General features: G+C 40.8%; 1 protein-coding gene across 3 annotated transcripts; it reads right to left on the bottom strand.

The window, feature by feature from the left end:
- Positions 1–23,901: 23,901 nt before the first annotated feature.
- cd2ap (CD2-associated protein) lies at positions 23,902–135,203 on the bottom strand. 3 transcript variants are annotated; one of them, XM_085432838.1, is made up of 19 exons: positions 134,812–135,203; positions 108,816–108,973; positions 94,986–95,154; positions 91,809–91,909; positions 90,893–91,022; positions 89,215–89,393; positions 87,654–87,741; positions 80,393–80,487; positions 79,250–79,348; positions 77,537–77,590; positions 67,867–67,903; positions 66,811–66,873; positions 60,060–60,207; positions 42,744–42,844; positions 33,730–33,845; positions 32,955–33,047; positions 30,495–30,673; positions 29,962–30,025; positions 23,902–27,657 (listed from the first exon to the last, which is right to left on the bottom strand). In XM_085432838.1, the coding sequence occupies exons 1-19, from the start codon at positions 134,813–134,815 to the stop codon at positions 27,616–27,618; spliced, it is 1,920 nt and encodes a 639-aa protein (XP_085288964.1). In that variant the 5' UTR covers positions 134,816–135,203; the 3' UTR covers positions 23,902–27,615. The 3 variants fall into 3 exon arrangements, with proteins under 3 accessions (XP_085288964.1, XP_085288966.1, XP_085288967.1); XM_085432840.1 differs by having other exon boundaries at positions 32,955–33,035; XM_085432841.1 differs by lacking the exon at positions 77,537–77,590 and having other exon boundaries at positions 134,812–135,202.
- Positions 135,204–144,179: the final 8,976 nt, after the last annotated feature.

Genomic DNA, 144,179 nt, shown 5'->3' with positions numbered 1-144,179 from the left:
GTATTGTGAGTCTCTGTGTTTGTCTTGACAGTTTATCGAACTACAAGTGTGCAGGAGCTGCAGCCCTTGAGAGAGTGAGAAAGGAAACCATTTGCCCTCCCTGCACACAAATGAGGATAATTACAAACACGTTGAACTCCAACTTTTAACCAAATGCCAACCCCTACTGTTTTTAACCAGTTCTTTGTTCGCCTTGATGCATGCTCAATCATCCAGTTAAGTAAATTTCCAAAAGTTGATTCTGTTCATCTGGATGTAGCCTTTTCAGTGGAAGAAACATTTCGTCACTCATCCAAGTGACTTCTTCAGTCTCAGCTGACTGCAGGTTTCCCCAGTCTTATAAACAGTACATTGCATAATGACGGAAACCAGCCCAGTGAAGGAACAACGGGCTGGAAGGTCAGTTCCTTCATCATAATTATGTAATTTCTCATGACCATTGATCAACAACCACTAATCACGACCACTGATAAATGGCCATTAGTACCATTCACAGAGAGTTGGGGAATGGCTCCAATCACAGCATTGTAAGATGGCGAAAGATGTACCCTTAGGTGCCCTCCTCTATTCAGAGGTGGCCTTTTCGGCAACTGTGGCTCAGGGGGTTGGGAAGCGTATCTGTAACCGGAAGGTCGCCGGTTCGATCCCCAGGCTCTCTGTCCTGGTCGTTGTGTCCTTGGGCAAGACACTTTACCCTTCCGCCTACTGGTGTTGGCCAGAGGGGCTGATGGCGCGATATGGCAGCCTTGCTTCTGTCAGTCTGCCCCAGGGCAGCTGTAGCTACAACCATAGCTTGCCTCTACCAGTGTGTGAATGTGAGAGTGAATGAATAGTGGCATTGTAAAGCGCTTTGGGTGCCTTGAAAAGCGCTATATAAATCCAATCCATTATTATTATTATTTCCCTTTTCACGTAAATGGCCTCCTCGACACCGCGCTCAAACCAGCGTTCCTCCCTGTCCAGGATGTGTACATCCTCATCATTGAAAGAGTGTCCACTGGCCTGTAGGTGTGAATAGACTGCAGAGTCCTGGCCTGACGAGGTAGCTCTTCTGTGTTGTGCCATCCCCTTCACTAAAGGGTGTTTGGTTTCCCCGATGTATAAGTCCTGGCAATCCTCCTGGCATTTAACAGCATACACTATGTTACTCAGTTTGTGTCAGGGGACCCGATCCTTGGGGTGGACCAATTTTTGCCGCAGCGTGTTTTGGGGTTTAAAAGCCACAGAGACCCAGTGTTTAGAAAAAATGTGTCTCAACTGTTTATAAGATTGGGGAAAACTGCAGTCAGCTGAGACTGAAGAAGTCACTTGGATGAGTGACGAAACGTTTCTCCCACTGAAAAAGCTACGTCCAGAATCAACAGAATCAACTTTTGGACACTTCTTTGTTCTTATGGACACTGCTTTTTGAGCAGTAGTGCCTTACTTACATAATTTTTCCTGTAAATTTGCCATATTTAAAATAAAAGGAGGATATTAGCTTTTACAAGTTGACTTTCTCTGTTATAAGATTTCCCAACTATTGCCCTTAAATTACAAAAGTGGATAGCAACCTTACCCCAATTGACTTGGTGGGTGTTAGGAGGTTAAAAGACGCTGAAATATGAAATATAGTTATATTATATTATCTTCTTAATGTATAAACAATGCTCCACGCAATATTTTACATTTGTCCATTTAGGCATTAATTTTTTTTATTTTTTATTTTTATTTTTTTGACGGTACAATTTTACATTTATTTGGGATTTTCTATAGTCCACACATGGTATACATACAGGCTCAAATGTATAAATATACTCAAATATTTTATTTTATTTTATTTTATTTTTTTTGGTGTCCCGTTTGGATCTTTAGCCATCAGAATTGTTGTCTTAAGGCCAAGAAAGATGCCAAGCGGATTTATTTTACCAAGTGGATCATCATGGCCTTGCCATATTGGTCCATTTGATTGACCTTTATTATAATTATGAATTTATTTTATTTTCAGTTGCTACAAATGGGACAGACATGACTGGGGGATAGGACAGGGAGAAAGAATGAAAGAAAGAGAAGGAGAGAAAGAAAACCAAAGGGGAGAAGAGACGGTGAGAAGGGGGGGAAGAAAGAAAAAAACAAACAAACAAAAAAACAAAACACCTGGGTCACCTGTATGGAGAAAAAAAACAGAAGAGAAAGCAAGCAACAAAGAGCAACATAATAAAAAAAAACAGCACCATCACAATAAACTAGCTAGCAGTAGATATCAGTAGATACTAAATAATAAACGATATTGTGCAGCACGCAAGATAGACAGCGCACAATGTGCTTTGAGGCAGCAGCCAAGAAAGCTGTAGTCCGCGTCTGTGAATACCCGTGTGTACACCTGTGTGCATACCTGTGTGGATCAGCATGTTTGCATTCCAAAGGTTTCTCCATGTAACGATCTGCTAGGGAGTGTGGGGAGCCACAGCCCCGTCCTCCAGGGTATGAAGCAGGTATGGAGGAGATCAAAACTCCAGACATCCAGAGGCCCCCAGAACACAAGAGACCAAGGAAGACCAACAGAGGGGCAGCCGCGCCACTGTCCCAGTAAGAGCTGAGGAGAGTCCCAGATGAGGGCTCACTCAGCAGCTGCGGAGCAGAAGCCAGGGGGAGTTGCAGTGACGCGCCCGTGAGCTCCGCCGGCAGCCAGCTGTGCCTGAGTGACCGAGCCCCAGGCCGAGAGGCCGGGGGCACCCCACCTCCGAAGTGGCCCGAGCGAGCCCCAGGCTCCAGGCCCCAATAAGCGGCGGCCAAGGAGTGAGCCGGTGTGTACCCGGACGCCCACCCCCAGACACAAAGAACCACCAACGCACCGACACCTGAGGGAGTCCGCCACTGGCAGGGGAAGTGGTGGTGGGTGGAGATAGGCCTCCAAACCTTGGATGTCCCCAGAGAGGTGGCGTCTGATACCCAACCTGACATATAGACACAGACATACAGGCACACACAGACACAAACATCCATTCACACCCTCATGCTCTCATATGCACTTACTCCACACTCAACCAACGTGGAGACAGACATAAAGAGACGCTGTACACACGATCACACTCCCCAAGCATACTCTACGAACCGGGTCTAGGTACCCTTGCCCCTGGAGGGGGAAACTGCACCCAGACCCAGGTGGTGTTACCCTTTTCCCTGCGGTGGGGAGAGGCAGACCGCCCCGACTCCGCAGCAGCAGGGAGGCCCCACACTCCAGACCGCAGTCGGACGGCCAACTCCTCCTAGCCCCCCCCCCCCCCCCCCCCCCCCCCGCTCCAGCAGGCCGCAGAGAATGGGGGTGAGAGAAGACTCCAAACCTCCCTCCACCCGCTCATTGTAGTGTTGATGCATGTGTGTTCTAAGGTGCATTTAAAACCCAGGAGGGCATGGAGCTACCTGCCAGAGAGCAGCAGGTAAGCGCATAGTCCCTCCTGCTAGCCCTCAATGTCTACGTGTATTGAGAGGTGGGCAACGACGCCAGGGGTGAGGTGTACACCCTGATGGTAATTTGGACTCCGTGTATCGTGCCCACCCCCAAGATCCTATATGTATGTGTAATGAGAGTGTGAGTAATGTGAATGTCTAAGTTGTGGGATAAAATTGAGGCAGAGGCAGCCAGAAGGGGACAGAGGGGGGGATAGCCTCCTCTGCACCCTGGTGACATACCCCTACTCCAAGGCCCTGCATGTGTGGGTGGTTGTGGTGGAGCAGGAAGAGGGAGGCAGCTGGAGATGGGGAGGGAAGGAAGGGAGGGGCAGGTGACCCCTCCCTGGGGCCAGCTCCCCCGCTGACCCCAGTAGGCACTCCCATACTCCGCGACCCGCCAGGGAAAGGGGGCCCAGGCCCATCCAGACCGGGGGCCAGCGCAGCGGCGCCCCCCGGCCCCACAGAGCCCAGGACAGTCCACCCAACCCCACCACAGAGAAAACTGCACCCACCCCACCATCCACTCATCTTCCAGACTACATGAGACAATATGTCATGATCCGGAGTCTGCGACTCCATGTTTATGTTTAGTTTATTAGTATTCTGTAGTTTTGGTTACCTTGGGTGTTTATACTCTTCTGTTTCATGGTTCATGTTCCTATGTTCTGTGTCCCCCAGTCTGTGTTAAGTTGGTGTGTTATGTCATTGCGTGTATGTGTTTCCTGTTTTATTGTGAAGGTCTGCGTCTTATGTGAGTGTTTTCAGTTTGTCTCCCTACTCTCGTCACGTAATCACTCCCAGCTGTGTTCCCCACCTGTGTGTAATCTCCCTGTGTTCTCTGAGTGTCTTTAAGTTGTGTCTTCTGTCATGGTAGTTGCTGGTTTGTCTGTGTTGTTTCCCCTCGGTCTCCCTGCGTCTCTCCGTATGTATTTCCCCGGACCTCCCTGCATCTTCATTTCTGGTTTGTGTTGTTAGTTTACCCAGTTTAGGTTTCCGGTTTCATGTTTTCCCACCATTGCTGTTTGTACCCACCCTTGTAAATAAATATTCACCCGCACCAGAGCTGCCACCTTTTGGGTCCTTTCTACTACTCCACACGGCTTGCCCCGGCAATCCGTGACACAATAGACGCCCAGGCTGAGATCTTCCTCCACCTCTCCTGTATCTCCCCCTCCTGCAGGGAGTTCCTGAGGAGAGGAAAGCTCCTGTAAGGTGTGACAATCTCCCCCACCAGTTGAAGAGCCCCCCAGGTGGCTCGATGCACCGGTGGCACCCTGCACCAGGGATGGGCCCCCATGCACCCACCCGCCCACAACCCCGGCAACACACCAACCAGGACCCAAGGCCCCGAGGCCCGGCCAGGGCCCCAGCCCAGAGACGGAGCGCCCCCAGAACCTCACGCCCATCCCGGACCCACCCAGGGGCAGACAGGCTACCAGGTCAGTAACCCACGTCCGTCAGCACAGACCCTCCCCTAACCCCGCTGCACGCAGCCACGAGGAAACAGTCACCCGAGAGCCAAAAGAGCCCCCAACCGGACATGACCGCTACCCCGGGTTGAGCCCCCCAAGGAAGATGCCTCCGGGGAACCCCCCGACGCCCTAAGCCTGTCCCTACCCCCACACCAATCACAACAGTGAAGGCGGGACCAAACTATGACCCCCCACTAGGTGATGGAGCTGATCAAAGGAGCCAAGAGCAATTGATCTGATGTGGTGGCAGAGGCTGTATCAAGACTAATGTAATCTAATAGATAATTTCTATATTGGTTAGAATTAAGTTTGTTTTTATTTTTCCAGTTCATGAGGACAGTTTTCTTGGCTATGCATAGGGCAGTGAAAACCATATGGGCTATATTCTTTTCTGAAGTGACATTATCTAAGCTGCCCAACAAACACACTAAGGGGGAAGTTGGAATGTTACATTTCAGACACTTTGATAAGTCTTCACATATCTCGCGCCAAAACTTCTGCACTGGTGGACAGAACCAAAGAGCGTGAATGTAATTGTCTGGTGTATTGCCTTGACAGTGTGAGCAGTTGTTGGAAAATGTAAAGCCCATCTTGAACATCCGATAACCTGTATAGTGCACTCTATGTAATATTTTGTATTGTATTAATTGCAGACTGGGATTTTTAATCAATTTAAAGGTTTTTAAGCATACCTGAGACCAGAAGTTTTGGTCTAAACTGACTGATAAATCTGCTTCCCACTTTGCAATAGGAAGGGATATTGATTCATCTAATTTAGAAAGTGTTCTGTATATTTTAGATAATAATTTGGGGGATTTAAGAGTAAAGAAATGTGCCGCACTTGGTGGTGTTTGTAATTCAACTTGACTGAGGTTAAATTTCTTTTTTACTATGGATTTAATTTGTTGATATTCTAAAAATCTTTTCTTGTTGATCCCATATTGTGCAACTAGTCTGTCAAATGGAATAAATTCTGTTCCCTCTAATATATGTTCTAAGTATTTAATTCCTTTACAACTCCATTCTGGGAAATTAATCATATTATTGTTTTGTAATATGTCAGGGTTATTCCAGATAGGTGTACGTTTGCATGGGATTAATGAAGACTCCGTTATTTTTAGAAACTCCCACCATGCTGTCAGAGAGAAGCTGATGTTGATACTTTTAAAGCATTCATGTCTTTTGATGTTTGAGCTAATAAATGGTAGGTCTGAAATCTCTAGATCCTTGCATAGTGCCTGTTCAACATCTAGCCAGGGCTCATCTAAGAAGGTATGTTTTGACCATTCTGAGATGAACTGAAGCCTGTTGGCTAAGAAGTATTGGTGAAAATTAGGCAGATCTAATCCTCCTCTATCCTTGGTTCTTTGTAGCGTTTTTAAGCTGATACGCGGGGGTTTATCTTTCCAAAGGAATTTGGAAATATATGAATCCAGAGATCTGAACCATTCTTGTTATGGTTTGTTAGGGATCATCAAAATAAGTAATTTATTTTTGGCAAGATCATCATTTTTATAGTGGCGACCCTTCCCATGAGTGATATGGGTAAAGATTTCCATCTAGTCAGATCGCCTTCTACTTTCTTTAGAAGTGGGATGTGGTTTAATTTAGTTAAGTCTGAAAGCTTAGGAGAAACATTAATACCTAAATATTTAATATTTAGGCATTTAGGCATTAATTTAAATGACACTGAGAAAAGGCTATTGGCCACCGGCGTGGAACTGCCAAAAGTAGATAGGGCATAACCATACATATGAAACAAGAAAAGACCGCAGTGTAATCCATTTATTTCAACATATTAACTGTATTCTGAATATGACCTTTTTAAACAGTAACTGTAATGGAATACAGTTACTTATACTTTGTATTTTAACTACGTAACGCCGGTACATGCATTCCGTTACTCCCCAACACTGTCTGTGCAATATCTCTATTATTTTTATTATTATTCTGAGCTGGATTCTTGGAATTCATTATTTTCAGGTTCCTCTCCATTAACCATATCGAGTGAGTGTGTGTGCCTCTGTGATCACTGGAGCCATGCTGTCATGAGCAGTTTCCCCCTAGTAGAGTAGCCTAGGCTAAATTGGTTCTGGGTGAGGGGCCAGATTAAAAGAGTTTTAAAGGGGAAAAAAAACATTAATGAAATTGAATCTAAGGGTTTCCTGCTCAAGACACAGTTACTAGAGTCCCCAAATTCATTACAACTTGCTCACTAATAACTCATAACAATTATGTTATTATAAGTTATTATTGTAATTAGAGTTCATATTAGCTATTTGCTCATAGTTCAGTATTGGAATTTATAACAGCTGATACATGAAATTTTTAAATAGTATGATTGTTGATATTGCATAGTTTTCCACTATAGAGCAATCTGTAACTCTCTAGTTGATGTTTGTATTTGGAGTTAGTGCTTCAGTTTGAGAAGCAGTGACAACTTTGTTTATGCTTATGTGCTGAGTGATAGTTCAGGGTACTAAGCTTTCTTGGAATCACTCGGCATGGTGTTTGACAGAGACGACCAGGAGCTCAGTTGTTCTTTTGGGGGACATCGACACTCACATGGGCAATGACTGTGACCTCAAGGGGTGTAACTGGGAGGAGCAGCCTGCCCAGTCTGCAAAAGAGTAATGTTGTTGGACTTCTGTGCTAACCATAGTTTCTCCATAACAAACACCATATTTAAGCATAAGGGTGACGCTAGGTTATAGGTTGATGATCATTTTTGTAATTGTTTCATTGTTGCATTACAGCATGCAGCCTTGGATCCTTTGGTAAAGAGGAGCTGAGCTGCCAACTGATCACTGAGCACAGACCTAGTACACCCAAATGTGCACTCATTATGCTTTGGGAGTGACTTGCAGAGACCTGAGTAGAAAAGCGCTATATAAGAACCAGTCCATTTACCATTTACCTCAGAGCATTAAACTGCATTAGTCTGCCATGGCAGTTGTGCATTATACAAGCTGCTTTGTGATTTTCCTCGACCCCAACTTCTCTTTTAATTCTGGGTAGATTTAATGTCACATCTCTTGTCACTGATGCCTGGTTTGTTCTGTGTTGGATTCTGCTCCTGCTCTTCGGAGGTCCCAGAACAGTGATGCTGCCAAATATGAAATTACATCAATTTGACTATAGTGTTCCTGACTATTTGTAATGTTGTGCAAAGAGCCATCAGGCATCCATTCCATTTGAATAGCATTGTTTCATATCCTCAAGTCCATCATAGTAATCATGGACAAGAGAACGACTGCAAAAGAAATGTCCATCAATGAAGGGAAGACAACATGTGTCAAACATCATCATCTCCAAGTTGGCCACAATAAAAAAACTGGCCCCAGATGTGACTGTGGTTAGGGGGGTTTAAAAAGGAAACTTCAGAAGAGTTTGAGCCTACCCACCACTCAAGTAGTCATGTAAAACCTAGGTTTTTTTTATTTAAAGTGAGCTGCATTAAAGAAGACTCAGGATCATGGAGTTTACTAAAACGCACATTGGCAAAGCAAATAATTTTAGTGTAATCCTTTAGACAATTTTAGTGTATCCTTTAGACAGACTAAATAAAATGAAAGATGAGTTGCATCAGCTCTGTGTTGTGTGTGTCATACTCTTCCTCTGTCACAGGTCATCTCTCTTCCAACAATACATTGACTTTAAATATGTGCCTAAAAGCACCCAGTGAGGGTCTCTGAAGGTGCTGCAAAGATCTTAACCCAACTGATCATCATGTTTAAGAAATACCTTTTGCAAACTTATCCAGAATGTATTTGTTTTATCCTTGGAAACTAATAACATAAAATAAACTTCAGCAATCGACAAAAATCAAATGGGATGGTTGTAGGGCTGGGTATCGTCATTAATTACTACAACTGATTCAATTCAACTTTGACTCAGACAGCCAGAAATATTATAATTATAATTATTTGTCAGTGCATATCCATATTTTTATATCTATGTATAAAAACAAAGCTGACTCTTCTGAAACTTCATTACATGGGAAAGCATCACAGCAGATGTCTTTGTGTCAAAGTAACTGATGATAAAACAGAAAAATATGAAGGAGATTTTCCTGCCCTGGTCTTTTATTGCATATAACCCCCTTATTCCCTTATTCTGCAGTAGATCATAAACATCACTCAGCATATGAACATTACCTGATGCTGCTGAAGTGAAGCAGGTTTTATTGGAGACACAGCCAAGTGTCTGTGAAGGTTCTCAGTCATCCAGGTCATCGTAGTCAAAGGAGCTTGCAAAGAAAAGCGTCTGGACTTCTTTAAGTTGCTTGAAGACGTTTCACCTCTCATCCGAGAAGCTTCTTCAGTTCTAAGGTCAAATGGTGGAGAGTCCCAGATATAAACCTAGTGGGAGTAACCCCCCACAGAGGGACAAAAGGACCCCCTGATGATCCTCTAGTCGCCTGAGCCAAGGTGTGAAACTGGGCGTGGGTCCAAATCAGCCAGAGTTTCGGGTGTGTTCATTGTGAAACCTGGCCCCACTTTATCATGCGAATTCCTGAGGTCAGATGGCCCAGGATGTGAGTGGGCGTTAAGGCGTCTGGGAAGGGATCTCAAAACTGGATTATAGATGGCAGAGAGTTGGTGTCGTAAACCCCCGCCTCTGTTCAAAGATGGTCGCTCACAGTGGACATAGATGGCTTCTTTCACTCCTCTTTCAAACCATCTGTGCTCTCTGTCCAAAATGTGAACATTGGCATCCTCGAAAGAGTGTCCTTTATCCTTAAGATGCAGATGGACTGCTGAGTCTTGTCCTGTGGAGGTGGCTCTTCTGTGTTGTGCCATGCGCTTGTGAAGTGGCTGTTTGGTCTCTCCAATGTAGAGGTCTGAGCATTCCTCGCTGCACTGTACAGCATACACCACATTGTTGACCTTAGAACTGAAGAAGCTTCTCGGATGAGAGGTGAAACGTCTTCAAGCAACTTAAAGAAGTCCAGACGCTTTTCTTTGCAAGCTCCTTTGACACAGCCAAGTGTTTTGTAATTTGCAAAAGCTGAAATTTCTTCAGTATTAGCATTTGCTGTCGAAGGTCATTTTTAGAGAAAAAAAACCTGGCAGCCAACAACACTGTACACAACAGTGGACTGGTGCAAGCAAATAATGCAGAAAATAGAGATGGTAAAGTGGTATTGAAGTACATTGAGAGAGAGCTGTGCAGGAAGTGTGATTTTATTGTAGTGGAAGCAAAACAGCAAAGGTATGAGGGAATTGATGACAATGTTTTTTCAAACATGAAGCGTAGTTTTGATATTCTTTTGGTGCTGGTTCAGTGAATTTTGGTCGGGGAGTGATGAAACCAAATCTTCTTGTGAAAACCTGCTCTTTGCAATCATCAAACTGCTCTTCAATCATTTGCTGTTTTAGCTGTTTGGCTGTTCTTGAAATAGTTTTGTAAGCTTTAAGTTAAGATTCTGGCAAAATACATTTATATTTAAAAATTGATTACGGTATTTAATGAATGAATATCGCATTATTCATATTAAAATTGATTTGGAGTCTCTTAAACCCACCCCTGGGTGGTTGTAGCTCAGGAGGTAGAACAGGTCATGGGTCATCTACTAATCGGAAGGTTGGTGGTTTGATCCCTGGCTACTTCAGTCTGTATTCCAAATCATCCTTGGGCAACATATTGAACTGTTGGTCAGAATATAAATGTTGGATAGGAAGTACTTAGCTATGGGGGGGGTGAAGTGTTTAGTTGAATGAGGCACGTTGTATAGAGTGGTTTGAGTACTCGAGTAGAAATGTGCTATATAAGAACCAATGCATTTACCAAAAGCATGTTTCAAGACAGGTTTTCTTTTTTTATAGTTTCATGTTTGGTTAATGTTGCGAAATCAGTTTCACCCCAGTTCTTTTATTCCTCGGGCATCCAGAGACGGCACCGGAACTCAAAAGTAGTTATTTCACAAAACCTTTATTCATCTTTATTCATCTTCATTTAAGCATGCATCTTCTAGAAGGGGAGATGTGCCAGGCCGGTGTCCCTCTGCAGATCTTCCACCTCTTTGTTAGTTACAGCCAGCTTTATAGAAGTGAGTCTACGTGAGTGCGTGTGCATGTAGGTGTGGGTGTGTCGTAACAGTTAAAGCCCTGTGTGTGTCGCTGTATACGTGACTTCCTGGGGGTCATAAAAGTAATCTCCTCACCCAAGCTAAACCAAATTCCTCTACACAACATAGAAAACAGAGTTAACATATTACAAACACTGAGACCCCCACTCTGCATTCACTGGGCCATTGGCCTCTTGTAGTTTTACATTTACAGATAAGCATGTGGAGAGTCTCCTGCAAACCTACTTCTAAGTTATGGCAATTATGAACTTTTATTAAAGGTATAAGCATCAGCATCAGCAACCCCCAACTGTAGCTTCCTGACTCCTTTTATGACACCAGACCCCCAGTGTCCATAAATTCCTTTCTCTCTGAACAATTACACACACTCTCAGGCTACTGCTAAGCCAAACTAAAACACAGACCAATCCTTCCTTATTCCTGCGATCTAAACAAATTTAACACATCATATTATAATAATTATTTTCTTGTACTCACATTAACTTTCCCAGTACCATTAAAGAGACATGCATAACACCCTGCGTGTTATGCACTGCACCTATCTGTAGGTGAGATCTTCTCAAACAGGGCAGACTAGCTGCAAGCTATCCAATTATCCATCCATCTTCTTCTGCTTATTTGGGCCTGGGTTGCAGTGAAAGCAGCCAAGAGATATAATCTCACCAGCGTGTCCTGGGTCAGCCTCGTCCCGGTGGGACATGCCTCACCTAGAAGGTACCCAGGAGGCATCCTTATTGGATGCCCAAACCACCTCAACTGGCTCCTTTTGATGTGGAGGAGCACCAGCTCTACTCTGAGCCCCTCCCAGATGGCCGAACTCCTTAGAGATAGCTCTAAGCTTCCACCCTTCAAAGGAAGCTCTTTTCTGCCACTTGTGTCTGTGATCTTTTTCTTTCGGTCACTATCCAAAGCTAAACTTCTCATCTTGGAGAAGAAACTTGTCCCTCACCCGGAGTGGGCATTCCACCTTTTTCCTGTTTGAGGACCATGGTCTCAGATTTGGAGGTGCTGAGTGTCATTTCCACCACTCCAAACTTGGCTGCAAACTGTTCCAGTGCAAGCTGGAGGCCATCACCCGATGAAGCCAACAGAACCACATCATCTCCAAAAAGCAGAGATGAGATTCTGACACCACCCAGGTGGATGCCTTCTGCCACTTGGTTATGTCTAAAAATTCTGTTCATAAAAATCATGAAATCTGGATGTCTGAAGTCTTGATCTCCTCCATACCTGCTTCATGCCCTGGAGGACGGGGCTGTGGCCCCCCCACACCCTCTAGCAGATCATTACATGAAGGAACCTTTTAAAAAAAACAAGCGCGTCCATGCTCACAGGTGTACACACGGGTGATCACACCCACAAACTACACCCTTTTTGCCTCCTACCTCAAAGCACACTGTGTTCTGTTGATCTTATGTGCTGCACAATAATGTTTAATATTTAGTATTTACTGTCATATTCCCATATATCATTGTGATGTTGTTTATTCTATTACTCTTGTTCTCTTCTGCTTGTTTTCTTTTTTCTTTCTCAGCAGGTGATCCAGGTGATTGATATATGCATTTTTTTTCTTTTTTTTTCTGCTCATTCTGTTGGGTTTTTTTTTTTTGCCCTTCTCCCCCGTCCCTCTTCTCAGCTGTTTCTCTTTCCCTCTTTCTTTCTCCCCTTCTTTCCCCCAGTCAAGTCTGTCCCGTATTCAGCAAGTGAAAATAAAATAAACAATAAAAGGTGAATCAAATGGACCATTACGGCAAGGCTGGGATGGTCAATTTGGTAAAGTAAATCCGTTGGGCATCTTTCTTTGCCTTTAGACAATAATTCTGATGGCAAAAGAGCCAAACGGGACAGGCAACAAAAAAAAAAAGGTCAAGGTCAAACAGTGTTGGGGAGTAACGGAATACATGTACCAGCATAACGTATTTAAAATACAAAATATGAGTAACTGTATTCCGTTACAGTTACCGTTTAAAAAGGTGGTATTCAGAATACAGTTACTTTGTTGAAATAAAGGGATTACACGGCGGTCTTATCATGTTTCATATGTTAGGCTCTGCCCTCTCTATTTTTGGTAATTCCACACCAGTGGAAACCCAAACAAAAGTGAAAAGTGTTTGTGCAGACCTAATATTTAGGAGAAGACTATTTCAAAGTCTGGGGCCTACCACAGAGAAGGCTCTATCACCACGAGATATGAGTGTAGTCTGAGGAATGGATAGCATTGATTTTGAGCTGGACCTCATGGTTTTTTCCTGGAGCATAAACAGATAGGAGCACAGACAGGTATGAAGGGGCTCGGGCATTGAGTGACTTAAAAACAAAAAGTAAAAGTTTGTATTGGATCCTGTAGGAAACAGAAAGCCAGTGTAGAGAAGATAGAACTGGGGTTATATCCTCTCTAGCAGATGAGCAGCTGCATTTTGGACCATCTGAAGACAATAAATGGAGGCCTGGTCGAGACTGTTACGACCCGTCTAGGGCCAGGCAATAACATGAGTGAGGCACTCGCTCCCCCCCCCCAAGACCCAAGCAGCCACAGGAAACAAATCTGTTCTTAATAATGTGATTTATTTATAAAGTGGAAAAAAGAGGAACAACGAAACGGGAGTGTCAACACTTCAGGGTGAGCCAAGGCCAAAATAATAAACAAAAATAAAATCTACACAAATCCCGCACCCCCGACCTTCCCAAAACAAAGTCCAAAAATAAAGACAGAGTCTGACCTCCTTAACTAATTCAAAACAGGAGAAAACTGGTGATCAAAAGAAACGGCAGCTCACCCCTACCCACTCCACTTCCACAACTTTCAAACAGCACTGCAGCCAGCGGCTGTCACAGGTACACTGCTGGGTCATGAGGAGAAACGCGAGGACCTCTCCCACCATGGCACTCCAGCCTCCTTCTAATGGGCGGGTCCTCCAGCTGGAACCAGTCACGACGGGGCTGTATATCCACGCACCAATCGGAGCAGGGCCCTGGCACAGCTGAATTAACATAAACAGATACATTACCTGCACAGAACAAACACATGAAAATGCAAGTTCGTAACAAGACCAAAATACAATGAATTGCAGTAGTCCAATCTGCAAGTATGGAAAAGGTGAATGACACTTTTGAAGACGTTAGTCGGGAGTTATGGCTTTGCCTTAGCTAGCTGTCTTAACTAAAAAAAGCAGGATTGGACTACTGCCCTCACCTGCCTACTTAATTTAAAGGAACCATCAAGGTAGATACCGAGGTTTCCTACGTGTCTTGCAGTAGGAGGATAGGGGGCCCAGAGCGTTGTCAACATTGCCGAAAATGACAACTTCAGTTTTATTTTCATTTAACTTTAGAACATTTAAAGACATCCACTGTTTAATGTCAAGAAGGCAGCATTGTAAAAGTTAGGGTCAATCTAACCCTGCTTTTAAAGGCAGATCGATTTTACATTAAGATATACAGCTGGTGCTAATTTTCCAACCAATAAACCACTTCAGACATGTTCATTAAGGTTTTAATAGTTAACCAAACCTAATGGCACTGTCACATAGTAAAAAATAAGATGCCAACCTCCTTGCAACTAATAGAAAATTGTTGGTTATCCAGTGATTCCACTGTTTTTTAATTTGTTGCCTTCAGCGACCAAATACATCACTTTTGATCACAACCCAGTTGCACATGTTGCCTGGTGGGAGGCAATCTGCAATCTGGACTTGGCTCAACTGGTTGCCAACTGGTTGTATTCCTATATAAAAGGAATGTTTCCAAGCTTGCTTTCACCATTTACTGTTTTGGTTCACTCCTGCAGCTTCTAATCAGGCTTGCATCCTACAGCTGGTAGCTATCAACATAATTATATGGATTATCATAATTATTACCTGATACATGTATTCTAGTAAATACAAACCCCCAGTTTCTCAATTAAAATGTTATTTTCATGGTATAATCGAATGGCATTGTCTCTGGTATGCAATTAATAATGTTTATAAGCACTAATCTTTGTAGACCATACTTTTAAATACAACAGAGGCACTAAAAAGTGCTACATGGATTGACTGCTTTTCTTCAGCCAGGACCCGTAGTGCTCATGATCCAGAATGACAGTTCACCAATACTGACTAATGGATCTCTTTCTGTCCATGTTATCAACAGGTGTTTACACTTCACGGTTCATTTCTAAAGAGTGAATAGAAACATGTGGCAGAGCATAACTAAAATGTCTAGACACTTTGAACTGAAATGCTATGTGTTTTGTGGCTTCTTGGTAAAAAAAAAAAAAATCTTGGTGGGAATCCCTCATGGATCATTCTGGTTGCAGATTGGATCATCTTTTCAGGAAGTTGCATTTTAATCCTGATGGCATACAATTTATTCTGTAGCTGTAAGCCAGGTTTACAAAGCAAATGTGCACTATGTTGTTATTAATGTTGCATAACAGTCCTCCTGTGCAACTTAATGTAAATGAGGTCATTTAAACCTAAATCTATATTATCATGAATGTTTAATCAATAAAAAGAAGGATCAGGAAAACACACACACACACACACACACACACACACACACACACACACACACACACACACACACTTAAATAAAATTAAAAAACAAAAAACCCAAAACAAAACAAGACAAAACAAAAAAAATATTAAAAAAGGGGGGGGGGGTGATAATATCAATCAGCTGGTAAAACGTTTAGTGACTTGCAATGGTTTACAAGGGGCCCCAGATTCGATAAAATTCTCCATATTTGGCCTTTGTCGCTAGGCCTATCTTTTTCAATTTAAGAAATGACATCACATCTCAAAACCCAAAAGAAACTGAAGGTGGCTTTGAAGATTTCCAAAGGAGCAAGATACAACATCTGGCCAAAAAGTGATGTAAAGGCTAATATTTTGAAGTGTGTAGGGTTAGTTAGACCAGTATTAACTGGAAGCCCCAAAATAGCCAAAAAAGGGTCCATGCAGACCTGAGTCCCAAGAGCCTTGGAAAGAATAACTGAGTACCGTACTGACTCTAGAAGCCACGGAGTCTAGGTCAAAGAAAAAACATGTGACTCAGGTCACATGGGGTTGCATGACATCTCTCACACTGATCCACCACTTGTGGGTAAATCTCAGACAGATGAGACTTCGAATATTAAACCCTGTACAATGCCTTGAACTGGATAAGTTTTTTTTTTTTTTTTGGCCTGTCCCGTTTGGCTCTTTGCCATCAGAATTGTTGTCTAAAGGCAAAGAAAGATGCCCAACGGATTTACTTTACCAAACTGACCATCCCAGCCTTGCCGTAATGGTCCATTTAATTCACCTTTTATTGTTTATTTTATTTTCACTTACTGAATACGGGACAGACTTGACTGGGGGAAAGAAGGGGAGAAAGAAAGAGGGAAAGAGAAACAGCTGAGAAGAGGGACGGGGGAGAAGGGCAAAAGACAAAAACCAACAGAACGGGCAGAGAAAAAAAATGCATATATCAATCACCTGGATCACCTGCTGAGAAAGAAAAAAGAAAGCAAGCAGAAGAGAACAAGAGTAATAGAATAAACAACATCACAATGATATATGGGAATATGACAGTAAATACTAAATATTAAACATTATTGTGCAGCACATAAGATCAACAGAACACAGTGTGCTTTGAGGTAGGAGCCAAAAAGGGTGTAGTTTGTGGGTGTGATCACCCGTGTGTACACCTGTGAGCATGGACGCGCTTGTTTTTTGTTTTTTAAAAGGTTCCTTCATGTAATAATCTGCTAGAGGGTGTGGGGGGGGCACAGCCCCGTCCTCCAGGGCATGAAGCAGGTGTGGAGGAGATCAAAACTCCAGACATCCAGAGGCCCCCAGAACACAAGAGACCAAGGAAGACCAACAGAGGGGCAGCTGCGCCACTGTCCCGGAAAGAGCTGAGGAGAGTCCCAGATGAGGGCTCACTCAGCAGCCGCGGAGCAGAAGCCAGGGGGAGTTGCAGTGACGCGCCCGTGAGCTCCGCCGGCAGCCAGCTGCGCCTGAGTGACCGAGCCCCAGGCCGAGAGGCCGGGGGCACCCCACCTCCGAAGTGGCCCGAGCGAGCCCCAGGCTCCAGGCCCCGATAAGCGGCCGCCAAGGAGTGAGCCGGTGTGTACCTGGACGCCCATCCCCGGACACAAAGAACCACCAACGCACCGATGTCTGAGGGGGTCCGCCACTGGCAGGGGAAGTGGTGGTAGGGGGAGATAGGCCTCCAAACCTTGGAGGGCCTGAGATGTCCCCAGAGAGGTGGCGCCTGACACCCAACCTGACATATAGACACAGACATACAGGCACACACAGATACAAACATCCATTCCCACCCTCATGCTCTCATATGCACTTACTCCACACTCAACCAACGTGGAGACAGACATAAAGAGACGTTGTACACACGATCACACTCCCCAAGCGTACTCTACAAACCGGGTCTAGGTGCCCCCGCCCCTGGAGGGGGGAACTGCACCCAGACCCAGGTGGTGTTTCCCTTTTCCCTGCGGTGGGGGGAGGCAGACCACCCCGACTCCGCAGCAGCAGGAAGGCTCCACACTCCAGACCGCAGTCACCCACGTCCGTCAGCACAGACCCTCCCCTAGCCCCGCTGCACGCAACCGCGAGGAAACAGTCACCTGAGAGCCAACAGAGCCCCTAACCGGACATGACCGCTAACCCGGGTTGAGCCCCCCAAGGAAGATGCCTCCGGGGAACCCCCCGACGCCCTAAGCCTGTCCCTACCCCCACACCAATCACAACAGTGAAGGCGGGACCAAACTATGACCCCCCACCCCCACTAGGTGATGGAGCTGATCAAAGGAGCCCAGAGCAATTGATCTGATGTGGTGGCAGAGGCTGTATCAAGACTAATGTAATCTAATAGATAATTTCTATATTGGTTAGAATTAAGATTATTTTTATTTTTCCAGTTCATGAGGACTGTTTTCTTGGCTATGCATAGGGCAGTGAAAACCATATGGGCTATATTCTTTTCTGAAGTGACATTATCTAAGCTGCCCAACAAACACACTAAGGGGGAAGTTGGAATGTTACATTTCAGACACTTCGATAAGTCTTCACATATCTCGCGCCAAAACTTCTGAACTGGTGGACAGAACCAAAGAGCGTGGATATAATTGTCCGGTGAATTGGTTTGGCAGTGTGAGCAGTTGTTGGTAGACGTAAAGCCCATCTTGAACATCCGATGACCTGTATAGTGTACTCTATGTAATATTTTGTATTGAATTAATTGAAGACTGGGATTTCTAATTAGATGAAAGGTTTTTAAGCAAATCTGAGACCAGAAGTTTAGGTCTAAGTTAACTGATAAATCCGCTTCCCATTTTGCAATAGGAAGTGATATTGATTCATCTGTTTTAGAAAGCATTCTGTATATTTTGGATAGTAATTTGGGGGGTTTAAGAGTAAGAAATTGAACCACACTTGGTGGTGTTTGTAGTTCAACTTGACCCGGTTTAAATTTCTTTTTTACTATGGATTTAATTTGTTGATATTCTAAAAATCTTTTCTTGTTGATCCCATATTGTGTAACTAGTCCGTCAAATGAAATAAATTCTGTTCCTTCTAGTATATGTTCTAAATATTTGATTCCTTTATCACTCCAATCTGAAAAGTTTATCATATTATTGTTTTGTAATATGTCAGGGTTGTTCCAAATAGGTGTACATTTGCATGGGATTAATGAAGACGCCGTCAATTTTAGAAACTCCCACCATGCTGTCAGAGAAGAGCTGATGTTGATGCTTTTAAAGCATTCATGTCGTTGGATGTTTGAGCTGATAAATGGTAGGTCTGAGATCTCTAGATTATTGCAGAGTGCTTGTTCTACATCTAGCCAAGGTTCATCTAAGAGGGTGTGTTTTAGCCATCCTGAGATAAACTGAAGCCTGTTGGCTAAGAAGTAGTGCTGAAAGTTAGGCAGTTCTAGTCCTCCTTGAACTGGATAAGTTGTAACCTAGCACAGGACATACTATAACGGACATTGGATACTGCTTTCTCCCATTGTTGATCTGAAAAGATTACTCCTAACTCCCGCTCCCAAACCAACCTAATTTTAACCACTGAATGCAATGGACATCTAATTCCATAAGTTGTTTATATATCAAAGATATAATTGATTTCTTTTTGAGTTTAAGGGACAACAATTCCTGCCAAGGAAACAATCACACGTGATCGAACCATCATCAACCACCTTTCTTCCTCTGAAGAATTAAAGCTAGTCCAAAGAACATTTATTCTAAGAAGCTCTTTGTAGATGCCGAGCTGCCTCAAGTGATTGTCTGTTCATTTATGACACTGAATGTACAAACAAGTAGAACACTGTTCTTTGTTCTAAAATAGGATCAACTGATGCATCAAGTAAGGCATAATGGATTTGTATCCTGTGATCTCAGCTTGGGTCATGGTTTTACATAAATACAGGCACATCCTTTTTAGCCATCTGGTGTAACCAGGGGTCACAAATGTAACAATTTACATGCTGTACGTAAGTATTTAAATCTTTCCAGAGAGAGATCCTGGAATATTTATAAATCATCAGTTCCCAGCTGAATTTCTGAAGTGACCCAGACTTTACGTACTTTTACTGTCATACAATCAGCGACTCAATTTAGTTAAGTGTATAGAAGACTTCACTGACTTTATATGACTTAGGGTTTATAAGCAAAATGTTTAAAACTGTCCTTAAATTATTGGATTGCACAACTGCTGACAGTGATGCCCCACCAGGTCACAGGCTTGGACAATGTCAGAGTTTCACCTCTGATACTGCTGGATAAACAAAAACTCACTCAGGAATGAGATCACAAAGAGCTCAAGTTTTCTCTCACGAAAGGGAAGCAGTTGCCTCCAACCCACTTCAAGTTCCTTCCTTTTGCAAGCTGCTTTTATTGTTTACACTCACGAATATTCATAACATTTGTTGCTATGTTAGCTAAGGCAGATTACTATAAATGGTTACAAAACATGGAGCGGGGTGTCTGTAGCTCAGCTAGTAAACCGGGTCACCTACTAACCGAAAGGTTGTTGTTTCAATCCCAGTCTGCTCTAGTCTGCATGCCAAATATCCTTGGGTTTTCTAAGCCCCCACTCCTAAATCAACACATTCACACACTCTAATGTCTGTTTCTCAATCTCACAGCCCATGTCACCTCTACTTGCAGCCGCATAATGACGTAAAGAAATATTTCTTAAAAATCATTTTTCAAAAAATGACCGACCTGAAGCGGGAGATGGAAGCATGTAAATATAATAATAACCACTGCAGCCAAAAAGAGTGCCTGACGAGCCCAGTTGTAAGTAAGCTATTAAGACTCGACTGTACACTGTGTTCACGTTTTCTTCCGAAACAATAAGTTCCATTGGAGCAGCCTTTCAACACCTTTCTCTGTCTCTCACTACCAAAGTTGCTAGTAAGTCCCTTTACTATAGTTCGGAGCCACTGACCTGTTTTATATACGCGCAGAATAGTTTTCTAAACTGCAAAAAGTGCATCCTTACTCAATGTCCACCCTACTGTTACTCATTTTATATTAAGCTTTAAAAATCTAGTTGGTATTGCTATGGCGAATAGCCTTCAGTAATAGAAATAAATCACACAGCAATAGTACATTCAGGTTGTTGTAAAAAGCATGACAATATATTAAGTAATCCAAAGTATTCAAAATACGTTACTCTCATTGAGTAACATAACGGAATGCGTTACAAAATATATTTTGGGGCATGTATTTTTTAATCTGTAGTGTAATACATTTCAAAAGTAACCTTCCCAACACTGTCCAGCTGTCACGCACGGATGCGGTAGCATCATGCTCTAGGCTGTTTTGCTACCAGGGTGCTGGTACTTTGCACAAAATGTGGTGAATAATAAAACAGGACGACAATCTTCAGATTCTTCCATTTAATCTCAAAGCAACAGCTAGATTATTATACACAATTTATACACAATTGTTGTGTACAGTTATACACAAGACCCAACAGGACCGTGATTCCTAATCACAACTTGTTCTGGAATAGATAAAGCAGGCTAACATTAAGCTTCTAGAATAGTCTTCCCAAACCCCTGTCTTCAACCCAATTGAAAATTTTAGGACTAAACTGACTCTACACCAGGAAACCAGTTTAAATAAATTTTAACAATTCTGCCAATTTAACAGGTCAACTATGCAGCGAGAATTATAATATAATCTTAATGATAGCTACCAAAAGCGACTCGCTGATGTGCAATTTGCTTAGGGACATTTAACTAAATGTTAGTGGGGGAGTATGTATATATGTATATGTTTGAGACTATATGTATATGTATGTTCAGAGAAATCATTAAAAGTGTAAAAAATTACCACAATATATATATTTTCAATATATACATTAAATGTATAAAAACTTCTGACAACAACAGTTGGCAAAAAAAAGTAACAATAGCTCTAGCGTTATATTGTTTGGTAAGAATATAACAAACGCTATATTGTTATATTCTTTACAATATAAAGAAATTCAAGAATCGATGAGAAACAAAGTCACTGACATCTATCAGTCAAAGCCATTTCTAAGGCTTTTGGATTCCAACGAACCACACTGAGAGTCATGGCAAAAATAGGGTGCCTGGTGCTAAAATTAAGGGTAAAACTTTAGCACCAGCATGGCAAAAGTTACTGGGAAATATCCTACATGAGAGGTTCATAAAAAAATTATGATCAAGATGTTAACAGTCAGATATACAAGGAAACCATAACGGCCCTAATGAGTTGGAGGCTTTTCTTCCACATAGTGACGCTGCATGGATTATACGTCTAACCAGAAATACATTATGAATGTTTGACTGGCATATTCATCAGTGGCACCGACTGCCCTGTGAATCTGAACAATGAAATCAACAAATAGATTCCACCTGGCAACCATGTATCAAGTTCTTGCTGCAGGAAGAAGATGCCCAAACACCGGAAGATGCAATCACACAGGCAGAGGGAGAGGTAGCTCCAGAATGTGACAATATAATTCAAACATTTGTAGTCCATGCAATCAAAGGGGGCGCTGGACTAGAGAGCACCCCAACAAGGACAACATAACTGGGTGATGGGTAATACCTTGCAGGAGAGGTCCTTCTGACTGCTGAGGTTGAAGGTATCACACCTACAGTACACATAATAGGGCACAGCCTACGCTCACATAGTGATTTTCTATTTTGAAGATAAATTCATACACTGCGGGTACGTATCATGCTGATGCCATTTTGAAAATGGTTGAATGTGACCTAACAGTGCATGGCCAGAAAATCACCTTTCTTGTTGACAAAAGGGTGGGTTATTTCCAACTCCTTACTTTTAAAAAATAGATATAAAAACCTTATTTTGAGAAAAAAATAAAACAGTGATTCTGAGTTTGAGTTTTATAAAATTTCTTGTCACAACTTGGCTGAGGCTTTGATGTAAATGCTTATTGAGTCTGGCTGTTTTGGGCACTTTCAAAAGGTTCAAGTGAAGGATGCACACGCTGCTCCAGCTGACCACGCACTGCACGACTTCAAACCAGGAGACTGCCTGGTGGTTAGCAACCTGCTGAGGAAGCAAACAATGGAGCGGCCTATTCCAGGTGTCTCTAATGGCACACACAGTGGTGACAGTGCAAAAAGGGAAACGTGGGTGCATGCAAGTTGTTGTCAATGTATTCCATTAGCAAGGGTGGATGAAGTAAAATCGCTTTGCTCCACTAAACACCAGGTTTGGGAGGAAAATATCACATCAGCCTTGTTGTTTCAGCGGTGAATGTTAAATGGACTGGTTCTTATATAGCGCTTTACATAACTTGCCTCATTTTCCAATTAACATAACCACTTTCATCTATGCTCTAAGTGCTTTCTATCTAATATTCACACACCTTAATACTCCAATAAATACATCGGAGAGCAACTTCGGGCTATTATCTTGGCCAAAGATATTTTGCATGCAGACTGGGATTGAACCACTAACCTTCTGATTAGGAGGTGACCTGCTCTATTAACCCAGAAAGGAGTGCTGATCCTCATACTCCAAGTTCCAGCCACTAGACACCTCTAGGGCAATACTGCAGTAAGGTGCGATGGACTAAAGGTGCCAGTATACCAGCCATAATGGTTGCTTTGCTCACCACTGCAACCTTGTCAGTTACTTGTATGTATATCCGTCATTAAGGTGCAGGAAGCCACTGCAGTGTTCTCCTGTATGATAGATATCACCACTTAGATAATATGGCCAAATAAGCCCTGATATAGGAGAAGTGTGAAGAATGCAAACCAAACTAGGCCTGAATTAAACCTTTTTGTTGTTTTGGTCTGATGATTGTGTGACAAATGTGATATACTGGTGTCAGATTGGATGGATGAACAAAAATAAGAAATGTAATGGAAATGTTTGAGCTTCTGGTACTTTTCTGAATCAAGCTGGCCTTAATAAATTAAAGACAGTCAGTTTGTGTGCACCTGGATTTCTAGATTTTCGCAACAGCAAAAGGACAGCAGCCGTAAACTAACATAGACTCTGAACTCCGGCACAAGTTCATGTCTATGTCTTGAGGCAACATTAGAAATGTAAATTTTTATCCTGCGTCTCTAAAACTCCACACTTGTGTCTACAATATCCTATTATTTAAACCCACCAGGTTCACACTTGCATATTTAAACGCACATACTCACGAGCAGACGTACTATTATAGACAGAATCTGTCAGCTGAGGATAAGTTCACTGGGAGCTGCATTTCCTCAGAAAACTCACTGACTCTCTCTCAGTCAGCGGTCAATATTTTCCACTCAATATTTCCCTGAATGTTTTAAAGAACTCAAGCATGAAAAGGTCTCAGGATTGTTGTGGGTCCATGCAAACCTTTAAGTGAAATACAATTTCAAAAGCAGAGACAAAAAAGAAAAAGGAAGCATCTGTGACAGTAAATAAAGATGATGTTTATTCATTTTTGCAAAGAATCTCAGCTCATGCAAGGATACAGCTCTTGTAAACAAAATCACTTGAAAATATGTTATAAATGTGCACACATTTCTTATTTTCTTGGTGTCAAAATCTGGAATGTAAAATATGCAAAAGTCATATTACAGATGTTCCGTAAATAGCCATCACCTAAAACGTCCCCTCTCTTGTTTCCCACATTAGCCTATTGCCTGGCCACACTGCATTAAGAGCCACACTTGTTCAAAGCCAGAAATCCATGTATTGTGTGAGTGCATGACCACTCAGGTCAGATCACAAAGCATCAAAGTGGCCACTGTGGGGCTTAGATTCTTCTCCAACACAATCATGGACAGTTCCAGTCGAGCATTTGCACACAGAATCAGGCCCGGCAAAGACTTCAAAGTACAAAGAGATGGTTTTTTTTTTAAGACATTTGTGAGATATGTACAACAACATTAAGACAAAGATACAAACAACAGTAACAGGTTTTTGTCCTTGTGGTAGCACAATGTGGAACATCTAACCTGGAAACGAAACTTACGAGTGTCAGAATTTAAACATCCCTGTAACTTGCAGTGAAGCCAGAGGTGGATGCACTTGGTACTGTGCTGCTCTCAGTTTCTCAGTTAAGCTGTTGAACATTGTGAGAGTCAGGGCTACAGAATGGAGCTAGAGCGTAAGCAGTATGAAGACAGACATCAGCCCGACTGCTCAAAACACCTCAACTGCCTCCTTTCTACTTGGAGCAGTGCACCCTCTCAAATGATTGAGCTCCTCATCCCAACTAACTTATTAATCTCCATTCATGAATACATTACAGAGGCACATTCATTCCCAAACTGGAGCTGGACATCCTCCACCTTTTCCAGCTGAGAACCATTGCATCCATCTTTGAAGGTGCCAATATTTATCCCAGCCAATTTGCAATCAGCTGCAAACTGTTGAAACAATATAATACATGAAATGTTAAAACTGAGAAATCTGTTTTTTGTTTTGTTTTTTTAAATTACAAGCTCCTTTTAAATTTGATACCAGCAATGAATTATAAATAAGCTGAGAAAGGGCCATGTTTGTTACTAGGTTGCATTACCTCTTCTTCTTTGATCAGTGCACAGTTTATGGGAGCTGGCATGGCTAGTAGCTGTATATGTAAATTTTACTTCATAGAAATTCCAAATAATCCAAAACTCTTGTTAAAAAAAAATCATTGTTTGATTTAAAATCCACTGTGATAGTGTACAGAGGCAAAACTACAAGAAGTACTCATGGACATAAAGTGCTTTTAAAAAAGGTTCTCAGTTTCAACATTTGATGCTGTTTTTGCGCTCTTCTACATTTTGTTTTTAATTTCCATTTCACACTGTGTGCAAAGGTTTCAGATGATTTGTGTACTCAAACATACAGTGAATCATGGAAACTATGGATGGTGCACCTCCCAACTCCACAAAAATGTTTTGTTATAATGATCCCTGCAGGAACAAGTGGACCCAAATTATGGCAGAAATATACTCCTATGAACAAATATATTCAGCTTCCAGTTAGAACTGACTGAGTTTGGCCTTCTGCGTTAGTGATACCATGCTCTACATTTCTGTACCCCTAAACATCATGACAAGTGAGAAAAATCCAGTTACCTTTCTTAACTGTAGCAGTACTTCCAGCTATAGAAACTGCCTGAGATTTAACGACAGTTGTTTGCTCAATGTCCAGTAAAAAGCAGTAACTTCTAATCTTTATTTAACTCCATCTTAAAACCCCTAATGTGTAATTTTTCAGATTGTAGACTCCTAGTGGTCAGCCCTGCTCACTTTATAAAGCTTAATTTAATCATCAGTCAGTTAATTGACTGATTCATTTGATGCCTCATACAGCAATCAGCCACTGCATTGAAACCACTACTGGGTGAAGTGAACGACACTGACCATCATGTTATGAAGAAATGTTGGATTTCTGGCATCATTACTGTAATAGACCAAACACATGAGAGGTGCTCAAAGTACTTCTCCAATCTGAAACCCGTTGAACACCGCCAACTCCCAGATGCCACAGGTCTTTCCTGGAGCTCCTCCTGAGCTCTTCTGTGTCACTTTGGTGGCACAGGCAGAAGTGACACAATATTGGGAAAATGGTTTTAATGTTATGGCTAATTGGTGCATGATAAACATGGCTGTGGCAAGTTGTGCAGGCATTTGAAGTGGAAATGTGGAAACACAAAATTTAGCCTAGGGTGTGGCAGCGCAGTGTGCTGTAACTATACACTGACAAACATGACAAACCAACTACTAGTTCAAATCATGGTAGTGCAAATCTGGTGGATGTATGTATGCATGTAACTTTAAGTCTGCTGAAACATTACGGATCAAGCTGCATGACACTTATACCCATCATCCATGCTAACATGGCTAAAAACACACTAGTTGACCCATATCGCACCAGTTTCCACCAGGATAATCTCATTCTTCAGCAGTGTTTTATCATCAGACGATTAAAAGGGGGAAGAAAAAAAAAAGGACGTGAGTGAATTTCGCCGCTTCATCATGTTCTTCCAGTTAGTTTAACCCATGTGTCTGGAATGTGGAGTTGTAGATTAAACATAAGAGGGAGGGGGTAGTCGGCTGAGCAAAAAGACACCAGACGATTTAGCAGGAAACAAAGATGGATGAGAGTAAGGAAGGTGGAGGTAGAAATGACAGGGATGGGAGAGAGCTATGAATAGACAAGCGAGTAGCAGAGATGATCGTAATGAGGCTGCCTTTTCAGAAGAATGTAGTCCCTCCTTCCTCGTGCCTTTCTTGCATTTTATGACTCTGGCTAAGTTTTTTGTGTTTTTCTCACAAAAATAGAAGAGCCAGCATAGAAGAGGCCCTCTATATAATATTTGACTAAGCGTGTCAGTAGATTTAAAAATATAGATATACAATATCATGCTGCAAATATTCCAGATCCCATTACAAACATTTAATAGATTGTTTTTTTGTTTGTTTTTTTCTGAAACAGGCACAGTAGTGTTATTCTGGGTAGGAATGCTAGAAAACATCAAAAGACAACAAAAAAGAAACGCGAGAGCTTGCTCTGACACGCTGCAGCCATGTGGTGGTGCTGTGCTGACAGGCGCCGTGCAAGAAAGAAAAACGCATTTTAATCTGAAGATGAAAACTCAAATAATCAAATCTGTTTAAAATAAATTTTTGTGCATTATAAAAATCAAAAAGAAATTAGGCAAGGAAAACGAGCACCCTCTGCTTTACACAAAGTCAGTAGTACTGGGAGCATCCCTGAGGAGTTCAAGGAACGCCAGAGTGATTGGAAAAGAGCCAGAGCAGCAGAGTTGTGAGTCCAGCGCAGTAGTTTGAAGTAAGGCCTCGGGTTTTTTTTCTTTTTGTATTGGCAAAAGTTTAAAAAAAAAAAAAAAAGAAAGAAAAGAGAGAGAGAGGAACATATACATCTGTAACTTACACCTAGCTTGAAAAAAATCTTATGTGCAAAATGTAAATCTTACAAATATGGAGAGTGAGTTTGTTTGTTTTTGTAGATCACTGAACAAGGATTGTGCTTGAGGTGGGTGGATTTCTCCACCCTCTCTCCCTCCATTTGACCATCCATACATCGCTGCCCTCCTGCTCTCCTGTTGATCGACGGGCAGGCCAGCAGCTGACCCCGAGGACTGCCGTTGATTAGATCAAGGAGTTTCACGTCGAGTGGATGGTTCGCTTTAGCTTCTCGATCTCCATCTGTGAAGAAAAAATAAACTTCTTACAGTTGGTGTGTAGGGTGGGGATGCATGGAGCTACACTGTGTCCAATGAAGTAGCTGTTTGGCTATGCAGAGAGAGGAACAACGGAACAACACTGTGCACACCTCTCCAACGAGGCCAAAAACATGTTATCAAGGCTACAAATGTAGCACAATGTTTGTACTGTTGGAGAAAGAGGCAGTAAAAAAAAAAAATCCTCAAAAGAAAGTGTAAATTATAAAACACAGATTTATATGCAGGGTCATCTGATTTCAAATTGGTTCAATTCCACAGCCGTTTACCAGGAACACTCCTTACTGTTAGAGCAGATTTGTAACTTTCACAATGATTTCTCCCATTTTATGGCTCATGCTCTGCAGGACATGACATGCCGCGAATGAGCCGATGCCAGAGACCTCCAGAGGTCACGCAGAGTGCAGGTATTCAAAATAACTTCAAATTAAGTGATTGGTCATAATGTTTTGCCCCATATCACACTGAAAAGGCGCTGCAGCCATATTCGATTTGCCAGAGTAGATTGAGCTTGTGAGTCAGTTATTGTCATTATCCCTCTGTGAGGTACAGTGGCATCCTGCTGTGGGGCTTTTCCACTGGTGGGGATTAGGAGAATTGAATGACAATGAAAGCACAAGCCGGAGGAAAACCTGAACGGCACGGCCAACGTCTTTGACGAGGATGAGGAAGCTGAGGTGGAAGCTGAAGTTAACTGCAGGGGGGCTTAAACTAATCTGCAGTTATGTTTCTCTGTATGCGAGTCTGACCCTGCGTGGGGCTCTCTGCGGGGGACCCCTCCTCCTGTGATCCAATTTATATTGGTGCCCTGTTGAAGACAGAAAGGTCGGCCGGGCAGAGTGGACCAACCTTCAATCTCTCAGTTTAACATGAGCAGCACATGGACGCTGAATGTGTTCTCAACAGTCAGGGAGTGTAGTTAGCCTAGAGGCGTATCCTCGGTCATCAGTTTTCTTTCTTTAATTTTAAGTGAATGATTTAAATATTCATTCTTGACGTTCTGCACAGAACTTGATTTTTAAGAAAGAAAAAAAAGGATCCATCAGGTAGCTGCTCACCTGGTGAAACATCAGCCTGAAATTTATAACGAAACCAGCTAACAGAAAAACCCTCTCTACTAATGTCTCTCTCACAGACATCATGCTCAGAGAGCCTGTCTGTTTAAGGCAGAATTCCTGACAGGATCGGGGAAAAACCCAGAATTCCTGTGGTGTTTAATTCCACAATATGTGGGATTAAACACCACAGATGTTATACTACAGTTCTCTTTTCACCTCCAAAACCCTGGATCCCACAGTTCCTACGATGCAACTTAAACATGTTCGCTGAATAACCGCCCTGTTTTAACGATAAACATTGTCCATTGTAGGTGCTTTTTGTCATTAGCACAGGAAAAAAAAAGGCCCAAATAATGCTGATCCATCCCAAACTCCTTTACTTTCATTATCTGAAGCTCAAACTGGAGCTGAGAAGAACCATAAACACAACTCTGAATAATCTGAGCTTAGAGTTAGCAAACACATTGCACAACACTCATGCTTTTATGAGCTGATGGGACAACTCAGGACAGACAGTAACCGTTATGTGTATAGCTGGTGCAGTGTGTCCCTTAAGGGCTTAATGTGTTATTAAACAGTTACATTTCTTTACATGTGTAAAGGGAAAAAACCGAAGGCTTCATGTGTGCATGATGCTGTGGGGATGAAATCTTTAAAACTCGTAAATGCAGCCAGTTTTTTTTTATTTTTTTATTATTGTTTTGATTTTCATTAACGTGTGAGTGTTGACCAGGAAGGAAGAGGAAATAATCTGCTGCTGGTAATAAACTAAGGACACTCAACACATGCCAACGCATAGACTGCGAAATGAAACAATGCTGTTTTTGCACTTTCAACCCTGAGGCAGTATGTGCTTTGAGCAAAAATATTCAATTGGTACTGATGTCAGCAGATGAGAAGAGTTTAATGAAGACGGACGGACTGGAGTGCTTTGGTGTTTTGCTGTCAGCAGGTCTTAACATTAATGAACAATGACTAATTATTGCATGCATTCATGTGTTCACTCATTATTTAGTGGATGTAATAAGTTACATTTAGACGGTCCCAGCTGTGATCACATAGAACTTCTATTACTGAGTCAGTAGAAAGTCACTAGTGTACAGAGCTGGATGCTGTTCACGTGTGCACAAAAAGCATCAATATTTGTCTAAACTAATGGGTCTAATGAATGTGGACAGCTCAGCCTGTGTTTCAGTTGCGAGCTATACTACCTGCAGGGACACACGCTTTTGCCTTTCGTCATCCAGCTCTCCTCGAAGCTCAGTGATCTCTTTCCTGGAAATAAACGAACAGAGATGTGCAACCTTAGCATGTGGCTACCTTAGCAGCGAATATCATAAATATCTAAACACTTTCTTCCTTTAAACACACCTCAGAACCAGTTTCAGTGCCTCAAATGAACTTTGAGTTAATGTCGTCAGAATCCAAAAGACACATATTATAATACTTATTATAAAAAGCCAGGATGGTTTTAAAGAGAATGATGGTTGGAAAATGCTTGAGGCGATAAATCAGCTCGACAGAAACGGTAGCTATTGCTAATTCAGAGATACAGGAGTACGCATTACCATTTCAGTGGTATTGGGTTTGGCAGTGGCGTAATAATTTGATGTAAATCATATATTTATGTATGTTTTATTTATAATAATGTTTTATTATTTTATAAGGTCAGAACCTTGAAGAACAATTTTAGCTTTCCATTCCTGTCCTGCCCTCAAACCTTATCAGGCTCATGTGTCCTTACATTTGCTGGGACTTGAGCAGTTCCACCGTGAGCTGCAGCTCCTTCATCTGGCTCCTCAGCTCCTCCAGCTGGGAGCTCGACTCCTCATGCTCCACCTTCGCCTTGCTGCCCAGAGAGGCTCCGAAGTCTCCGAAGTCAGGCTTGTGGAATGACGGTGACAATAAGGTGTTTGTGGAAGGCTATTAAGACATGAGAGGAGAAAAATGTAAGACAAGAATTTTCTGCAATAATTCTTTTTTGTGTGTCTGTTTTGACCTCCAATCTAAAACTAAATTTAATTGGATGTTTTTATCTTGTCATTATAATACCTGCACCCTCAGGGAAAAGTATCTGTGATGCAAATTTAATGGTGAGGCTCTCAAATTAAATCCACTGTGACAGCAGAGCAGATGAGGAATTTAAATCCAATGCTACAGTGTAGGAAGAAAAACACGGGGCTGATTTACACAATGTGTTTTCCAGTGAAGGGGGATATTCAGTCTTTATCACCCCATCGCACTTCGTGTCTTCATGTAGGTAAACAACACTGACTTAAAGCAAAATAACAAAGTGCTGTTTTTTGTAGCTACTTGTATTCAGTGAGCGTTTTCAGAAAAAGTGATGTAATGCTAAAAGGATTGTGTGACATGCCAAACTTTCCCTAAAAAGCCAACTTGGGGATAACTTTAGCTTTTAATTAGACAAATCTGAAAGCAGAGGACTTGAAAGGAACCAAACAGATGGAAGTCTCAAGATGAACAAACAGACTGTAGGTAATGTGTCAGGAAATAATCGGAGTATGTGAACTGTAAATGTGTGATGGTGAGAAATAGGAGTAGCAGGGGCTGAGCAACAGCTTGTTTGACACGGGTGTGACAACTTCCACTATGGTGGTTTATTCTGACCATACAATCAAGACATTGTTTTTACTGTTACACTTAAAAGAATCTGTATGTAGCTATGTACTCCAGATGTGCTGATGTGAGGCTTGCATTGGGTATTGGTCAGATACTGAGCCACAAAAGCTGGACTGGGTATTGGTGACGACAAGCCGATCCACGGTCCAATCACAAACAGCTTCAACTCGTTTTTTTCCCCCCAAAGTTTTTTATCTAACTGCAAACTGTGGTCAAAGTGAGCCAACATGACTGAAAAGGGCCAACAACAATGATGTTCCACTTCCTTTTGATTGTGCACTTGATTGCTTTCACTCTCATGCTCGGTCAGAGACCTTATTTGAGAAGCTAGAAGCAATAATAACACATAGTAATACACTGTGACTGAATATCATTCACTTCAGCTCTTTACTGCCAGCTGCACATCTGTGTGCAAACAGGAAAAGTGAAAAACATTAAATTTATTTTACTGTATTTATTCTGGGCCTGTTTTCATTTATCACTTCACTAACACTAACAAAGTACACAAAGCTGTGAGGATTCCTGACACATTCAATTCTCTTACTCACAGTGAGAGGTGCAGATTATTAATTCAACACTGGCATCAGTAATGGAGCAAGACCAGAGTGGAGTTCCAAGTTATCAACTAATGTTTGCAACCTTGATTGTGAAGCAGCATCTATGAACTAAGAAACCAAATACCACAAACATGACTGAGAGGTCCATTTGGTATGAAGGTTTATAGGATGCATCGAAAAACACCTTTTTGTACCGGGCTGAAAGAGCCGTGTTATGGTTTTGCATGTCAGCATTAACCATGTGATGTTGGCTTATCTGCTAGTTTGGATGTGTGACATTCATGGTGACAACATAGTGAATAAAAGGCTAGTCACCAAAGCCTACAGAGTGGTCACCACCAGTTCCTAGGGAAAAATATATAGAAAGCTCCTTATGATTGCTTTGGACCCTAGAATCTTGTTGCAGCTGTGGTTTGATTAGACGTCTTTGATTTGTCCATAAACATTATCCACCTGCTCTCTGAGGTATAGGGAAACTGAAAAGTGTGACACAAACCAAGAACGGAGACAGTCTGCCTTAAAAAATGAAACAGCTAAAGAAAGAAAAAGACAATCCCTTTTCATTTCATTTTTGGTGCAGCATCTTCTCTGCAACTGATTTACTCAGCAACCTCAAACTACTGCCAATGAGATGGCGACGACTTGCTTCCCTAACAACCAGCAGTTGCATCGCATCCAATATGGCGGACAACTTTTGACCAATGTCCACAATGTCACATTAGAAGCCTCAATGTGGACTGGAGTACCATGCTGACTTGATTTCAACATAAGCAGGCAGTGTGCTATACTGTTTAGTTCCTACCAGATTCACACAACACAAACCATCACTGCTGTGCTACCATCAGCAACGCCGCTGGCAACAGCTGCCATCGCTTCCACAGGTTTATACCCAAAGATCTGCTAAGACCATTCATTATTTGCTTCATTTCATGAGGCAGTTATGTCACTAAGCGGGCACCTGTAACTAAACTAAAGGTTTCCTCTAAACAGACATGAAATTAAATTACCTTTCTGGTTTCTGTTAGCTTTGGTTTGGCATCTTCTTCATCAATCTTAAAGGTTTTCTCCACACTCACTTCCTTGTTGGGCTGTAATGGAAACTGTGGAATCATGTTGGGATAAAATGTGCTGCTCGTGACAGGGAAAACAGGGAAAACAGGAAAAGCTGCAGAGTCCTGAAACGATTGCATCTGTCAATGACAGTTAACAGCTACACTATTAGCTCTAGTGTCATGGTAGGATTTGCAAGGAGTCTGCAGGTATAAAGAAGTTAGATTTTTAAAAGAAAAGACGCCAAACCTATGATACAAATGTACACCCGAAATCAAAATAAACTGATATAAAGACCTTGATGGCAATTTAATGATAACAGTATTTGGTTGCATTCAAGAATGTGGTCCAAATGTGGGAAAAGCCAAACACCTGCTATCTACAGCAGTTTGCTTTGTAAGGCACCAGCTTTGAGCAAAAACAAGGACTGCTGTTCTAAAGCCATTTGTCTTTGTTTTCATGAAATCTCTTTAACTATCAGGTGAAGGCTTGTATACTAAAGTTGTCAGAGAAAAGAAGAGATTTCTTCTGTCACATAAATAATACGTAGGAACAAATATAGAGACCAACTTGCAGAAACTATATTACCAGACGTCAGCCTAACTTTTAACATGAGATGGTAAGAATGATGAGAGTAAGAGAGACAGCTCCTCATAATAACAATCAAAAGAAAAAAGGTCAGTGTCAACTTAAAGGGAGCGGGGGATTGTTAGCGCTAGAGCACATCCTCACCAATTGTCCTCCGCCAAACTGCGTGGGCAGCCTCCTTCCAGTCATCTTTGGTCGGTTGGTCGTGAGGTGAGAGAGCTTCTCCGAGGTAGACGACAAGTCATCAAAACTCATCAGATCTGTTGAAGCCAGATGAGAGAGAAAGAGGCGAGAGAAATAATAGAATTATTTTTTAGCAAAACATTTCAGCTATGATTAAACCCAACATCCACAAGCGAACTGACACTTTCAATAATTTCCTTTGATTCACTTTGAATGCACTGTAACTGCTCACAAACAGTTTGGCTTTTGGTTTATTTTCTGCCTCATTAACAACATTAATACACACACAGAAGCAGGAAATCAGCCAAACACAGGCACAAGGGTAAACAAACAACTAAAATATAAAAAGAATATATAAAAACTAGTGCTGTCAATAGATTAAAAAATTTAATTTTAATTAATCTCACAATTTTCTGGAATTAATCGCGATTAATCGTAATACTTGATCAATAGCCTGGACTTTATATTTAAGCTTGTAACTGACATTTATGCAATATAATGAAGTAAATTCAGAATAAACACAAATAATGTATGCTTATATTCAGATAATTTGAATAGTTTTCTTCAATCTTTTAAAGGTTTTCTGATGTGACGTACAACTTTTTAAAAAACCTATATACTAATAGGTAAGTATACACTTTTATATAATATATATAAGAGCTGTCAAACAATTAAAATGTTTAATCAGATTCATCACAGGGTTACTGTGGATTAATTTTGATTAATCACGATTAAATATAATTTATTTTTATTCTATACCACAATTCATTTTGCTTTAGCAAACAGACTCGAGAAAAAAGGGAAAATATACGCAATTAACATGTTTACTGAACATCTTGAACATTCATGTTAACAAAAAACTCTGTAAACGTTTATCCACCCTCTCTCTGTTACTCTTGGGGAGGCACTTCAAGTCCTTGAAACGAGGAACCAAAGCTATGTAAAGCGCGTTCTCAACGATATTAATAGGTCTGCAGTTTGTTGCAGTCCACTTGGCAATTACGTCAGTCAATAATTCCGAGGTAGACTCACTGAGTCCCTGATGTTCCGTGAATGGTTTGTCGCAAGCTCGGTGACGCGTTAGCCAAAGTCCTAGCAGCATCCCCGACTAACGCATGCTTTGCGTCAATGTGACATTTTAAGCTGGAAGTGCTTCGGTGAAAAGAAAATTCCTTCTTGCACAATGTGCATAATACTTTGTCGGTCGACTGTTCTGTCTTGTTATTTTTGGAATACTCAAATTTCCCATCAGAGGGCCAATGTGTGTTTATCATCTTCCAAACTGAGTTGATTGGTTCAGCTACCCATCACTACCAGATCAACTGTCCATTTGCGCATGTGAGAAAGTAACTCTACTTGGACAAACAGCCCGAAATGCGTTGACAGAAGCATTTCAGGGATTTAGAGTCAGTCTACACTCCAGATGTGTTAATTGCGTTAAAAATTGTAATTGCGTTGACCGTGATAGCAAATTAATGTGCGTTAACGCATTAATTTTGACAGCACTAATAAAAACAGTAAAAAATTTCTTCTTTAAACACTTAAATCTACTGACACAAGGGGCAGCTTTCATATTTTTGGATGATGAAGTAACTCCTGTTTGATCCTCCTGTCTGGCCCCTGGAGAAACACGTGGGGTGCTTGACACAATATTGACCTTAAAACAGAGGAACCGTGAGGGAAGCTGAAAGGTCTCAGAGAAAGGACTCCTGAAATAGATTTAATAGAGCAGACCTGAATGGCTTTCACTCAGGGGTACTGTTTGCTACAGCTGAGGTGCTAAAAGTCGACAAGTCTCCAGAAGCCAGTCTGTCACGCACACCCATGAAACATGAAAGTTCAATCTCAGCTGCAATTCAAGCCAGCAGTTTACCGCTGAGTAGGTGCAAAGTGCTGTTACACAGTACTCACTGTTTTTCACCGTTCACTTTAAATGCAGCAATAACTCCATTCTTCCTGGCCTGTAGTTCATTGTGTTGTATGTAAACAACCTCATGTCAAGTTAACATACACGTGCAGTTAAAAATGGATATCAGGCTTTTACTGATAAAACTGCTTGTAAGATCATTGTTTGTGTTGTGTTCTTTTTTTTTTTGTTTCCAGATCTGCTTAGCTGCAGTCACTAAACGACCTGAAGAATTGTTTTTAGATTAAAAGCCTCTGATTAGATCAAAGCTACTTTCAGCTGCTGCTTTGCTACAAGGGGGTCACCACAGTGGGTAGCTGTGCATGTTTGATCTAGCAGTTTTACGCTGGATGTCCTTCCTGCTACTACTCCACAGAACGTTTGCGCCTCTGGCTGAAAGTGAATCAGCAACCTTTTCCTTGCCAAGTGAATGTCTAACCCATGTGACACAAGAAATATACAGGTATTTATGAGTTCTTACTAAAACGCTAGGACAACCCAGTCTAAAAATAAGCTTATTTTGTTCTCACAGCAAGTCGTGGATTACTTGTTTAAGCTCTCCCCAACATTGCTAAGATCAGCTGATTGTTGCAAGGCGTCCTCTGGCGGATTCACTATGGAATATCAACACAGAGAATGTGACTGAAGGGTGTTTCTTCAGTCTCATCTTTTTTCTTTTTTTACATTTTTATGGGTTGGCCAATATATTGGCAAATAGCTCATAAAGGTAATATATAGCCTGGAAAAAGCAAGCAAAACAGAAAACCTTTATGACTGGCCTCCTAGCATTCAAGTCTTATACAGACTAACAAGCTTAAGCTAATTAGGTACACATGCCATACATGAGAAAATTATCATCTATAGTTACAATTTTGCACTATACTAACAAATCAGAAATGAACTGAAATTAAATTATTATTTTTCTTTGGTTTAATAAATGGTGTTGGTATTTTGGTGACACTTTTTTGGTGCTCTTCACGAATTAGTCGTGATTTTCTGACCAAAAATTTAAAATCTGTGTTCAGAGGGGCGTGGTTATGGCGCTGAACTAGGCACACGTATTTTTGTGAGCTCCTGGCGATATTTTAGTAAGTTCCTGAAAACTGTCCTTTAACTGCGTCAACAGTGATAACTATTGCTTGTAACGAGTTATTATCGTGTATCCGCGACATTATGCCGGCTAAGAAAGCACAAAATAAATCTAAGGCACACTCTTCTCTGAGTGAGGAAGACGACATCTCTGACGCTAGCAGTCAAGCTAACTCTGCAGGTGATGCTAGCCCTGGGAGTCTCCTGGACGTGAGTACTGGAATGGCCCATAACATGGATGTTATTCAAATACTCGACGGAATCAGAAATGACTTTTCCACAAAACTTGATGTGGTCCTGTCAGCGATCCAAGATGTTAAAAGAGATGTGCAGAGATGCGCATTAGCAGCGTGGAGGACGCCATTAACTCAGAGAAAGGCAAGATAGATGCGCTAGTTAAACAAGTGGCTCTCCTCACGAACAAACTCGAGGACCTCGAAAATCGCTCTCGTCGTTCCAAACTACGACTAGTTAATGTGCCGGAGAAAATAGAAGGACATGACGCGGTGGCTTTCCTAGAGAAGTGGCTCCCCGAAGCGCTGGGACCAGCAACATTCCCGAGACAACCTCTCATCGAAAGAGCTCACCGGTTGCCCGGCCGGATGCAACCCAACCGACCACCCTCACCGAGAGTCCTCATCATGAAGTTTTTAAACTTCCAAGACAAGGTTCGGGTGATATGGGCGGCTATGGCCAAAGGGAAAGTTATCTGCGGAGGTCAAGAGGTCATGTTCTTCCCGGATCTTTCTACAGATCTCCACCGACGGAGGAGGGGCTTCGACCGGGTGAAACAGCAGCTCAGGGCGATGAACGTACGTTACGGATTAATTTACCCGGCAAAGCTACGAGTGTCATCTGGTGGACATACGCATGTCTTTGAGACCCCAGCAGATGCGGAAAAGTTCATCCGAGGTTTGCAGAATACAGAGGACTAGCAGAATATCTGATGGGGACTGCCGAATCCTTCACTATCTGCCCATAACAACTGTAGTTTGAAATTGTTGGATTTAATGGTCAATATTGCTCATCCTTACTGTTGAATTTTTTGGGGAGAGTATTTTTCTTTTTTGTATTTACTTTGGTTTACCGTTCCTTCGTTCTCCTCAGTTGTATTGGGCATTTTATTTATCCCTTATAGATAACTAGCCACGCCCACTCGTTGATTGGGCTTTCATTTGTGTCTTGGAGTACTGGTTGTTCGACATACAGTCGGCTCTCCGGGATGAGAGTTATGCTACAAGAAAGTTTGTAATGATCATTGTATACATACTTGTTCATGTAGGTTATACATTTTCGTCAGGAGACGCAATTGTCCAGGTGGTTTGGTTTTGTTTGACCATGTCAGCTCGGTTTGGTCTAGCTGCTCCCTTGTTTACATTGGATCAGCGTGTGCACTTAACTGCACCCCAAGGTCAGGGGGAGGGCGGGGTAGGGCGAGGGGCTGTCCGGTTCAGGTTGACAGCTAAGGGGGTTCATTTATGGCAGATTTTGTGTTATTTCTTTGTGTTTTTGTATTTTTCACAACGTGTTGCTTTTTACTGGTTTACTCCCAGCACAACAGTTAGAGATACTGAAAGGTTTACCAACAACCAAATGAAGATACTATGTTGCACAATCTGTTGTATTAATAAGAATAGATGACTTCATATAAGACTTTTAAATTTACTTCTTGGAATGTGAGAGGAATGGTAAAAGTGGTTAAACTAAAACAGGTTATTACCAGGCTTAAACAACTTGAGTCATCAATAGCGTTTATCCAAGAGACCCATTTACTCAGAGAGGATCTGGTGAAAGTACGTAGGAGATGGCCAGGCAAAGTGCTAGCATCCTGTTGCCCTTCGCACGCGAGAGGGGTTATGGTGTTAATTCATAATTCAGTGCCTTTCCAAGTAAATAACACTATTTATGATAAAGCTGGCAGATTTTTGGTGGTTCAAGGAACTCTCTTGAAAGAGAATTTCAATTTAGTTAATGTTTATGGCCCTAATGATGATAACCCTTTATTTTTTGAGAATTTATTACTATTGATAGCTACCCTTCCTGGTAGGATAATATTGGCAGGTGACTTAAATTGTACTCTGGACCCGAAGCTTGACCGCTCATCAGGGATAGACACTTCACACTCTCAAACAAGAAAAAAAATACAACAATATTTGAAAGATCTGAACCTCTGATCCATGGAGAATTCAAAACCCCAATAAAAGGGAATTCTCATGCTATTCAGCAGTATTTAAATCCCACTCCCGAATAGATTATTTTTTAATTTCCTCATCTTTGCTACCCAATATAACTAAGTGTATATATGACAGCATTGTGTTGTCAGATCATGCCCCAACATCACTATTTTATGAGGTAGAACAAGTGAATAGCCGCTCAAACAAGTGGCGCTTGCACCCTAAATGGATACATGATTCTGACTTTATGAAATTTGTAGGAGAACACATTGATCTCTACTTCTCAATTAATACAATTCAAACAACAGCAGCCGTTAGGTGGGAAGCTTTTAAGGCATATATTAGTGGACAAATGATAAGTTTCACCAGTTCTAAATTTAACAAATTCAAACAGACAATGAACGAATTAGACAATAAAATTAGAGAATTAGAGAGAGAAGTTAACATAGATGATTCAACACAGAAAAAACAGGAGTTATTGACCCTTAAAGCTAAATACGAGGAGCTGTCTATGCTTAAAGCTGAAGATGGTTTAATAAGATTGAAACAGACGTTTTATGATCAGGGTGAAAAGCCGGGTAGACTACTAGCTTGGCAGATAAAGAAACTTGAATCTGACAGAGCCATTAATATAATTAGGAACGATCAAGGGGAATTATCCACAGATCCCACAGAAATTAATAACACCTTTGTCTCGTATTATAAAACCCTATATAAATCTGACAGCCCACTGGACCTGGTAAGCCAAAATGCTTTCTTGGATAGATTGATCTTTCCCTGTATTTCTGAGGATGTGAAAAATGAATTGGAGAGAGAAATAAATTTCAATGACGTTTCTGATGCAATTACGAACATGAGAGGTGGTAAGGCTTCGGGTCCTGATGGGCTTCCGATAGATATTTACAAGCTATTTAAAGCAAAATTAATTCCCCCATTATTAGATGTTTATTTGGAATCCTATGAAACAGGTCGCCTCCCTGCTACATTTCGTAGTGCCCTGATCACTCTCATTCTAAAACCGAGCAAAGCGCCAGCCGAAAGCGGTTCTTACAGACCCATATCGCTGTTAAATTCTGACTCCAAAATCATAGCTAAGGCTTTGGCTATGAGGCTGGAGAGGGCTCTTCCAGTCATTATACACGGAGATCAAAATGGTTTCGTTCAAAATCGCCAGGGGTTCCACAATGTGAGGAGAGTTCTCAATATAATCCACGAATGTGAAGAGTTACCTGATACTGCAATACTATCACTCGACGCGGAGAAGGCGTTCGATCGAGTTGAATGGCCCTATCTAATTGAGGTGCTTAAGCGTTTTGGATTTGGTGATCACTTCCGCCGATGGATTGAAATTTTACTTGCTGATTCGGTTGCAATGGTATCTACCAATAATCTCATCTCTAGTCCTTTTGAGCTATCTCGAGGCACCAGGCAAGGGTCTCCGATTTCACCTGTGCTTTTTGTACTAGCCATGGAACCTTTAGCGATAGCAATTAGATCACATCCCTCGATCCATGGTATTAAAATCGGGGAGATGCTACACAAAATTGCAATGTACGCTGACGATACTGTTGTGTTTCTATCACACCTTGCAGAATCAATACCATCTCTCCTGAAGCTATTCGATCAATTTAGCAGTTTCTCTGGGTTCAAAGTGAACGAAGAAAAATCATCCATTATGTTTTTAAATATGAACGAGAGGTTGAAACCAGTTGTATCCCACCCATTTGTGAATGCCGCAGAGGGATTTAAATATTTAGGCATCAGAGTAACACCAACGATAAGCAATCTTAGTTCAGCCAATTATGAGCCCCTGGTGGTAGGGTTGTCGGATGAGATCACTAGATTAATATCATTGCCTCTTTCTTTACTGGGAAGAATAAACATAGTAAAGATGACTATATTACCTAAATTCCTATATATCTTTCAGTCAATTCCGCTGGCCCCTCCTCCTTCTTTTTTTTCCAAGATCAGAAAGCTTCTTTCTAATTTCATCTGGAACAATAGGAAGCCAAGACTCAGACTCTCCCTCTTGTATTTACCATATATGATAGGGGAGGACTACAGTTTCCAAATTTAAAATGGTACTATTGGGCTGCTCAGCTGAGGACCACTATGTTTTGGTTTTCAAACGATATTTCCCTTCCCTGGTTAGCAACTGAAAGAATGTCCTCAAAGGGTCTGTCGTTAAATAACTATTTATACTCAGCACCCTTTAAAACTTTAAAGAAAATTACTACTAATCCCTTTGTAAAAAACACTGTTGTTGTTTGGCATGAAGTACAAAAAATGTTGAATGACTCTCCTGGGTTGTCCTGTTTCTCCCCAATTTGGGGTAATGAACTCTTTGCCCCGGCTAAGAATGACATGGGCTTTAAAGCTTGGCTGAACAAGGGCATTGCGAAACTACAGGACGTATATGAGGAATATTCTCTAATGTCATTCAGTGAATTATGGGCAAAGTTTGATTTACCGCAGAAACACTTTAAGTATCTGCAACTTAGAAGTTTTATTCTGGCACACTTAAACAATTCAGTGCACCAACCCCCACTCTCCATCCTAGAAACTCATGTTACAAAAAACTGTTTTGGTAAAAGACTGGTGTCCCAGTTTTATAGCCTTTTAGTTGAAAACCATAAGGATAACTCTGATAGTAAAAGACGGGAGTGGATTAGTGACTTACATGAAGATATTTCATATACTGAATGGGGTAAAATATGTTCAAAAACACACACTCAAACCATTAACACTCGTTTGAGAAAGATACAATTTAATTGGATAATGCGAACATACATATCCCCTGTACAATTAAATAAATTTGATCCTAATATAATTGATCTATGCTATAAGTGTAATAGGCATCAGGGTACACTATATCACTGCCTGTGGAAATGTGAAGAGATCCAAAAATTTTGGAGCTCTGTGTTAAAATATATCTCTCAGATCACAACTTCTCCTGTACCGCTTTGCCCTAAGTTATGCATTTTAGGCTTGTATCCAGATGACTGTACTCTGTCTTGTGAGGAAAGAAAAATGGTCGATATTGTTTGCTACAGGCCAAACGCTGTATCGCCTTATGCTGGAAGAATGTTGGTTGCCCCTCTTTTAACCACTGGTTAAATAACTTAACACCGAGTTTAGCTCTTGAGAAACTGAACTATATTGTTAGAAAGAAGGCTTCTGAATTGTACAACATCTGGAAGATATTTTTGGATCTACTGAGGAGTGGGGATGTGGGGGGGGGGGGGGCTGAGTGAATAAGCCAACTAGATAATGAATAATGTCTGACTTGCTGTTGGGAATATACTATGTAATCTATATTATGATTTATTTATTTATTTATTTTTAATTGTATTTATTTGTATGGTTTAATTTAATTTATTTAACTATGCATTTATTTGGAACCTTTTAGGATTAACACTTCAATTATCGTTATTACTATTACTATTATTATTATTATTATTATTATTAGTGTTGTTATTATTATTACTATTATTTTAATGACTGCCATACGTTCATTTTATGTTGGTGTTGATACTGTTGAAAAAACAAATAAACATACGTTTAAAAAAAAAAAAAAAAATCAGAAATGTTATTTACCACGGTCACAAAAAAGACTTACTGTCAAAGCAAAAATCTTCTGGTGAAGTCATTTATTGACTTCTTATAAGCAACCGACAATAATTAAAGTAGGAAAAAAAACTATAGATACACTTTAATGTTTTTTTAATGTGGCTACAGTGGAAATAATTTGATACCAGGGGTTATGATCGTAGCAATCTGACATGCATGTAGTAGTATGGACATACCTGTACCCGACTTCTCCACAGAGTCTGCAGACACCGGTTTGGTGAGAGGTAATGGCTCGGAGTCAGACTTTGGTCGTGTGGATGGCACCTCTCCATTGTGCCTGTGGTTAAAAGAGAAAAACTTCACTTTAGCAATATCAGCGACAATTTAGCTGATATTTTACATTTTATATTAAACGAATAACAAAATTAATTGTTCTCATCATCCCATCGGATTTCTAAAAGTCTTATACAGATTGAAAATGTGACATCAAAACCGCAAAGGATTGTAGGTACAAGTGGCAAGTGGTACTAGCGCATGCAGGCTTTCACAAGAAAACAGTCACACAGCGATAAAAAGAAACACAAATAATGGCAAGAAGCTGTTGTATGCAATAGCCTTTCGCATGACAGCCACGGGAAGCTGACGGGTAAACAGATCGGTTTTTATTGGATTCCATCGTGGAAGAGAAACTGTTCAAGCCATGTTTCCGAAGTAACAAAGAGCCGATGGATGGTCTGGATTGCAGCTATTCGAAGACTAAATATTTCAGCACACTCCAGCTCACATGTTAGTCTGCTCCAAGCATGTCCACAAAGGTAAGTCTTTTGTTGTGGTTAAGTAATTTATCATAACATAATAATAGTTGATGTAGGTTACAAATAAGTCTTATATTGATTTGAATTGAATTTGTTTACTGTGCCTTTGCGGGCTAATGTTTGTTGTGTTTTGTAGGAAAACCAGCCTTCAAAATGTTGGAATGCGATCCAGACTGGGCACCCTCTATCAACCTGGGTCATACCGAGTTTAAAGCTGTTACCACAGCGAGATTTGATCAGTTAAGAGAGAGAGAGCGATATCAAAACAGCCATGAAAAGTAGTAGCTCTATCCTGGCCATTTGTGGCCACTTCACTTTTGTTTTTTCAACCATTTTTGTTCTGTTAATGCAAATGGAATGAAACTTCCCAAAGGTGTGTATTTTTTCCATAGTTTTTAATTTTCAACACCAGCTCCTTAATAATGCCAATAATACAGTGACTTGCAAAAGTATTCGGCCCCCTTGAACTTTTCCACATTTTGTCACATTACAGCCACAAACATGGTAAATGGCCTGTATTTATATAGCGCTTTACTAGTCCCTAAGGACCCCAAAGCGCTTTACATATCCAGTCATCCACCCATTCACACACACATTCACACTCTGGTGATGGCAAGCTACATTGTAGCCACAGCCACCCTGGGGCGCACTGACAGAGACATGAATCAATTTTATTGGAATTCCACGTGAAAGACCAATACAAAGTGGTGTACACGTGAGAAGTTGAACAAAAATCATACATGATTCCAAACATTTTTTAAAAATAAATGACTGCAAAGTGGGGTGTGTATAATTATTCAGCCCCCCTGAGTAAATACTTTGTAGAACCACCTTTTGCTGCAATTACAGCTGCCAGTCTTTTAGGGTATGTCTCTACCAGCTTTGCACATCTAGAGACTGAAATCCTTGCCCATTCTTCTTTGCAAAACAGCTACAGCTAAGTCAGATTAGATGGTCAGCGTTTGTGAACAGCAGTTTTCAGATCTTGCCACAGATTCTCGATTGGATTTAGATCTGGACTTTGACTGGGCCATTCTAACACATGGATATGTTTTGTTTTAAACCATTCCATTGTTGCCCTGGCTTTAAGTTTAGGGTCATTGTCCTGCTGGAAGGTGAACCTTATTTTGGTCTCATCTGACCAGAGCACCTTCTTCCACATGTTTGCTGTGTCCCCCACATGGCTTGTGGAAAACTGCAAACGGGACTTCTTATGGTTTTCTATTAACAATGGCTTTCTTCTTGCCACTCTTCCATAAAGGCCAACTTTGTGCAGTGCACGACTAATAGTTGTCCTATGGACAGATTCCCCCACCTGAGCTGTAAATCTCTGCAGCTCGTCCAGAGTCACCATGGGCCTCTTGGCTGCATTTCTGATCAGCGCTCTCCTAGTTCGGCCTGTGAGTTTAGGTGGACGGCCTTGTCTTGGTAGGTTTACAGTTGTGCCATACAGAAACACTTCCATTTCTGAATGATGACTTAAACAGTGCTCCGTGGGATGTTCAAGGCTTGGGAAATCTTTTTGTAGCCTAAACCTGCTTTAAATTTCTCAATAATTTTATCTCTGACCCGTCTGGTGTGTTGTTACGGACTACGGATTGGTAACAGACTGATTCTTATATAGCGGTTCTCTACTCTCCCGGAGTACTCAAAGCGCTCTATACAACATGCCTCATTCACCCATTCACACCCACTCATGCAAGCACTTCTAAACGCAAGTGCAAACCTAATCTACATTCACACACATTCACACTCCGATGAACGCATCGAAGGGCAATTTGGGGTTAGTATCTTGCCCAAGGACACTTGACATGCAGACTGGCGAAGCCTAAAATCGAACCACTAACCTTTCGATCAGTAGCTGATCTGCTCTACCACCTGAGCCACAGCCACCCAATATTCTCTTAGACAACCTTTGAGGCCGTCACAGAGCAGCTATATTTGTACTGACATTAGATTACACACAGGTGCACTCTATTTAGTCATTAGCACTCATCAGGCAATGTCTATGGGCAACTGACTGCACTCAGACCAAAGGGGGCTGAATAATTACGCACACCCCACTTTGCAGTTATTTATTTGTAGAAAATGTTTGGAATCATGTATGATTTTCGTTCCACTTCTCAAGTGTACACCACTTTGTATTGGTCTTTCACGTGGAATTCCAATAAAATTGATTCATGTTTGTGGTGGTAATGTGACAAAATGTAGGGGCCGAATACTTTTGCAAGCCACTGTATACACTATACATGAAATTGTTCCTCTTGGGGGGCGTGGTTATGGCGCTGAACTAGGCACACATATTTTTGTGAGCTCCTGGTGATATTTTAGTAAGTTCCTGAAAACTGTCCTTTAACTGCGTCAACAGTGATAACTATTGCTTGTAACGAGTTATTATCGTATATCCGCGACATTATGCCGGCTAAGAAAGCACAAAATAAATCTAAGGCACACTCTTCTCTGAGTGTGGAAGACGACATCTCTGACGCTAGCAGTCAAGCTAACTCTGCAGGTGATGCTAGCCCTGGGAGTCTCCTGGACGTGGGTACTGGAATGGCCCATAACATGGATGTTATTCAAATACTCGACGGAATCAGAAATGACTTTTCCACAAAACTTGATGTGGTCCTGTCAGCGATCCAAGATGTTAAAAGAGATGTGCAGGACTTTTCGGTGCGCATGGATGGGGCAGAGATGCGCATTAGCAGCGTGGAGGACGCCGTTAACTCAGAGAAAGGCAAGATAGATGCGCTAGTTAAACAAGTGGCTCTCCTCACGAACAAACTCGAGGACCTCGAAAATCGCTCTCGTCATTCCAACCTACGACTAGTTAATTTGCCGGAGAAAATAGAAGGAAATGACGCGGTGGCGTTCCTAGAGAAGAGGCTCCCCGAAGCACTGGGACCAGCAACATTCCCGAGACAACCTCTCACCGAAAGAGCTCACCGGTTGCCCGGCTGGACGCAACCCAACCGACCACCCTCACCGAGAGTCCTCATCGTGAAGTTTTTAAACTTCCAAGACAAGGTTCGGGTGTTGGGGGCGGCTATGGCCAAAGGGAAAGTTATTTGCGGGGGTCAAGAGGTCATGTACTTCCCGGATCTTTCTACAGATCTCCACCGACGGAGGAGGGGCTTCGACCGGGTGAAACAGCAGCTCAGGGCGATGAACGTACGTTACGGATTAATTTACCCGGCGAAGCTACGAGTGTCATCTGGTTGACATACGCATGTCTTTGAGACCCCAGCAGATGCGGAAAAGTTCATCCGAGGTTTGCAGAATACAGAGGACTAGCAGAATATCTGATGGGGACTGCCGAATCCTTCACTATCTGCCCATAACAGCTGTAGTTTGAAATTGTTGGATTTAATGGTCAATATCGCTCATCCTTACTGTTGAATTTTTTGGGGAGAGTATTTTTCTTTTTTGTATTTACTTTGGTTTACCGTTCCTTCGTTCTCCTCAGTTGTATTGGGCATTTTATTTATCCCTTATAGATAACTAGCCACGCCCACTCGTTGATTGGGCTTTCATTTGTGTCTTGGAGTACTGGTTGTTCGACATACAGTCGGCTCTCCGGGATGAGAGTTATGCTACAAGAAAGTTTGTAATGATCATTGTATACATACTTGTTCATGTAGGATATACATTTTCGTCAGGAGACGCAATTGTCCAGGTGGTTTGGTTTTGTTTGACCATGTCAGCTCGGTTTGGTCTAGCTGCTCCCTTGTTTACATTGGATCAGCGTGTGCACTTAACTGCACCCCAAGGTCAGGGGGAGGGCGGGGTAGGGCGAGGGGCTGTCCGGTTCAGGTTGACAGCTAAGGGGGTTCATTTATGGCAGATTTTGTGTTATTTCTTTGTGTTTTTGTATTTTTCACAACGTGTTGCTTTTTACTGGTTTACTCCCAGCACAACAGTTAGAGATACTGAAAGGTTTACCAACAACCAAATGAAGATACTATGTTGCACAATCTGTTGTATTAATAAGAATAGATGACTTCATATAAGACTTTTAAATTTACTTCTTGGAATGTGAGAGGAATGGTAAAAGTGGTTAAACTAAAACAGGTTATTACCAGGCTTAAACAACTTGAGTCATCAATAGCGTTTATCCAAGAGACCCATTTACTCAGAGAGGATCTGGTGAAAGTACGTAGGAGATGGCCAGGCAAAGTGCTAGCATCCTGTTGCCCTTCGCACGCGAGAGGGGTTATGGTGTTAATTCATAATTCAGTGCCTTTCCAAGTAAATAACACTATTTATGATAAAGCTGGCAGATTTTTGGTGGTTCAAGGAACTCTCTTGAAAGAGAATTTCAATTTAGTTAATGTTTATGGCCCTAATGATGATAACCCTTTATTTTTTGAGAATTTATTACTATTGATAGCTACCCTTCCTGGTAGGATAATATTGGCAGGTGACTTAAATTGTACTCTGGACCCGAAGCTTGACCGCTCATCAGGGATAGACACTTCACACTCTCAAACAAGAAAAAAAATACAACAATATTTGAAAGATCTGAACCTCTGATCCATGGAGAATTCAAAACCCCAATAAAAGGGAATTCTCATGCTATTCAGCAGTATTTAAATCCCACTCCCGAATAGATTAACCTTAAAGCTTAAATACGAGGAGCTGTCTATGCTTAAAGCTGAAGATGGTTTAATAAGATTGAAACAGACGTTTTATGATCAGGGTGAAAAGCTGGGTAGACTACTAAGCTTGGCAGATAAAGAAACTTAAAACCCTATATAAATCTGACAGCCCACTGGACCTGGTAAGCCAAAATGCTTTCTTGGATAGATTGATCTTTCCCTGTATTTCTGAGGATATGAAAAATGAATTGGAGAGAGAAATAAATTTCAATGACGTTTCTGATGCAATTACGAACATGAGAGGTGGTAAGGCTTCGGGTCCTGATGGGCTTCCGATAGATATTTACAAGCTATTTAAAGCAAAATTAATTCCCCCATTATTAGATGTTTATTTGGAATCCTATGAAACAGGTCGCCTCCCTGCTACATTTCGTAGTGCCCTGATCACTCTCATTCTAAAACCGAGCAAAGCGCCAGCCGAAAGCGGTTCTTACAGACCCATATCGCTGTTAAATTCTGACTCCAAAATCATAGCTAAAGCTCTGGCTATGAGGCTGGAGAGGGCTCTTCCAGTCATTATACACGGAGATCAAAATGGTTTCGTTCAAAATCGCCAGGGGTTCCACAACGTGAGGAGAGTTCTCAATATAATCCACGAATGTGAAGAGTCACCTGATACTGCAATACTATCACTCGACGCGGAGAAGGCGTTCGATCGAGTTGAATGGCCCTGTCTAATTGAGGTGCTTAAGCTTTTTGGATTTGGTGATCACTTCTGCCGATGGATTGAAATTTTACTTGCTGATTCGGTTGCAATGGTATCTACCAATAATCTCATCTCTAGTCCTTTTGAGCCATCTCGAGGCACCAGGCAAGGGTCTCCGATTTCACCTGTGCTTTTTGTACTAGCCATGGAACCTTTAGCGATAGCAATTAGATCACATCCCTTGATCCATGGTATTAAAATTGGGGAGATGCTACACAAAATTGAAATGTACGCTGACGATACTGTTGTGTTTCTATCACACCTTGCAGAATCAATACCATCTCTCCTGAAGCTATTCGATCAATTTAGCAGTTTCTCTGGGTTCAAAGTGAACGAAGAAAAATCATCCATTATGTTTTTAAATATGAACGAGAGGTTGAAACCAGTTGTATCCCACCCATTTGTGAATGCCGCAGAGGGATTTAAATATTTAGGCATCAGAGTAACCCCAACGATAAGCAATCTTAGTTCAGCCAATTATGAGCCCTTGGTGGAAGGGTTGTCGGATGAGATCACTAGATTAATATCATTGCCTCTTTCTTTACTGGGAAGAATAAACATAGTAAAGATGACTATATTACCTAAATTCCTATATATCTTTCAGTCAATTCTGCTGGCCCCTCCTCCTCCTTTTTTTTCCAAGACCAGCAAACTTCTTTCTAATTTCATCTGGAACAATAGGAAGCCAAGACTCAGACTCTCCCTCTTGTATTTACCATATGATAGGGGAGGACTACAGTTTCCAAATTTAAAATGGTACTATTGGGCTGCTCAGCTGAGGACCACTATGTTTTGGTTTTCAAACGATATTTCCCTTCCCTGGTTAGCAACTGAAAGAATGTCCTCAAAGGGTCTGTCGTTAAATAGCTATTTATACTCAGCACCCTTTAAAACTTTAAAGAAAATTACTACTAATCCCTTTGTAAAAAACACTGTTGTTGCTTGGCATGAAGTACAAAAAATGTTGAATGACTCTCCTGGGTTGTCCTGTTTCTCCCCAATTTGGGGTAATGAACTCTTTGCCCCGGCTAAGAATGACATGGGCTTTAAAGCTTGGCTGAACAAGGGCATTGCGAAACTACAGGACGTATATGAGGAATATTCTCTAATGTCATTCAGTGAATTAAGGGCAAAGTTTGATTTACCGCAGAAACACTTTTTTAAGTATCTGCAACTTAGAAGTTTTATTCTGGCACACTTAAACAATTCAGTGCACCAACCCCCACTCTCCATCCTAGAAACTCATGTTACAAAAAACTGTTTTGGTAAAAGACTGGTGTCCCAGTTTTATAGCCTTTTAGTTGAAAACCATAAGGATAACTCTGATAGTAAAAGACGGGAGTGGATTAGTGACTTACAAGAAGATATTTCATATACTGAATGGGGTAAAATATGTTCAAAAACACACACTCAAACCATTAACACTCGTTTGAGAATGATACAATTTAATTGGATAATGCGAACATACATATCCCCTGTACAATTAAATAAATTTGATCCTAATATAATTGATCTATGCTATAAGTGTAATAGGCATCAGGGTACACTATATCACTGCCTGTGGAAATGTGAAGAGATCCAAAAATTTTGGAGCTCTGTGTTAAAATATATCTCTCAGATCACAACTTCTCCTGTACCGCTTTGCCCTAAGTTATGCATTTTAGGCTTGTATCCAGATGACTGTACTCTGTCGTGTGAGGAAAGAAAAATGGTCGATCTTTGTTTGCTACAGGCCAAACGCTGTATCGCCTTATGCTGGAAGAATGTTGGTTGCCCCTCTTTTAACCACTGGTTAAATAACTTAACATCGAGTTTAGCTCTTGAGAAACTGAACTATATTGTTAGAAAGAAGGCTTCTGAATTGTACAACATCTGGAAGATATTTTTGGATCTACTGAGGAGTGGGGATGTGGGGGGGGGGGGGGGGGGGGGGGTGAGTGAATAAGACAACTAGATAATGAATAATGTCTGACTTGCTGTTGGGAATATACTGTGCAATCTATATTATGATATTTTTTTTAAAATTATATTTATTTGTATGGTTTCTGTCTTAATTTATTTAACTATGCATTTATGCATTTCTTTGGAATCTTTTAGGATTAACACTTCAATTATCGTTATTACTATTATTATTATTATTATTATTATTATTATTACTGTTGTTATTATTATTATTTTAATGACTGCCATACGTTCATTTTATGTTGGTGTTGATACTGTTGAAAAAATAAAAACAAATAAACATACGTTTAAAAAAAAAAAAAAATTGTTCCTCTTGGCTCTATCGTGGCCATTTTTGGCCAATTGAAACTCATTATAACCACCTTTTTTTGATTCCTATTTATTGACAGAACTATATCATGCGATTTAGGTAAAATTGCTTTCATTCTAAACTCAACACATGAAAATTGTAGTTTTTCATGTTCTTTACCAAATTTACCCATTTTTGGCCAAACAAGCAATTTCATGTAATATTCCTAGTTTCTAGTAGCGGCTTACCACACTCCAATGGACCAAAATAATGAAACAATTTTGATATAGGGGCGATCGTGGCTCAAGAGTTCGTCTTGTAATCAGAAGGTTGCCAGGTCGAGCCCTGGCTCGGACAGTCTTGGTCGTTGTGTCCTTGGGCAAGATACTTCACCTACCGCCTACTGGTGATGACCAGAGGGGGCCGATATGGCAGCCTCGCTTCTGTGGCTACAGCTGTAGCTTGCCTCCACCAGTGTGTGAATGTGAGAGTGAATGAATAGTGGAATTGTAAAGCGCTTTGAGGGTCTCGAAAAGCGCTATATAAATGCAATCCATTACTACTATTATTATTATTACATAGGTTTGATCTTAAGGATCTAATAGTTTGTGTTTGTGTATGACATTGCAGCACAAACATGTATTTGCAAGATAGACTGAAATAAATAATGACATCAAATATTACATAGGCTGCAGTGAATTTCTGTCGATGCAGGCTATTGAGCTTTGAGGTTCCCAGTCAAACTTAGCTTTGAAGCACATGCTAAAAGCACTTTTACCCTACTACTGCTGTAAGTAAGCCTAACAGCTTCCAGATAATTTATTCAGGCAATATGGCAATAAAGTCATCACTGCTTCAAGCACTGTCTATATGATCTGGTCAGAGAGCAAGGACAGCAAGCAGTCCTCTGCCCTTGAAGAAAAGACACCTGCCCAAGATGAAGAAACTTCCTCTCCAGAAGATGAGGGGACAATCTCCAAAGAAGCTGACTGCGTCACCACTGATGAAGAGTACTAGCCAGTGCCTGAATCCTCTTCTTTGGGGGAGGATTGGGGTTGGGGGGCATGGAGGTGGAGGCCGAGCAGCTGATGGAAAACAACATAGGAGCATTTTCTGAGACCAAGGAGCAGGCAACTAAGTGGATCCCTCATGAAAGGAAAACCATGTGGGTCCCACTACTGAAGAGAGACTGCTCTACAATCCAGTACCCACTGGTATCAAACCAGGGCTCACCCTGTATGGAGATCCCTGCATTAGCAGTCTGAGATCTACTTTCGACATTTTTATAACAAAGGAGATCTGTGCACCCTTACAAACCTGCACGGGAGGTGAAGGTGTGAGGATTGGAGGATTATAGATGAAGTGGAGATGTGAGCCAACAACAGGATAAAGCAATACATAGCATGTTGGATGACAACACTGGAAGTATCAGGAAGTAAAAAAATGGCATGAGATCAGACTCCAGCTGATGGAGGAGCTCCGAGGACAACATCTTTCCTTCGGTCACCTTGGCAGAGGAACCCCTCACATGAAAACTGGCACAGGGGAAACAACCCAGAGCTCCCTCCCCAGCTCCTCCAGTTGCAACAGAGGAAGATTTTGTTGTCTGTCTTTGGCTTCACCTAAACCACCACGCCGATATCCCACATGCCAAAACAACGGAGGAATGTGCTTCTTTTGACAGCAACTCACAGGGAACCAGCAGTCAGTGATGGGGAATAGAGGACGCCTGGAAGCAAGAAACAATCCTGCACTACAATAGGCACAAATACAGCTTGGATAACTTAGAGAGGAGTTGTTGAAGGCAAACTAACTGATGGCTGCTGGCTCTTTTCTCCAATCTCCTGGATGTCTTGAGATACGATGCCTTTGTCCCGCCCGCCGGAAACAACTTCACTGAAGTGGGGGAGTCCTCTACAACCTACAAATGAAGAGTGATCCTGGAAGAGCTGGGGCACATGCTGGTGACCTCAACAACTGCAAGACACCCTTGTCCCTGATTCTCAGCCACTTCTGCCATTGATCTCAAGATACAGTAGTCTGAACCACAGTGTGGGTGGCGCACCTCCAGGATTGGAACAGCAGCCCTTTGCACCGGGTGTAGAAAGTGTGCCTACAAAAACCACTCTACTGTGGTTAGCAAATCTTTCTGCTAATGAGGATGCACACAGAAGCACACACACTGTAATATAAAATTTGATCATTTTTGTGGTCATTTCAGTGGTTATTTGGTCATTAAATGGCCTTTCTGGCCACTAACACACCATGTGTGATTTTCTTTTTGGCCATTCACCCCCCCCAAAAAATAAAATAAAGTAAAAATAAATCATTGTTACTGTTATTGGTGCCTGCAATGATGATTAAAAAAAAAATTAGGTTTCATCTTTCATATTCTAAAAAATGTTAACTTTATTGCTATTTTCCCCCAAAAGCGTAGTAATAATACATAATCTGTAGGGGTGCAACGATACCCAAAATTCACGGTTCGGTTCGATACTTTGGTGTCACGGTTCGATATTTTTTCGATACAAAAAAAATGTTCATGCCTTTTTAATTTGTCATTTATTAAAATTATAAATATATATTTTAACTCAAAAGTACAGTTTTTAAATTTAACCCTAACCCTTGTGCGTGTTTTTTATTTTGACAGCGAATGCGCACCTGCGGACCACTTATGTGCAGCCCTGGTTATTTAGCTCGTCATATTGCAGCCACAGAAATTCTTTTGTCCATGAAACCATAAAGCTGCACTTTCTTTTTGCCTTATAGTCTGATTTGTCATAACTTCTCCGTTTTGTGGTAAGCTTTTCTTTGGCTGTCACCCTGACCTGTCTTATTTCGCTCAGCAGAACTAAAATATATATCTGTCTGTGAAGGTCATCGTAGTCAAATATATATCCTGCTGCTTTTACACACGCACTCACATAAGCTCAGTGATTCTCTGCACGATCAACCTCTCACATGTTTAAGCTTGCTGCCGGAGATTTCACTTGTCATGTTTGCATAGTAAGCTACCGATTAATAAGACGATGTCAGAGGAATTGGTGCACAAATTATCATCACTCACAGATCAGTACTGTCGCTCTCTATACACAGTTCGCGCGATTGCAAAGTGAAAGCAAAAAAACAAGCGCAAATTCAAACGCGATTTCAATATGTCACATATTGATAATGGCTCACCGATGCCAATGACATAATTACCCAGCTACATTTCTGAAAGAATGCAAAAGCATTGACATATATTTTTCCTTCCTACAATAGCCCGACGGGCAGGGCAGAGATAGATTTTGGTAGCCCGACTGAAAATATCGCTAGCCCCGGGACGTCGGGCTAGCGATATTGTGAGCCCTGTATCTGATTGATCATCACTCATCACTCATCTTTGGAAAAGAGAGTTTATTACAGTGAAATGTCTCTTTCCAAAATAAAAGCTATACTATCCGCTTCTTCTGGGCTATATTCTCAGCAGCATATTAAACACATAAGGAGAATCATGTGCTAACAGCTGTCTAAATGACTCGGCTAAAGTTAGTAGCATGCTTGCTTGTTTTTTTTCTGCTTCCACTTGTCTTTGCACTAGGATGATGTCAGCGTAAATGTGCAGTCATATTCATTGTGTTCCCACTAGTGCTTTCAGGTTAATCTCGTTGAAATGACCTTAACGCCACAACACGGCAAATCTCCGTTAACGAGCTACCGCCGATTGCCCCGTGCATGGGGCTAGACGGCCAACACGTTAACGAGCTAACTGCGCTAACACACTAGCTCCCACCCATGTAATTGAGCATTGCATGGCACATCCAACATACTGTTTTACTTTAGTCCATGACTCGCTTACCTTCAGGGTCATACGTCACATGAAAACCAAAATAATTCTAAATGCCAGATCTGAATGAGGGTGGGGAAGGTCCATGTTGCAAGGAGAGCTTAACTTCTGTCTCGCTAGCTTGCCCTGCGCTCTTCCTTCTGACGATGCTGTCTGTGTTGAGCGCTCAGTGAATCTGCGTTCGACTACTCCGCCTAGGCTGCATTGTCGAGCCTAGGCGGAGTAGTCGAACGCTCAGATAAAATAAATTAAAAATTTTGTATTGTTCGATACATATGCGTACCGAACCGAAAGCACTGTATCGAACGGTTCAATATCGATACGAATATCGTTGCACCCCTAATAATCTGGTATTCAAAGGGTATAATTTCTGATTTTGAATTATATTTTGGTTTTCATGAGTAGGAATTTAAAAAACCAAGTCAATGAAAGTAAAATTTTATCGCATTTTGTAAACATAAACAGGGGGTGGCCCTTTCTGGCCACGAACAAGCTGAGGGGGAGATTTTTTGTTTGTCTGTCACTGCACAAAAAAAACAAAGATACATAAAACTCATTGATACTTTTAATTATTGCTATGTATCTAACCTCCATCATGGTTAGATAATAAATCAATTTGCATGTATTATTTAAAAAAAAAAAAAAAAAGGGACTTTATGCTTTTATCCCTATGTAAATCATTACAATTATGTGATTTAACTGGTATTTAAAGGGTTAAAATTCTGAATTTGAATGAAATTTTAGTCTGGATGAGCAGCACTGATACTAATTTAAAAAAATCAAGTCAATGAAAGTAGAAAAATGTTTTAATATATATATATTTTATAGCATTTTGTAAATGTAAACGAGGGGTGGCCATTTTTGGCCACGAACAAGCTGAGAGGGAGTTTTTTTGTTTTTCTGTCACTGCACAAAAACAAAGATGCATAAAAGTCATACTATACTACTGTTAATTATTGCTACACATCTAACCTCCATTGTGGTTAGAAAATAAATCAGATGGCATGTATTATTTGGAAAAAAATTGGGGTTTCATGATTTTTTCCATTTATGACTTCCTAGGATTATGTGATTGAACTGGTATTTAAAGGATTAAAATTCTGAATTTGAATGAAATTAATTAATATATATGAATTTTATAGCATTTTGTAAACGTAAACAAGGGGTGGCCATTTTTTGGCCACGAACAAGCTGAGAGGAAGTTTTTATGTTTTGGCTCTCCCTGCACAAAAATAACAATGCATTATAATCAATGTTATATCAATGATCGTATGGGTCGATCCCACACAAACTGGTTGAGCATGCTTTACACTTCCACCATGTCCCCAGCAAGATCAAGGACCTGATCCTGAACTATTACGCCAATTTCAGGCTTAGGGTCCCTTCTAGGACAGTTACTTCAGACTGGCACCGACTCGGGAAAGTTATAATAACAGGCTGTACCATCTCAGTTACGCTCTTTGCCCTGGCAATGAACATGGTGCGGAGGTGGAGTGCAGAGGGCCGTTGACAAGGTCAGGTGTTCGTCAGCCCCCTATCAGAGCCTATATAGATGACCTCACCATTACGACATCATCAGTTCCCTGGTGTAGGTGGATCTTGCAAGGTCTTGAGAGACTCATCTCATGGGCAAGGATGAGTTTTAAACCTTCTAAATCAAGATCGATGGTAGTGAAGAAGGGCAAGGTGACGGACATGTTCCGGTTCTCAATTTCAGGAACCATTATTCCATCCATAACGGAACAACCAGTTAAGAGCTTGGGGAAACTCTCTGACTCCAGCCTGAAAGACTCTACTGCTATTCAGAAGGCAAATGAGGAGCTGGGAGCGTGGCTCATTAAGGTGGATAAGTCCGGCCTGCCTGGAAGATTTAAAGCCTGGATCTACCAGCATTCCATCCTGCCCCGAATCCTGTGGCCCTTGCTTGTCTATACAGTTCCAATAACTACTGTGGAATCCCTTGAAAGAAAGATCAGTGGCTTTCTTCGTAAGTGGCTGGGACTTCCCCGCAGTCTCACCAGCGCTGCCTTGTATGGGGCAAGCAACAGCGTGCAGTTACCCTTCAGTGGTCTCACAGAAGAGTTCAAGGTGGCTTGCACACGAGAAGCCCTACAGTACAGAGATTCTAAAGACTGCAAGGTGGCATCAGCAGGTATTGAGGTAAGGACAGGAAGAAAGTGGAAGGCTGAGAAGGCAGTTGAGGTGGCGGAGTCACGCCTAAGGCAGAAAACACTGATGGGGGTCTTAGCAACAAGGGGAGCAGGCTTGGGGTACTTCCCAAAGGCCCAGGTCAGCAGGGCACAGGGAAAGGAGAGACACCAGCTACTCCAGGAAGAGGTCCGAGCAGGTGTGGAGGAGGAGCGAGTAAGTAGAGCTGTAGGCCTTAAGCGGCAGGGAGCATGGACAAGGTGGGAGAGCACCTTGCAGCGCAAGGTCACCTGGGCAAACCTCATGCAGGCAGACTTCCACCGGATCCGATTCCTAGTGCAGGCAGTATACGACACTCTGCCAAGCCCAGCAAACCTCCATCTATGGGGAAAGAGCGAGACACCTGCCTGTCCCCTGTGCTCTGGAAGAGGGACCCTAGGACACCTCCTTAGCAGCTGCCCAAGGGCCCTGGCCGATGGTCGGTATCGTTGGCGGCACGACCAGGTGCTCAGAGTAGTTGCTGAAAAGATTGTCTCAGCAATCAGCACCAGCAAGCATCTTCAGGCTCCAAGGAAGGCAATCTCTTTTATTAAGGCTGGAGAGAAACCCCAGGTGCGCCCACATTTGACAACTGGCCTCCTCAATACAGCCTCTGATTGGCAGCTACAGGCTTACCTGGGTAAACAACTAAAGTTCCCTCAGAACATTGCAAAAACATCACTCCGGCCAGACATGATAATTATTTCTGAGGCCTCAAAACAGCTGATCATGCTGGAACTTACAGTGCCCTGGGAAGAACGGATTGAGGAGGCCAATGAAAGGAAACGAGGAAAGTACCAGGAACTAGTGCAGGAGTGCAGGGGAAGGGGCTAGAAGACTTTCTATGAGCCCATAGAAGTGGGTTGTAGGGGCTTTGCAGGACGATCACTCTGCAAAGTCCTAGGCCGACTGGGCGTGGCGGGGGCAGCCAAGAAGAGGGCCATCCAGGCTGTGAGTGAAGCGGCAGAGAAAGCCACAAGGTGGCTGTGGATCAAGAGGGCTGATCCGTTGGTAGCTACTGGTACGCAAGTCGGGGCCTGATCACCCCCGGCTGGGTCGCCTGGGCGAGGGTGTATAATGTTGTGAGACCCGAAACACCTGATGACCCTAGGATACATCACTGAAGATGCGTACCAGTGCATCCAGGAGATGTGTCTTTATAGGCCATTTTTTGGCCACGAACAAGCTGAGAGGAAGTTTTTATGTTTTGGCTCTCCCTGCACAAAAATAACAATGCATTATAATCAATGTTGATGTGAATCAATTACATGCCCCAGACGCCACTATTAATAATACAAGAAATTCCAGTAGAACTGTAATTATATAAAATTGTGAAATTTGAGGTTGTTTTACAGCTAGTGCAGTGGACAAACAAACTGGTGTTTAAAGGGTTAAAAATGTAAAAAGTAATAACTATTTTATATTTATGAAAAGAACTGAAGTTAGTTAAAAGCTTTATGCAGAAAAAATGGTAAAAAAAAAAAAAACAAACAAAAAAAAGAAAACAAACCCAAAAAACCCCCCCAAAAAATAAAAATTACAGACCTAATCTGTCGGTGGCCACTTTTGGCCACGAAACAAGCTGAAAAGGTATTGATTTTGAACAAACCCAGAGGGTTAAAATCCCTCAAAAAAACAACACAACTTGGAAAAGAAAAGAAAAAATAAACAAGCATTGGACTTAGAGTAACTAAACTAAAACTGTGGTTAAGCACATACCTATGAAAAGACTAGATACAACTAGAAAAATTTGCATTTCCTGCGAAAATGCTGTGTAGATGCCTTAACGCTGAAGATTTCTGCTGAAAAAAGCTGAAAAAGTTGAAAAAAAGTTGCCCTGAGCAGGATTCGAACATGGCCCTTCTGGTCTCAAGGCGGCTACTCATCTCACTGAGCCAAACTCATTCTCACAAAGAAGAGGTGGAGAGACTGACAATTCTGCTGAAATGAGCGGAAGCTGCTGAGAATTGTGCTGATAAGAGGTGAAAAGGCTGAAAATTTTTCAGAAGAGGTGAATAAGCAGAATTTGGGCAGAAAAGAGGTGAAAATTCTGAAAATTCTGCTGAAAAGAGGTGAATGAGCAGAATTTCTGCTGAAAAGTTTTTTTTCTGAAAACAGCAGAAAAAACTGAAAATTCTGCTGAAAAGAATTCAATCAGCAGAATTTCTGCTGAAAAGAGGTGAATGAGCAGAATTTCTGCTGAAGAGTTTTTTTCTGAAAACAGCAGAAAAAACTAAAAATTCTGCTGAAAAGAGTTCAATCAGCAGAATTTCTGCTGAAAAGAGGTGAATGAGCAGAATTTCTGCTGAAGAGTTTTTTTCTGAAAACAGCAGAAAAAACTGAAAATTCTGCTGAAAAGAGTTCAATCAGCAGAATTTCTGCTGAAAACAGTTGAATGAGCAGAATTCTGCTGAAAAGCGTTGAATGAGCAGAATTCTGCTGAAAAGAGGGTTTTGCTGAAAACAGTTGAAAAAGCTTGGATTTGTGCTGAAAAGTGGTGAAAAAACAGAAAATTCTGCTGAAAAGGGTTGAAAAAGCTGAAATTTGTGTTGAAAAGAGTTAAAAAAGTTTTACTGTTAACTGAAAGAAATTTTGCCATAAGCGGGATTTGAACCCAGGCCTCCCAGTCTGAGAACGGATGCTCATCTCACTGAGCTAAAACACAGGTCAACCCGGCAAGGAAAATCAGTGAGGCCACTGATAATATGGCAGAAATGGGCAAAAAATATTGCAAAAATTCAATATCTCAAAAAGTATAGAAGTTATGAGCACCAAAAGTCATAGCACTCATTAGCAGAAAGAGCAGAATTTTTTCAAGTTTGAACTGAGAAAATCGGCTGAAAACTGAGGGAGTAGTTAACGTCCAAAAAACGTACGGAAGCAACTAGCAGAATAATAAAGAGAAAGAATAAAGAGAAACAGGAACTCAATAGTGTGGATGCCTTTGAGGGCATCCACACAATTACATCCTAGTAAATTACATTTGGTGTCAATATGCTGCTCAGTATCGACATAAAGCACTGTAAATTAAACCGAATTGTCTTTTTTTTTTAACCCAAAGCTGCAGTGGAGTTTATCAGTGGTGGTCAAATGATGAACAGATACTTACTTGAAGCTGGGTGAGGAAGCAAGAGGCTTCTCAGGTCTCTTTGGTGGGATCATTCCTGGTCGGCCTTTCCCTGGAGGAGGGACCGGCTTCTTGGGCGGGACTAAGGGCGCAGCTGGTTTAGGTTTAAGATCTGGTATGGGTTTGTCAACTGGTGAGAAAGAAGGGGTCAGGTAGATGTTAGAAACAGGAAATATGAACCAAAAAGAAAGGAAATGGACAGAGAAAAAAAACAAGAGGGGAAAAAAGATCATTTACTGGCTGAATGAACTATTTTACCATCATGTTATGCTGCCTATTCTACAATTACACACTGTAACTGAGAATAACTGATTGAAATTCAAGCCTCGTTCTTCTGGGAAGCAGGACAAAATGGTGTACAGCAGTTCATCAGCTGATTCTGTTTGCCCTCAGCTGAACTTTAACATGCTGATGACAGAAACTTTAAACTGCCCAACTATGGGCATTTCTGCCCATAGTTGGGCATGTGCCATCAGAAAGTGAATCTGAATAAGTTCAATTTGAATTTGAATTGCTCAGATTGAATCTGAATTGTAACTTGAATAAATGCTTTTGAAAACTGAATTTGAATTAGTCTAATTTGAAATTGAATTTATGGTTTGAAAATGATCATCACTAAATTGAAATTGAATTTTATATTTTGAAAATGAATTGATTTGCTTTGAAACTACATTTTAAAATTTAAAAATTCAGCTCTCGAATAATTTCAGTTTCACTTCTCACCATTCAGTTTCAGTTCTACAATTCAATTTCAGTTCCAAAATTCAGTTTTTTGGAACTTACATCCGGTTCCGGTTCAAGCGCAGATTAATAGAACTACGTTTTACTAGCGGACCAAAAGTGTTACTGACGGGAATCTACAGCGTCTTGAGCTGAATTAAGACTTCAGAAGTCATTCGTCATGTCGAATGACCAGCGGATAAACTCTCAGGTTGGTAATAAATGTACTACATGTATAAGAACAAGCGTCATGTTAACAAATGATAGCCGTACAGTAACTGTTATGCTTATTGTAGCTGCTAGCTAAAAACGCTAATTTAGCGTAGTTTGCCCTGAATTCAGCTTTGACAAACAAATATGATCGACTGTTTCTAGTAGATTTCCAAAGTTGTCATCTTGGACCCTCTCAGAGTACCCCCTCTGTATGCTTGCAGAGACCCTTACAGTAGGGAAACATGCAAAACGGTTCCCAAACCTTTGTATTTTAGCTTTATCCATGTCTTACACAGCATCCCAACTCTTTAGCTAACTTAATAACTTTAGCTAAAGTGAATAGTTAGTCTAATTCATTAGTGCAGCATTGCTGGATCACCTCTGTTTGAAATGATATAATGTGATATACAACTATCACTGAAACAGCAAACTTTGTAAATAAGCAAACAACACTTCTCATTCTTTAAACGTTTGGCCAAAGCTGTAGATTACACTATCAGTGCTTGTTCACGCTTGACAATAATAACATTTCTAAATTTACTTTGTGCATTTACAGGTAAACAATATCTAATATTTTATCTAAATGACTGCTTTGTCTTTGAAAAGGGTGAAGAGCCTGAGGCCGGTGACAGTCCAGTTCTACTCTAAGTACATTCTTACGGTGGCTCACAGGACAAGGCCACATTCCTGTCCTGCCAGAAGAGAAGAGAAACTTCAGAGTCTTCATGCAGTTCAACCACACCTGTCATATTCCGTATGACAGGGGTCTCAAACTCCAGTCCTCAATGGTCAAAGTGTCATGCAACTTTTCCATGCATGTGATGACTAAGGCCTTCCATTATGGTGTTTGTCATCACATGTCACAGACATCTGGATGATCATTTGGAATAAACAAAAAACTAACAACTTGTTACTTCATCTTTTATCCTTATTATTATTATTATTATTATTGTTCTTATTTTACACTTTTCATTGTTAGGCATTAGGTTTATTTGTAGTAGTCCTTTCCAACGTCTTTCCCTCTTCCATGTTACTGTGTCAGCTTGCCAGCATCTATTTGGGTTTGGAAGTGGAACAGAAAGTAAGGAAATCCAAAGTGCCATTAAAACCAGGAGAGGTTCTTATATTTCAGAAGAAGGGATTAATTTTAAAAAAATGACCTCAATGCCATATTTTATTTAGGAACCCTAGAGAGCACTTTGCAAAATAACACATTCTTATAATTTCACCCTCAGATAAGATAAGATAAGATAAGATAAGATAAGATAAGCTTTATTAGTCCCACACGTGGGAAATTTGTTTTGTCACAGCAGGAAGTGGACAGTGCAAAAGTTATGAGGCAAAAATTAGAATACAATAAGAATAAATACAGTACACAACTGTACAGAATAGAATAAAATAAAACACTATATACAGTAGAATAAAATAAAATAAATATACAATAAGATAAAAATAGAATACAAATACTATATACAACTGAGTAAAAATACAACGATGACAGAAAGGATTATTGCACTTAGTATTATTGCATATGTATGGATGTGTGTGCTTGATCAGTTAAAGTCTTTATTATGGAGTCTGACAGCAGTGGGGAGGAAAGACCTGCGAAATCTCTCCGTCCCACACCGTGGGTGCCGCAGTCTCCCACTGAAGGAGCTGCTCAGTGCTGTCACAGTCTGCTGCATGGGGTGGGAGATGTTGTCTATCAGGGATGACAGCTTAGCCGCCGTTCTCCTGTCACTCACCACCTCCACTGGGTCCAGAGGGCATCCTAGAACAGAGCTGGCCCTTCGGATCACCCTGTTCAGTCTCTTCCTGTCCCCAGCAGAGATGCTGCCGCCCCAGCAGACCACGCCATAAAAGATAGCAGAAGCCACAACAGAGTCATAGAATTTCTTCAGGAGTTGGCCCTCCACTCCAAACGACCTGAGTCTCCGCAGCAGGTACAGCCTGCTCTGCCCTTTCCTGTAGAGGGCGTCTGAGTTATGAGTCCAGTCCAGTCTATTGTTCAGATGAACACCAAGATACAACTGTCAGGGAAGGTGATGTAGGTACAGAGCATATGAGAGTGGTTAAGTTAATGTCTCTTGTCTAGATGAAGGCACAAGAGGGATCAATGGCAAGGCGTAGAGATTCAGTACCTTCAGTCTTCAGTGGACACTCCATTTCTGGCACAAAACACCTGTAAAAGATGGTCGATTTAGGAGGTGACCCGACAACTTCAGCCTGTCAAACATAGTAATGGAGCAGTATGCTTTAAAAAAAACAAAAAAAAAACAAAAAAAAAAAAAACCCAATTAAGCATGCACTCAGTACCCTAAGAATTATTATGGTAGTTAAACACAGTGATAGTTGTATATCACATTATATCATTTCAAACAGAGGTGATCCAGTAATGCTGCACTAATGAATTAGACTAACTATTCACTTTAGCTAAAGTTATTAAGTTAGCTAAAGAGTTGGGATGCTGTGTAAGACATAAATAAAGCTAAAATACAAAGGTTTGGGCACCGTTTTGCATGTTTCGCTACTGTAGGGGTCTCTGCAAGCATACAGAGGGGGTACTCTGAGAGGGTCCAAGATGACAACTTTGGAATTCTACTAGAAACAGTCGATCATATTTGTTTGTCAAAGCTGAATTCAGGGCAAACTACGCTAAATTAGCGTTTTTAGCTAGCAGCTACAATAAGCATAACAGCTACTGTACGGCTATCATTTGTTAACATGACGCTTGTTCTTATACATGTAATACATTTATTACCAACCTGAGAGTTTATCCGCTGGTCATTCGACATGACGAATGACTTCTGAAGTCTTAATTCAGCTCAAGACGCTGTAGATTCCCGTCAGTAACACTTTTGGTCCGCTAGTAAAACGTAGTTCTATTAATCTGCGCTTGAACCGGAACCGGATGTAAGTTCCAAAAAACTGAATTTTGGAACTGAAATTGAATTGTAGAACTGAAACTGAATGGTGAGAAGTGAAACTGAAATTATTCGAGAGCTGAATTTTTAAAGGATAAAATGCAGTTTCAAAGCAAATGAATTCATTTTCAAAATATAAAATGCAATTTCAATTTAGTGATGATCATTTTCAAACCATAAATTCAACTTCAAATTAGACTAATTCAAATTCAGTTTTCAAAAGCATTTATTCAAGTTACAATTCAGATTCAATCTGAGCAATTCAAATTCAAATTGAACTTATTCAAATTCAGTTTCTGATGGCACAGATTTCTGCCCATACCCAACACCCTAACATGGGAAGCACAAGATAGACCAGACTAGATTACATACACAGATAGATAACAGATAGAAAGATGGGCAAATAATGTAATACACATAGCACGACATGTGTCCTGATCTGTCGTTATTGCTTTCCACAGATCTGTTGTCATACTGATTAGAAAACAGTGATGTGATTGTGTGTCATGTTACCTACCTATTAACCAGGAAAAGCATTTATTGCGTGAGCAATCATCTGTGACAATGCAACATAATTGAAAGTATCAGCTGTATTGTCAAGCGGCAATGTTTTCTGGAAGACCAATTAGCTTTACTTCCACAACAGCTACTGTGATTCATTCTTTTCCTGTTTGTCTGCTGGTTCCTTTACTATGAACATAAATAACCCTGTGTGATTCTTAGATTTTTCCTTTACCTCCCATGAAGGACCTCCTAGGACACAAATGGAGAGAAGAAAACAAAAAGAAACAAATACGAAGAAGCACTAGGATGAAAGACAATAATGTCGAGGGAAAAAGAGATTAGTGTTACAACTTGTGTGTGTGTGTGTGTGTGTGTGTGTGTGTGTGTGGGGGGGGAGGGGGGGATTTGAGACATAGAAAGTAACCTAGAGTGAGCAGACACATACTTTGTGAAGTGAAGATTTGAGGAAGAAATTTGAATATGCAGAAGTTTGAAAAAAATGACAGCAGGAGGTACTGCTGATCCTGCTGACCCCCTTATATCATTGTTGCTGTTATTCAGTCACACACTGATAAAAATCGTATAAATACTTCTAGCACACATGAAGCTGAAACTTCAGTCGGCATCATTTTACCGCTTGTACTGCAGATAAAGCCCTTCAAGTCTATATAAACAGAATTGCATAACAATTCATTAATTATTAACTTTTGGTATCACTTGTCTTTGACGTCTACCTCCTGAGAGGCATGCTACAAAGCCAAAGAAGCCTTACCATGTTGAACTGATGATGTACTATGGACCTTAGAGGCTATTTTTCCCTTTATTATGGAAAGGATCCAGTGATCATCTACCACTATTGTCCTCTACTATTCCACTCTTTATTTAGAGAATGTACCAACATGCCTGAGGCCAAATGAGCTAATATGTGTATCCAGACATTTCCAGATCCAACTGCATTTGCTTTGGGGTTTTTATTACAGATTTTGGAATCTCTACACAATCACAATGAAGATTATCTTCTATCCATAAAGCTTTAATCCTGAACACCGAATTAATTACATCTAAAATGATTACATAAGACAGACACCAACTCAGCAGTACGGGCAGCTTCTAGCAGGGACGCACACACACACACACGCACGCACACACACACACACACACACACACACACACACCCCTTGCATTCGGCTCAGCAAGAGAAACTGCGTTGACAGCACTAGAGCTTGCTTCAACATGTGCTGTGATTATACCATAAAAATAAACTGACCTCAGGTGTACAGCAGCCACCACACAAGTAAACTCATTAAATGCATCCATCTCCCCCACAAGTTGTGAAGCTGGCTAATTTTTTACTATAAACGTATTTAAGTTTGAAAATCTTATAAACCTTACCTGAATATTATTTAAAAGAGACATTAAACCGAGAAAGTGTTGTTTTGTTGTTGTTTTTTTTTAGCCTGTGGGACAGTTTTCCACCTACATACACATCCTAATGAATCTGGACCCATATTGGGTTTTTTTTGTGTATGGCAGTTTTTATTTATATTAAATGCAAATCAGTGCTTTCTGTTTATCTTCAAATAGTGCAAGTGTTTTAGCTTTTTCTAGAAGCAGTACTTTTTGGAAGGGAAAACAAAAACAAAAAGAACCAGTGTATTTTGAAACCTAATTTCCATCGATGAAGGAAAAACATTCAAATGAACAAAAAAGTAAGCGAAACGTAGAAGGGAGACACAATATAGAAGACCCCACTAAGTCAGAGAACAAAGGCTTTGAAGAAAGTGAAGACTCGAGACAAAAACAGCAACAACAAAACAGACGAAGGAACCACAAGAGGCGCTTCAGGTAGACACAAACTCAGACTTTTGTCTTTTAGAATTTTCCATAAAAGCCATCAGAATATGAATCAATGTCTTCTAAACTTTTGAACACTAAAGTTAAACCTGTGGTTAAAGCTTTTATTGACTGTGTTCCAGTCTACCCAACATTTTCAGCAAAGTGAAGTGAGCTAGAAGGAGCTGGTGACAGTGAGGTGCTGTCTCAGGCATACCTAGTAACATTAGCTTCTTACTTCATAAATCCTCTGTTAACTTGTGTTTTCTTCAATTTAAACCAAGCAGAGAGGAAGGCTGCTTATCCAACAGTATGCTGAGTAAAATGCCATGTGGCAGAAGTAGGATGGATTTATGCACCGAGTGAAAAGGCCATAACAGGAAAGTAATATCGGATGGAGATCTGTGTTCAGTGCCAAATTTGGAGGGAAATGTCCAAAAAAAAAAAAAAGTATTTTGATATGTGGAGCAAAGCTGTGAGCAATGTGGAGAAATGGGAACATAAAGAAGGATGCGAGCAAAGACGGAGTGCAACCGTACCTCTGTCCTCTGGCCTGACCAGATGAGGCTTCTTGTCAGCACTCGGGATCTCCGGCTTAAGAGCTGAAAAACGAAACATGGTCCGCACAAGAGTCACCTCGTCTGTCTGACGCGACTGACTTGAGACTCACACAACAGATAGGAAGACACTTTCTCAAGTAAACACAACAAAGCACTGACACAAATACACTATCCTCTACCAGACACTTCCAGGCGGGTATGAAATTAGCACAGAATTGCCAGATGACTATTACACTGTGTATGTATTGGTGGGTGCACACCAGTGTGGTTTGGTTATGTTTAACATCTACACATTAAGAAAAAAAAAAAATCTCTACACTGACAGGAACTCATGCACACACACACACACACACACACACACACAGTCCTAGCAGGATATGAATGCAAACCCTGTGGTAAAAAAAATTATGCAAATGTGCATTTTGCAAACTGTAGATGTTGCTGCTGATACCAGGGACTGCTGTCTCTATACCCAAACTCAGTCACCACACAGCCTTCTACTTGAAGTAGAAGTAGATCACACACTTTGGGCTTTGATGAATGTTTCCTCAATCAGTTAAACGTAAACAAAGAGTACATGGCAGAGGAGCCAATCCTTTTTGGATTTTAATCTACTTTCTACCATGTGTATATATACTTCTTTTTTTTATGAGTTGCTACAGTTACAGGATCCCAGCATGTACACAGGTGCACTCAATGGGACATGATGATGGAAATATCCTGAGTACACAGCTGTTTCTTTTGCGTCCTTGATGATATTTCAGCAATGAAACAGCACAGACGCTGGCTATAAAGAAGGATTGAAACCAAAAAATTAACAGATTATTCTAACAATAATCTATATATTTTTTCCAAACAGTAATATTAATGCACTTCATATTTTTGAGGCGGTGTAGAATAAATGTAAACACCTACTAATTCTACTTAAGAAATGAGCTGCTCAATAGCAAGACATTTAAAGTAAGAAGCCCGTTTTCACACTTCCCACTGACTTGAGAGCAGATAATAAGACAAAGAGGTTAAACTGCTCCTTACCCGTGCTTTTAGATGGTGGAGGCGGTTTCTTCGGTTTCTGACAGGAAGACAAAAGTAGAGAGTTAATAAATGTTAGTGTGAGGATGACACAACAAAGTGATTAACTTTATTTAAAAAAAAAAAAAAGCAAAAAAAAAAAAAAAGCAGGAGTTAAGGAGAAAGGTACAAATTCGGTTTGGTCTAAACAAAGATTAAATTTGTTGCACTAGATTCAGTCCTGCAGTGAAATGTTGTGATTGTCTTCTTATATTAGGAGAGCAACACAGGCAGTTTAAATATTTTGTCATTTTACAGCACAGCCCTCTTCGATTACAACTCAATATATTAATTCAATGAAGATTAACCACGAGTCTGACTGTCTAACATGATTAACGCCAACACAAGTCAATATATAAGACCTACATTTTAAAGGCCTTACAATGCTGGTTTCAACCATTATTAACAGACGTACACAAAGTATTTCACTAATTAAAAAAAAATAAAATAAAAAAAAATGACGAGGTTCCATCTGCTATGAAACGGGGTGAAATAGGGTGGGAGGAGAGGCAAAGTACAGCGAGTGTCACCCGAAACCAACCCGGGCACTGGAGTATCACACTGGACGCATTTAGCACTTAGCAGGTTTACTTGCTCAGACATGTAGGTGTTGGCTGCTACTTTCAAAATGCTAAAGGTTATTGGTGTTTACAGACACAGACTTAAAAAGGTTTCTCTTTATATTAATACTGTGTCTCTCATCTAACTGTTCCCAACAATAAACTTTGGCATAATTATGACAATAATGCCTGTACGGGCAATATTTCAGTACAAGATTCGCCAGCTGACTTGTGCTGCATTAGTTAGACTGCCGCTTTGTGACATTTAATAGCTTAGGCACTGGTATCCTAATACCCATTAATAAAATCTATTTCCATAAAAATATTATGGTCAGCAGTGATGGGCTTACAGCATTCATTGAGTGAGTTATTTACTGTCCAGTCATGTTATATAACCCTAACATGACAAACACAAAAGCAGTTCTCAAAATGAATGGGGTATATATCTTTTTTTCCCCGCTTTCTTTTTTTTTGCAAATACACACCAACATCTCTGGAAAACACTTTTAATTACTCATCAGCATTACAGTAAATCTTATATACAAAGGTGTATATATGTATTGTATTGTTCCAGTTGACATTAAAGTGTGAGAGCGGGTGGCTGAAATATGTTCAGGACTTCTCTTGTTGTGTTATTTCAACATGTGCAGTTAAAGACGATTCTACCTCCCACAAATTAAATAAAAACTGATTTCATCCCAGCAATTCACATCTAAAGTAAGAGTCAAATATGGAAGCGGAGAAGGGATTATGGAGGGATTTGAGGGCACGCATGTTACATGTCAATGATAAAAGTCACACAGTGGCTCTTTTCCCAAGATTTTTATAGATTCAGTGAACGTAACAGGCTTTTATGTGTGTGTCTGATTTATAATACAGTCATGTTAAAAAAAAGAAAGAAGACACACACACCCACAACCTCACCCTGAGCATTTCAGTCAGATTGAGGTCTGGACTTTGGGCCACTGCAACACCTGGAGTCTTTCCTTTCCATTATAGATTTGCTGCTGTGCTTGGGATTATTGTTCCTGTGCATAGCAAAGCTTTAATTGTCAGATGACTTCACTCACTCATTCATGAATATTTAACACATTAAGGCCTGATTTAGATTTAGGGAATCTTTTTAATTGTTGCAGGCTGCGTTGACCCGATATGTAATTACATTTCTTGGTGTGTGTGTCATAGGTTTGCTGCTGAAGCATAAATCAGGTGTAACAGAGGCCTGTAGAGTCTGAGCTGTAATTCTTGGTCACTCTTGTTTCACATGACTGTATATCTAAAGATATGGTTCAATCATCAGCATGATCCATGATTATAACTCACCTTTATGTGTATTTAAGAAAAACAAAACTAGAATTAAATGAAACTATTAATAAAAAAAACACAATTCCTTATACAAAGACTTCGCTTGCAGAATTTTGAACACAGTAACAAATCAGGTCGATTTCTAGCTAACCAGCTAAAAATAAATAAAGAAAAAACAACTATATGTGCTGCTAAAGATTTATCGGGGAACACAATATATGATCCTGGAAGAATAAACAACATTTTTAGGGATTTCTATGAAACTTTATACTCACCACAAATAAACCCATCTAAAAATGAAATTGATCTGTTTCTTGACAACGTAACTCTTCCAAAATTACTAGACAGTCAAGCAATGGAACTGGATTCGCCACTGACGCCAAGTGAACTCCAGGAAGCCCTGATAAGTATGCCCAATAATAAGGCTCCAGGTCCAGACGGCTTCCCTGCAGAATTCTACAAAGAATTCTGGACAATTTTGGCACCAGTATTCCACAGCATGTTGCAGGAAATCGAGGAAAAGGGCAGACTACCACCAAATATGAATTCTGCCAACATTAGTCTCCTGCTAAAACCAGGCAAAGACCCTTTATTTCCCTCAAGCTATCGTTCAATTTCTCTTTTAAATGTAGACCTTAAAATAATCTGCAAAGCTCTCTCAAAGAGATTAGAGAAAATGACCCCCCTCTTAATTCATCCTGACCAAACTGGTTTCATAAAAGGTCGGCACTCCTCAACAAACACTCGTAGATTACTTAATTTAATAGACTACTCATACGATAAAAACATCGAAACCATAATATTATCTCTAGATGCAGAAAAAGCATTTGACAGAGTTAATTGGAAATTTTTATTCGCAACTTTACACAAATTTGGTTTTGGAAACTCTTTCATAAACTGGATAAGAATATTATACAATTCCCCAACGGCTCGTATCAGAACAAATGACCAGACATCCTCCAGCTTCTGTCTCCTGAGGGGCACCAGACAGGGATGCCCACTCTCCCCTTCACTTTTTGCAATTTTTATCAAACCTCTAGCAGCAGCATTTAGACAGGCTACAACAATTAAGGGCATAAAATGTAAGAACATAGAACATAAAATCAGTCTCTATGCGGATGATGTGTTGCTTTTTCTGCAAAACACACAAACCAACCTCTCTGAGGTAATTACTTTACTGGTTTTCAAGAGTTTCAGATTATTCAATTAACTGGCCAAAATCTACAGTTCTCCCCATTAACTGCTCCTTCCATAATTCTTCCTCTGCCCTACTGCAATCCGGAAATATTAAATATTTAGGTATTAATGTCTCTCCTAAGCTTTCAGACTTAACTAAACTAAACCACATCCCACTTCTAAAGAAAGTAGAAGGCGATCTGACTAGATGGAAATCTTTACCCATATCACTCATGGGAAGGGTCGCCACTATAAAAATGATGATCTTGCCAAAAATAAATTACTTATTTTTGATGATCCCTAACAAACCATCACAAGATTGGTTCAGATCTCTGGATTCATATATTTCCAAATTCCTTTGGAAAGATAAACCCCCGTGTATTAGCTTAAAAACGCTACAAAGAACCAAGGATAGAGGAGGATTAGATCTGCCTAATTTTCACCAATACTTCTTAGCCAAAAGGCTTCAGTTCATCTCAGAATGGTTAAAACATACCTTCTTAGTTGAGCCCTGGCTAGATGTTGAACAGGCACTATGCAAGGATCTAGAGATTTCAGACCTACCATTTATTAGCTCAAACATCAAAAGACATGAATGCTTTAAAAGTATCAACACCATGCAAACGTACACCTATCTGGAATAACCCTGACATATTACAAAACAATAATATGATTAATTTCCCAGAATGGAGTTGTAAAGGAATTAAATACTTAGAACATATATTAGAGGGAACAGAATTTATTCCATTTGACAGACTAGTTGCACAATATGGGATCAACAAGACAAGGTTTTTAGAATATCAACAAATTAAATCCATAGTAAAAAAGAAATTTATCCTCAGTCAAGTTGAATTACAAACACCACTAAGTGCGGCACATTTTCTTACTCTTAAATCCCCCAAATTATTATCTAAAATATACAGAACACTCTCTAAATTAGATGAATCAATATCCCTTCCTACTGCAAAGTGGGAAGCAGATTTATCAGTCAACCTAGACCAAAACTTCTGGTCTCAGATTTGCTTAAAAACTTTTAAATTAATTAAAAATCCCAGTCTGCAATTAATACAATACAAAATACTTCATAGAGTGCACTATACAGGTCATCGGATGTTCAAGATGGGCTTTACATCTTCCAACAACTGCTCACACTGTCAAGGCAATACACCAGACAATTACATCCACGCTCTTTGGTTCTGTCCACCAGTGCAAAAGTTTTGACGCGAGATATGTGAATACTTATCAAAGTGTCTGAAATGTAACATTCCAACTTCCCCCTTAGTGTGTCTACTGGGCAGCTTAGATAATGTCACTTCAGAAAAGAATATAGCCCATATGATCTTCACTGCCCTATGCATAGCCAAGAAAACAGTCCTCATGAACTGGAAAAATAAAAATAATCTTAATTCTAACCAATACAGAAATTATCTATTAGATTACATTAGTCTTGACACAGCCTCTGCCACCACATTAGATCAATTGCTCTGGGCCCCTTTTATCAGCTCCATCACCTAGTGGGGGTGGGGGGTCATAGTTTGGTCCCGCCTTCACTGTTGTGATTGGTGAGGGGGTAGGGACAGGCTTAGGGCGTCGGGGGGTTCCCCGGAGGCATCTTCCTTGGGGGGCTCAACCCGGGGTAGCGGTCACGTCCGGTTGGGGGCTCTGTTGGCTCTCAGGTGACTGTTTCCTCGCGGCTGCGTGCAGCGGGGCTAGGGGAGGGTCTGTGCTGACGGATGTGGGTTACTGACCTGGCAACCTGGCTGCCCCTGGGTGGGTCCGGGATGGGCGTGAGGTTCTGGGGGCGCTCCGTCTCTGGGCTGGGGCCCGGGCCGGGCCTCGGGGGCTTGGGTCCTGGTTGGTGTGTTGCCGGGGTTGTGGGCGGGTGGGTGCATGGGGGCCCGGCCCTGGAGCAGGGTGCCGCCGGTGCGTCGAGCCGCCTGGGGGGCTCTTCAACTGGTGGGGGGGATGGTCACATCTTGCAGGAGCTTTCTTCTCTTCAGGAACTCTCTGCAGGAGGGGGAGATACAGGAGAGGTGGAAGAAGATCTCAGCCTGGGCGTTTACCGTCTTATGTAGTCTGGAAGATGTGTGGATGGTGGGGTGGGTGCAGTTTTCTCTGTGGTGGGGTTGGGTGGACTGTCCAGGGCTCTGTGGAGCCGGAGGGCGCTACTGCACTGGGCCCCGGTCTGATGGGCCTGGGCCCCCCTTCCCTGGCAGGTCGCGAAGGGTGGGAGTGCCTACTGGGGTCAGCGGGGGAGCTGGCCCCAGGGAGGGGTTACCTGCCCCTCCCTTCCTTCCCTCCCCATCTCCAGCTGCCTCCCTCTTCCCGCTCCTCCACAACCACCCACACATGCAGGGCCTTGGAGTGGGGGTATGTCACCTGGCTGCCTCTGCCTCAATTTTATCCCACAACTTAGACATTCACATTATTCACACTCTCATTACACATACATATAGGATCTTGGGGGTGGGCACAATCACGGAGTCCAAATTACCATCAGGGTGTATACCTCACCCCTGACGTCGTTGCCCACCTCTCAATTTTAAATACACTTAGTCATTGAGGGCTAGCAGGAGGGACTATGCGCTTACCTGCTGCTCCTTGGCAGGTAGCTCCATGCCCTCCTGGGTTTTAATTGCACCTTAGAACACATATGCATCAACACTACAATGAGCGGGTGGAGGGAGGTTTGGAGTCTTCTCCCACCCCCATTCTCTGCGGCCTGCTGGAGCGGGAGGGCTAGTAGGAGGAGTTGGCCGTCCGACTGCGGTCTGGGGTGTGGGGCCTCCCTGCTGCTGCGGAGTCGGGGTGGTCTGCCTCTCCCCACCGCAGGGAAAAGGGTAACACCACCTGGGTCTGGGTGCAATTCCCCCCTCCAGGGGCAAGGGTACCTAGACCCGGTTTGTAGAGTACGCTTGGGGAGTGTGATTGTGTGTACAGCGTCTCTTTATGTCTGTCTCCACGTTGGTTGAGTGTGGAGTGAGTGCATATGAGAGCATGAGGGTGGGAATGGATGTTTGTGTCTGTGTGTGCCTGTATGTCTGTGTCTATATGTCAGGTTGGGTATCAGACGCCACCTCTCTGGGGACACCTCAGGCCCTCCAAGGTTTGGAGGCCTATCTCCACCCACCACCACTTCCCCTGCCGGTGGCGGACTCCCTCAGGTGTCGGTGTGTTGGTGGTTCTTTGTGTCTGGGGGTGGGCGTCCGGGTACACACCGGCTCACTCCTTGGCGGCCGCTTGTCGGGGCCTGGGGCTCGCTCGGGCCCCTTCGGAGGTGGGGTGCCCCCGGCCTCTCGGCCTGGGGCTCGGTCACTCAGGCACAGCTGGGGGCTGGCGGAGCTCACGGGCGCGTCACTGCAACTCCCCCTGACTTCTGCTCCGCGGCTGCTGGGCGAGCCCTCATCTGGGACTCTCCTCAGCTCTTACTGGAACAGTGGCGCGGCTGCCCCTCTGTTGGTCTTCCATGGTCTCTTGTGTTCTGGGGGCCTCTGGATGTCTAGAGTTTTGATCTCCTCCATACCCGCTTCACACCCTGGAGGACGGGGCTGTGGCCCCCCCACACTCCCTAGCAGATCATTACATGGAGAAACCTTTGGAATGCAAGCATGCTGATCCACACAGGTATGCACACATGGGTATTCACAGACGCGGACTAAAGCTTTCTTGGCTGCTGCCTCAAAGCACACTGTGCGCTGTCTATCTTGCGTGCTGCACAATATCGTTTATTATTTAGTAAATATTGATATCTATGACTAGCTAGTTTATTGTGATGGTGCTTTGTTTTCTCTATTATTATGTTGCTCTTTGTTGTTTGCTGTCTCCTCTGTTTGTTTTTTTTTGTTTGTTTGTTTTTTTTTTCTCTCCATACAGGTGACCCAGGAGTTCTTTTTTTTCTTTTCTCTCTCTCTTCCCCCCTCTTCTCACCGTCTCTTCTCCCCTTTGGTTTTCTTTCTTTCTCTCCCCCTCTTTCTCTCATTCATTCCCTGTCCTATTTATTAAAAAAAAAAAAAAAAAAAAAATGACAAAGGATGAACTGAAGCTCTGCCATCACGTAATGTCGCATACTGCTGTTTCTGATGTCATTAAAAAAAAAAACAAAAAAAAAAAAACAAAAAAAAACAAAAAAAAAAAAACACGAGTCATAAGTGCAATAAAATAATCTATTAAGTGGGGGAAAAAATCCGGACTGCAAGAACAAGCAAACAAACCTAGTCTATCTTTTTATAGATCAACGTTGTTCATGTGAACAAAAAAGGTAAAGATGTCATTTTAATGCAACAACGCATAGCAATGACTTTTTCCTGTGCATATATGCATTTTCACTTGTACCGAGCAAACAGGCTTTGTGGTACAGATCATGCAGCAACAAGCAGCACACAGCAACAGTTTGAAATGTAAAACAGAAATAGTTTTAAATATATCAGTGCAGTTCTGCTATTTCACTTCTGCTTTCCTCTGTTTCTGCGATTCAAGATTTGAATAGTTGTGCGGGGACTTTGAATTTAAAATGTGCTCCACAAAGCAGGAGCCAGAAGGTGGGGCCACAAAATGTAAGGGCATAATGTAAATCAACAAAACACCAATGAGCACCAAAATACAAGAATAAAACAGTAAAGAATAATAAAAGCCAAAAGTTGAAACCCGTAAATAACAAGGAATTAAAATTAAATAATAAAGGTGAGCAGCAGACCTGTGAGCGAGAAAACACCAAAACTGAAAGCAAAAATTAAATCAAATGACTCAAAACAAATCAAATTTGCACCAATTGATCTCCTATAGTAATCACTGAATGTGGCCATGGATGATAAGCATACAGGGGGTACAGAATTATTAGGCAAATGAGTATTTTGTCCACATCATCCTCTTCATGCATGTTGTCTTACTCCAAGCTGTAAAGGCTCGAAAGCCTACTACCAATTAAGCATATTAGGTGATGTGCATCTCTGTAATGAGAAGGGGTGTGGTCTAATGACATCAACACCCTATATCAGGTGTGCATAATTATTAGGCAACGTCCTTTCCTTTGGCAAAATGGGTCAAAAGAAGGACTTGACAGGCTCAGAAAAGTCAAAAATAGTGAGATATCTTGCAGAGGGATGCAGCAGTCTCAAAATTGCAAAGCTTCTGAAGCGTGATCATCGAACAATCAAGCATTTCATTCAAAATAGTCAACAGGGCCGCAAGATGCCACTTGCCACCAGTTTGGCCATATTTCAGAGCTGCAACATCACTGGAGTGCCCAAAAGCACAAGGTGTGCAATACTCATGGCCAAGGTAAGAAAGGCTGAAAGACAACCACCACTGAACAAGACACACAAGCTGAAACGTCAAGACTGGGCCAAGAAATATCTCAAGACTGATTTTTCTAAGGTTTTATGGACTGATGAAATGAGAGTGAGTCTTGATGGGCCAGATGGATGGGCCCGTGGCTGGATTGGTAAAGGGCAGAGAGCTCCAGTCCGACTCAGACGCCAGCAAGGTGAGGTGGAGTACTGGTTTGGGCTGGTATCATCAAAGATGAGCTTGTGGGGCCTTTTCGGGTTGAGGATGGAGTCAAGCTCAACTCCCAGTCCTACTGCCAGTTTCTAGAAGACACCTTCTTCAAGCAGTGGTACAGGAAGAAGTCTGCATCCTTCAAGATGAACATGATTTTCATGCAGGACAATGCTCCATCACACGCGTCCAAGTACTCCACAGCATGGCTGGCAAGAAAGGGTATAAAAGAAGAAAAACTAATGACATGGCCTCCTTGTTCACCTGATCTGAACCCCATTGAGAACCTGTGGTCCATCATCAAATGTGAGATTTACAAGGAGGGAAAACAGTACACCTCTCTGAACAGTGTCTGGGAGGCTGTGGTTGCTGCTGCACGCAATGTTGATGGTGAACAGATCAAAACACTGACAGAATCCATGGATGGCAGGCTTTTGAGTGTCCTTGCAAAGAAAGGTGGCTATATTGGTCGCTGATTTGTTTTTGTTTTGTTTTTGAATGTCAGAAATGTATATTTGTGAATGTGGAGATGTTATATTGGTTTCACTGGTAAAAATAAATAATTGAAATGGGTATATATTTGTTTTTTGTTAAGTTGCCTAATAATTATGCACAGTAATAGTCACCTGCACACACAGATATCCCCCTAAAATAGCTAAAACTAAAAACAAACTAAAAACTACTTCCAAAAACATTCAGCTTTGATATTTATGAGTTTTTTGGATTCATTGAGAACATGGTTATTGTTCAGTAATAAAATTATTCCTCAAAAATACAACTTGCCTAATAATTCTGCACTCCCTGTAGTGTAACTTAAATAGCATCCTTTCACAACAACAGAAAATTTGATGTGAATTCCTCAAGAAAGTGTATCTCAGAATGTTGATCCCTGCAGTATTTGACAGAAACACAGATCTAAAAATCTCTCATCAGCAAGGACTGTCAACAGTGGGGAGGAAGACCACCCTTTCAACAAGAAGAGACCAGTAGTAGTTTTCCATCACAGGAACTATGATAGCTGCACCCATCCTTTACATACAGGCAGCTAAGGATGAAAAGAAGTGCTTGTGAATAGTTCGGGTACTCTGGATGCTTACCTCTTCTGCCTCTGGCTTTGGTGATGATTTGATGGACCCTATTGATGTGGGAGCCTGAACAAGAACAGAAATCTGCTAGAAAGTCACTCCAACAGCTTTCTCTGATGAGATCAATCAGTCAGACTTTCACACTATTTTACACAACCTGACGGACTGTTTAAAAACTGCTCCACTGATCTCAAAAGGCTCCTTTGTACTGTAAAAAGCATTTGGACGACACCAACAGTTACTTGCTGCATTTGGGACATGGGAAATTTAATCCGACTTCGAGCTCCATAAAACTAATTGGTAGATGTAAGATACAGTACGCCATATGTCAAAACTGGGATTGAGTGAGCAGTGTGAAGCAGGGAGTCCTTATCTAAACCTCTGCGTTTAATTTCATGGGTAGGAAAGACCAAAAGATTTTCACACTAAAAACTAAATAAAATGTAAGAACGCTGCAGAGTTTACTACACAGCTAGGGATCAAACTGTGTAGAAAGAGCAAATCCTGAACTGCACATTCAGGAGATTTTTTGACATGCAGAGACAGATGTGGGAAACACAATGTGGAACGCCAGAGTGGTGATGTTACGCATAGGTGGAGTGGTGATTGCCTGAAAGGTAGGTTTGTACAGGAATCGAAGCATAAATAGTGCAAAGTTTTTGTTTTACCCCAGGCTACATCAAGCTGAACTGAGCAGATGAGGGCAAGAATTAAAACACAGCAACAGGAACTAGAAGCCAGGAAATTTATAAAAAAGAAAAAGAAAAAAAAGAAAAAAAGAATGTGTGTGGATTAAACAATTCACTTTGGAAAGTCTCCTGGAGTCCACTGAAAGCATCCAAAGGATGAAACCAAACTGCAATGTTTTCCTTAAGAGGAGTTTAGATGACTTAATCTATACATCTAACCATCATAGTGACTTTGCAAAGGAACTGAACAAGACTTCAGGACACAAGAGCTAAAAACAGTTTTAGAGTTGCACATGGAGATTACCTCAAATGATACGGAGACCACCACAGTGCTACATCCCTGTGGGGCTCATTCTCATGCGCAGCATTAACGTGCTGTCAGTCACCAGAATGTGATTTTCCTAAGTGTCCTGATAAGCTGATGAAGAGATGAGAGTTTGAATGACATCATATTTACTCCTCCTGATTGGTCCGTGTGAACAGAAAACAAATCAGGACTAAAACATAGTACTGCATAATTTCTTTTTCATTGGTCCAAATCAAATTGAGTTCAGGTTAAAAAACTGAATTAATTTATTGACGTTTGGTTTTAATTTATACGCACAGTATATCCACTGTGACTGGTTAATGGATGAGGGGAATGGAAAGATGATTTTATAGTAGTATATAAACACATGGGGAAGCTCAGCAAAAGGACTGAGTGCATCATGGGAAGTCCCCCAGCAGTCTAAGCCAATAGCAGCATTACTAAGGGATAGCTAAGTGTTAACTGCTCCAGCATGAAGTGAAGGAAGTAAGCCTCTAAGGATCACTCTGGATGTTTCTAAATTTTGCATCACTGCAAATATAAAGAACATATCCTTGTATCTATTTACTCTCATATTTTACACCATGAACACCACCCGCCACACCCTCCTGAGTCTCACGAATCCCTCGGTTAACTTAAAGAACCTATAACAGATGATCTAGTAACGAATGACTGGGAACGTTGACTGTAGACCATAATGAGTTCATTCTGTTCTTTTTCCAATCCCACCTCTTTCTCTGCTTCAGAAATCATGACAACGAAGTTGTCAGGGAAGACGCCTTCTTTGCCTCCGACTTCGCCTCGCCACCAGCCCGGCTCTCCTGTGTCCTGTGACAGAGGCAACAGAAAACAATGAGCGGAGGCTAGCATGACATCACACGTATGTCCAATAAGGCTGTTGTTTTTTCTTTATTTAAAACTAATGTAATCTCCTTTTTGAAAAAAAAAAAAAGAAAGAAAGTTTTTTATTACTTTGAAAACTACATAGCCTGAACCCTGACCCTACGCTATCAGGGGTCTTGGCAATAAAGGAGTCAAAGAAAATATGTAAAACAGGACAGGGAAAAACAAAAAGACCAGCTTAAAAAACAAAACAAAACTTAACTCCCTCTACTAATATGTCAAAACTTGTTTTCATTTGAATGCACTTTTCTCGTTTCACCACTAGATGGAGGCAGCTTCCCAAGAATTACAAGAAACCACGTGTTGCTTCCACTTTTCTCTCTTGCAATGCAGCTATAGGGCTGCTATGAACTCCCCACACATAAATAATTACATCCAGTTCTGAGAGCTAGGTTATAAGAGTGTAACTGGTTTGGTACAAGTCCATGCTACAGTATTGTTTGTGCGGTTGGCTGCAAAATGAAAGCAGCAATGTTCATGTTGTAGATGCATAAATGGTAAAAATGGGTGATTTCAGGCAGCATGATGATTTTATAATGTTGCTGTGAAGCAATAACTTGTATGAGGTGCTGAAAACAAAAGCAAAGAACAGTTTGTTTTTTGCCAGGCAACATAACAGTATCATCATACAACAAGCAGAAATGAAATGTTATTATTGCTAAATTACAGTGATATAATGCTTTTATATAGTGTTATATGTGCCTAAGTGCTAAGCACAAGCTATTTTAGCCTGTTGCTAAATTGCTGCTAGGCAACATTATGATATCAGATGATACACATTTAGCTGCTCAACTCCTGATCATGTGAGAAGAGTTGGTGCACACAGACATATAACAGGATTGCACATTTCCTTTTTGCTAAAGTTCCCTTGTTCTTCACCTGTTCTTCTGCTTCACATGTTGGGTTGTGACACTGACGAAAAGGTATTTCATTACACAAGTTTACAGCATGAGTCACCTGGAGGCTTACCTTGCTCAGCACGTGTACAATATCGCCTTCATTCAGGGTGAGCTCGTCCTCGTTTGTGGCTTTGTAAGCGTACGCCACCTTACAGTACTCTTTAGCTGTGGAAACCAAAACATTGGCTTCTATTATAGATTGAAGACACAAAGAAAAATCACCAATACACTACTTTATTCAACTTGTCACCACATTTGTCTCTTTACTAAAAGACGAAAAATATTAAACAGTATCTATATTTAAAGAGCAACCTCGGGGATGTTTTCATGTTTCTCAGCCAGATAGTGTGATGTGAGAAGCATGGGGAGCCTGCCCAGTGTTCTACATCAATTTCTCACTCAATTTCTAACTCCTAGTGAGTTACATATAAAACAAAAAAATATAAACCTATAAACAAAAGCAACATGCATTGGCTAGTAGCAAACAATAACTGTCAATTTTTGTTCATATATTATTCAAAGTGAGGTGCTAAGCAAACATCATGTTGAATACATGTTGAATACGTAAAGGTAAAAAAGGAGCACATAAAAACTTTCAATAATCTCATTTACACTTATTCAGACCAACAAATATGCTAACCCTTCACCCAAAAGGCAATCGACTTTTAATCATTCATCAATCAATCTATGACAATATCTGGGGCAGGTCTGCAGGGGCAGAAGGATGAGCAGTGACCTCCCTTTCTCCACCTGCTTCCTCCAACTTTCAGACATTAACAGGCCAGCTGACAGTTACAACCTCTGTAGTTTGTCCTAGGACCTCCTCCCTGCAGGATAACACCTCGGCCTGGAGGCGTCCATCCCATCCCATCCCATTCCATCCCATCCCACTCTTTTTTGACGTGGAGGAGTAGCAGCTCCACTCCAAGCCCCTCCTGAAAGACCAAGATCGCCGCCCATCAGGAAAGCAGAGCCTAGCCACAATTCAGAAAAAGCTCATTTCTGCTTCTTTTATCCATGACCTCAAGCCAGCACCTGTCTGCTGTATATGAATGACCTGGCCAAGACAAACAGCTGAATTTGAGATTCATCACCTTTGGCAGGACTTTTCTCAGGTTTTGTGCAAGTCTCTTTTTACCTTTATTTCTTCAACAATGGGATTCTAATCATTCCTGCATTTATTGGACACACTCGTTAAACATTCCCAGTGCCGACGGTAAAAGGATGCTCGGCTTTAATGAGCTGTCAACCATTTTCTGTAGCACAAACAAATTCCCAGCAGCTTGCCTGGGAATTTGCTTTCTGCTTGCCTGATCTACAGATCAGGCAAGCAGAAACCTCGAAAAGGAAGTTTAGCCCATTCTTGGAAGAACTGTTTCAGCTCAGTCACATTCTCAGGATATCAAGTGTAAACAGCTACTGAGATCAATCCAGAGGATCTCTACAGGGTTTGGGCTCCAACTGAATCGCCTCGATCGGCGAAGGTTGTCGGTGATGTCATTCAGTGCTCTTACTTAGATATTTAGGGTCACTGTCCTGCTCACCTTTTAAGCCTATTAAAGATCATTCAAAATAAGAGAAAAAACAAAAACAAAAACAGCAGAGAGCACAGAACCTCAATGAAACTCAGTAACTTGTACTTGAATGACAGGGGGAATACCTGGTAGGATTGCTAAGTGACTAGAACGCTGAATGGGCCAAGCAGCTACTAGCAATACTGTTACTGTTACTTTCAAAGCAGTGTATGACAAGGCCGAGTACTATTCAATTCAATTCAATTCAATTTTATTTATATAGCGCCAAATCACAACAAAAGTTGCGTCAAGGTGCTTCATAGATACAGAGAAAAACCCAACAATCATATGACCCCCTATGAGCAAGCACTTTGGCGACAGTGGGAAGGAAAAACTCCCTTTTAACAGGAAGAAACCTCCGGCAGAACCAGGCTCAGGGAGGGGCGGCCATCTGCTGCGACCGGTTGGGGTGAGAGAAGGAAGACAGGATAAAAGACATGCTGTGGAAGAGAGACAGAGGTTAATAACAGATATGATTCAATGCAAAGAGGTCTATTAACACATAGTGAGTGAAAAAGGTGACTGGAAAGGAAAAACTCAATGCATCATGGGAATCCCCGGCAGCCTACGTCTATTGCAGCATAACTAAGGGAGGATTCAGGGTCACCTGGTCCAGCCCTAACTATATGCTTTAGCAAAAAGGAAAGTTTTAAGCCTAATCTTAAAAGTAGAGATAGTGTCTGTCTCCCGAATCCAAACTGGAAGCTGGTTCTACAGAAGAGGGGCCTGAAAACTGAAGGCTCTCCCTCCCATTCTACTTTTAAATACTCTAGGAACAACAAGTAGGCCTGCAGTGCGAGAGCGAAGTGCTCTAATAGGGTGATATGGTACTACAAGGTCATTACGATATGACGGGGCCTGATTATTTAAGATCTTGTATGTGAGGAGCAGGATTTTGAATTCAATTCTGGATTTAACAGGAAGCCAGTGAAGGGAAGCCAAAACAGGAGAAATATGCTCTCTTTCTAGTCCCTGTCAGGACTCTTGCTGCAGCATTTTGGATTAGCTGAAGACTTTTCAGCGAGTTTTTTGGACATCCTGATAATAATGAATTACAGTAGTCCAGCCTGGAAGTAATAAATGCATGAACTAGTTTTTCAGCGTCACTCTGAGACAGGATATTTCTAACTTTAGAGATGTTGCGCAAATGGAAGAACGCAGTCTTACATATTTGTTTAATATGTGCGTTGAAGGACATATCCTGGTCAAAAATGACTCCAAGGTTCCTCACAGTATTACTGGAGGCCAAGGTAATGCCATCCAGAGTAAGAATCTGGTTAGATACCATATTTCTAAGATTTTCAAGGCCGAGTACAATAACCTCAGTTTTATCTGAATTAAGAAGCAGAAAGTTAGCGGCCATCCAGGTCTTTATGTCTTTAAGACATTCCTGCAGTTTAACTAATTGTTGTGTTTTATCTGGCTTCATGGACAGATAGAGCTGGGTGTCATCTGCATAGCAGTGAAAATTTATGCTTTATGTCTTCTAATGATGCTGCCTAGGGGAAGCATGTACAGTGGGGCAAAAAAGTATTTAGTCAGCCACCGATTGTGCAAGTTCCCCCACTTAAAATGATGACAGAGGTCAGTAATTTGCACCAGAGGTACACTTCAACTGTGAGAGACAGAATGTGAAAAAAAAATCCATGAATTCATATGGTAGGATTTGTAAAGAATTTATTCGTAAATTAGGGTGGAAAATAAGTATTTGGTCACCTCAAACAAGGAAAATCTCTGGCTCTCACAGACCTGTAACGTCTTCTGTAAGAAGCTTTTCTGTCCCCCACTCGTTACCTGTATGAATGGCACCTGTTTGAACTCATCATCTGTATAAAAGACACCTGTCCACAGCCTCAAACAGTCAGACTCCAAACTCCGCCATGGCCAAGACCAAAGAGCTTTCAAAGGACACCAGGAAAAGTATTGTAGACCTGCACCAGACTGGGAAGAGTGAATCTACAATAGGCAAGCAGCTTGGTGTGAAAAAATCAACTGTGGGAGCAATCATCAGAAAATGGAAGACATACAAGACCACTGATAATCTCCCTCGATCTGGGGCTCCAAGCAAGATCTCATCCCGTGGGGTCAAAATGATCATGAGAACGGTGAGCAAAGATCCCAGAACCACACGGGGGGACCTGGTGAATGACCTGCAGAGAGCTGGGACCAAAGTAACAAAGGTCACCATCAGTAACACACTACAATGGCAGGGAATCAAATCCCGCAGTGCCAGACGTGTTCCACTGCTGAAGCCAGTGCATGTCCAGGCCCGTCTGAAGTTTGCCAGAGAGCACATGGATGATACAGCAGAGGATTGGGAGAATGTCATGTGGTCAGATGAAACCAAAGTAGAACTTTTTGGTATAAACTCAACTCGTCGTGTTTGGAGGAAGAAGAATACTGAGTTGCATCCCAAGAACACCATACCTACTGTGAAGCATGGGGGTGGAAACATCATGCTATGGGGCTGTTTTTCTGCCAAGGGGACAGAACGACTGATCCTTGTTAAGGACAGAATGAATGGGGCCATGTATCGTGAGATTTTGAGCCAAAACCTCCTTCCATCAGTGAGAACTTTGAAGATGAAACGAGGCTGGGTCTTCCAACATGACAATGATCCAAAACACACCGCCCGGGCAACAAAGGAGTGGCTCCGTAAGAAGCATTTGAAAGTCCTGGAGTGGCCTAGCCAGTCTCCAGACCTCAACCCCATAGAAAATCTGTGGCGGGAGTTGAAAGTCCGTGTTGCTCGGCGACAGCCCCAAAACATCACTGCTCTCGAGAAGATCTGCATGGAGGAATGGGCCAAAATACCAGCTACTGTGTGTGCAAACCTGGTAAAGACCTATAGTAAACGTTTGACCTCTGTTATTGCCAACAAAGGTTATGTTACAAAGTATTGAGTTGTATTTTTGTTATTGACCAAATACTTATTTTCCACCCTGATTTACGAATAAATTCTTTACAAATCCTACCATGTGGATTCATGGATTTTTGTTCACATTTTGTCTCTCACAATTGAAGTGTACCTCTGGTGCAAATTACTGACCTCTGTCATCATTTTAGGTGGGGGAACTTGCACAATCGGTGGCTGACTAAATACTTTTTTGCCCCACTGTATAGTGTAAACAGAATTGGTCCTAGCACTGAACCCTGTGGAACTCCATAATTAACCTCAGTGTGTGAAGAGGACTCTCCATTTACATGCACAAATTGGAGTCTATTAGATAGATATGATACAAACCACTGCAGCACAGTACCTGTAATACCTACAGCATGTTCTAATCTCTCTAATAGGATATTATGGTCGACAGTATCGAATGCTGCACTAAGATCTCTGTGCTTGTCCTGCTAGACGAGTCCACTGTCAGAGGCCATAAGAAGATCATTTGTAACCTTCACTAAAGCTGTTTCTGTGCTGTGATGAACTCTGAAACCTGACTGAAACTCTTCAAATAAGCCAGATGATCAGTTAGCTGTTTGACAACTACTCTTTCAAGGATTTTTGATATGAAAGGAAGGTTGGAGATTGGCCTATAATTAGCTAAGACTGCTGGGTCTAGAGATGGCTTTTTGAGTAAAGGTTTAACTACAGCTAGCTTGAAGGCCTGTGGTACATAGCCGATTATTAGAGATAGGTTGATCATATTTAAGATCGAAGAATTAATTAATGGCAGGACTTCTTTGAGCAGTTTTGTAGGAATGGGGTCTAAAAGACACGATGGTTTGGAGGAAGTAATTATTGAAGTTAACTCAGAAAGATCAATTGGAGAAAAAGTGTCTAACTTAACATCAATGGTACTAAGAGTAGCTGTAGATAATATTACATCTGTGGGATGATTATTGGTAATTTTTTTTCTCTAATGATAAAAATTTTATTTGTGAAGAAGTTCATGAAGTCATTACTAGTTAACGTTAAAGGGATGGTTGGCTCAAAAGAGCTCTGACTTTTTGTCAGCCTGGCTACAGTGCTGAAGAGAAACCTGGGGTTGTTCTTATTTTCTTCAATCAGTGACAAATAGTAAGATGTTCTGGCTTTGCGGAGGGCTTTCTTATAAAGCAACAAACTATTTCTCCAGGCTAAATGATGATCCTCTAAATTTGTGATACGCCATTTCCTCTTCAGCTTAGGAGTTAGTCGTACGTAGTGAGGAGGTAAAATTATTAACAAAATAATCGACCTCTGTTGGAGTAGTATTCAGATAGCTGCTCTGCTCTATGTTGGTACAGGGCATTGAAGATGATAACAGTGGGTGGATTATATTCTTAAACTACCAAGTGTAAATGTGTGAACATTGGACAGAAAGCACTGACATGTAGAAAAAGTGCTTATGAATGTTATAGAATGTGCTTTGAGTGTTGTAAAACAACATGACTATTTACCATTTAACACGTTTATTAGACACACAAATATTTTAGAAAAATGCCAAAAACGTGTTTAAAACTATAGACACTATTTTGACATTTTTGGGCAATTAACATGGTCCTTATTCACACAGTGTGACCATAGAAATATTTTCATGCAACCTCCTCTGGCCTTGATAACATCTGGTATTCTGGCATTGTTTTTATGCACTTTGACAGTTTCTTTTATTAGATCCCATAGGTTAGCTGTCTGATTATCTTTGAATCCACTAAATTCCAGATTTGTTTAATAGTCCGGACTTTGACCTGGTTGGCCCATCAGTTCCAGCACTCCAGATTCCTTCTTCTGGGTCTCTGCACAGCTTTGAAGCCTGCTTGGGTCATTGTCTTATTGTTATATGAACCGACAACTGATCTGATCCTTCTGTGTCTAGTACTTAAAGCTTCAGTACATTTAATCAAACAGAATATTCAAACAAAAAGGCTATACTTTCTGTCCAAGAATGCAAGCAAATAGCTAATTTGGCATCTGAATCAAAAAATAATCATGTGCTTCATTATTTACTCTGTAAATTCATGGATAATAATAATACTAATACTTATTATTATATTTTAGCATTAAAAAAATTCAGATGAAAGCACCTGTGCATACTGGTGGATTGACCATGACAGAAGCATAAAAGGGATTTCTTACCAATACTGTTAATGTGGGACAGCTGTGGCCTAAATACTACACTGGGGGGCAGACTAGTACATCTATCAGGTACTGCACGTGGCCAGGTTTACTCTGGGCTTAATGATGTACACTTAGATTCATTTCACATAGTCCTTTTTGTAGAAAGTTAAGAACCCACTGCCACCGAGAAAAACTCACCTCTACCAGATTTGTTGCAGGTTTGCTGCTTGTTAATTTTCTGAAATAATCTACAGAGGGTTACTGCATGTGGGAAATAGTTCCAACTACATCTTGTCAACAAATGCAAAGCTGCATCAGATCCACCAAAATATCAGTAGCTCACCGATATGCTGAACGCTTTAACAACATCACCAGTAATGCACTAATGCTTCATTTAGGTTCATTAATATAAACACGCACAGGTGACTCTTTTTTGCATGGTGGCAGCTAATTGGTCAGTGCTGCTCCATACTCCTCCATAATCAATACCCCTTAGCAGAAAAGGGATGCATGTAGATCACACTTCAGATTTTACAGTACATTTTAAGGCTTGCAATTCCACTCTGTAGACTGTTTTGAACCAAGGTTTTCAGTATTTAAAATCAATAAATCTCACAAAAAGATAAACAAAAAGACAAACATCACTCTCATACAGATCTATAGACTGGTGACAGAAATTACACTAATGCACCTGAAGTATGTTTGTAGTGTGTTACCTTTGGCTTTGCTGTCTCCATCTGCTTTCTGTGAATCTGTCGTGTTGGGAGGGGCGGGCTTTGCAGCAAGGGGTATTGATGGGATTGGCTAAAATGAAGCAAACCATACAGATGGGAATGATTTATCAGACATGAGTGGACAGTGTTTGGAGGCGCGTTGTCTGTTGAACAGTGTGTCTGAACTGAAATGAGTGGAATAATCCAAACAGCTTTCTTTCTTTTTTTTTCTTTTTTTTTTTTAAAGGACATCGGATGGACTGTGTTGCTAATTATGAGATTAATAGTTACGGATCATAGGACGCAGCAGGAAAGAAGAATGACAAGTGCTTCAGTCACAGGCAAGAAAAACAGAGCATGAGGATAAAGAATCCTGAGAAATGTTTGAATGCCAGCAACAATGAGGTGCTAAAAGGAATAGGTATGAATCAGTTTTTAAGGTTTTGGGGGTTTATTTGAGTCGGGTCAGGTCAGGTCAGGTCGGGTCGGGTCGGGGGAGGGAGGGGGGGGGGGGGGGGGTGTCCCTAAAAGGTGCAATAAGTCAAAGTCAGACAGTAGTGTTTGAGGGATGATGAAGGTCACATGAAGATACCTGAAGCTGTGAAGAAGACTGTGGGAGAACATGTGAAATGTGGTGGTATGTAAGGAGTGGAGGAGAGTGGGGGAAGCTGAGCTAGTGATAAAGACAGAGTGTGAAAGCTGTTGTGAAGAAGAGAGAGAGAGAGGCAAAGTTTCAGAAAAACAATAAAAGCTATACTAATTATTCACTGAGCTTATGCATCGAGTTGTTTATCAGGAGCAGGCTGGGATTTACTCTTTCCATATTTGAGAAAATTATACTTGACAGGTGAAGGTGAAAGTTCCGGCTTGGACTTACTGTGATGATAGCAACAAGTGTGTTCATTAAAATAAACATTAATGTAGGTATGGTCCTTCAGTGTCCACAGTAATATATGAGCCTCATGAGTGTCAGACTGAACAGAAGAGCTGACAAGCTAACATAAAAATAATCATTACAGATATGACTTGAATCACACATGGGGTGTCAACCAACAGAAACATACAGCACACTAAGATCATGTAATAATACTGTCCTAATATAATCCTATCATGGCCTGATGTTGTCAAGATATGACACAATATTTTCACAATGTGATACTTTTAGGATAGAATATTGTGACAACATGATACTATCACAATAAGACATGATACTATTACAGTACAATACTGTCACAATATCAAGATGTGATATTATCGCAGTAATATAAGGATTTGATGTTGTTACGATATGGTTACCAGAACGAAGTCAAATAACATAAGGATACAAAACTAAACCACTTAGATACAATCCTGTCATGTCACAATAATATTATGACACACTGCCCTCAGTAATGCATGGTATTAATCAAACACTCATTCTGTGATGCTTGATACAAGGAAATCCACAATATCGTGATTTCTATAACTGCAGGAAAAATGGGGGGGAGAAACGTGTGGCAGCTCGATTTATGGCAAGGAGCTTTTGCCTGATGTCTGCCATTACTGTGGTGTAAATCGCACTTACGTTTTCGTTCTTCTCCTCTTTGTCAGGGGTTTGCACTGAGTGCCGTTTTTTGTAAGAAGCATCTTTGAAAATATCTCCGAAGCCGACTCCTTTGATCTTCTTGGGCTGGGCAATGCCTCCGTTCCCCGGAGTGGGCAATGGTGAGGTGGGTGTGCCAATGCTTTCCGCTCCATTTCCATCTGATTGAGACAGAGTTTGAGTTAACAGGGGTTCATTTTACTATTACTGTAGTACTTTATAAGACACCAGAAGAGTCTGTTTTCAGCCGACAGTCAGTGCTGCAACTGTGATTTACTTCTTAAACAGGGTATTCCATCTCAAATCATAGTGGGGCTTCTGCTTGACCATCACAATAATAATACTTTTAAAGTGAAATTCTTAGTTACAAAGTCAAGGAAATGCTGTTTTCATTCAACTTTCATAGTGAATTAAGCACCTATGACAAGCGGTACCATAAAAACAAAAATATCCATCAATGGTCTAATCCAAAGCCAGGGAAGATTAAAATCAGTCTCAGCTGAGCATGATTCATTTAGGAAGTGTTCAGATTAAAACTGGTCCTGACCTCTTCTCTGTTCTCTGGTCACAAATCTAACAATTGCATGCAGTGTAGATCAGTCATAGCTAGCTGGATAGTCATTTGTTCGGCTTCATTGCTAACGTTATCACTAGCAAAGTCATATCCCGGTAGAAATGCTAGTTTATCAGCTTGCCAAATTACTTCAGCAGCTAACATGATCCATGTTACTAAATTCTGTACAATATGAAATGGTGTTGATAGTTGAGCTAAGCAGCTCTGTCAGTAATGCAAAGATTTACCTTTCACAGTGACAATCAACATAAAAGGTAGTCACCCAGCTAGCTGTGGTTTAGCTACACAACATATCTGGCTTTTATAGTTTCATAAAAAACGTGTTGACTCTGCTCTCATTGTCCTACAGTACACACACACACACACACACACACACACACACACTCTGACTGATAGAACTTTCCTCCAATACGCTCTCATATGAAATACTTGTTTACTACTGACTGCCATCAATCTGTGGATCCTAAATTGACTTTTTTTTAAAAGAGCTTCTGTATCTCTCAGTCATAGAAGAACCGGGCAGAAGGCTTAAAAACATGCAGCTGTAGACTAAACAACTTAGCCTACTGGCTTGTTGAGGCTTGTTTCAGACGGACTGCATTCTAAACTGAACGGCTTCATTAACTGCACTTAATTCTACTAACAATGGAGTAATGACCTTTAAATACAGAAACAACACAGCTTAACTAACAAGCTCTAGATTTAGAAAATAACTAGCAGTGTTCACTGTGTCTGATGAATGTTTGCTGATGGCCAGCTGTTTGGTTGGTTTCTTTACGGCCCCTTCATTCACTGCTGGGATCATTACACTTCGGTGTGTTTTGCTGTGTAGCAGTGTGCAAAACAGTGAAAACCGAGTGATCTCCTGTTGCTTCCAACTTTCTCTGATCATTTTATTGTGGTTAAAATCATATCACACTCCTACCTCCACAGCTCTGAGGTATTTCTCCATAAACACTATTGTATAAGTGGTATTTATGGTTTATTAAATGATTAGCACACTGACTAAAGACAAATTACACAAAGTTAGTAAATTCAAATCCAAATGTTTTTAAATTCAGCTGCACCCTTTTTTAAAATTTTTACCAGTGTCATCTGCTCTGCTGGTGTCATTGGACTCTCCGATGTCTCCCATGGGCTCCAGCTCTTTGACAAAGTTGGAGGGAAAAATGCCTGATTTACCGTTCAAGGTGCCGCTCCACCAGCCCTCTTCTACCTGTGCACATGTCAAATAAAGCAATCAGTCCTGATTGTGTAGAGAGATTGAGAGGTTCAGTCAGAACATTCTGATGCCATGAGGGCAACAAGAAAGGTCCAAAGGAAAAGTGAAAAACTTTTCCCACAGCACAACCACTGACATCTCTCACTTGCCAAAACGTGTCTGCACTGCAAAACCATAACATTCATGTAACACTACACCTATACACAAGGAAGCAGTTAGACTAAAAAATATCTTCAATGGGGCCTGGTGTCTGTGAAGGTTCTCAGTCATCCAGGTCCTCGTAGTCAAAGGAGCTTGCAAAGAAAAGCGTCTGGACTTCTTTAAGTTACTTGAAGACGTTTCACCTCTCACTGTGAGCAACCATCTTTGAACAGAGGCGGTGGTTTACGACACCAACTCTCTGCCATCTATAATCCAGTTTTGAGATCCCTTCCCAGACGCCTTAACGCCCACTCACATCCTGGGCCATCTGATCCCAGGAATTCGCATGATAAGGTGGGGCCAGGTTTCACAATGAACTCACCCGAAACTCTGGCTGATTGGGACCCACACCCAGTTTCACACCTTGGCTCAGGCGATTAGAGGATCATCAGGGGGTCCTTTTGTCCCTCTGTGGGGGGATACTCCCACTAGGTTTATATCTGGGACTCTCCATCATTTGACCTTAGAACTGAAGAAGCTTCTCGGATGAGAGGTGAAACGTCTTCAAGTAACTTAAAGAAGTCCAGACGCTTTTCTTTGCAAGCTCCTTTGACAATGGGGCCTGGTTTTTCACAGTACCTCTTCAGTGATCTCTACGATGTTTCCAACTTTCAGCTCCAGCTCGTCTTCGTTCTGCGGTTGATACTCAAATAGCACCTTGCACTGTCTCTTCTTAGGCTCTGAGAAGAAGAAGAAAAAAAGCAGACCTGCGTTTGCTGTTTGTAAACCTGCATGTCTGCAACGTAAAAGTAAGCGATGCAGGAAAGCAACAAAGGCATGGATCCAGCCAGTGGGATGGCCTTTAATGAAAAGCTCGCTCATAAGAAACTCTTCTACAAGGTGATCATACAGCATGAAGTAGCCCCGCCCTATTGATCAAGCAGAGCTGTGCAGAATATTCAAAGAATATGGATATTCACATAGGTCATTTAGTGAAATGTTTTTAATCAACCTTAGAATTCTCATTTTTTTCCTAGAAAATATCACTTCTAATAGAAAGGTGCTGCTAGTAGCATTAGCCTTTATTTAATAAACGAATGGTTTAACCAACTTACTGACAGTATGCAACATTTTAGAGTTTAAATTACCGTTTATGATTACACATTTAACTGTCTTTTAAGATACCAAGTAATCATTGATTCAAATAGTCCAGTACATTGGCCAATATTTTATATGAGACTATCCTCATAACGGTTGTATTTGTTTGTTCTGCTTTTATTTACTTGTTTACACTCTTGCCCAACTGTCTTCTGTGTTTGTGACATCATTTATATGTTATAAATGCGGCTCAGCAAACAGCCAATATTGGCTAATAACAACCAACCATGGATAAAGAAATCAGTCAAGCTCATATGAATTTGTGTTCTTGGCATCACAAAAAGTATCAAAACTATAAAGCCCAAAGACTGTATATCAAAGACAATGTAGCAACTGTGACCTCACACACTGGGTTTTATTTTTTAAAGCTGGAGCCTTCTCCATCTTCTCCAGGCGTGACAAGGGGAGGATCATACTGAGAACTGAGAACCCAAAGGATATGGCACACTCAGCTAGTCAACTCAATCAGAAGGTGGGTCTATCCTATTCTCTACCACATTACTTTCTGACCTCGTGCTCTCCCTGCCTGCTCTGTGTAGCTCGATGTGGTTGGACACTGAATAATATCATGAATTCAGTTAGGCCATGCATGCCATCTCCCTCTGGCTCATATGTCGTTACACTGAGTTCACTGTGGTTGCAGAGCAGGACAAGGACTACAAGCAGCACAACATAAACTCCAACAACATAAACAACCCTCTGTCACAAAAAGAACCCAAAGAATACAGATTTATTTTCTATTACAGTTTTTCAATTTATAATAAATCAAAATCGGAATAAGAACAAAAAAGTGGAAATAGATTGAGCTCTACGCTTGTTTCTAATTCATTTTAATTCACCACTCAGTAAATGAAACCTTGATGGGTCAGCTGGCACAAGCATTTCAGCTTTACTTAAACTACTTCAAGGTTTTCAATATCAGTGTCTCAGGGCCTTTTTGAAAGAATGACCTAAACAGGTGGATGCATCGACGCAGTCTCTTCTTAGTGCTCTGAGGCTGCCTTTACCTGCCTGTAACATAGAGCTGGGCGATAGAACGATAACGATATGTATCGCGATATGACTTTTACTCGATAGAGAAATTAAGCTATCGCCGCTCTTGTCCTCTTAAAAAAAAGGTCAGCCGATCCAAATTAAGTAGCGCAGAGCCGAACCATCAGCGTCACGTCGCGTGACTTGTTACGTACAGCACAAGTGCCAAGCCGCACGTGTGTTTGTTTGGGAAGCAGCCAGCGGGTAATGGAGCCAGCGCGTAATGGAGGAAATGAGTGTGCCGACTAGAAAAATCAACCGAGCGTGACCGAAGAGAAAACAGATGATGGTTCCAATGCCGGAGAGATTGTCGAACGGAAGAGCCAAAGAAGTTCCGTAGTGTGAAGGTATTTCGGCTATTTCATGTCTGACAAAAAACAGAGTAGCGTGCACTGTAAATTGTGCCGAAAGCAAGTCTGGAAATACAATAAACTGGTGCATGCGTCACACTGTGCGCCACGTTATTGTTTCGGTGAAATGAATTTCTACAATACTGTTACTGTTAATTCTACTCTCTGCAGTGTTTAAATGCTTACATATACACACAGTTACTGTCCCTCCACACATACGACTCGGTTCTGCTTCTGTGCCCCAGCTTTGTTTACTTTTTCCCACCGAGGCTTCTAGACTTCTGATTGGCCAACATTTCTGCACGGTTAGGAATCTAGCGCCACCTGCTGCTTTGGCATGTTCATAGCAGCGTTTTCCTTCATTTCTGCCTTTATGTGTGGACGGGATTATTTTTTAAAACAAAAACGGAAAATCTCCGTTTTCAAAAATACCCGTGTACGTGTGGACGTAGCCTCAGTCTCTGACTGGAAGCGCTAATTCGTCATTCGGCTTTTGTCAGACTAAAGTAACAGTTAAAACTGTTTGAAAAACTAAGCTATACAACAAGGAGAGATTGAGAATTTCCTTTTAGTTCTCAGTTTATTTGATACTGACAAAAGTTAGTCAGTTTTGTCTGTTCTTCTGCAAAACAAACTAAGATTTATTTTTAGAATTAATACTTTGTTTCTAAGTGGAATTGACAATTTAGTAGTCTGTTTCATTTGTTCTATTTTGAAACTTAAACGCTTTAGCGGCTGCCTTTTGTGTAGTTTGCAATATTTGCCTTTATTTATCTGAAAAAGTCTCATGTTCCTTAAGTACATCTACCCTGTTGAACTTATTATGGGAAATAAATATTTAAATAAAAACAAGCTGCTGATTATTTCACATTTTACTTGTGAGCAACGGCACATTTAAATCTTACAAATATAGTTATTTGGCTTATATCGTGATAGATCTCGTTATCGCCTGAAATGAAAAAAACATATCGTGATATGAAAAAATCTCATATCGCCCAGCTCTACTGTAACATGGACACTTTGAGCTCTCCACTCAGAAGAATAGATAGATACATGCAGAAGACAAAGATCTGTATTCAGTTAAAGACCTCTGAGCGAAACGAGACACGGTGAAGATGTGGAACGTACAGCTGAAATAATAAAAGGAAGCATCAACTTCTCTTAACCTGCCAGATGCTACATGAACAAGTTTTACCAGAAGTCCACGTCCTGGACACCAAGCACTTTAAAGTCTCATTCCCTCCAAACATTCAAACACCAAACTCGGGCTCCTTACTCTTTGAAGCTGCGGGCACTGGTGGCTGGAAGGCACCGGTCGGGATGCCAAGAGTGCTTATTCTCTGGACCAGGCCGGCCACGTTCCCCACCTTCTCTCTCTTCTGAGGCTGCTCTTCCTTTGGCTCATCTGCTGTTTGACTGCCCTCTTTAGGGTCCTTTTTCAGTTCCTATGAATACATATACAAACACATACATACATACATATATACATAAATGAGTAACAATCACACACCAGGCAGCTGGTAGTAAGTGGGAAGCATTTCTTCACACCAAGTTTAAGCAATAATCTAGTACTTCACTACTTAGAGATCAACAAACTGAAGCCATTTTGTAGGTGTCTGCTTATGAATTTTACAACAATCCACTGTTTATTAAACGGAACTTCTTGAGCTTTTCTTCATTTCCTGTTACATAAATGTTGTTACGTTGGTAGACATTGTTGTTGTAGATGGCCAAAGTTTCAAATAATGAGGTCCGCATATGAACAAGTAAATCCTGTGAGACAAGACCTCAGGTCAAACACATAGTTTCACACAGTTTTTTTTCCTGCTATTGGAAGCAGGCATTGCTAATATGATCTCCTCACAGATGTGCCACCCATGTTCTATTCAAATCAGTTTACAACTTTACAAGGAGCAGCCATCAGGAAAAAAAAATATGAAGGAAGTAGGGCTGCTCAATTAATCAAATTTTAATCTAAATTACGATCTCGGCTTTCAACGATCATTAAAAATGACTGAGCCGATTATTAGCACCTCCCTCGTGCTTTACTCTCGCGCTGCTCCGTGTGGCAAATCAAGCGCGCCTCTCTGCGTTTCGAACACACATCACAACAATAAAGAGGACTCGAGGGAAGCTCGGAAAGCTAAGTAGAAGTTATTTAGAGAGAATAGGATAATGGCTGCTAAAGAAAGAATGCCGTTGGTTGAAAAGAGAGATAAAACGACTTCAGTGGTGTGGAAACATTATGGGTTTGCAGAGTCAGACGTGGATTAAGTAGACATAGTGTGTAAACTTTGCTACGGTGTCGTGGCTGCACCATGGAGCAACACTACAAATTGACATACCTCAATGTCAGTTTGATGCAATTGTGCATTGTGTGGCTACACAGCTTGCCATGATGTTTGGTTATTTGTATGCATAAATATTATGCAGTAATATATGCTGCCATCTTCTGTTTCAGTCCATTATTACACTCTTAAATCCTACTACTTATTCCTGCATCTTATGTGATTTTACAAAGCTTCAAACGATTTTGAGAGAGAGAGAGAGAGAGAGAGAGAGAGAGAGAGAGAGAGAGAGAGAGAGAGAATCAAATGGAAATGTACTCATGGCCAAGATTTTATTTACTAAAATAGAAGTTTAAAATCTGAACTCAATGGAATTCTCTTAATTTCTTTTCTTCTCCTTCTTACTGCAGCAAAAAAAAAAAAAAAAAAAAAAATTTCACAGTTTGGCCATTTAAACAGCTTCTGAATGTGTTCTGAAAAACTCTCAACATACAGAACCCATGGATGTGAGCCACGCAGGATGAAAGCGGCTGAGACAGTTCCAGTGTCACCGAAAGGGACAATAAGACATTAGGTTCCATTAGGTGGAAATAAAAGAAGAAAAAAAACAAACAAAAAACAGTGTGTCAGTTTCACACAACATAAGGGGAACTGAAACGTAATCTAAAATGTTCAACGTGAAACCATAAGTATGGAAACCAGTATCAGCCTGCAAAGTAAGACTGTACTACTTACAGCTGAATGTAGCAATTGCTAATGATCCCAACCACGCCACACAGTCGGGCTATAAAACAGCTGCCACATTCTGCCTGCCTGGGAAATTCCCTGACAACAGCACGAAGTCCCGGTCACACCTTCACTAAATACTGTCACGAGTGCACAGATGAAGGGACACTAGCCAGCATGCTGAGTAACATTGCTTAGAGTTTTCAATGTATTGTACCATTTATCGCAAGAAGTACTGAGGTGTAAACTGGTAACGAGTCAGAACGTTTTAACAACAACTGCAGATCATCACCAAACAACTACTACTACACCAACAACAAATGCACCAACAAAGACTTTTGTTTTACTAAAGCATACTGAATCTCTGATCCACCTCTTAGTGTGTGTACAGGTGGCATTATTTCAAATGACAGCATCTGGGCCTTAAAACTGAAGCCAGCATAGAAACGCAGAGAGGAGGTAGCGGATCCAAAAGCAGCTCAATTCCCAAACACTTAGTAAAGTTAAAACTTTAAAGCATTAAAAAGCAGGGCACCAGTCACAGCTTCTCTATATAATCGAGTCTGTGCATGAAGTATGTCAGGCCAGTTGATTGTGCAGCAAATACAAACAGAGGACTAAATTATTGCAAAATTTGACTCTGCGCTGCGGTTGATGAAAACAATTCTGTTTTTCCTCTTCTCTCTTGGTGCTTAAATTTGAACCAATGAGTCTTTCACAGAAAAACCCCCGCAACAGAAGCTTAAGTGTGATCACACTTTTAAAGTTCATCAAAGCTTCAATGCACCAACTTCCCACATTTAACATAAATGAAAGCAACTTAACTGTTCGGAGGAGTTTGGACTGTCCTTGGTGGGACTGATCTGGAGACCGCCACCCCACAGGACTTTAAAGCTGTGCTGGTTAAAGAGTGAACAGTTCACCACATGCTTCCTGGTGCACAGACACTCACTTTACTATTCTGCAGAAGAGGAAGCCCAGCTGTGTGTCTGCCTCAAAATATATATACATTTTTAAAAAAGTTTCAGCTCCAGCAAGCTGAGATATGACAAATGGAAGAAATGAACACGATGTACGCTGCTTCAACAACACCTCTCCTCTGACCTCTGCTGAGAACTTAAAATATTTGACCTCACACAGCCAGAGTATTAATTTGAGGGGTTTTTTTTTTTTTTTTTTACATTCACTGTATGAACAAACATCTTCCTCCAGCAAAATCAGCCATCCAAGCAGCCGTCTCTGTGCACTTTCGTCTACTCAACAACTCTTACAGATGCTGCACTGAGTGCACAAGTTTGAATTTATTTAGGATTTTTTCTAATCCACAAAGGGTCACAATTATTGGGTGGCTGTGGCTCAGGAGGTAGACAATCAAATCAGAAGGTCGATGGTTTGATCTCCGGCTCCCATAGTCTTGCATGGCCAAGTATACTTCAAAATACTAAACCCTAGGTTGTCCCAATCAATCATTGTGTGAGTGCATGTGTCAATTCAAGGACACATCCGGGCTTAAAAGGAAGTGCTGGTATAAATGTGTGAATGGGTGAATGAAGCATGTAGCAGAAATCGAGTAGAGAGTAGAAAAGTGCTATAAAAGTACAGTCCATTCAACATTATACATAGATTTGGTAATATGCATACATCCACACAAATATTTAGTTTGACCAAAGGCTTTTGCTAAGCATCAAGTTTCTGACACAATTCTGGCTGGATATCTGAGCACTCTCCTTGGCTGCACTCAATTAAATTGGAGGCCTGGACCCCAATTTGTAAGTATAGGACGCAAATGTTGAAAAAGGTTGAGGTCGGGGCCTTGGGAAGATGATTCCAGAAACCAGTTTTGACATGCGTTTGGAATCATTGATGTGTTGGAATGTCCCAGTTATGTACAAGTTTCAACCACCCCTCTGTTAATTTCAAGCAAAGTTGAAGAATTGGAAGGTAGTCCTCCATTATTCCATCCACTCTGTGCAAAGCAAAACAGTCCGAGAGCATAATCCTACCACCTCCATGCTTGACAGTAAGTACAGTGTTCTTAGGTCTGAAACCCTCCTATCATTGTTTCCAAATAGCTCAATCTTTGTCCTGTCTGAATATAAAACATTTCTCGAGAAGGCATTTGTCTGTCTATGTGGGAAATTGCAAATTGTTGATTTTGGAGTAGAGTCTTCCTTCCTGGATGGCAACCCTCAGCCCATGGCTATGAAAAGCTTACTCAATATGCAAACCAATTTCCTCTCATCTGAGGATGACAGTTTTCCAAAGTCAACAAGAAGACCCAAACAAACATTTACTTATGTCCAGTTGTGTCCAACGGATAATCTTGCAGTTGTTAGAAAATGCCTTTGAAATGGCTGTCCAAAAGCCCCAACCTCAATCCTATTGAATATTCCTATGCCACCAAACCAACCAATTTAAATGAACTGCGTTAATTTTTCCCAAAACGTGTAGTCAAATATCCAACCAGCATTGTGTCAAAAGCTTGCCGATGGCATCTGATCAAGTTGCAACTTGCAAAGGGACATTAAACCAAATATTACTGGGATTTAAGTATATATTTGACCCTCTGCAATAAATAAATTCTAAGCTGTGAACCCACTGCGAAGGTCATTGAAAGCCCAAAATTTCCATGGCATTCATGCCTGTGATGAGTGTACATAGAATTTTGAACTTTAATTCTCAGCTGTAGACTGTCAACAAATATTTTACATTTCCTTATACAATTGACTTAAAAACAAAAATAATGCATAGATTGATTTTAACTAGAAAAGAATTTCCTGATTGTGAAATTCATAGATTATGGTAACATTTTAAAAAGAAAAAAAAGGAATCAATGAGTCTATTTGTTGTAAGTAATCGTTTTTGTGTCAGGAAAACAGTGTTTTTAATCTATGAGCTGAATTTAAATGACTTTCAGCTCATTATCAGACAGTCTTAACGCATTTATCCAAAATGAAACCATTGCTATCAGTAAATGTTACAGACACTTGTGACCATAATTGACTGTCAATAAGTCCTTCCCAATGAAGACAATGAGTTTCAAAAAAGTTAATACTGCGAGAAGCTGCCAACAGATAGGTATCAGCTAGCTAGTACAATGTAACCTAAAAGTCTGAGACCATACAGTTGTATTCCATTTACAAAAACACAAACACTTTCAGAGCCTGAAACATTTAAACCAGTAAAACCAGGAGAAAGTGAATAACTGGAAGAGAGAAGCTTCCAAACCCTTCACTACCCATACACAAAAAATGATCAATTACAAAATTCCTTAAAGCATTCCCATTATTGTGAGAGTCTTTCATTTAGCCAACTTCCTTACCATGCCTCAGTTTCACATCCCTCCGATCACACAAGTATGACTCCAATTAAAGGGAGGAGGAAGAAGAAATGCAATAAGTCATACCACTGTTATGTCATAAGGAGCAAAGTTCAACAGCCAGCAGGCTCCATAGAGGATTAAATACCTGAGCACAGTGACTAGACCAGGCTGATTAGCAGATTACCTATCACTACATTAGAGCTGGGCGATAGAACGATAACGATATGTATCGCGATAGACCTCGCTGCTCTTGTCCTCTTAAAAAAATAAAATAAAAAAATAAAAAAAGGTCAGCCAATCCAAATTAAGTAGCGCAGAGCCGAAACAATCACAGCCGCAGCGTCACGTCGCGTGACTTGTTACGTACAGCACAAGTGCCAAGCCGCACGTGTGTTTGTTTGGGAAGCAGCCAGCGGGTAATGGAGCCAGCGCGTAATGGAGGAAATGAGTGTGCCGACTAGAAAAATCAACCGAGCGTGACCGAAGAGAAAACAGATGATGGTTCCAATGCCGGAGAGATTGTCGAACGGAAGAGCCAAAGAAGTTCCGTAGTGTGAAGGTATTTCGGCTATTTCATGTCTGACAAAAAACAGAGTAGCGTGCACTGTAAATTGTGCCGAAAGCAAGTCTGGAAATACAATAAACTGGTGCATGCGTCACATTGTGCGCCACGTTATTGTTTCGGTGAAATGAATTTCTACAATACTGTTACTGTTAATTCTACTCTCTGCAGTGTTTAAATGCTTACATATACACACAGTTACTGTCCCTCCACACATACGACTCTGTTCTGCTTCTATGCCCCAGCTTTGTTTGCTTTTTCCCACCGAGGCTTCTAGACTTCTGATTGGCCAACATTTCTGCACGGTTAGGAATCCAGCTCCACCTGCTGCTTTGGCATGTTCATAGCAGCGTTTTCCTTCATTTCTGCCTTTATGTGGGGACGGGATTATTTTTTAAAACGAAAACAAAAAATCTCCGTTTTCAAAAATACCCGTGTACGTAGCCTCAGTCTCTGACTGGAAGCGCTAATTCGTCATTCGGCTTTTGTCAGACTGAAGTAACTGTTAAAACTGTTTGAAAAGCTAAGCTATACAGCAAGGAGAGATTGAGAATTTGCTTTTAGTTCTCAGTTTATTTGATATTGACAAAAGTCAGTTTTGTCTGTTCTTCTGTAAAACAAACTAAGATTTATTTTTAGAATTAATATTTTGTTTCTAAGTGGAATTGACAGTTTAGTCTGTTTCGTTTGTTCTATTTTGAAACTTAAACGCTTTAGCGGCTGCCTTTTGTGTAGTTTGCAATATTTGCCTTTATTTATCTGAAAAAGTCTCATGTTCCTTAAGTACATCTACCCTGTTGAACTTATTATGGGAAATAAATATTTAAATAAAAACAAGCTGCTGATTATTTCACATTTTACTTGTGAGCAACGGCACATTTAAATCTTACAAATATAGTTATTTGGCTTATATCGTGATAGATATCGTTATCGCCTGAAATGAAAACAACATATCGTGATATGAAAAAAATCTCATATCGCCCAGCTCTACACTACATAGGATTGTGTGATGGTGGGGAGAGGAGAGAAGAGGGCAGCAGTTCAGGGACTCATTTTCAGTGCATTAGCTGTGCAGAAGGAGAAGCAGTCAGATGCAGACAGCACGAATAAGTAATAAAAGGTGAGTGAGCTACATTAAAACCACAGAGCTGACTGACGGCTAATCCACAGCTGTGAATTAGCTGTGTGTGAATGTGTGAATGACTGAATGTAGTGTAAAGCGCTTTGGGGTCCATAGGGACTAAGTAAAGTGCTATACAAATACAGGCCATTTACTACTAGTAGCAGCATCACCCAAATCCAACAGCAAAAGGTTGACCACTAGCATTAATCAACCAATTTAAGCCCTCGCTAAATCAGAGGCCACTTTCATCGTTCACAGTCCAAGCTCATTCATAATGACAAGCCACAATAGGAAATTCTCTATTGGAAACCAACTGTATCCGGGCTGATCACCCTAATTTGATTCAGCAATGTAAAGTGTGCCAAAAATTGGCTCAAAAAGCAAGTTATCCCAATACATAGTAGGTGGGCAGAAAACAATACTCTTGGCTCTCCAACCATTCTTTAAACGCCTCTGAGTTTATCTTTGCCAAAATGCCAGAAAGTTGCTGTGCTATCAAATGCACTAAGCAGCACTTGTTTATTGGTGGCTGTAAATTCATTGGCTCATTCAAACTGTGGGAATGATTTACCCGACCACTGGAGAAATACTCAGTGAGCTTTACTATTATCATGCGACATTAATGTAATAAATTAACATTAGTGGAACTTTCCAGACACTACACTGTGAAAACCCAAGTCAAAAAAATGTAAGATCATTATGTGGCAATTTGTTTAAGCTATCTATGTAGCACTTTTGCTTTATTTCTATATTAAAATGTCTAGTTTTACTGCATTACGAAGCATCTTTATAGCCAAGTTTTAGCCTCCATGGAGAGTCCCTGGCCCCATTAGCAGTTGTATGATGGGTACATTTTGTAATTTATTATTTACCTTAAGATAATTTTGATCCTGTCAAAAGGCTTAAAGGCAAGGGAGAGCCGTTTAGAGTTACAGGATTGCTAGTGGAGGCCCAGATAACAGTTAGCTGTTCACTAGACAACTTAACTGTGTTCGACCCATTGGCAATATCTTAGAAATATTATGGCTACATACTATTTTATATTGCAGTATTACAACTATCTGATAAACACCACTAATTAACAGACAAGTATTGTTGTGTTACAGAAACGGTTTGGAAAATGGTTGAGGCTGAAAAAACTGGTTACATTGTATCTTTTATATACAGGTTATACTGTGTTATCAGTGTGTGCTTTAGATTTGAAGTAGTGTTTACGCTTTAAGAATGACTTTGCAATTGGCAGTTCCTACATTTCACTGTTAAAGCAGCACAAAATTATCTCTCAAAGAAAGGTCATCATAGACAGCTCTGCAGACGACAGTTTAATAACCAGTTTCACTCCAGAAAAGGAAAAAAAAAGTCAACACCCCAATCCCGATACTGCTCCTCTGCATTTGTTTCTATATCAGATTGTTTGGTGACAGACTGAAGTACTACTCAGTCTTATTTTTATCTTTTCATCTAAAAAGGAACCTTTGTAAGGGTTACAAATCTTTAAATTAGTATTGCAGTGTCGATACCAATGCTTTCAGCTCAGTGGTATCTGTTCCTTAGAGGCTAAGGCCAGACACATAAGGTACAACAACAACAAACTTTTTTATAGAGCACATTTAAAAACCAGCGGTATACCAAAGTGCTTAACATAAGAGACAGAGAAGTAACACGAGAAGACAGAGGTGCTTTTAAATACAAGATACCTCACATCCAATGTTCCCTCTAAGCTGTGCACGTGCACAATTGCACACTGCTGGCACGGTCTCTGCGCACAGAAAATCTGCATTGCGCACAAAAAAAAAGAAAAAATTTTTTTTTAACCTGAATTGAAATTAAAACTTAAACAATTCTGTTTTGCAGTGTTAGTCAGTAAGTGACTGGCTGCTCCCGTATGGGATAACAACGATGCCAACTTATCCCATAGTCCAGGCAATAATGCGATTCACATTCGTATATATGCAGCTAATCAACGTCGTTGACAAGCTATGACAGCGTCCTTATGTGCCGACACCAGTGTTTTAGCTAGCAAAGCAGTGTGGCTGATGTGAAGTGAAGCCACGTTAATGACAACGTGTACAACCATTAGATATGTGAGCAGGACAGACGGAACAACTGACGGAAAAAGTGTGGACTTTATACCAGTTTTTAAATTGTGTTGATAGGCTACGTAAAACCAGAGTTATGATAAAAATATATGCAATGTTTGGTTTGCTTCCTGAATACTATCGTTGTTTATATTTGCGGGAAGAAACAGTAAAAACAGCGTTTTATAAGGAAAGCGCTTGAAAGCGCTTGAAAGCACTCGCCGCCTGTGAGCAAAAACAAAACCAAAAAACCCCCACCCTTTCCTATTGGTCGAAAAATGTATCATGTCGCCCAATCAAAAAATGATATGCCAACATGGCATTTAGTTGTTTAGGAAAGGGGGGGAGTTTTAGGAGTGACGGCGGTGTTTTGAGATGTGAGCGATTTACGACGTTTAGCGCAAATCTTGTGTTGTTAGTGTGTAGTGTGGTCAATAGTTTTGTTGTGTGTGTCAGAACAATGAGGCGACTACTGAATATTACAGGTGTTACAGGAGTGATACATCTCCTGTTGTCAGGCCTGCAGGTATCAGGTTGTTCTCCTTTATCTCATAGTGGACAGAAATTATTTTTGAAGTGGCACAAATAATTTGTGTGGCATCAAATTTGATGCAGAACACCTGATTGTTCTGTAAATAGTTTTAAATGTTTATTTAAAAAACCGCCTTGGCTGCATTTTTAGATAAACAGCTGCAAAAAAACTTCGTAATTTGCATAACTCAGTTACTTTGTTGAAGAAGTAACTATATAATTAATTGCCCAACATTGGTTATTACAGAGTTACATGACGCTCTCCCAGACCACAGACTCATACTCATAATACAAGTCAGGGCTTTATAAAAAAGAAAAAAAAAGAAAGAAAGTTGTGTTTTCAAAATTGGAGTTGAAGTGTTTTTTTTTTTGTTTTTTTGTTTTTTTTAAACTTCCAATAGTGTTAACATTAGTGGTGCAATGGATCACGGTTGATCCGTAATCCGAACCGATCCCACTCCACGGTTCGGTACGCACGTGATCCGAAGATTCGAAAAAGAAGAAAAAAAAGTATGTGTATGGTGCGTGTGGTGGGTCTGTCAAGCGATAGTTATGGCCAGCACTAGCGGTCTAAGTGGAGGAGCAGAGGCGTTTGCGGTATTTAAGCAGCCCTTTGCTGCCCAATCCGACCGGGCTAAAGCTATTACAAAAGCTATTGGGGTGTTTAGCTGCAGATGGAAGGCTGTATTCCGTTGTGCAAAACAAGGGGCTTAAGCTATGATGAACGTGCTTATGCCATGCGTTTGTGTTCGCGTCCACTTTAGTGGCAAGATCCAAGCATGTATGAGCTAGAAAAGATTTAAGTCGTGGCTGAACTGTCCCAGGCATCTACTGTTGCCCCAACTACTACAAATGGGTGGACCTCCAGGGCAACGGAAAGCTACGTGACCGTGACAACTCATTATATCACAGCAGAGTGCGATATAATGAGCGGTATGTATTATTATAGGGTCTACCTTACAATATAAAGTGCCTAGAGGCGACTGTTGTTGTGATTTGGCGCTTTATAAATAAAATTGAATTGAATTGAGTGGTAGATACAAAGACCTGTACTGCCCTATATTGTACCATAATTTTTTTTTTTTTATAAGTGCGTGGAATGAGTCTTGAGTTGAATGTTTTTAACAGGCAAAAAATACTTCAATAAGTAAATAAGTAAATGTTAAATTTTTGTCTTTTTTCGCTGATCCAAAAATGTATCCGATCCGTGACTTAAAACCGTGATCCGATCTGAACCGAGAGATTTTTGATCCGTTGCACCACTAGTTAACATACTACACAGGTCATGAACAAGATTTTTTTTTAATTTTCATTGTAAGTGGGCTAAAGCAGTTAATTAAAAGTAGTCTATCATAAATGCTGTAATTTGATTATTTTAATAAACCACGTAACTTGGATGGATTCAATGCTGGCGTGACCACAGTGCACATGTCTGCTGTTGCTCACAGTGGTCCAAGGGACCGCTCAGGGAGTTTGTGTGTTCGCTCAGACACATGAAAAATTAGAGGGAACATTGCTCATGTCTCTAAAATAATCCATCAAAATGATACCAGGTCAAGTTACCCCTTTAAACCTTTATTCCAATAAAAAGGTTCTGCTTTTCCAAAACACAAATCTAACTTCGCAAAAGGAATTCTGTAAACACTTTCTGATCTTTAGTTCTATCCTTTCTATTCTAAAATGTTTACATCATTCATCAAAGTAATATTAACTAGAAAAATTAGCATTTCCTGCGAAAATGCAGTGTGGATGCTTTAAAGCTGAAGCTGTATGCAAAAACTAGCTGAAAAGGCTGAAAAGTTGCAGAAATTGTAAAAACTTTGCAGAAGCAAAGGAACTTTGCTAAAATGGAATAACTTAGCAGAACTGCAATATCTTAGAGGAAACATAATACTTGGCAGAAATACAATAGCATACCAGAACTTAGCAGAAATATTGTAACTTACCAGAAACATGATAACTTCTCAAAAATACAAGAATTTAGGAGAAATAATATAAGATAACAGAAAGAATGTATTTAGCCAAAAATACTTAAGCATTACAGAAACACTATGATTTAGAAAAATAGTACAACAGAGCAGAAATACTGTGATTTACCAGAGACACTGTGTTGAACTATGAATATTGTAATTTTAAATCAATACTATGTTTCAGCACAAATACTATAATTTGACAGAAATACTATAATTTGGCAGAAATACCATGTTTCAGCACAAATACTCTGGTTTAGCACAAATATTATAACAGCAGAAATACAATTATATAGCAGAAATGCTATATTTAGAAAGAAAAATATAGTATAGTAGAAATAGTATGATTTAGCAGAAATACTACAATATAGCATAATAACAATGATTTAGAACAAATACTATGATTGAACAGAATAGTAATAACTTAAGTGAAAATACTGGAAAATGTAAGATGACAAGCTGAAAAAAAAAACGGAACATGGTTAAGTTCCCTCAAAACTAATTGTTATTCACCTGTGAAAAAAAAATAAAGAAATAAAAATAAATTTAAAAAACAAGAAGGAACAGCCAACAGATACACACAAAATCAAATATGTATACACAAATGCACAGAGAGAGAGACACACACAGAGGGTCTATGCCAGTCAACCAGTCTGAATATATTATATTTTTTCCAACAATGAGATGCTGCCCTAAAGAGGGTCTCTCTCTCTCTCTCTCTCTCTCTCTCTCACACACACACAAGATCCAATTCAGTCAACCAGTCTAAATATATTGAATTTGAATCTTACAATGAGATCATCCCATAAAAAGGCTTTCTCTCTCTCTCTGTCACACACACACACACACACACACACACACACACACACACACACACACACACACACACACACACACACACACACACACAGGGAGAGAGAAGCAAGTTTCATGCTCAGTCAAGCAGCCTGGGAGCTGCTCAATTTGAATCCACCAATCAGAGAGCCTGTGCACTTTTTCCCGCCAAAACAGGTGCACGCAGCACAAAGAGACACAGGATTTTTGCAGTCTATTTCTCGTAATGACGACTCCCCTCAAACAAATGACCATAATTTCCTAACCGTAGGGGCTAGAACGGTCATTCTTACACCGTTTTGTTCAGAAGAGATGGGGGAATCTTAAAGTGTTGACAATTTATCATTAAAATATGAATTATTAAAGATATTTGACTTCTAATGCACCATAACTGAGTAGAGCAAAGCAAAAACTGCCTTGACTTGCCCTCAAACAACGCTTTCTAACTCTAAATCTATTTGGAGTATCGATATCATTCTTTCACCGTAAGAGACAGCAGGCTTTGGTGAACAATCATGGAAATTTTCAGGTCTCTGTGGAAATCCATTAAAAAGATATGACGAGAGAAAAAAGTGGTTCATTTCCAGAGTTTGAAATCTGAAGAAATCTAAGCGAAGGACAAATTTCCTACTCTCAAACAAGTCTAACTCATTTCAGAACGGCAATAGGTGAGAAAAAAATTCTTGAATTGTGAGCGTCAGGAGTGTCTGAAGATATACTGGGACAAGCCTTATGTCTTAACTTTGCTTCGTTAAGGAGATATGACGATTGGAATATGCCTCTCATTACAGAAATCAAGCGGTGATTTTGAACAAGCTCTCCATTGACTTTCTATGGAGAGTTTTGCGACTTTGTGTTGGTCTGAGGAGATTTGCCAAAATTCTATAAATCCCACAACAATGATAGTGACATTTTCGGAAAGCCAGCAAAAATACCTACGTTTTGATGTATAATTTGTGGAAGTTGAGTGAAAATTGAGCAAGTAGCAAGAAGTTGTTCGGACATGAAGAGAAGACTGCAAAACCTTCAGTGGCACACTGGAAGCCAAGTGCATAGCAACCATAACAACGCATGTATTTTGTGAAAAATCACAATTTTGCAACTGAAAACTTTAAGAGGCATAAAAGTAAAACGGTAAAAGATTTGAAAAAGCTGATTAATACCTGAATAGCCCAATAATTTGAGAACATTTTAAAGTTTGAATGCTTGTTCTACGTGAAAATATGAGGAAGTAGTTAAGTTTCGAAAACAAGCAAATTTTAGCAGAATTGCAGAAGTTTCCCATTCATTTCAATGGGACAAATTAAGCTTAATATTTTAAAAAGTATAATAGTGAAAAATACCAAAAGACATAGCACACATTAGCAGAAATAGCAGAATAGTTTAAAATTTGAACGGTGAAAATCGACTGAAAATTGTGGAAGTAGTTAAGTGCCAAAAAGTGTACGGAAGTCCCAAGAGGAACTCAATAGTGTGGATGCTTAAAGCATCCACACAAATATAAAGCACAAAAATTCTTCTGTGTAGCAGACTGCTATACTCTGATAATGCTCCCAGTTTCAATAGGATTATCACTAACAGTGTGATAGACAACACGGTTAGCTCTACTCCAACAAACAAGCTGCAATTTGATATAAGCCAGTTGATAGATGAACACTAATCTATCTCTCACCTTGACAAAGTTGTCGGGAAAGAGGCCCCTTTTCCCATTGAGGTCCCCCTCCATCCAACCATCCTCCTCTACGTAGCGCACATTTTTGATGATGTCGCCAGGTCGCAGGGTCAGCTCGTCATCATGGAGCGCGTCATAATCATACTCCACCACAACCTCTACTCCAGACAAGGATGATGAAATGATAAAGAGGGGGGAAAGGCAGGGGGGGAATGGATGAGCCAAGATGAAGTCCAAATTTAATGAAAAATTGAAAATTCGATACTTTTGTAAAATTGTTTATTACACATAAATCTCTTAAACACCCTTGAGTGAAATATTTAACTGATACATTTAAAGGATTTAAAGGAAAATATCACTACTATCCCATAAAACACACACACACACACACACACACTAAAACGTTTAATCTCAAAAGTTAAAATTCTTATTTTGAGAAATGTGGCGAAAATAACGATGGCTAACAGTCTAGTCTTGTTTTTTTTTTCTTTAAACGTTTAAATAAAATGGTAAAAGTCACAATTATTAGCTAAATGTTCTCACTTGAAAAGGGGAAAAAAAAAAAAAAAAAAAAGAGTCCAAAGTTCATGATTTTACATCAATTGGGGGGGGCGTGGGGGGCGACAAACAAACAAACAAAAAAAGAAAAAACAAAGCAAAACACCCACACTGGCACAAATGGGCTTCCATAATAATTCAGAAAGAATGTGATTCTATGAATGTCTGGTCCTACCAACAATCAGTGTAATTGGCAAACTAAATGATTTATGCAACTTCAATGTTTCTATCTACATCTGTAATTGCAGGATAAGCAAGATTTTTCAACAGAAAAAATACTACACATTAAAAAGTTTAGTCTGAGACCAAACTGAAATATATGAAATATGCTCCACACACCACAAAAAAGACAAAGGGAAAAAAAAAACAATAGCCACAGACTGTACAGACTTCTACCGTATACTGAAGCGTATTTACTGAAATAAAAAAAATTTAAAAAATAAATTAAAAAAAACCACACTCATGCTGACACATGAATACATGTTTGATTATACTGACTGAGTGAAAAGAGTGCTCTTTCATAGTCAAAACCAAGACCTTTAACAACTTGCCTTACAAAGCAATTACTTTGTATAATATGGAATAAAAATATGGAAAATATGGTGCTGACAACTGAGCTTCCAACATCTGTGCACAGCTAAGCTAACAGAGTTTTTCACAGATGTATATTCTAGTTGTGGCAGATGATTAAATAGACAATCATTGTCACCCTTTGGTTAGTGAGGTCTTGTTGTGAAGCCTTGAGCAGAGCAGATGCAACACTCATGGGGTGGATCTGACATACTTTACACTCATAGTTTAGTAACTTGTATGTCCACTATAGCATACAATGCTTCATCCCCCTTATTGACTCTCACAGGATTGTGTTTTACTAAATAAACACCACAATGTTTCCACTAAGAACAGAAACTAGCAACTGAGCCCATGAACTCATCAGGAACATTTACCCAGGATTGAAAGAAGAAGAAAGAAAGAAAGAAAGTGTACTTTATTGATCCCCGTGGGGAAATTCCTCTCTGCCTTTAACCCATTCACTCAGTGAAGCATTGGGCAGCCATTGGGCGCCCGGGGAGCAGTGTGAAAGGACAGTACCTTGCTCAGGGGTACCTCAGGGTAGCTGTTCAGGGGAATCGAACCCCCGACCTTCCAATCATGGGGCCACCACTCTACCTACTGAGCTATCCCTGCCATTTATAACTCAGCCAAAGGCCATCACTCATATGTAACCAGGCTTCTTTATATAACCAGGGGGGATCTCCTCCTTTCTTGCCACACAGAAAGAATGCAGATTTGCCCATCTTTTATATACAGTCTAGTCAGTTCAAAACGTCATACATAACCGTTACAGTTAATGTTTCTCCTCCGCAAATATTTTATTGGCTATATAACATTTAATATCTGAGTAAAATAATTAGCTCAGTTTCTTTGATTAACTCCAACTTCACAATCATCTGCTAAAGATGGTGATGAAAGTAGTTAGATGGAGACATTAGTCCTCTGGATATCTGCTACAAGCTGAAGGGCCACTCCAAGTCCATCAGAACACAGGAGGACATCGTCAGTGACGCAGGTACACAAAAACCACAGCCAGTGACCCAACCAGGGGGCAAAAACAGGTCCAGGGCTAGCAACTGAATTTTAATGAAGTTCTATTAAAATATGAGTGTACAGTAAGGTTTAAAGGTAGACGTGTGGCCACTCTGACGCTGCTGTTAGTTTCAGCCTCTGAAGTAGACCTCTTAATGGCAGACACTATGGCTTGCTGTGCAGCACAGACTGTACAAGAGGTTACACTGCCCTTAATAGCAGATATGTGGGTCTGTGTATAGCACTTCTACAGTTTGTATGCAATACTTTTGTATTAGTTTTGGACATAGCTTGTCACTAATTTAACTTTTGTCAAGATACAGTCACCTCTGGCCCCAAAATGCCAATATGGCAGCAACCAAAACACTAATACTAACATACCAAGTTTCCTTGCAGAAACCAATGATGGATATCACAGTGGTTACAGACATTTTTTTTATCTTTTAAGTACATGCTATGACTGGTCCCTCCAATTGCAGTATTTAGCAACAAACTGACACGAAAATGCACAATAAGTAAAAGGAGGTCAGAAAACAGATACTGAGAGGCTGCCTGACTGAATCCAGCACAGCAGGTTGAACTGCTTCCGACAATAAACAGTCTTAGGAGGAGTGACAGGTTGTGAGGTATTCCAGCCATACAGGGTGGCCTTTTAACTCATGACTCATAGCGGAAAGGCTCCGCTGACATGGCTGAGTTCGCACCAAGCAGAAACAAAAACATGCAGAATAAGTAGAGTTTCCTGACCAATGATCTCACAGCAGTTTTTCCCCTCAGCATCAAACACCAAGGAGAAGAGGAGGACCAATGAGGTAGGTACGATCTCCTTAAACGCCTGCTGGACAGCCTCACTGATGGAAACACTTACATTGCACCACAGAAACCTAACCAGGAATTTTTAAGGCTGATCACCAACAGATATGATTCGGTTGTCCATTTACTGTTATGGAAAATGGTCAGACAAATACCAGATTCACATCAGCCTCCTACTGATTTGACTAAAAACAGCAGGGACCATACTGGTAGATTTATGTTCACTATCCCCAGTTAGAAGAAGTTTATTTCCTGTTAGGCCTGCTCTGCTGACACTGCTAGAATGACACTAGAAAGGCTGATGAGATTTGTTTCATGAGACTGCAGTATCTCTCCATGCTACATCTTATTTAGTCACAAGAACAGCTGTAGGCCACACCACCCAAACTAATTTCTGCTGCAGTTACCTCACTGCATTTTCTGCTTTGTTAAAACCCAAATAGTTTACTACCATGCACCCCTTGTGGGTCTGTTTTGCTTTTTCCACATCACTTCATGCTGCATTCCTATTGGCTGGCTAACAAAAGTGTGTCTACCAGCATTAACCATGTGGATTGTTATCATAAGTTTCTGACATTACAATTCTTCTACTGTACATTTAGAGTGCCCCAATTGCCTGCTGACCTCTCACTGTATTACATGGCAGCACAGTTTTTGAGCCACATTCCGAAATGTCAGAGTGATTAACATCAACCCTCACACCAGAGTCACATCAGCGTTTTCCACACATAGAACTTACTTGAGCAGGAAACACTGATGTGCATCTTTAACTTTAGCATCTTTTAATCTACTCAGGACGACGACGTCATCCACGACTTACTAGGGGACCATCCCTGTCCTTTTAATTTGATATTTCAGATGTTCTGTGGGTTCTTTCCTCTAGCCAGCTCATTGGCCAAATTGCTTTCAAGTCACTCAGCTGTTACACGTAGGATCTCTCACTGTGGTTGCCATACTCCAGCTGCACTGTCTCTGCCTGCACTGGTTTACTCTAACCAGAATCTACACCAGAAAAATTACTGCTTCATATCCTGCTATAATAGAAAATACAATCTAAAGCCTTAGACTGCCCGTAAAAGCAACAATATGGCACCGATCATTCTTTTTGAAAATATTCATCCATCTCACTATAGCTAAAAGTAAATACCACCTTTACTGAATAATCTGTTTACTTATAAATACAATAATGACTCAGTGTAATTGCAGTTACACTGAATAGAGTTTCTGTCAGCGTGTTGCAAGCTAAGTTAATGGTAACTACTAGGGCAGGGCAATATGGCCAAAAATATTTATCACAACATATATTTGAAAATGTGCGATAACAATATAACTGACGATATAATTGGCGCGAGACAAAATACTTATGTGCATTAAAGCTATTTAAAAATTTTACTGTGCAAAACTGCAGAAGTGGATGTAGCTGTGTGTAATGAGAAAAGATGAAAAGAACGATTGATAACTTTTATGTTAAGGCCCGATCTTATCTTTCTTGTAGAACTGTGTTCCAAACAGTTTTGGTCAAGTTACTTGAAAAAGTAATCAGTAACTAATTACTGATTAATTCCCCAAAAAAGTAATCCCGTTACTTTACTGATTACTTATTTTCAAAAGTAATTAATTACTTAGTTACTTTTTAAAAACACGATTTACAACCTGAATAGGTGATAAAGCGATAGATCTTTCAGCCCAATTCTACTTTTTCTACATAATCCATCATAATCAAATGGAAAGGTCCCTTTTTAAAACTTGTTTTATTAGTTTTAATCTTTTAACTTTATGCATCAAGCAAAAATTTAATTATATGCAACATTCTCTGACTGGAAGAAATTTGTTTAATATTTAAACCTATTTTCTGCACATTCCAGCACATAATTTTTTTTGTGTGTGTGTTTACACTCACTCTTTCAAATAGATGCAAGTAAAACACAGCAGAAAATAAATAAAATCAAAGACTCAGCGGTCCTTTTGCTCTATTTTCACCTGTAAAGCAGGAGTAGGGTAGGCGGAGGTTTACCCTGGTGCAGGTATGCCGCGGTCAGTTGAAGAACTGACCGCGTGAATTTCCCATTACGTCGTTGCGCACTCGGTGCTTGCTTGGAAGTTTAGGAGGGGGGGGGGGGGGGGTTCGCTGTAAAAAGAAGTTTTCTTCCCACGCACAATGGATGCTAATGTTTTTGTCACGTTTTATGGAATCAAACTTAAAGGAAGGTCAGTACTTCCACGCTTTAAACGCTGCATGCTCATACTCTCTCCCGCACTCGATATATTATCCATTGTTGATCTGCACACAGCTGTTGTCACAAACGTCGCACTTGCTTACGTCACTGTCGTGAGACATTCTCGCAAAAAAAAAAAAAAAAAAATATCACGGTTTTAGTAACGCAGTAACGCAGCGTTCCTACGGGAAAGTAACGGTAATCTAATTACAGTTTTTGCAATAGTAATCCCTTACTTTACTTGTTACTTGAAAAAAGTAATCAGATTACAGCCCATCTCTGGTTCCAAATAAAGAACTTAGTGTTGTTAATCATTTACAAATCAATATTGTCTGTATGGTCAGCAATTACTCCCCAAAAAAACAACGAAAAAAGTGAACATATAAAATTGTGGTGTTAAGCGATGCGGCTGAAAAATTTGGGTGCACCTAACTTTTGTGCTGGTGTGCCTAAGAAAAAAAACGTTAGGTGCACCAGTGCAACCATGGCAAAAAGTTAGTCTAGAGCCCTGGCACAACTGTGACTTTATGCAGTTTACCGTTGGCTATTCAACTGATATCCTTCCACACATGTTAGCTAATTACATTCCTTCCTCTTCATGGAACTAGACAATAAACCACACAGTGTTGGCTTTTATCAACATTTGTAATTTTACAAAAGCCTATAAGAAATCTAGTCTGCATTTACACTGTAAACGACAGTCTAAACACATTAAATGCATAAAAGAAGCACAAGCCGAGCAACAGAAAAATAAACAGCTTAGCCGAGGCCCCAGACCATAATTTAGGAATATCTGTCTGTGTAACCACAGGAAGAGATACGAACTCCGGTAGTAAACAAACAATGGAGAGCTCCGATAGGCAGAAACCTACCCTCAGTTAATTCAATACACAGGGCACAAGACTGGATGTGGAGCAAAGGGACTTTAAAACAGCCCCTCAGAGATCACACAAATAGACCCTGGCTTAGAGCAGCACAGCTCCTCAATCAGTCTGACTCAAATCTCTTCTGAACACCACTTATATGCCAACGGAAGTCAGCTTAAGATAATTATTGCTTTCATAGTCTTCAGTGGAGAGAAGGCAACCAAGAAACTGTTTTATTTTGCATCTGCTTTTAAAATGTGTGTTACTGTAGGGTGAGATCAACAAAACACAGGGCTATCAGGTTGTGAGTTAAGCCCAGAATACAAGTTTTTCTGTCAGATGACCAAACACGTACAACATAAATTTAGCCTGTGATGACCAATGACCACTCACTTCCAAGCTGTTCCTGTGCACTGCTAAAACACTGAGAATCCTCTCAGTATGGAAATATCAGCAGGAGTCCCAATTTAAAGGGTTTTTCCTGCGCAGAAGACCGACTCCTTTTTTCGTCAGACAACTGTAACACAACAAAACAGTCACACACAAACAGCATTTGAAGTCAGTATATACAGGAATTTACTCCAACCGTCTAAGAATGTCCATGTGTGACTGTTTTACTAGTCTACAGTTTGCTTGCTTTTATTTCTAAGGTTTAATCCATTCCATTTAATCCATTAATGTCCAACTAGCTGCAGCCCTGCCCACCTTGTATTTCAATACAGATAAAATAAATACAATAAATTTCAATACAAAGCCCATTTCTCACAGTCCACCATCATTCAACTGCTCGTACAGTGAAGACGCCATCCTACAATCAGACTGCCTCCATCTTCACCACCTCTGACTACAGCTGATACTAGCTCTTGTTCTGATCACCCCCTGCAGCAGGTGTTGATCATACTACACAGCAGAATGATGACTGTCATCACAAACTAGAGCTAAAGCCTGTGAATTCAGAGCTAATGCACATGGTGTGATGGAGAAGTAGGGCAGTATTCAACATATAAATGGCAATGATATCATCTATATAAATGCTATAGTATAGGATAGTGGAGGACTATCGCTGCAGTCAAGATTACAGCTATTTCTAAAATATACCGTCTAGGGTTGGGCCATATTATACCGTTCACAGTAATACAGTGTTAGGCAATGATAAAAAAATGAAACATCGCGATAGAATATGGGTAAAACGCTCATGCGCAGTGCCTTTGTTTTTATTAGGCACATGGCGGAAAAAGCATGGCGGCAACAGAGAATGAGAAGGACAAAAGCAGATCGTCGAATGAAACAGATGAACCAGAATTGGTTTGTAAAAATGGTGCAACTTCAGTGATGTGGAACTTGTATGGTTTTTGTCCGTCAGATAGCCACGATTGTCGGAGCATTACGGCTACCGTAGTCAAGAGCCTCGAGCAGTAATATGTACTGTGCTTCAACATAATATTACCATGGACTTCCGGAAGAGCTTTGATGGAGTAGGACGCGAGTCTGGGAGCTGCCGCCGATTTCGATTAAATTGTTATTCATTCGCGCTTTTCGGCTATATTTCCAGTCCTGTTTTGGTTTGTTGATTGTTTTGTTGAGAAGTTTTACTCGGGCCTGCGTAAAATGGCAGCAAAAAATGTTAAAACTACTTCTATCCGGTTGTTCAGTGATGACGCGACGAATCCTACTTCCGGGTCTAAAGTAGTCTGCGTTTAATATGGCTTTTGTGTTGTTAACATGTTTAATGTTATGTATTTTCTTCTATTTGATCTCAAAAAGCTCCTAAAACAGTCAGTGATCACCGTTGACCTCCCTCGGCTTTTATTACCGCTAATCATTTATTTAAGCTCAGTTTTTAAAACCTTAGGATGTAGCTACAGCCCAGCCCATGCAGCAGTATATGAATGACTAACCTCGTATTATGGATGGATTATCTCAGTTGTTCTCCTGGCTGAAGTTTGGTCCTTTTACAGCATCCTGCCATGCGATTACATTTGTTCCTGACCACCGAGAACACTCACGGTAACTTTTATCGAGTGGAAAAAAAGTTAGCTTGTTTATATTATGCTAACATAGCTGTGTCGCTAGCGGTCACGTAGCACATCATTATATACCAGCTAGCCCAACTTCAGTAACCCTACAAACGTCACTGCTGTTTAGTTTTCTGTCTTCATTTATGCTGGAAGTGATAACAGAGCTGTACGTTTTAATTTGTTTCCAAAACCCCGCAGTCAGGACATGCTATATTGTATTTACATGGAAGCTAGCGAGCTAACTTCCTGCTAACTTCTAACTCTGTTAAATGTCATAAATTCCATTTTCATGGATGCCTGGATGTTAAACTCAGTTGTTACACCTGGTAGAGCAGAACGCTGATCATTTTATTAAAGATGAAAGACTAAAGACAGTTTTTCAACTCTCAGTAATGCCATAGTGATCGTTTGATATATGGACCTGCAGCGGAGTTTAGACCCAGACACGGCTAGTGACGTCAGACTGAACAACCGGATTCAAACACAACTGAGGCCTAGTTTGCAAACCGCGACCATGTTGAGGTATTCAACATACCTCGGCTCACTCGAGGTATGTTGAATACCTCGAGTGAGCCGTCGTACTGTGTACTGTGCTTCAACATAATATTACCATGGACTACCATGGACCCTCGTGCCAAGCTAATCCTGATATTGAGGCTCTCAAGGTCGAGCTGTTGGCTTCGCTGAGGAAAGATATCGCCGACATCTTTAAAAAGGAACTTCAGGACACTCTGGGTGATGCTTTGTCTACCATTAAGTTCGACCTGCAGGCGGTGAAGACGCGATCGATAAAGCTGCCAATGACTCTACCGTGTCCGAGCTAAAAGGTACGGTCAAGGAGATGGAGCACGCACTTACTGTCTACTCTGATGATATAGCTGAGATGAAAAACACTATCAAGGGCCTCACAGCTCATGTAGCCAAGCTGGAAAATAAGTGTGAAGACTTGGAGTCCAGGTCGCGGCGCAACAATGTTAGGATAGTGGGAGTACCGGAGGGCCCTGACACGTGCACCACTGCTGCCGTAGCCTCCTTGCTAAAAGAAGCATTTGATCTGGGGAAGGAGCCGCTTTTGGATCGTTCGCAAAGGACCCTCCAACCCGCACCGAAGCCTGGCGACCGTCCACGAGCCATTGTATGCAGGTTTCATTACCACACTGACTGTGTTGACATTTTACAACGTGCTAGAGAACGCCGACAGATTAAAGTTAGAGACCGGACCATCTCAGTCTGCCCCGACTATACCGCCAGGGTGGCACGGGCTTGTGCTGCATTCAACACTGTCAGGCAGCAACTCCGTGGCATTGAAGGTGTTCGGTATGGCCTGCTTCATCTAGCGCAACTCCGCATCACATATAAGGGTGTCGAGAAGGACTTTGTTTCAGCAGAGGAGGCCAGTGATTATGTCAAAACTTTGATCTCTGGGTGAGCCTCGATAGCCCCTCAGTTTGATGCTGTAATGCTAATAAGGGTTCACACTCTCGTTAGGTTTAACGCCATCTGTGCATTGTTTTCTTAGGCCGTTGTGCTAGTTATTGTACTGTTGGTGTGCTGGTTCCTTTTATTTTCATTGTTATATAATGAAACTGAATCATATAATATACTCTTGAACTTCGGACCAGTCCAGCACAATCTTCTCCAAGCTTGCTGCATTGATTTGCACAGGACTGGGTTGTTTTTTGTTTCTGTCATCTCTTTTTGGTTGTTTTTTTTTTTTTTTTTAATTAATTAATTTTTTTTTTTTAATTTTATGCACTTTTGGTGTGTTGTAAAGTTCTCCATCTGAGGAAATCATATTTTGTACTGTGAGATTTTTTTTTGTTTGTTTGGGTGGGGGGGGGGGGGGGTCTTTTTCTTTTTTCCCTTTTTTAAAAAAATAAACAAAAAAAAACATGTTTAATGTTACGCGCACACTGTTATACTGTAGAGAAGTTGGCGAGAGGTTGTTTTTTTTTTTTTCCCCTCTCTCGCTTTTATTTTTATTCGGACTCCAATTAGTCCAGTCACATTGGTGAATCATTTTTGCTACTTTGGGGTACACTGCTGTCTCCTTTGTTCTGCTCTGTGGAGACTTGGGGTGTATTTGTGTTTAGGGTTGGGGAGGGAGGCTGTCCCATTTCAGCTCTTCATGGCCACTGGCATTTTGGTTTGGTTCTTTTCTTCTTCCTTTTTATGAATGGTTAATGGCAATATAGACCCCAGCATTGCTGGGTCAGGCATGCCTCTTAGATTCATTAGTTGGAATATGTATGGGTAACCCCATTAAGAGATCTTGAAACGTCTAAATTCTGACAGCATTTTTACAGGAGACTCATCTTCACATTAAGGATCATTATAGGTCATATTGCCCTTGGGTAGGTCAGGTCTTTCATTCAAATTTTAATTCGAAAGCTAGAGGAGTGGTCATTCTCATTAATAAGAAAGTTCAATTCTCTTCGACCAATGTTATCGCTGATAGGAATGGTAGATTTATCATTGTTGCTGATACCCTAATGCAGAAAAAGGTTTTGTTGGTAAATGTTTATGCCCCGAATTTTGATGGTGCTGAATTCGCTAATAGTTTGTTGAGTAACATCCCCTTTCTGAATACTCATTTGCTTATCCTTGGTGGTGATCTGAATTGTGTTTTTGATCCAATCTTGGATCGATCTCTTCCTCGTAATTTGACTCCATCATCTATGTCTAAAACATTCTCAGATTTTATGAAACAGAATGATCTTGTTGATCCATGGAGATTTCGCAACCCTTCAATCAAAAAATTTTCGTTTTTCTCCCAGGTCCACCAGTCTTATTCCAGGATTGATTATTTTTTTCATCGACAGAACTCTTAATTCGTGTGTTAATTCTTCCGACTATTCTGGTATTATAATATCTGATCATTCACCTCTGCTATTGGATATTCAACTTTCTACCTATAAACGTAGTCCTCCACTTTGGAGATTTAACTCCCTCCTTCTGGCGGATAAAGAATGTTGTGAATTTATTTCAAGCTCTATTGAGGAGTTCTTGTCCTTAAATCAAAATGATTCTGTTTGATATTCTCTGCTATGGGAGACTCTTAAATGCTACCTGAGAGGTCAAATTATTTCTTACTCTGTTCGTGCTAATAAAAAGATTAATGCCAGGCTTAAAGAACTTATAGCTGCAATTAGTAACCTTGATCAAAGTTATACACTGAACCCTTCTCCAGAATTACTGAAGCAGCGGCTTGATTTGCAAGCAGAATTTGATCTTATGTCAACCAAAGAGGCTGAGCACTTATTACTACGCAGTCGTGGTTCATATTATGAATACGGTGACAAGGCTAGTCGCTTGTTGGCACATCAGTTACGACGTCATGCCTCCTCACATGTGATACCCAGTATTAAAATCTCTTATGACAATATCACTACAGATCCCTTGGAAATTAATTCTACCTTTAAAACATTTTACTCTTTGTTGTGCAAGTCCGAATTTCCCACGGATAAAGCTAAAATGAATGAATTTTTTCATAATCTTTCAAACCCTGTTATTGGTACTAATATTGCCGGGCAATTGGACTCCCCATTATCTGTTGAAGAAGTATTAAAAGCTATTACATCTATGCAGCCTAATAAAGCTCCAGGCCCAGATGGGTTTCCAATTGAATTTTATAAAACATTTATTGGTAAATTTGCACCATTGCTTTTGTCTGTGTTTAATGAATCCTTGGAAACGGGTTCATTACCACCTACTTTCACACAAGCCACCATAGCGCTCCTTCTCAAAAATGACAAGGACCCAACCTCCTGTGGTTCCTACAGGCCATTATCTCTGCTTAATGCCGATGCAAAGGTATTGGCTAAAGTAATTGCATCTCACCTAGAGGATGTGCTTCCTCGAATTATATCTGAAGAGCAGAATGGCTTTATAAAGAGACGACAATTGTTTTTTAATACCCGTACACTCTTTAATGCTATTTACTCAAAGCATCTATCTGAATTTCCTGAACTTGTGATTTCTTTAGATGCTGAAAAGGCTTTCGATAGGGTGGAGTGGGAGTACTTGTTTGCAGTTTTAGAGAAATTTGGTTTTGGCGATAAATTTATTTCCTGGATTCGGCTTCTTTATTCGTCCCCTAAAGCCAGTGTTCAAACTAATGATGTTTACTCTGATTATTTTGCGCTGGGTCGTGGTTGTCGTCAAGGTTGCCCTCTGTCAGCTTTACTCTTTGCAATTGCCATCGAGCCTCTGTCTATTACATTGAGACCTCCTTCTGTATTCAGGGGAATCATCCGTAATGAAATTGCACATAAAGTATCATTGTATGCGGATGACTTGTTATTATATATGACTGACCCTGTACGCTCCATCCTTGCTGTTTTAAGTATTCTGGATAATTAGGTGGTTCTTAACACACTCAAAATCTGGTTTCAGTTTAGACGTGTGGTGTGACAAGGGTATAAAACAGTTCAAACATTTATATGTGGATGGTGTTTTCAATAGTTTTCCCAATTTGTCTTCTCGTTACAATCTCCCTATTACCCATTTGTTTCGCCATTTTCAAATTCGAAATTTTGTTGCCAAGTGTTTCCCAAATTTCCCCTCTTTACCTCCAGAACAGCAGTGAGAAACGACGTTATCATTTATTCCTCATCACAGAGGAACCATTTCGAAACTCTATGATGCTATCTTGTCTTTTAGTAAGGACTCTAATGTTAAGCTTAAGTGTACATGGGAAGGAGAACTAGGAATTCGAATACATGAGGAGTCTTGGGAACAGGCTATAGCGAGGGTACGATCTTCCACCTCCTGTGCTCATCTTGGACTTATTCAATTTAAGGTCATACACAGGGTGCATTTCTCTAAGTCTAGACTTTCTGAATTGTATCCAGAAGTGGAAAATAAATGTGATAAATGCCATGGCTCTCCTTGTCACCTTAGCCACATGTTTTTTTCTGTGTCCTGAGCTAGAAGGTTTCTGGACAGGGTATTTTGCTATTATGTCAACTGTTCTTGGGGTAACTCTTCATCCTTGTCCTCTGATTGCTGTAGTCGGGATTCCTGATCGCTCACTTACACTTGATTCCACACAAAAGGATATTATAGCCTTCACATCCCTATTAGCGAGACGTCTAATATTGTTGCATTGGAAGTCTGTTAAATATCCTACTATTTCCCGGTGGCTTAAAGATGTCATGTTTTTCTTAAAACATAATAATAATAATGATAATAAATACTCACAAAGAAAACGGCAGCCGTCACAACCTATGTCTAAAAATGTATAGTTTCATGCATCAGTTAAAACACTCGACTCTAGGTCTATGACGCCCAGCTGGAAACACTTCACAGAAGTCGAACTGCCTGAGATTCACAGAATTTACAGAAAATGTTGCATCATTGTGATTTATATCGTTATCGGACGATAGATGTCTTAATATCGGGATATGAGATTTTGGTCATATCGCACAGCCCTATATATTCCTGTAATATGTTTGATGGTTGTGTTGATCTGTGTGGGACTGGGGGAGGGGGGGGGGGGGTTCTTTGTTTTAGAATGCGTTTTTGTTTAGTTGTTGGTGTAGCAGTGGACAAAGTCCTCTTGGTTTGTTCCTTGGAGGAAATGCCTTTCCAAATATGTTAAGCATGGGCGCATTAAAAGACGGCGTACAGGTACTGTGTGTGCGTGGCATCAGCAAACTTCCTGCCTAGTCACTAGAGTCACGCCACGGGGCAGCAAGACTGAGGCTGAAACAGCTGCAACCTATGAAGTAACGTTGAGGGTGAAAGTTAGAGTTTCCTGAAAACTGAAAGTGAAGAAAAGTCTCCTAATAGCCTAAGCTGGACAAGCTCAGATCAAGCAGCAACTTTCAGACAAGTACGGCTGCCACAAACGATATTTTGATAGTCGACTAGTCACCGATTATTTTTGCGATTAGTCGACTAATCGGATCATGCATCCATTGGACGTAAAGCGCACCAGCGTGCGCCTGCTCTTATATAACTATCATTAGCTTACAGCTTGAAGTGTTTAAGGTATGTGCTAACTAAAAATAAAGACAAGATGATAGTTTATTAAACTTTTAATGAAATTTGCAGATTGTAAATGCAAATGTAAAATATAACAACAGGATACTGGAGTAAATTCTCTACCATTTCACACTTCTGTTTAATCAGTTCTCTGTTTGACATTTATTCAGCTGTGTAAAAACTGTAACTTTAATCTCAGCCAAACCAATTTACTGAGGAACAAATAAAACATTGAAAAAAGCCAAACAATAACATTTTTAAATTATGTCTGTGAAGGTTCTCAGTCATCCAGGTCATCGTAGTCAAAGGAGCTTGCAAAGAAAAGCGTCTGGACTTCTTTAAGTTGCTTGAAGACGTTTCACCTCTCATCCGAGAAGCTTCTTCAGTTCTAAGGTCAAATGGTGGAGAGTCCCAGATATAAACCTAATGGGAGTAGGGATGGGTATCGTTTAGGTTTTATCCGATACCGGTGCCAAATCGGTACTTTTGAAACGGTGCCGGTGCTCAAACGGTGCTCAAACCGGTGCTTAAAGAATGGAGAACACAAAATTGGTCCAAAAACCTCTCATGTTCAGCTGTTTTTTGTAAAAATATAACAATGTTAGCCTTTTCTGCAGCTATGGGGCATATATGGTATCACTCTTGGCTGGAAGCAGTGCTTAAACAATGGAAAAAACACAAACTTTGTCCTAAACCTCTCATGTTTAACTGTTTTCCACTTTTTCTCTGGTCATTTTAGCCTTTTTAGCCAGGGTGAAGGGAGTATCTGCCATCAAACAAGAGGACAGCCGCATGTAGCTATGATGATGTTTGCTAGTTCACCTTACATGCATTAATGTAATAACGTGGTTAGCCTACTCAACGTAAATTAGCTATTCACGCAGAGAAGAACGGCTGCTGCTGCCACCATCATCCGTCATCATTTCTGCTACACTGGCAGGGCTAGGGGCCAGGACTCTCCTCTTCGTGTTTTTGGGGGATGTTGCATAACAGGCAACCCACCCGCAGTAGATGTGCTCGGTGTGAGGTCTCGCAGCAAGCTATCAAATACGGCGCATTTCTGGGCTTTTAAAAAAAACGCTATGCGTCGCCAGGTGTTTCGTCGGATTTAAGGTGTTACCTCCTTTGACAGTATCACAGTATCAGCTTAAAGCACTTGTTGCAGGCTGCTGAGTTTGCATACTTTGCTGTGAAGTACAGCCAGACTTTTGACCGCTTTGCCTTGGACATTTTTAATCTGTAGCTCTGCTCTAACAGAACGTACGTACCTGGCCCCGCCTACTATCCTCGGAAACGTAAAATGATTGGCTAGAATCTAAAGTGTATCACAGCTCAGGAAAAAAAAGCACCGAAATAAAGCACCGAAATGTGCGCTGCTTTTCGGTCTGGTTACTACCGTTTATGTCAGAACCGGTGCCATCATGGCACCGGACACCGGTACCCATCCCTAAATGGGAGTGACCCCCCACGGGGGGACAAAAGGACCCACTGATGATCCTCTAATCGCCTGAGCCAGACTCAGCAGTCCATCTGCATCTTAAGGATAAAGGACACTCTTTCGAGGATGCCAATGTTCACATTTTGGACAGAGAGGACAGATGGTTTGAAAGAGGAGTGAAAGAAGCCATCTATGTCCACTGTGAGCGACCATCTTTGAACAGAGGCGGGGGTTTACGACACCAACTCTCTGCCATCTATAATCCAGTTTTGAGATCCCTTCCCAGACGCCTTAACGCCCACTCACATCCTGGGCCATCTGACCTCAGGAATTCGCATGATAAGGTGGGGCCAGGTTTCACAATGAACACACCCGAAACTCTGGCTGATTGGGACCCACGCCCAGTTTCCCCACCTTGGCTCAGGCGATTAGAGGATCATCAGGGGGTCCTTTTGTCCCTCCGTGGGGGGTCACTCCCACTAGGTTTATATCTGGGACTCTCCACCATTTGACCTTAGAACTGAAGAAGCTTCTCGGATGAGAGGTGAAACGTCTTCAAGCAACTTAAAGAAGTCCAGACGCTTTTCTTTGCAAGCTCCTTTGACATTTTTAAATTATCTGAGTGACTTATATATCATGTTTAACCTGAGTAGTGAAAGACCGCGGGGGGTTTGAAAATGATGTGCCCCGGGAGTTTGCTGTTCTCGCCAGCTCTAGTGGGCCTTGAACCCTCTAGCTATCGAGCTGGTGGTTCTCCGAAAACGTCGGAGCACTTTTGCAAATATGTGATGTCTTGCTAAACCGAGCAGATATTTGAGGTTTACACAGCTACATTCTCGCCTGAAAATATGTTACAAGTTTATTTTGTGACCCAGAAAGAGAAATAAGAGTAATATTAAAACTAAGTAGCTGCCGCCATTGTTGAAAACTGGAATTGGCTGGGCCGCGCTATGAACTCTGAGACAGGTTGGGCCACAACGGATACACCGACCCATCCTTCAAATCTGGGGAAATGAAGGACGCATTTTTCGGCCGCATTTGGGGGAGTCTTTGAATTTGGACAGGCTTCGCCGTGTCACTGTAACGTAATTCGCCTACAAATGCAGCCTCCGAAGGATGTGGCTGCTAAATCTGGTCACAGCTATGAAACCGGACACTGCTTCTTCTTCTTCAGGGTTTAACGGCAGATGGCATCCCTGGACATGCAGTGCTGCCATCTTCTGTTTCAGTCCGTTATTATACTCTTAAATCCTACTACTTATTCCTGCGTCTTTCAGGATCTTACAAAGCTTCAAACGGCGCATCAACTATTAAATTGGTCGTCGACGATTTTAATAGTCGACGTAATCGTGACTAGTCAACTAATCATGGCAGCCCTACAGACAAGGCATATCCTCAAGTTCTCTAGTCCTGGCCTCTGCCCCAGAAACAGCTACACTGCTTTACAGTTTATATTCATAACACCTCATAACTGGGCTCTGCCATACAGCACATCTGAACATACACTCACTGTTTGCTAGGCGTTGACAAACAACTTTCAGCACCGAAGCAGGAAGCTGACGGGCCTACAGGTGCCTCGCCATCTTTGTATTGCTGTGTAGATGTAGGTCAGCAGGTCTGCTAGTCCTTCATGGCCAGGTGACACCAGACTACAATAGATTGGCTCCGTTACTGGTGCACAGCTATCCTACTGCATCAATGATGTGAAATTAACTGGACCTTAGTTTGAATCATTTACCAAACTAATGTGAACACAGTATCGATGGTGGTGGTGGTGGGTAGGGCTGGGCCATATTATACTGTTCACGGTAATACTGTTAGGCAACAATAGGAAAATGAAATATCGCGATAGAATATGAGTAAAACTCGCATGCGCAGTGCCTTTGTTTTCATACGCACATGGCCGATTGTTGAGTGAAACAGATGAACCAGAATTGGTTTGTAAAAATGGTGCAACTTCAGTGATGTGGAACTGGTTTGGTGTTTGTCCGTCAGATACACGGCAAAGCACATTTTTTTTGCAGAACATGCAAGCGGCCGTCGTTATTGTCGTATTTGTCGGACTAAGATGCTCTTAAATCTGGGAGTAATCTGGGTCCTAAACTCCGTAATCTTCAGGTCAAATGAACACTGCAGCATCACTGAGAGTTAAAAACTGTCTAAATTCTTTCATCTTTATTAAAACGATCAGCATTGCTGCTTTACCAGGTGTAACTATGAAGTTTAACTTCCAGGCATCCATGAAAACAAAATGTATTACATTTAACGGAGTTAGAAGTTAGCAGGAAGCTAGCGGAAGTTAGCTCGCTAGTTTCGCTAGTTACCTAAGCATGATATAGAGATTTCTGAAAAAAAATCAAACGTACAGCTCTGCTATCACTTCCAACATAAATGAAGACAGGAAACTAAACAGCAGTGACGTTTATAGGGTTACTGAAGTTGGGCTAGCTGGTATATAATGATGTGCTACCTGATCGGTAGCGACACAGCTATGTTAGCATAACATAAACAGTGAAGCTGGAGGACGAACACTAACACTTTTCCACTCGATAAAAGTTAACGTGAAGGTTCTTCATGGTTAGAGACAAATGCAATCGCATGGCAGGATGCTGTAAACGGACCAAACTTCAGTCAGGAGAACAACTGAGATAATCCATCCACAATACGAGGTTAGTCATTAATATACTGCAACAACATGGGAATAGAGCAGCTGTGATAGAATACAGCATTAATGAATCAATGGTACAGAAGTGGAGGAAGCAAGAAGAATTAGTTTAATAAAGTTTGATTTATCTGACTGCTTTGTTTCGCTTAATGTGCCTTATAATCCCGTGCACTTTATGGTCCGAAAAATACGTACTGCACACTGCAGTTTAATGTTGCAAAGCACCTCTTTTTAACTTCAGTGGATATTATACATGGTTATGCTCAGGATATGTCAGCCCATTTCTACTGGAAATGCCTTTTGGTTAAACTTTCAGCAAGGAATTTGCATTTGCACTGTTAAATTTTTATAAAGCTTTAATGTACATAAAAACCAGCTTCTTGTTTAAGTGAAAATAAATGGAAGGTTGCCTTTTTGCGCTAGTAATGTTGTGGAGTTGTATTTTGTCTCGCATCAATTATATCGTCAGTTATATCGTTATCGCAAATTTTCAAATATATATCGTGATAAATATTTTTGGCCATATCGCCCTGCTCTAGTGGTGGGGGTAAAAGCACCTCAAGTTTTTAGAATACATCAATAATGTGGCCAGCGGCAGCCACATCCCTGCTGCAGGAGTGCTTCTACTGTCTTGCTCTAAATGCACAACTGGAACGGAGAGACAAGAGCTCCCAGAAGCACAGCAATTAAATGGTAGGAATAGTCAAAACAGAGGAGCTCCAGCTGATGACAGAGAGCACCTCCTGTTTGGTGCCACAGCTCATAACAGTGTTCATCTCCTCTTAACCACCATTTCCATAACCCTAACCTGTTTCCATTAATTGGGTGTCCATCCCAAACGCCCTGCAAAGTGACCACAATACCAGTGTCGTATTTGGATTCTGCACATCAAAATCCATAAGAAACAAATCCATTTCATCTCCAAAACAGACAACCAACGAGCATAGTCTACGTGTGGGAAACTGTATGTGTGTACTGATATGGGCAACTGCACACTGTCACACCACCTCTCAGCATTCTGTATGTTATCTGGGTGGGTGAAAACAAAGTGTGTAAATGCAGCAGGATGTGTCTGAATGAGCCAGACTGCACTTGGTAAGCCAGGTGTAAATCCAAGACAAAACAGCAGGTCCAGCTGCTGCTGACTCACCGCACTTACGGACATGTGTGATAAACCCCTTTCCCTCAGGCCTTTTCTTGTCTCTGATAGATATGGATCATGATACGGAATGCCTGGAAACATTAACATTTACAAACCACTTAACGCTGCTTGGCTGTACAACAGACCCACGGAGCCTCACTCTCACAGCCAACAGACGGCATTTCTATGGAGATGCAACCACATCTCTGAGTGGATACAATGCACACATCCATGCTGCTGCCCTACTGACTACTGAGCACGGCCACACAGGGAAAGCAAAGTCAGCCGTCTCTGATGTGGGTGTGAAAAAACTAGCAAAAATAATGTTAGGAAAGAAATTTAAAAAAAAAAAAAAAAAAAAAAAAAACAGTAACAGTGACGGTAACAGTGTGATGACACCTAGGCGTGGTGGAGCGGTACTTAAGGATTCTTGACATATTTGCTGCTGCTGTGACATTAGTGAGAGAGGGAGACGGCTTATGTTTGAGGACTTGATCCACTTTGGAAACACGCACACGGCAGAGTTTGGGACTGCGATATAAAAGAAACGCTGACTCAGCAGGTCCCCTTTATAATTCACTGCATTCAGCTCTGATCTGGGTCTTTAAATATTCACTAATACGTGAAACGACTCCACTTCATTCAAATGTAGCTCCGCTGTATTTGGGTCATTTGCTACAACAACTGATCCAGCTGGACACTAAAACTAGACTTGCATTAACAAACATGTATTCTTTTAAAATCTGAATATTAACTCAAACAGCTGCTTCTTGTTTGTGTGTCATGTGTATTCAGAGGTTATACTGGAATGCAAAAATTGTACATCTGCACAGCAAAGTGTTGAAGTGGGTCAGGGTTTACAGAGCCAATAGCCACTAGATGCCAAGCTCAGTTCCAGTCCCATGTAGAGGATCAAATTTAGGACAACCATAATGGCATTAATGGATATTGACTAGGGCTGCACGATTTTGCATAAAATGAGAATCACGATTTTTTTGCTTAGAATTGAGATCCCGATTCTCTCACGATTTTCTTTTCCAGTATAAATATTTATTGCGCTTATTAACTGCACATCAACTTCGTAACAGTTGAAACTGAACATAAAAACAATAAATAAACATAAAAACAACAAATGTCTCACATTTTGTCATTGCCAAATGTTGTACTGCTTGAAATTCCGTCTCCACCGTTGCTCGACGCTGCGTGTATAGAGCAGGTAGTGCAACAATAGAAAAATAGTTGTGGGACGGCACTGTGTAGCGTTTGTCTAGGGTGTTGATCATTTTCCTAAATCCCTCGTTTTGCACAGTGTTGATAGGAGCCATATCTTTGGTCAGGTGATAAGTGATAGCCTCCGTAATGTCTTTGTGCCTGCGGGAGTTCGACGGGTATAGGGAAGCGCTGTATAAGGTTCCCGTTATTGATGTTTGGGTGGTTGACCGGGACGGATTTTCTCCTGTCACTTTCTCGTCATCCCTGACGTGTTCTCCGTTGTTTTTTCCCTGCTAATTTTAACATCACACGGCACAGCTTCTGTATCACGTGGTATAAGGCTCTGCCCTTGTCATTTGTTGAGCAGGAAGAGTGAGCGCTTGTTTTCTTGCAGATTACGTCCCGGATCAAAATGCGGTACAATCGTCGTCTTTTTTTCCCCTTTCTTTTTTTTTTTTTTTTTTTTTTTTAAATCGTTGTCATTTGGAAATGAGATCACACATAAGTATGAATCGAGATCGCGATTTTCTAACGATTAATCGTGCAGCCCTAATATTGACACCTTAAAACTGAATCCAATGATGATCTAAAGGCCTTGAATTTTACTGCAGTTAACAAGAAATTTTTAAAATGTCTAAGTTTCTATCTTCTATTTAAATCTTCTCATATCAAGAGACAAGAGCAACACTTCTTGATGGACTAACTGAATGGCTGCTTTGTTACTGGCCTGATCATTTAAAGTATTTAGTCCCAGCAAGTCAGCTCTGAGTAACTAGTAGTCCTGTAAGCTAGTCCAGTGTTGCTCTTTAAACGTCCAGATACCCCAGTGAAGTGTTCTGAAGTTATCAAGGAGTGTTCACACAGGAACAGACCAATGCAGATTTAGCAACCAGGAGCCGTGCAATATCAATGAAATGCAGCAAAGCACAGTAGGTGGGTTCAGAGCTCAAGTTCTTCAACACAGGAAAATGACTGAAGCAATTACTACTGGTTGTAAAGTGGTTGCCTATAGAACCAGACACTGATACATCCAACTGTCATTTAGGCCTATATTTAACCATCTTCCCTATGTTTGAAGACTTGTGATTGGCTGTATTACCATCACCAATATTTTATTAGGTAAACAAAGTGGTGTTCATTGGACGAACAGATCAGCAAATGCCCGAAAATATCATAATCAAGACAGTCAAATGAATTCCAACTCAAGTCTATGGCAACAGTAACAATTCTACTCTGAAGATCTGCTGCAAGCTCCACATGACAATAATACTTCCATAAATCCAGTCTAGCGCTGTAGGATAAACTGCATTTAACTGTACCATGACACACTGCAGATGGCATGAGCTAACACAGATAGGATATTTGTTTTCTATTCAATCAGGAAGCTGTCCATTTTGCTTTACCTCTTCCCAGTTATAGAAGAAGGAGCAGCTACTGGCCACAGCAGGTATTGTCTGCATGTTTTGTTTGACAGAGTTTTTATGGCGGATGTTCTTCCTTACGCAACCCCAAAGGGGATTTCCATCTCCGGCTGGAATAGAACCAGTGACCTTTTGCTTACCAAGTAAAAGTACTGACTTGCAGGATAAAAAAAATTTTTGAAGTTGAACTAAATTAATTAACTGAAATTAAACCACACGACTTCATTATACTTTTTCAAGCATTCATTACAAGGTTTTAAAACATACATAAGGAAAATCATCCCTTAACCCTCCAAACTTAACATAGGTGATAACTGTTACCTGTATATTTTAGAGAAGCCAAAACAGACTGAATAGTTTTCACATGTGCATGTGTCAGAATGATTATTGTCTTTGTGCCAAGAGAACAATTTAAAAAAAAAAAAAAAAAAAAAAAAAAAGAGGAAAGAACCCAGACCAGGTGAAGTGTCTGTCCACCTCTGCTGCAACTCTGGTTAGTCATTGCGCATTCTGATTCAACTCAGCTGGGGAAAAAATATTATTCAATCTAAATATACATATCCCAACTACACTCATAGCTATCAAATTCGTAAATGCAAAGAGCAGCAAATTCCCACCATATGTCCTGTCTGTGAGCTCACAATCAATAGACGAGCTATACTGGTTTGACTCGCCTTGCACGGCGCAGGTGAAGACTTTGGGATCTTATATAAGCTGATGACAGAGAGGAGGATGTTACAGGGGAGAGAGAAAAGGGGGGAAAGGAAGGAAGGAGCGAAGGGTGTTGGGGGGTACACAAGGCCACGCAAGCGAGCCGACTGCCAGGCAGGCTGCGTGCTTCACTCAGTCACTCACACACGATCAGTAAGGAGGAAACTCATAACTGCATTCCTTCCCCCCTGATCTGAGAGGTGGCTGATACAAAGAGCAGTGTGCTGCTAGGAGAAAAGACACTCACTGCCTGGATTCTCTCCCCATTTAACAGCTTAACAGGTTGTTTTACTGACGCCTTAACACACATTAAACACAAATGGAGTTTAAGTTTCAGTCAACTAGTCAAACTCGCCTTCAGTGGGACCCCTATTTTAAGCTAATATTTAAACAGGTCCTGCTCTACTAGGGACTTAACCAGTAGCTTTATAAGCAAACAGCAGGTATGCATGTCAAACAGGTCCCGGCAGTCTGAGATGGCTTACATCTAGGGGTGGGTTTTTATAATCGATTCATCGATTAAAATCGATTCTGGCTTGGATAACGTAAAATCGATTCATTAAAATCCTGAATCGATTTTTTAATATAAATTTATTTTGTCCGAAATGCCAGAATCTCTGGTGACATCTCACAAAATTTCAAGAACCACCAAACAGTAAATGAGAGCAGGTACAGGGATTCTGCACATAGACTTAAACACACAGCGCGACCCGCGGATCAGAATCAGTTAGATGTCGCCTTTCTCACAGTCGGGGCTGAAAGCCGACAGCTCGCTGATCCGGGTCCGCGCTTTGTGTTCACGCCCTTTATGCGCTGATTCTAAAGCTGTTAGTTTGATCTCTCTCCAAACAATATTGACCGAATCAGCAGCAAAAGAAGATCCAAACGCTTCACATAAACATCGTCATGAATTCACTCTTTTACTGTTTTGCTTCCATTGCGATGCGCAGCTCTCTCTCTCTCCCTCTCTCCCTCTCTCCCTCCCCCTCTCCCCCCCCTCTCTCTCTCGAACAGTTTCGCTTTCTTCATTATTCGCTTGCTTGTTACACAAGTCTACTGTTGCTTACAGCGCTGTCGGCCGCTGTTTTTTCCCCTTTTACATTCTTCCGAAAAGAAAACCTCATTTCTGCTGTTCAATACTGAACAAATTGAAACTTTTTAAAATTATTCAAAATGCAAAATGCTTAGTCATGTCTCTAATAAAACCGCTGTAACGTCAGAGGTAATGTTCATTAATTAATGGTTTTCTTTCGTTTTTGATGTACTGCAGAATATTTTTATAAAATCCCAGGCCAGGAAAATCACCTACATGTTTTTCTGTGTTTTATCTTCAGCTACTTTGACACAAAGGCATCTGCTGTGATGCTCACACCTTGGATAAAGTCTTGAGAGTGTCAGCTTCCTTTTTATAGATACAAAAATATGTAAATGTCCTGATCTGAATTATATCTCTGACTGTCAAAATTTCCCAGATTTAAATCGAATCGAATCGAATTAAATCGACTCGTGGATCGAATCGATTCGGGACCTTGTGATTCGGAATTGAATCGATTCTAGAAATCAGTGACGATACCCAGCCCTACTTACATCAATGCTAACTATTGATGTTAAAGTGACACATACTGAAAAAGGACTATTTAAACACAATGTAGGAGAGCTTGTTCTATCAGAAACCCCCAACACTGGATTAGAAGCTGGTTGTTAAAGAGCACTGATAGTCAATGCTCTCCATATGGCCATGAATGATCCAGTCTACCTTAATCCCTTACTTGTGACAGATATCAGCTGACAGGTGACAGCATTTACATCTGTCTTTAGATGTTTTCAAAGGCTGACAAAAACAGCAACATATCTAGACACGGCTCTAGAGAAATGATCGTTCCCAACGCCACCAACGCCAGGGTGGGAGGTCAACACTGACGACAGACTGTTAAATACTGGCTGAGGCCAGCAGAGATTGGGTTTAATATTAAATCAAACAGTTTGGCCCATGTCCAGACTGATTTAGGCTCTGCTGTGGTATTCACATCCTGCTGCTCCAGTTATGTGTGTAATGAAAAGTTCTATGCTGATATCTGGGGACTGCTTTTTCTTTGTCATCTCAGGCAACCCATCTTCCTTTCTTTCTTGTCATAAAAAAGCTAAAAGTTAAAGACCAGGAGATCTGTCACCTTGAGGCTGACTGCTTGTAGCCTAAACTAAGAGAAGGGAAAGCAAACAGTGTGAGTGAGGGGGCTCACTCACATAGCTGGGACATGTTCAAACGCAGCTATGAATGAGCTACCTGATCAAAGGCATAGCAAAGTCAGACACAGTAACTCTAAGCTAGTTAAAAGCCCTGTGGCTGTGGGTCTTTTTAAGCATCTCTGTCACTTGAAAATCCCAAAAAGTCCCAGACACCCAAAGCTGCAAAAGCCTGAGCTTAAAACCGGTTTTACAGCATACAGTAAATAAGTAAAATTTCACGCAGAGATAACAAGTGCACACCGCTACACTAACCACAGCCTACAGAGAGCTGCAGTCTGATGATACAACAGGGGAGGTCTGCACTGTACACATACACACACACACATCAGAGGTTTGCTTTGCATGCTGACAGCAAAAGCAGCATGACGGTCACAACAGCAGCACCACACTCTCCTTGACAGAGATGTGTGCAACATCAAAAGCTGCAGTTACACAGTTGTTTAAGTCTGGAAGAATCCACTTCATTTTTTCTATCATATTGAGTCCACCTTAAAAAAAAAAGACCCTGGTGTACGATCACGCAAGACGAAGCAGAGGAAACTGGAGGATGGCATGCATTAGGGTGTGGGAAGTCAAGGAGAGTATGCCACGGAAAACTTCCAAATCACATCAGGCTTAGAGCAAACGTCAGAAAAGGAAGTTATTAATACCCTTTCAGAGCCAAAGACGCCAGGTTCACGTCACAAGTTTCCAGTCTGCGTACTTCTATCCTCAGTTTGGATAATTACCTCTGCCGGGTGGGAATAAAATGGGAATTCCGAGCTGCTACGCTATTTTCAGCACAGTGAGTGTTTTCGCGGAGGCCGTGTGGACTTGAGCTCACTCGAAGCTCCTGGTAACATTAGCTACAACCACAGCCAAATCCGTTGGTGGGATGGAGGTGGCGTTATCCAGCCAGGCAGTCAGCTAGCTGGCTAGGCTAGCTTCCAAGGCTGGCTAACTTTAACTCCCTGCTGGTATAAAAAAGGGGGGAGGGGGGACGCTGACAGCGTGACTTAAGACCCTTAATTTGAAGCTCAGTCTGGGTTACGATTGCGGGCTGGGTGGGGAAATAAAAAGCCGTTAACGTATGAACACAAACAGACACACACAAGCGCCACATCATGGAAACTCACCCATTCCTGTCCTTCTCGGCGCCTCGCGATCAAATGCTGGGATTCTGTCGTCCAGCAGCCTCGCTGCTAGCTAACTACTAACCAGGTAGATGAGCACGGCCAACCGCCAAGAGTTTTCTAGTCGAGTTACTGATGAAAAAGAAGCCAGATGAGGGGTATATCCATTCGTCTTCGCTTCAGCAGCGGCAGCAGCCTCCCTGGTTGTGTCTCTCGGTAGTGCTTCTAGAGTTGAGTGCAGGACGTTACCCAGGAGTCTCCACCTTTCTTGGACTTGCCTCCACGGCTCGCTGCTACTCCGATTGCCTGATCCTTGCTGCTACCAAAACACTACATAGCAGGAAACTTCGCGATGTTTCATTCCCGCGAGAGGAATGGTTAATGGAATGTTGACACCCCAACCACCACCTCCTCCTGTTAACTTTGTGATTTCAGATGTCTTGTGACATTTGGGACCACATCTAACCTACACAACATACGCTGTTATGAATGTCAGGCCCATAATTTTTGGGCCGTTTGAACGATAGCAGACCTTCCAGTGCCATAACTTAGCAATAAGTGCAAAAAGTAGCACTGGTAGACCCAAACGCGTCTGATCTGAGTATAATTCTGGGAGACTTAGTAGATTATGTGAACAGAATGAAGTACCAAAGTGAAATATTGTGATAGTGTCTCCCTATAGTATGTGTGCATTGGTTTGCAAGGTGCCACAAAGACATGTAGCATTTCCTGTTTAATTTAGCTGAAACTCGGTGTTGACATAATGTTAAACAACCCAGTACAGTTTTCAGCTGTCTCAATAGTGCTGGCAATAAAGGGGTGTTTTTTGTTGTTGTTTTTTTAAATAAAGATGACTGCACAGTGCACACATTTAATTACACTCATCTCTGATACCATACACAAGAGAAAGTGTTTGACAGAAATTAAGAATAGTAATAATATTCACAGAGTCACGGTCTCTGACACTCTTCGAGGACTCAAGCTGTAACAGAATAAAAGAACTCAATCACTCACTCTGCTGTGGCTCATCGTCAATATTGTGTCAGATGCTTTAACAAGGGCAACGAAATCACAAAGTCAACTTCACAAGCAGCAGCTGGAGACCACTTTCAACCAGTCTTGCATACATTTGCTGGTGATCAGCATTTTTTAGTAATGCAGATTCCTGACACTGCCTGTACCGGGTATTCTCATTTTCAGCTCCAAACCTCTTCCCTCTTCAGAAAAGATCATCTCCCTCACTAACAGTATGTAAGTCCCAACATTTTCAGGTTCTGACAGTGTCATTTTTCCCCAATAGGCCTCTTTTATTACTTTATTTCAACAGGTTGTATCTTTTCTTGTTATATTATTTTTTATTCTCTAATTATCTGCTCTGTTTAGCACTGTTTGCTGGTAGATTTACTTGTAGTGTAGCACTTTGTTAATGTCTGTTGTATTTAAATTTGCTGTGACTTGTCACAATGTAACAGCACTGTTGTTAGAGGGCAGGTCAAACAAACAGGCTGCCACTGTAATGTATAAAGAGCAAAAAGCTAGCACAGGAAGTAAGTAATGAGGGCAGCAATTAACACCAGCAATTAAAGACATGTGCAAAGCCGTAATGTAATGTAAGCACTGGGATAAAATGGAAAAATTAGAATGACATTAAAAACAGTATAATATACTATGTGTAGCCTATGTGTGAACACTACTTCACAAGCCTGTTAAAGGAAAAAACAGGTTATTATATTGTGTTGTGTAATGAAGTCTGAGACATAGGTCAGTATGAGCATCTGTGGTGGTCTGTAGGTCAGAGTGAAACTCAGAGTTGTTATTTTAGTAACCAGCACTAACCAGCTTGTGTTTGCTGAAACTTGGACATAACTGCTCCACACCTACTACAGTTGGGAAGGACTATTTACTTCCTTCCACTATTTCAACACATTGTTTCTTTACACATGCACGACAACGACTCATCAATGCTTCTGACGTTGATCCCATGTGTTGCAGGAGTTTTGTAAATATCACGGTTTGGCATTTGAGGATGCAATGTGAAAGATTCACACCACAACCCAAACCATGCAGTGAAGGAAATGAAGGAAACATTCTTGGCACAAAGTATCAGTGCGGAATCATTTTACCTTCAGTATGTGCGGGAAGGACAGGAATGTTTACCGCAGAGACTGGGAAATGGGAAACACTTTAGTTTCATATCTGCAGTTTCTGATCATATGATTTTGTTTTTACCTTTCTTTTTTAAACTCTGAAGACAAAACTGTTTGCCCTACTCTGCAGTCATTGCCTTTGCCATTCTGAGCCGAGCTGTTGCTCCGCAGCTGTGGCTGCAGTGGGACAGTGGCTTTTGCGGCTTACTGTGATCCCAGAGAATGAACTGTTAGGAGAGGAAGTATTTGAGGGTAAATTCATCCTGACTGGAGCCATTTAAGCAAAATGTCAACAAGTTTTCAAAAGGCAGCACAAAACACAAATGCTATGCAAATGTGTCTGACCGCAGAAGCACAACACACACACACACACACACACACACACACACACACACACACACACACACACACACACACAGAGCATATCTCACTGTTGGCTGCAGTTGAATGGGATTATGAGAGCCATAGCCGTCCTCTTTTGTGATCACTGATGTAAATAATTTATCATTTTGGTTTTATTTTCCACATTAATGGAAAACACTTTCTCAGAATAGGAAAACACTTTTATCAAGCTTAAGATATAAATGTATGCATGCTTCTCAACACATTTTAACGAGTACTTACTCACTGTGATTTTTACTTTCTACAATAACACAATAAGAGCACACTTTTCAGTTTTTCTGTGCAACTTGAGACTGTTGTTTTTTTGCAGAGCTGGAATGGAAATGTGCCTCTCTTTAAAGCACTTTGGATCCTCCTCTGTTTTTTAAATGGACTGTAGGAAAATATAGACATAACAGTCCACACACTAAGCTTCAGACACTTCTCATAGTGCATATTTGAAGGTATATTTTTCCATTTCCAAAACAACTAATTAACACAAATCATTGGGCTAAATACTGCACTTGGAAAAACAAAAAGTAACAATGTATCTAGCATCTAGTATTACTCTGAACTACTTATACTAGTGCTGGTATTGACACTTTAAAGATGGAGGGCAGAAATGTCAGGTGGCCTCCACCTGTAAAACCATTTCTGTTTTGGGGGTTGTCTCATTGTTGCCCCTCTACTGCACCTGTTCAGTTCAGTTTATTTAAAGTGAGGTTATTAATAAAAAAACACAAAAGCGGAGACTACTGCTCCAGGAAGGAAGGGAGTCCAAACATCCAGTTATTCACAACTAACACTCTCTTTCCAGCAACACACCAGGGAAGGGAATTCAGGAATCCTAACAGAAGAAGCACATGGTGAGTATCCAGGGAGCGCAGAAACAGTGTGGCTACATAGCAACAATGCAACCAGGGTTTCACTGACAGTAGCTCAACCTTCTAGAAAAGACTGGCTGCCAGCCATTGCCTGACGAAGTGGCCTTGATGAGATCATCGGAGACAGGTGTGTGATTACTGCAGGTCTATCGGGCCAGAGGTGGAAATCCAGGATGAATCCCGCCCACAAGCACAGACAATAACAACTGACATAGGAGAGAGAAAGAAAACCAAAGCAGAGAGACGGATGGAGGCGAAACCTGTTATTCATGTCAGTAACACTAAAGCAGTAGAAACTGACTAACAACGCCCTCTGATACTTAACTGACCACATCAATATACTTTTCATGTTTGAACAACATAAAATCACGTTATTACAATATACATAATTATCACATTCGTACAATATAATATTTAATATTTATTTACTTACTATGTAAGAACGTGAAAGGTTTTTTGTTATAACGTGATAATTATGTATATTGTAAAGTGATTTTATGTTGTTCAAATGTGAAAAGTATATCGTACCAACATGATTGTATATTGTTCAAATGTGAAAGTATATTGTTAGAACAATAAACTTTTAATGTTATAACATAATATATCTCTATTTTTCTTTTGCCTGGATAGCAGCTCTACGCTACTGTAGTTTCCTGTGTCAAATGTTAACAAGTTCTCATTCCTGAGAAAAGGCACCTTGTCCAAACTGTTGTAGTGAAGCTGATCAGTGCCCAGCATGAGTGCAGTGCCGCTAGCAGGTGCTAGGTGTCACGCTGTTGGCCACAAACAAAGCCAAATCAGCTTAAAAATGCATTCTCCTGTAACAATGAGGTTAAAAACCTGTTGCATGACATAGTTTGGCTACACTACTGGGAGATTAGAGCCACCGTGTGGTTAGAATGTATAATTCCACTATTCTTAGACCATAACGTTTTCCGTAGGGGGGATGCCTCTGTACACCACTGCAGCACATTTGAAATCAGCCTATCAAGCTGAGACTGAAGTGCAGACTTACAATTTTAAGAAAAGTACCACATTAACTATTCAGGAATTACAGACACATTTATACATATATATTTATCTCTGAGTGGCTGAACAGTTAATGCAGTACTTTTCTGTGGTAAAAAATGAACAGCTTGGTGGCTCACAGTTTGTGTTCAGGAGACAGACACCCTCTCTACTTTCAAGATTAGAGTTCAACTTTCCCTTTTGATAAAGCATATAGTTAGGGCTGGATCAGGTGACCCTGAACCAAGACCCATTGAATGGAAGAGTTACGTCATTTCTAGCCGCCTTTTAAGTTTGGCGTCAGTTCCCAAAATTCAAACAAATCCCTGAGAATTAAAACCATCTACATTCTTTCATAAATAAAAACAAAATGATCAGTGTGGCTGCTCTACCAGATGTAATAATAAAGTTTAACATTCAGGCATCTATGAAAAACAGGATTTATGAAGTTAGCTCTTTAGTTCTCTAGTTAGCTCTCTGAAGATGATACACCATGTTCTGACTGAGGGACTTCTGAAAACTTTAAATGTACAGCTCTGGTATCAGTTCTGACATAAAGAAAGGCAGACAAAATAAACAGCAGCAACATTTAGGGTTACTGAAGTTGAGCTAGCTGGTATATGATAGCGTACTGTGTAATGGCTAGCTAAAGAGCTATGATTAGGAAAAATATAAACACAGCAGATTCACTGAAATGGACAATCTTTTTTTTTTTTTTTACAGCAATGGCAGATACAGAGTCTGAATTCAGAAATAGAGAATAAAAGTTTTAGTTGTGTTTATGCAGAAAGTTGAAGTTAAAGCTCGATAATTCATTTTACTGAACGGCTCTGGGTAACAGTAACTGTTCAGACAAATCCTCTCATATTTTACTGTTAAAATGCATGTATATTTGTAACTGTATAAACAATTGTATGTGGTATGTAAATATTGAAAATGAATGCATTTATAGATTAATAATTCCTATTTGCTGAAGGGCTCTGCCTGAACCGTCCCTCAGTTAGGCTGCCAAAGGCTCAGCCTGGTTCCACCTGACGTTTCTTCCTGTTAAAAGTGAGTTCTTTCTTCCCATCATCAGCAAGTCTTGCTCATAGTGGATCTTCTGATTCTTGGTTAAAGTTACCATCATAATCTGCTCTCATTGGACTTATTGCTCTTTGCACTTCTGATCAGATACAAACTACTCTGTATTTGGGAGCCTATCTCCCCCTACCACATTCCCTGATGGTAGCCTGGCACCTGTGGCTCGGTCTTTCTTTCTTTCTTTCTTTCTTTCTTTCTTTCTTTCTTTCTTTCTTTCTTTCTTTCTTTCTTTCTTTCTTTGTAGCTATGTGCGGATGCTCTTCGTGGATTACTGCTCAGCTTTTAACACCATCCTTCCACACAAACTGGTAGCCAAGCTACAAGACCTGGGGCTTCCATACAGCACCTGCATGTGGAGCAATAGCTTCCTCTCGGGCCGTAGACAGAGAGTCAGAGTTGGCCATCACACATCCTCAGCCCTGAGTCTCAGCACTGGCTCACCCCAGGGCTGTGTGCTCAGTCCACTGCTCTACTCTCTCTACACACACGACTGCACTCCTCGCCACCACAGCAACATCTTTGTGAAATTTGCAGATGACACCACAGTGATGGGGCTCATTTCCAAGGGAGACGAGTCTACGTACAGAGACGAGGTGGAGCAGCTGACGTCATGGTGTAAGGCCAATAACCTCCTCCTCAACACTTCAAAAACCAAAGAACTCATAATAGACTTCAGAAGGAAAAAGGCAGAGATCCAACCACTATTCATAAATGGGGACTGTGTAGAAAGGGTGGCAAGCTTCCGCTTCCTGGGAGTCAATATAGAGGAGAACCTTTCCTGGAGTGTGAACACCTCCGAGCTGCTGAAAAAGGCCCAACAGAGACTGTACTTCCTGAGAATTCTCAGGAGGAATAACATCACACAGAGACTGCTGGTGTCCTTCTACAGAGCCACCATTGAGAGTGTTCTAACTTACTGCATATGCATCTGGTACACTAGCTGCACAGGGGCTCAGAGGAAAGCACTCCAAGGGATCATTAACACCGCCCAAAAGATCACTGGCTGCCCTCTCCCCACACTGGAAGTTCTACACAACGCCCACTGTTTTAAAAAGGCCCAAAACATCATAAAAGACACCTCACATCCTGGCCACTCCCTGTTCGAACTGTTGCCCTCAGGCAGACGGTACAGGGCAATCAGAGCAAGGACTAATAGACTCAAACACAGCTGTTATCCAACTGCAATAACACATCTGAATACTACAAAAAAATGTCCATCACGCCACTCTTGTGTTAATCTATGCACGGTCTGAAGCATGTGTGTGGGAATGTATGTGAATGTTTTACTGTTATATCTTATTAGTATTTTAAGTATTCTATCTATTTTATTTATTGAATTTTATTGTTTTATTTATATTTTGATATTGCTAGGGATGATGCAATGATCGGGGACCATTCTTAATTTCGTTGTTCTCATGACAATGACAATAAAGTTTCTGATTCTGATTCTGATTTCTCCTTTTCCTATCCCCCAGTCATGTCAGTAGTAAGTAGTAGTTAGGCATTTTTCTTGGCCTTCAGACCAAAATTCCGATTGCTAGAGAACCAAATGGGACAGATAATAATAATAATAATAATAATAATAATAATAATAATAATAATAATAATAATAATAAATTGTAAAATTGCACTTTTGAAAATGATAGTCGGGATATTTGAATTGCAATGACAATTTCTGTCCAGTAGATGTCAGGCAATTGTCAGGCTACTGGAATTTTCAAGGTTCAAGGTTCTTTATTTGTCACATGCATAGTTATACAAGTATAACACACAGTGAAATGTAGCCTGACACACTCCTCGACATGTGCAAAAATTGGGGGGGGGGCTGTAGAGGAAGAACATTACATATATATATATATATATATATATATATATATATATATATATATATATATATATATATATATAGTATATACATTGGGTGAATGTGCAGTAGTAGCAGCAAGCAGGTGAATTCTGTACATTAATATGAATAGACATCTGACTATTTTACAGGATAGACAATATAAACATGTTTAAAATTAAAGGAATTTGAAATGTACATTGTTCCTTGGTTTAGTGTCTGGAAGAGAGTCCTGTCTCAGTCAATTATAGATGATGTGAGATAATGTGAGATGATGTGAGCGGGCGGGTGTGTGTGTTTAGGGCACGGATGGCTTGGGGATAGAAGCTCCTCTTGAGTCTCTCTGTCCTTGCCCGGAAGATGCGGAACCTTCTACCAGATTGCAGAAGTTGGAACAGTTTGTTGCCAGGATGGGACGGGTCCTTCAGTATCTCCTGCAATTTGCCATTGCAGGAGATCCTGAGCAGGAGAGCAGAGCAGGAGATGAAGGAAAGCTGCTGATGACAGTTAACAGGAAAACGGGAACACAGAATCTCAAGTGACAAGTTTGGTCCTGCAGTTACCCTGACACATTGTTTTGTACTAAATGCTAAACTCCTCGTTTAGTCTGCAGTGTGTTTATTACAGTGTAGGAAGACTGTCATGTTGTCGATTTAAGTCATCAAAGGAGTTTATTTTTTTATTTAAATGCTGTTTCTGTATCACTTCACACTAACAAATGACTTACTGTGCTCATTAAAAAATCCACTGCCACTTGCTGAAGGAACTAACATTTCAAATGCCACATTATATCACAGTATTGACCATAGGCAGCGTGTCTGGCCTTTTACTGGGTGCATCCTTTTTTTTTTTTTAACAATATTTTTATTGTTTTTGCAACAGCATACAAAGATTTGTTTTCACAGTAATATGCAGCAGTAGTAACAAAAAATGTCCCACAGGCTTCTCCACATTTAAAACATGTATCTGGAATTCTGATGTTTTAATTGTTCAATTTCACCAGTGTTACATAAGTTTGCAGGATCCAGTTGTATTGTAATAGCTTTAGGTTGCTATTAATCGATTGTTTTTGTAATTTTAAACAAACTGACTTCCATGTATCCTCAGAAATGTTGATATTTAAGTAATTTCACCAAGATTCTAACTTAGAAGCTGATGTTTCTGGAAAGGCAGTGACAATCCTGTTATAGAATGTTGAAATTAAGCCTTTGTTACAACATTTTTTCAACATGAACTCCTCTAGATGAGTTAACCGTTTTTTTTTCTTCTCCAATTCACCACATCTGTAAAGTTCAGTATGACGTTGTACATGATACAAAAGAATAAATACAGAAGAATAAAAACTTTATGTGAATATCTTTACTCTTCTTAAAAAAAACTCATAAAACAAGTAAAAGTACAAATGTGTACAAGTTACAGACTTCCTCAGTAAGTTTAAACTCTTTTGGAGAGATTTTAATTGTGTGTTAAAGGAGAAAGAGATACAGTAGAGGATGCAGAGTCCATCATCAATGAGGCTGTCTCTCCTGCATGACGTCCAGGTGCTGGTTTTCCAGTGTGTGCATCTGATGGCCCAAAGCTGACTCAGAGCTGTAACACCATCTATGGCTGCAGTATGGAATAGAGATGGACCAATCCGATATTACGTATCAGTCCGTTACTGACCTAAATTACTGGGTCGGATATCGGAGAGAAATAAGAAATGTAATCCGATCCATTAAATATCACGAAAGCACCTCACAAAACTTGCGACATGCCGTAACTCGCCTCATAACCTTAGCACGTTGGAGCAGTAGTGATGGTAAATTTGATTCTTTTTACTGAATCGAGTTTTAATGAGTCATTCACCAAAGTGAATCGGGTTTTTTGAGTCACTGTTTATTGTTGATTCACTGAGTCAGTGGCCCAGAGAGTGCAAAAAATTTACATTTTCACTCAAACTTAATTTGTTTCTCTTTTCATGTAAATCCTACTGCTAAGATGAATGATTCTATAAAAAAAACAACTATTTTATAGAGCAAAAAA

The sequence above is a fragment of the Copadichromis virginalis genome, linkage group LG15, assembly GCF_057382275.1.
Source record: "Copadichromis virginalis isolate Kocher_CV1m ecotype Utaka linkage group LG15, C_Virginalis_male_GT1.1, whole genome shotgun sequence".
Lineage (NCBI taxonomy): Eukaryota > Metazoa > Chordata > Actinopteri > Cichliformes > Cichlidae > Copadichromis > Copadichromis virginalis.
This window is presented reverse-complemented; position numbering and strand designations above follow the sequence as displayed.

What these genes read in the sequence shown, in the direction of transcription:
- cd2ap (XM_085432838.1), bottom strand. An exon ending in GCTTCCTCACCCAGCTTCAA is followed by an intron (nt 42,845 to 60,059) that starts GTAAGTATCTGT and finishes TTTTAACCACAG; the next exon opens with GCACAATGGAGAGGTGCCAT. An exon ending in AGTTTGGCGGAGGACAATTG is followed by an intron (nt 33,048 to 33,729) that starts GTGAGGATGTGC and finishes ATGATTCCACAG; the next exon opens with TTTCCATTACAGCCCAACAA.